Source organism: Sorex fumeus, unplaced genomic scaffold (assembly GCF_029834395.1).
Source record: "Sorex fumeus unplaced genomic scaffold, SorFum_2.1 ptg000264l, whole genome shotgun sequence".
Lineage (NCBI taxonomy): Eukaryota > Metazoa > Chordata > Mammalia > Eulipotyphla > Soricidae > Sorex > Sorex fumeus.
Genome location: NW_026606321.1, coordinates 8,116,085 through 8,257,205, shown reverse-complemented (window position 1 = coordinate 8,257,205; position 141,121 = coordinate 8,116,085). Strand labels below are relative to the sequence as shown.

General features: G+C 55.6%; 3 protein-coding genes across 5 annotated transcripts; 2 read left to right on the top strand and 1 right to left on the bottom strand.

The window, feature by feature from the left end:
• Window positions 1-48,539: 48,539 nt before the first annotated feature.
• On the top strand, window positions 48,540-87,383 carry UBE2QL1 (ubiquitin conjugating enzyme E2 Q family like 1). Its single transcript, XM_056109055.1, has 2 exons — window positions 48,540-49,389; window positions 87,160-87,383. The coding sequence occupies exons 1-2, from the start codon at window positions 48,673-48,675 to the stop codon at window positions 87,289-87,291; spliced, it is 849 nt and encodes a 282-aa protein (XP_055965030.1). The 5' UTR covers window positions 48,540-48,672; the 3' UTR covers window positions 87,292-87,383.
• Window positions 87,384-104,761: 17,378 nt separating this feature from the next.
• On the bottom strand, window positions 104,762-117,211 carry NSUN2 (NOP2/Sun RNA methyltransferase 2). Of its 2 annotated transcripts, XM_056109053.1 has the most exons (19): window positions 117,003-117,211; window positions 116,771-116,928; window positions 115,855-115,959; window positions 113,974-114,079; window positions 113,485-113,556; window positions 113,207-113,291; window positions 112,538-112,730; window positions 111,777-111,851; window positions 110,607-110,737; window positions 110,081-110,154; window positions 109,002-109,132; window positions 108,740-108,836; window positions 107,533-107,717; window positions 107,366-107,458; window positions 107,117-107,252; window positions 106,856-106,936; window positions 106,554-106,692; window positions 106,439-106,478; window positions 104,762-105,230 (listed from the first exon to the last, which is right to left on the bottom strand). In XM_056109053.1, the coding sequence occupies exons 1-19, from the start codon at window positions 117,096-117,098 to the stop codon at window positions 104,840-104,842; spliced, it is 2,388 nt and encodes a 795-aa protein (XP_055965028.1). In that variant the 5' UTR covers window positions 117,099-117,211; the 3' UTR covers window positions 104,762-104,839. The 2 variants fall into 2 exon arrangements, with proteins under 2 accessions (XP_055965028.1, XP_055965027.1); XM_056109052.1 differs by lacking the exon at window positions 106,439-106,478 and having other exon boundaries at window positions 105,009-105,230; window positions 117,003-117,163.
• A 565-nt stretch (window positions 117,212-117,776) lies between these two features.
• Window positions 117,777-128,448, top strand: SRD5A1 (steroid 5 alpha-reductase 1). Of its 2 annotated transcripts, XM_056109078.1 has the most exons (5): window positions 117,777-118,136; window positions 122,416-122,582; window positions 125,763-125,864; window positions 127,121-127,271; window positions 127,472-128,448. In XM_056109078.1, the coding sequence occupies exons 1-5, from the start codon at window positions 117,814-117,816 to the stop codon at window positions 127,536-127,538; spliced, it is 810 nt and encodes a 269-aa protein (XP_055965053.1). In that variant the 5' UTR covers window positions 117,777-117,813; the 3' UTR covers window positions 127,539-128,448. The 2 variants fall into 2 exon arrangements, with proteins under 2 accessions (XP_055965053.1, XP_055965054.1); XM_056109079.1 differs by lacking the exon at window positions 125,763-125,864 and having other exon boundaries at window positions 117,781-118,136.
• Window positions 128,449-141,121: the final 12,673 nt, after the last annotated feature.

Here is a 141,121-nt window from a genome sequence, read left to right as displayed (position 1 = left end):
TGTCCAGCTCCAGCACAGAGATGAGCATCCATCCTTCCATTCCCCATGACAAGCATGGGGAGGCTGTCTGGGCAGGTACACAATGAGCGGCTAATTGGCTTCTCCACCCCAAGGCATGGGCGGTTGACACGTGGCTGAGGCTTCCCTGGGAGGGTCAGACCCCCATGGCATGGCCCCTGATCGCCAAGCAAGGTCACTGCATGCACAGCCTGGCCCTCCCGGGGTCACCGCTCCCCAGCACTGATCGAGAGACTGACTCTGAGTCCCAGCCTGGCATGGGGCTGGCCGGGATGACTCATGCGCTCAGCACTTGGCAGCCAACACCTTCAGCATCAGTCTCATTCGTTTCTCTATATTTAATGCCTGTCCCAAAGGTTACTGAGGCTGAGTGCTCGATGGGTACAGGGTGTGAGGGCCCTGGCCAACCTGCCTTGGACCCTCGCTCCACAATCACTCCCCCTAATTGGGAGCCAGGCAGGAAAACATTTTGCAAGGTCCTGAGTGTGGGTTTCCTCTGTGTTTGGGGCTAAGGGGAGGCCGGGCTGGGATGTCGTGTAGGTTTCAGCGTACACCTGAGGCCTGGGAGGCTCCAGGGAAACAGAACCCATGGGCATCAGCTTGTCCATCTGTGGAGGCTGAGATGCTCCAGGGTCTGCGTCTACTTGCTAGAGGCCCAGCGGGCTATGCAAACCAGCCTGTGTCTGAAGGCTTGAGAATGAATCAGGGGAGGCAGGGGTGCTAGTACTGAGACAAGCCCAGAGGCCCAGGAATCAGAAGGGCTGAAGGTCCCCCAGCAGAAGCGGGATGTCTTAACTCAGCCGAGAAAACACCCCTTCCTCTGCCTCATTCTTTCAAGCAGCCACGGATGGGGTAGTGCCCTCTGTATTGCCTTTCCTCAGTTTGCCAATTCAGCTGCTGATCTCCTCTGTGAACACATCTCCAGATAAACCTAGAAATTACGTGTCAGCAGCTAACCTGGCATCCCAGGAAACACAAGATCCGTCATCATGGGTAGAGAGTCACAGACACAGAATCCTTTAGTATAAGCATAAAAGTCCTCTTTTTTTCCCCTTTATTTTATTTTATTTTATTTTTTTTTTACAGTTGTAGATTTACAATTTTTTGTGCTTTGGTTTCAATTATACAATGATCAGATACCCATCCCTCCACCAGTGCCCATTTTCCACCACAATGGATAATATCCCTCCCACCCCCATCCCCCCATCCCCCCTGTCTCTGTGGCAGGGCAATGCCCTGTGTTCTCTCTCTCCTTTTGGGTGTTGTGGTCTGCAAAAGAGGCATTGAGTGGCAAACATGTTCAGTCCATAGTCTACTTTCGACATGCATCTCCCCTCCTGGGAGGATCCTCCAAACATCCTTTATTTGGTGCTCCCTTCTCTATCTGAACTGCCCTTTCCTCTAGGATACCCGGCTGGCCTCTAAGTTATGGAGTAATCCTCCTGGTGCTGATCTCAGCTATTCTTGGGTATTAATCTCATACTTTGTTACTTTATATCCCCCAGATGAATGCAATCTTTCTATGTCTATCCCTCTCTTTCTGACTCATTTCGCTTAGCATGATACTTTCCATATTGTACCACTTGTATGTAAATTTCATGACTTCATCTTTTCTAAGAGCTACATAGTACTCCATTGTGTAGATGTACCAAAGTTTCTTTAACCAGTCATCTGTTCTTGGGCATTCAGGTTTCTTCCAGTTTCTGGCTATTGTAAAGAGTGCTGCAATGAACAAACAAGTGCAGATGTCACTTCGACTATACATTTTTGCCTCTCTGGGATATATTCCCAGGAGTGGTATTGCTGGGTCAAATGGGAGCTCAATTTCTAATTTTTTGAGAATCGTCCATACTGTTTTCCAAAAGGGCTGAACCAGTGGACATTCCCACCAACAGTGAAGGAGTGTCCCTTTCTCGCCACATCCACACCAGCATCGGTTGCTTTTGCTCTTTTGAATGTGGGCCAGTCTCTGAGGTGTGAGATGGTATCTCATTGTGGTTTTGATCTGCATCTCCCTGGTGATTAATGATGTAGAGCATTTTCTCATGTGCTTTTTTGCCACTCAGATTTCTTCTTTGAGAAAGTTTCTGTTCATTTCATTGCCCCATTTTTGGATGGGGTTGGATGTTTTCTTCTTGTGGAGTTTAACCAGTATTTTGTATATCCTGGATATCAACCCCTTGTCAGATGTGTATTCGGTGAATATCCTTTCCCATTCTGTAGACTGTCTTTGTATTTTGGTCACTGTTTCTTTGGAGGTGCAGAAGCTTCTTAGTTTAAGATAGTCCCATTTATCTATCTCTGTTTTCACTTGCTCGGCCAGTGGCGTGGCATCTTTGAAGATACCATTAGCTTCAATGTCATGGAGGGTTTTGCCAACTTTATCTTCAATGTACCTTATGGTTTCTGGTCTGATGTTGAGGTCTTTAATACATTTTGATCTTACTTTTGTACATGGTGTTAGGCAGAGTTCTGAGCCTATTTTTTTGCATGTAGCCATCCAGTGATGCCAACACAATTTATTAAAGAGGCTTTCCTTACTCCACTTCACATTACTTGCACCTTTATCAAAGATTAGATGAGCATATGATTGAGGGGAGATGTCAGTGTATTCAACCCTGTTCCATTGGTCTGCAGTTCTGCCTTTGTTCCAGTACCATGCTGTTTTAATTATTACTGCTTTGTAGTACAGTTTGAAGTTCAGGAGGTTGATTCCTCCCATTTTCTTTTTCCCAAGAATTGCTTTAGCTATTCGTGGGGGCTTATTGTTCCATATAAATTTCAGGAGTGTTTGCTCCATTTCTTTGAAGAATGTCATGGGTATCCTTATAGGGATTGCATTGAATTTATACAATGCTTTCGGTAGTATTGCCATTTTGACAATGTTAAGTCTCCCGACCCATGAGCAGGGGATATCTTTCCATTTCCTCATGTCCTCTTTTATTTCCTGAAGTAGCGTTTTGTAGTTTTCTTTGTACAGGTCCTTTACTTCCTTAGTTAAGCTGATTCCTAGGTACTTGATTTTCTGGGGCACAATTGTGAATGGGATTGTTTTTTTCATGTTGCTTTCTTCTCTCTCACTGTTTGCGTATAGGAAAGCCATGGACTTTTGGGTATTGATTTTATAACCTGCAACTTTACTATACGAGTCTATTGTTTTTAGGAGTTTTTTGGTGGAAGTTATTGGGTTCTCTAAGTAGAGTATCATATCATCTGCGAATAGTGAGAGCTTGATTTCTTCCTTTCCTACCTGAATGCCCTTAATATCTTTTTCCTGCCTAATCGCTATTGCAAGTACTTCCAGTACTATATTGAACAGCAGTGGAGAGAGTGGGCATCCCTGTCTCGTCCCTGATCTTAGAGGGAAGGCTCTCAGTTTTTCCCCATTGAGGATGATGCTTGCTGTAGGCTTGTGGTAGATGGCTTTAATTATGTTGAGGAAGGTCCCCTCTATACCCATTTTGGCTAGGGTTTTCATCATAAAGGGGTGCTGGATCTTATCAAATGCTTTCTCTGCATCTATTGATATGATCATATGCTTTTTATCTTTTCTTTCGTTGATATGGTGGATTATGTTGATTGATTTCCGAATGTTAAACCATCCTTGCATCCCTGGGATGAATCCTACTTGGTCATGGTGTATGATCTTTTTGATGAGTAGTTGGATTCTATTTGCTAGTAGTTTGTTGAGGATCTTTGCATCTGTGTTCATCAGGGATATTGGCCTGTAATTCTCTTTCTTTGTGGTATCTCTGTCTGCTTTTGGTATCAGTGTGATATTTGCTTCGTAGAAACTGTTCGGAAGTGTTTTTGATATTTCAATTTCGTGGAAAAGCTTAAAGAGCATTGGGAGTAAGTCCTCTTTAAAGATTTGGAAGAATTCACTAGTGAATCCATCCGGGCCAAAAAGTCCTCTTTTTTTTTTGGCAAGGAAAGAATGACATTGTGGGAGGCTGGGGCAATGTGTCTGGAATCTCCTTCCCTTTTCACTTGCCTTCAGAGCAGGTGGAGTCTGAGCAGTAGCACCTGCTTGGAGGAGGATGTCCAAGCCACAGGTCACACCTGTGGACATGTACACCCCGGAACCCCAGAAATGTGGCAGGGCCAGAGGGTTTCTGACAAAGAGGCTGGGATCCAGCGAGATCCAGCGCAGGAGAACTAACGAGGCAGTGAACGAGGACACAGACCTGCCTCCCCAGGGGAAGCTCAGGGACAGAGGGGCAGTGTGCCCATGTGGACGTCCACAGGCAACACTAGAGTGACCCACAAGAGATTTCTTTTTATTTATTTTTTAATAGTTGTTTTTTGATAATTTGTTATGTTCAATATTCCAATCCCACCCCAATCCCACCACCACTGCACTTCCCCACCACCATTCTTTCCAATTTTCCCAATCTCCCCTGAAGCCTGCCCTTATAGCATGCCCTGAATAATTTATTTTATATTGCTTGTTATAAATAAATTTTCTAAAAGTGATTAAAAAAAAACTGTAGAGTTTGAGATGACCGCACGGCCGCAAATGAGGCTGCATGCTCCAGGAATTCAAAAATCTTTGAATGGGGCAATACAGCTGGAGTTAAATTTTACTAGATTCTGACATGGGGTGCCTGTACGACCCAGCCTGTCATGGGTCCAGAGCATCTCTGCAATGTGTCAGTCTCTTTCGAGATTTGTGTGTGAATCTCTGGATCATGGCCGGTACTACAGATATTTACATTTCATGTTTATGCTACTGGTATAAGCTATCTTGAGGCTTGAAATACTACTTACTGAAATTGGGTTGAGTTCTGAAACTGAATTTTTTTATTTAGAAGTAAAATAAGTCAGTGTCACCTAGAAAATTATACTACAATATAAATGTTCTAGAAATTACATATATCTGTCTCAGTCCAAAAGATATTGATGTAACACTGTCTTGCAATTGCTTGTGATTTTGGCAGTCCCAGTTCTGGATGTGGGGCCATCACTGTCCCAGTCCCACCACTGGGACCCAGAAGGTAGAACCTTGCTAGCAGATCAACCTGGACCCTCTGGGCAAGAGCATCAGCTCTGGGCAAGATCTGTGTCCTAAAAGCAGGTCAGGGAACAAATACAGTGACCTCTCAGTAACCTGCATTCAAACCAGAATGCTCAAAAGGAGAGGGAAAGAGAGAGAGAAAGAAGCGTCTGCCATAGGGGCAGGCCGGGGGTATAGGGGTGGGGGAGAGAGGGAAACTGGGGGCATTGGTTGTGTGAAATGTACGCTGGTGGAGGGATGGGTGTTGGAACATTGTGTGACTGAAATCCAGCCATGGACAGCTTTGGAATGGTATATCTCAGGGTGATTAAAATTTTTTTTAATTGCTTGCAATTTTGAAATTAGGAAATTAATATTTTAAGGGTTAAAAGTCTAAACATTCTATAAAATAATATTGAATGTAAATCAGGAAGATAACTGAATACAAGGAAAGTAAGATGTTTGTTTATCATAAAGAAAGGCATAAAATAATAATTATATATTGTTTTTATGTAAAATGCTGAAGGAAAAATTCTGTCTCAGGGTAAAACTTATTTCTGAGGTGAAATGAAAAAAGACACGAGAGGGAGTGTTGGAAAAAGCAAGGAAAGGACCATTTAACCTTCAAACAAAACTCCTGGGATGAAAGCGCGGACCTTATCCCTGTCCTTGAAGTTATGAGGCTAATCAGCCTTTGAAGTGTAAACAGCCGGCAGGAACCGAAACACGTCCCTACAGATGCTGGGGAGGGGCACAGACTCCTACAGATACTGGGGAGAGGCACAGCCGAGAGAAGCTCCCTGGGCTGGGGGTGCTCCCTGGGAACCGGGCTTCCAAAGAATACACTGTGAATGGTGATTTGAAAGAGTGAAAGGAAATGATTCTACAAAAATGAGCAAGCAGAGTAGAAAAAAAAGAAAGACCTGTTTTCCGCATAAGAAAAGATGGAGATTGCACCTGTATGTTCATTGCAGCATTGTTCACAGTAGCCAGAATTTGGAAACAACCCGAGTGCCCGAGAACAGATGATTGGTTAAGGGAACTATGGTACATCTACACAATGGTATATTATACAGCTGTTAGAAAAAAAATAAGTCATGAAATTTGCTTATAAATGGATGGACATGGAGAGTATCATGTGAAGTGAGTGAGAAGAAGAGGGACAGACATAAAATGACTGCACTCATTTGTGGGATAGTTAAAAAAAAAAGCAGAGTATGAGACTAACACCAAAGGACAATAGAAACAAGGCCAGGATGAATGGTCCATGGTTGGAAGCCTGCCTCAAGGGCTGGCTGGGAGGGCAGTCAGAATAGAGTGGAATAGAGAAGAGACCATTATGACAATGATGGTTCAATGGGATTGCTCTGGAATGGGAGATGTATGCTGAAAGTGGGTAAAGGACCAAACATGATGCCTTTCAGGGTCTGTATTGCAAACCATAATACCCCAAATGAGAGAGAGAAATAGAGAGAGAAGAGAGAGAGAGAGAGAGAGAGAGAGAGAGAGAGAGAGAGAGAGAGAAGGAAAGTCCCTGCCATAGAAGCAGGCTGGGGAGGGGGTGGCAGGAGGAATGCAGGGGACATTGGTAGTGTGAAATGGACTCTGGTGGAGGGATGGGCATTGGAACATTGTATGACGGAAACCAAATCACAAGAGCCTTGTAATGACTGTATGTCATGGTGATTCAATTTTTAAAAAATTTAAAAATTAGGGGCTGAAGCGATAGCACAGTGGGTAGGGTGTTTGCCTTGCACACGGCCAACCCAGGTCAATTCCCAACATCCCATATGGTCCCCTGAGCACTGCCAGGAGGAATTCCTGAGTGCAGACCCAGGAGTAACCCCTGAGCACTGCCAGTGTGACCCAAAAAAAGCTAAAAAAGTTTTAAAATTATAAGAAAAGAAGGACTGGAGTGATAGCACAGCGGTAGAGCGTTTGCGTGCAGCCAGCCTGGCCAAGCCAGGTTCTATTCCTCTGCCCCTCTTGGAGAGCCTGGCAAGCTATGAGAGAGTATTCAATATGCTAAACACAGTAACAAGTCTCACAATGGAGATGTTACTGGGCCCGCTCGAGCAAATCGATGAACAACGGGAAGACAGTGTTGTTTTTAAGAAAAGAAAAGAAAAAATAGAGGAATGGGTTTCTTTTGAATGATTAAAGGGGAAACAAAACAATTTCTCAAAAGCAGAAGAAAGATAGGGAGCCACCAAGGAGTGGAAGGCGTGGGTAACAGAGTTCTGAGGCACCTCAGAAAAAGGGATTTATGTGCTTAAACTAATTAAAATCAAATAAACGGTAATAAGATTTTTTAAAGCTAAATTCTAATGTCATCATTGACATGTGTAAAACCAACTCTCAATAATAGAAGTGCAAATTATTCTTAAGCCTGATAAGCTTTTAAAAAACGCAGTGTAAATGGTTTAGTCTGCCTAGAAATCAAAAACATTAATTGGAATAATTTTGGATCAATGCGACTATTCAATTTTTTAAGCAAATCTAGTTTGGATATAAAAAGAAATACTTCATTTCCAACATGTTAATATTGCTCATCAAATCTTTGTCACTTTGTTAAATGGGTAATTAAGTATTTTTAAACATCATCTATACATTTTATATTTATTAATACTTATGTCAAAACATCCTAACAATAATTACAAAAAGAGGGGGCCGAAGAGATAGCATGGAGAGTAAGTCACTTTCCTTGCATGGGGCCAACTTGGGCTTGACTCCAGGCATCCCCTTTGGCCCCCAAGCCTGTCAGGAGTGATTCCTAAACATAGAGTCAGGAATAATCCCTTAGCACAGCTAGGTATGGCCCAACCACAAACCGAAAAAATTCTAAAGAGAAATAAAGTCTTTGGAAGACTTTATTAATTGGAAGAAACTATAGGAAGTCTTAGAACTCCCAAGAAACCCCATTAATTTGTGGAATAGAAAGTAACAGTATGGTAGATTTACGCCCAAGAATAGTAGAGATGAATACCAGGAGAATTGCTCCACGGCTTGGAAGCCAGCCTCACATGCTAGGGGGAAAAGGCAGCTCAGATAGAGAAGGGACCACAAAGTACGGGGTGCTCGGGATGGGAGATGCAAGCTTAAAGTAGACTATAGAATAAATAATGGCCACTCAATACCTCTATTGCAAACCACAACACCCATAAAGAGAGAGAGAGAGAGAGAGAGAGAGAGAGAGAGAGAGAGAGAGAGCAAAAGAGAATGCCCTGCCACAGACGCAGGGTGGGAAGGGGGAATGGAGGGGGTGGGAGGGATACTGGGATCACTGGTGGTGGAGAATGGGCACTGGTGGAGGGATGGGTACTCGATCATTATATGACATTATATGATCATTATATGACATAATATAAATCAAGGATACCTGAAGAAATCAAAAGATACCTGGAAACAAATGAGAATGAAGACACGAGCTACCAGAACCTGTGGGATGCAGCAAAAGCTGTGTTAAGGGGAAAACTTATAGCCCTGCAAGTATATCTCAGGAAGGAAGAAATGGCCCACATAAATAGCTTGACCTCACAGCTCAAGACCTTAGAAAAGGACCAACAAAAGGAGCCCAAACCAGGCAGAAGGAAAGATATAATAAAACTTAGAGCAGAAATCAACATGGAAACTCAAAAAAACAATCCAAAAGATCAATGGAATCAAAAGAAGATTGTACTCATTGGTGGAATATAAAGTAAAAAATTGGAGACTAACACCCAAAGGTAAGAGAGACAAGGAATAGGAGGATTACTCACATGCAGGGGGGAAAGATAATTTACATAGAGAAGGGACCAACATATAAAGAATGCTTGGAAGACCCACTAGGGATGGGAGATGTGTACTGAGAATAGATTATAGACCAAACAGGATGGCCACTTATTATCTGCATTGCAGACCACAACACCCTAAAGGAGAGAGAGAGAGTAAACAGGGAATTCGCCTGCCACAGAGGGGTGGGTGGAGGGGGAGGGGGATACTGGGAACATTGGTAGTAGAGAATGGGCACTGGTGGAGGGATGGGTAGTCAATCATTATATGACTGAAGCATAAATACAAAAGTTTGTAAGTCTGTAACTGTATCTCATGGTGATTTATTAAAATAAAATTAAAAAATTTTTAATTATGAATAACATTGGGGCTGGAGCAATAGCACAGCAGGTAGGGCCTTTGCCTTGCACGCAGCCAACCCCAGGTTTGATTCCTCCGTCCCTCTTGGAGAGCCCGGCAAGCTACCAAGAGTATCCTGCCCACACAGCAGAGCCTGGCAAGCTCCCCATGGCGTATTCGATATGCCAAAAACAGTAACAACATGTCCCACAATGGAGACATTACTGGTGCCCACTCGAGCAAATCGATGAACAACGGGAGGACAGTGCTACAGGATAGTGATGAACAACATTAAAAGTAATCCTAAAGATAATTTAAAAAAAAAAGCAAGGACTCTATTATTCACTGAATTGTGACCCTCGTAAAATAATTTAATAATGTCAAAAAAATTCTCTCTCTTTAAAAAAAAGGAATGGTCAGAAGCACAAGGACTTAATACAGAAAACCAGCAGCTTGGAGCAGAAAAGCAAAGGGACTATGCGTTAATCCACGCCATCTTGCCTGCCCGGAGGGGAAAGGGTGTTGCCCCATTCGCCCTCTACTCTCTGGAAAGAAAGATGGTGGCCGCATGGGAGCCTTGTGGATAGCAAGTCTGAGCCGGGGGTGGGGGCACGACTGATACCTCATGGGACCGGGGCTTTATTAATTGGAAGAAACTATAGGGTGCGTTCGAGCCCGTCCTTCACGCCCTACCGAGATCACCAGTTGCCCCCCACGAGCGGCTCTCTGGCACGGCCACGGCCTCAGAAGCACAGAAACCAATCTCTTAATTATCTGACTCTCAGTAGAAATACTTGCAGGGTTAATAAATAAAATAGCAGAAATCCAAAACCGCATTTAATTCTTGAACCCAGCTGTAGAAAGCAAATCATTCCACAATGCTTTTTCAGCATGGCTGATTTTGGGGGGGGGGGGGGTAAAGTCTAAATAATAATGGTGCAATTTTTATCAAAACAATGAAGCTAGTCAAAGTAGATAGAGTGTTAACTAGAATTCATCTGCCCCACAGTCATGGGCGGGGGGGGGGGTTATTGGGGTTCTTCGTGGTGAAAAATAAGTATTGGTAAAGGGAAATGTGATTGATATTTGCATGACCGAGAACTAAACCTGAAAGCTTTGTAACTTTTCCCACAGCGATTCAATAAATAAATAAATAAAAAGGAATGGTAAATAAATAAAGCCTACTTAGCATACTAAAATCTCTTAGGAGATATTGTCACATAAGGGGAAATCTTTAACCTAAATAGGTAAATAACAATATGAATACACTAAAATTCTGTGAAAATCTTAACTTCTGGATATTTCCCTAAAATATTGTGTGCCTCCGAGTGAAGTTCCTTGTCACAATGTCCTAATGTCCTAAGAGTGTCATAATGGTCAGTTCCACTGTTCCCACTGCCCAGCACTCTGCTGTCTGAGGTCCAGAGGGGCCTCGGCCATGCAGGGCTGGACAAAGGCAGGCTAGCATGCAACAGGAAACTGAAGGAGGGAAGAGATTCCAGAACAATAGAAAACAACAGAAAACGTGGGCACTGGCAAATTGCTAACAGGAGACTGAGGTTAGCATGAGATTAAACGGACTCTTGAGAAAAATACAACTTCTGATAATATTTTGTTTAAAAACTTTAATCTCTTCCACATGGAAGCCTAATTCCATCAAGACTCAGGGTGACTCCAACATGAAGGACTGTTTTGAAACAAAGGGAGGATCATTAGAAGCATGACTCAAGATGCCAGAGCAATAGCACAGCAGGTAGGGGGTTGGCCCTGCACGTGGCTGATTCGTCCCATCTCCAGCATCCCATAGGGTCCCCCAAACACCACCAGGAGGATCCCTGAGTACCTAGCAGGGAGTAATCTCTGAGCATTGCCAGATGTGGCCCCCAAACAAAACACAACAAACCAACGGAAAAAGCCATGAATCAAAACTGCCTGAGACTAATCTGAGCGTGAGTGGACACTTCTCTCCACCAGCTCCTCCCCAGGTCCGAGGACGTGTGCCTGAGAGCAGGACAGTCCCTCTGTGTGGACTCGAGCCCATTCCTGGGCACTCCAAACGCCAGCCCCCAAACAGGAGATATTCCAAACCCAGGCCTCTCCCCAACAAGGCTTTCAAAGATATCCCCACTTACCAACAGATAAATGGATTCAAAGCCCATGAATCACACTAAAATACTGCACTTGCTCAGGACTATGCAAGAACCACGGTTAAAGTTACCCGGCATAGAGCAAATTTGTGAAGCCAGAAGAGATAAACGATGCTTAGAGGCCCCAAACCCAGGAACTATGGGAGTTACTCGATGGGGGACTCCAGACACGGGGCTCTCCTCCAGGTTACGACCACAAGATAGGACATGTCCGAGAAACCCTTGAAAGGAAGCCCCGTACCCACAACCCCACAGGAGCCACACCCCTGCCCCTCAGTGCAGGGGCCAGGACCCACGCAGTTTCAGAACCGGGGCAGGAGGGTTTGCCCTCACTCTCCCTTCAGCGTGAAGACCTCACTTAGACTCACCGTTTTCTCCTGTTCGCCCATCATGTAACCCCATCCCCTCACCTAAAACCATCTCTGCTCCACAGTGGTGACGGCCAGGGAACTCTGCACCGACTTAAGATCACTTGCTGAAGACTTTCTGTGGATCCGTAATTGCTGCCTGCCCCTCACCCCAACCTGAGCCGCACCTGGGGGCTGGGACACAAGGGCCACCCAGCAGTTCTCAGAGGCCATCTGGTCCTGGATCAAACTCCAGGCCTCACACATGCGAGACTTCTACCCCAGTCCTTGGGGCGAGCTCTTTAGGTTTCCCCTAACCTTAGGAATGAGGGGGAGTTGCCCCCATAGGATTGGACAATCCCACAATGGGTGTTCACTCCAAAATAATAAACCCATGAACAAAAAAGTCCCTGCCTACCCCAATGTTTATTAGAGCACGAGCTAGACTAGATAATGTGGAGGGGCCAGAGTCCAATGGGTAGGGCCTTGCCTTGTACATGGCCTACCTGGGTTCCACCCCCCTCCCCAAGACCCACCAGGAGTGAACCCTGATCTCTGAGCCAGGAGCAAGCCCTCAGCATTTTTGGATGTGGCAAAAAGGAAAAAAAACATAATTATATGTTATTATTTTATATGGAAGCGGCCGAAATACTCATTAGTAGATACTAGACAAAAAGAGTAAAGTGCATCTAGTCACAATTACTTATAAAAGGGGGGGATGAGCTTTTGCCATTTGTAGCAAAATGGAAGGAATTTGAGCAGATTCTGTGAAGCAGGAAATCAGAAGGGAAAGACCCATTGTCAGATGGTTTCATCCATGTGTGGATCATTAGAAAATGACTCTGATGAACTGTCAAAGCCAAATAAAATTACCCCAAATAAAATTATTGTGGACAATGACAGCCGGGTCAAGATTACCTGTGGAGAAGAGGAAGCCATGGGCTTTCTTTTATTTTTTTTCCCCAGGGTCTTTTTTTTAATTAATTAATTTTTTTTTATTAGTGAAACACCATGAGGTACAGTCGCAGACTTACAAATTTTTGTGCTTGGGTTTCAGTCATGCAATGATGGAGTACCCATCCCTCCACCAGTGTCCATTCTCCACCACTAATGATCCCAATATCCCTTCCACTCCCCCACCATCCCCATCCCACCCCACCTCTGTGGCAGGGCATTCCCTTTTGCTCTCTTTCTCCTTTTGGGTGCTCTGGCCTGCAAAAGCATTGGGTGGCAATCATGTTCGGTCTATAGTCTACTTTCAGCATGCATCTCCCGTCCAGGGAGGATTCTCCCAACACCCTTTATTTGGTGCTCCCTTCTTTATCTGAGCTGCCTTTTCCCCCGAGTGTGTGCGGCTGGCCTCCAAGTGCCATGGGCTTTCTGTGTCACTTAGCTGAACCCTCCTCCCTCCCACCCAGCTGTTCCCATGTCAGTCCCACAGTGAGAGGCAGGGTGAGACAGCGGGTCCACTGCACAGGGACAGGGTGCTTAGCCCTGGCGGGGCAGAAAACAGGAGGAGTTGGGGGAGAGGCAAGAGTTGCTTCTCCTAAAACACTCAAATACACAAACAAATCCCCACGGCGGTGTTTGGCCTGTGGTCAGGAGAGTTGGGCTTTCCTCAAACACAGGGTGAGGGGACATACAGACATTTCCCCCAGAGGAGCCTGGATATACAGACAGCCAACGGGCATATGAAAGTGTGCTCATGGCCACTTATTGCTAAGGAACTGCAAACCCAAACAGCAGCGGGATACCGTCCCACACTGGTGAGGGTGGCCTGGATCCAAAAGTCTGGAAACAACCAGTGCTGATGGAGATGTGGTGAGAAGGAGCCTCACTCAGCATGGGGACATCATCTGGTCCCGCTCAATGACCTACCTCAAAAACAGTAAGAGTCGAACTTCCATATGACCCAACTGCTCTCTCTACTTCTTGGTATTTACCCCTCTCGGAGAGCCCCGCAAGCTACCAAGAGTATCTCGCCTGTATGGCAAAGCCTGGCAAGCTACCCGTGACGTATTCAACATGCCAAACACAGTAACAACAAGTCTCACGATGGAGATGTTACTGGGCCCGCTCGAGCAAATCGATGAACAGTGGGAGGACAGTGCTACAGTGCTACCCCCAAACATAAAAAACATTCATTCAAGAAAGGGATGGACACACTTCTGCTCATTGCAGCCATTTGTACAATAGCCAGGATATGAAAAGGACCCAAATGTTTAAGCACAGACAAATGGATAGGGTGTGGTATATGTACACAGGCAATATATCACTTCACTTAATCATTTAATCCCCGTTATTCATCGACTTACTCGAGCGGGTGCCAGTAACGTCTCCATTCATCCCGGTTGTGTGCTAGCGTAGCCCAATGGTATCTGTTCGTTCTAGGAACATGCAGAGCCTCAAACTGATCATTCAGGGTCTTGACGAAAAAGTCTGACCATCTTGTAGGTGGGCGTCCATGTGATCTTTTGATGTCCCGTGGAATCCAATCAGTAATGGCTCTAGTCCAGCGGTTGTCTGTAAACCTCATTACGTGTCCAGCCCATCTGATTTTTGATGCCTTGGCAAATGAGACAGCGTCCCTGATTCTTGAGCGTTGACGAAGATCAGAACTCCGGATTCTATCTCTCATTTGAGTGAATCGTGATATTCCAAGCATAGCTCTTTCAATTCCTCTTTGAGAGACCCGAATAGCGTTCTCATCCTGTTTTCATAGGGTCCAGGTCTCTGAGGCATATGTTAATGCAGGAAGAACAGTGGAATCAAAGAGATGTGCTCGTAACTGGAGGTTCTTTGTCCTTTTAGTTATTCCTTCAACGTTCTTGAAGGCATTCCAAGCCGCTCTCTTCCTCCTGCATTATATATATACAGGGAATATATAGACAATGAAATGTCATGCAGCTATAAGAAAAGGTGAAATCATGTAGTTAGGTGCGATCTGGATGGAGTGGAAGGCACCGTGTTAAGCAAAGTCAGAGAGAGGCAGAAGGAAAATTATCAGGTGGTCTCATCGGAGAAACTGCGGCACCCAGAGAGGCAGTACAGATGGATGGAGGGTGCCCAATAGTGGCAAATCCTTGCCCCCGGGATTATAGAACTGACTGCCAGGTTAGGAAGGGCACAGGTGGGGACAATGATAAGGTGGGCTGGGAAAACAGAAGGTCACTGGTAGAGGGTCTTGGGCACTTTTCTGGGTTGAAGTAAGGTAAGTGTGTATATCCAAATCATAAATGCTAACACCTTTGTAAATACGGACCCTAACTACAGTAATAACTTTTTTTGAAGCTTATAAAGGCAGTGGGGGGTGCAGGATGGGCTCTGATGGGTGGGCTGGCACACTGGTGGGTGGGAACTTGAACACTTTGTACCTTTTGCCATATCATTGATAACAATTATAAACCATAGTGTCTAAATAAAAAAAATCAATCATAAAAAAAAAAAGAATGGGGCTTCGACTCATTTCAATAACACGTCTTTTCCAAGACTCAGAATTCCAATAACTAGTTAGTCACAGAAACTGCTCCAATACTAGCATCCTGTTTGGATTGAGGCTCTATCTTTGGCGTCTGCGTGACGTCGCCGCATTCACAGCCAGAACACCATCATTCCAGGAGCCCGACGCTCTCCACGCTCATCTGCAGGCTGTTGATCTGGGTGGAATGCATTTCACAAGCATAATCATTGCAGAAATTATCCATCTCTGATTCTGATTAAAAGTATAAATAACTTTCTTTTTTGCATAACCCTGACAGTACGGTGAGCTAGAAATACCTGGCCATTAAATTCTCCAAGGACTTTGGCATTGAACACACAAACCAGTCTGATCGCTGATCTATTCTCAGGTAGAAGTGCAGCTTCCATAATCATTACTAGCTTTAAAAATTTTATATCTTCCAAGTGGCATATGAATTCCCATTCCTTGAGAGGGTGAATTAACACTTCTCCAAACTTTGCACTATTTATAGAGGCTAAATTTGGGACAAGTTCTTTTTTTTTTTTTTAAACTAAAAAGTATTAAGAAACCACTCCGGCAGCCATTCCTGCATATGTTATTGTAATTAATTTTAGAGACACTTTTTGGAGTCCTTGCAGTTCTGGGGCATCTCTTTTTTCTCTCTCTGCTGTGGGTCTCTGCAGTGCAGGTGACCTCGCTGGCTGCATCACACACCCTCCTGTGAATCTCCGCAGACCCCTGGGCCGTGGGACCTGCTGTTGGTTCTTTACCGGCCACAGCTTGGGGACCCTGAGGGACCCCTCAGGTCTGAGCCGCACACTTCAGGTCAAGTGCCTCAGGCACCTCGAAGGAACCAGGATTCCCACTGGTGTGTGCATGCTTGTATATGTGAGTGTGTACACGTATGGCATGTGTGCAAGTGTGTAAATCAGCATGAATGGGAGAGAGCTGCATCAGCACATGCGAATGGTGTCCGTTTGTGTGTGTGAAGACATATGTACACATGTGTAAGTCTGAAAGAATGGGGGGAAACTATGAATATGTGTGTGTGTTGGTGTGTGCGCATGTGTGTAAGTGGGAGAGAGCTGTGTGAACTGTGTCGTTGGTATAGACAGGAGTGTGAAGACATGTGCGCATGTGTGTGAGAGTGGGTAGATGGAAGAGGACCATGTGAGAACACGTAAGTCATGGCTGTGTGGGGGAGTGTGTGCAAGCATGTGGGTGGGTGTGCATAGCATGCACAGATGGGAGAGAACCATGTGAGCTTATGTGAGTCATGTCCTCCATCCTGACACACTCAGAGACCTGCTCCCTGTTTCCAGTGCAGATGGTAGGTAACCGAAACCTGACCCTTGTCCTGTGTGTCTCTCGTATGGGTGGCAGCGTGCACCAACCCTGACCCTTGTCCTGTGTGGCTCCCAGTGAGGGTGGCAGGTACCCCAACTGGCTGTCATCCTGAGGGGCTGCAGGAAGTGGCTCCACAGGGCGGCCTTCACTTCACTCTCCCATTGTTTGATCCCTCTCTTGCGGCCGCTAATGCCTGTCCCTGGCATGCAAGGGGCCTTCTTCCCCTTCCTTTTCTCCTGTCTCTCTGGCATCTGTTCCAGCTTGACAAGTTGTCCTCTCCATGCACCCCGAGATACCATCCTCTCATCTGGAAACTGCTTTCAACCCTGTGAGCCTTCTAGAAGCTTCCCCGCTCTCCTGGAACCATGAACGCAACTGCAAGAAAGTTTTTGCACAAACGCGCTAGTAGGAAACATGTGTGAATGCTTCATGTCCAAACGCATGTCCTGCTTCTCACCTTGCTCTGCCTTTGGTTTGGGTTTGGGGCCACCCCCAGTGGTGTTTAGGGCTTCTCCCAACTTCTCCCAAATAAAGGGGGTGGAGGTGGGGGGGTCACTCCCCAGGATGCCCCAAGAACACACAGCACAGAGAGTGGGGCCAGGCCACCTGCCCGGAACTATGTGTCAACCACCGTGTTCTCTCTCTGGGCTCTGACACTTTGCTCTTGAGTAAGAGGAGTTAGGCGACAGTCGCGTTCTCAGAACTTGGAAACCGATAATTCTCTTTACATCCCCTGGTGGACAACTCTCCCCCCAGAAAGAAACCTGCAGTTCATCCTCTCCAAACTCACTCAGAATCTGAGCCTGGGTGTTTGCCTTTGCACCGTGTTCGTCCAAACGCCTCCTTTTGTTCTGGAGAGTTCTGCTCCTTCCTCTGTGCTATTCCCGCTGCAATCCTGCCTCTGTACAGCTCACAACTTGCTCCCCCAGGGCCTCATTTGTTCAGACATAGATTCAATATCGCGTTGGTTACTGTGCTCTTGTCACGAAGACCCGCCTGGTCATCATATTCTTCACTGACTTTTCTTAATGTTGGCGATTGTACCTGACCTCAGCACCCCTATCCCTCAAATTACTCTCTTTGCTTACAAAACCTATTCCTTAGCAGAAGCAATACAACCTGCATCTCTGAGACTACAAGACCGTGAAAATTTTTCCCAGAAAATATTCTTTGACTCCCTTTTTCCTCCCTCCTGCCCTTTCCACTGTCTGGACATCTGGATCTAGTCTACTCTTGGTCCTTCTTGATCTTACTCGATCTACTCTTGTCTCTTTCTAGATCTTCATTAAGATTCCGGTTCAGCAGAGACCCCTAAGAGTTCATCCCTGATACATGGGGAAAGTGTGTTCGCTGCCCGGCGCATGCCACAGTCACGTACATACAAGGTCCTCACGTGCAAGTAGGCGGCATGTTGCTTGGGAGCCAGTTTCCATGCTTGCTGCCTACCTTCACTCTGGCATTGCTCTGATGCCTCCAGGAAACAATTCTTCAGGGAAAGGCGGAAGGCGCAGTGCTACGGATTGCCTCACTGATATTGTTGCTGTAGGCGGGTTTTAGTTTTGGATAGAAAATAAATCTCTGAAATGCAGATCAAAACAACAGTGAGACATCATCTCACACCACAGAGACTGGCCCACATCCAAAAGAACAAAAGCAACCGGTGTTGACACAGATGTGGCGAGAAAGGGACCCTCCTTCACTGCTGGTGGGAATGACGACTGGTTCAGCCCTTTTGGAAAACAGTATGAACGATTCTCAAAAAATTAGAAATTGAGCTCCCATTTGACCCAGCAATACCACTCCTGGGAATATATCCTGGAGAGGCAAAAAAAATGTATAATCGAAGTGACATATGCACTTGTTTGTTCATTGCAGCACTCTTTACAATAGCCAGAATCTGGAAAAAAAACCTGAATGCCTGAGAACAGATGACTGGTTAAAGAAACTTTGGTACATCTACACAATGGAGTACTATGTAACTGTTAGAAAAGATGAAGTCATGAAATTTACATACAAGTGGTACTACATGGAAAGTATCATGCTAAGAAAATGAGTCAGAAAGAGAGGGACAGACATAGAAAGATTGCATTCATCTGGGGAACATAAAGTAACAAAATAGGAGACTAACACCCAAGAATAGCCAAGATAAGTACCAGGAGGTTCACTCCATGGCTTGCTTGGAGGCCAGCCACACATGCTAGGGGGAAAAGGCAGTTCAGTTAAAGAAGGGAGCACCAAATAAAGGTGTTGGGAGGATCCTCCCAGGATGGGAGATGCATGCTGAAAGTAGAATATGGACCAAACATGATTGCCACTCAATGTAAACCACAGCACCCAAAAGGAGAGAGAGAACAAAAGTAAATTCCCTGCCACAGAGGCAGGGTGGGATGGTGGGGATGGGGGTGGGAGGAATACTGGGATCAGTGGTGGTGGAAAATGGGCACTGGTGGAGGAATGGGTACTTGATCATTGTATAATTGAAACCCAAGCACAAAAATTTGTAAGTCTACAACTGTACCTCATGGTTTCACTAATAAAAAAATTTTAAATAAATAAATAAATCTCCGAGGACTCGAGAGTCTTCGTGGAAGTTAGGGAGTGTCTAAGAGACCCAGCAGAGCCTCCTTCCCACCGCCCCCCACAGGACCCTCTCCTAAGGAATTTGTGGCTTCTAGGACCGCCAACAAAGCCAGCAGAACAGGAAGCCAGTGGGAGATCCAGCGGCAGGAGGCATCTTGGAATGGCGACAGCTTCCTACCCAGGGCAGGTGAAGGCAGGACTCCACTGTCACCTCCAAGTCAACCCAGTTTCTACTCATACGTCTGCTTCTGTGCCGATCTCCCCCTCTGCGTCTCTGGACCTCCCTGATGCTTCAAATCATGGATGAAAAATGATAACTCTGTTTGATAGGGGCAGTCATAGAAATGACAGTCTTCTTGGTCTCCCGCTTCAAATGCTAATTTTAGAGAAGAAACTGAGCCCTGGAGATTTTTTTTTCAAGTAGGATGTCACTTTTATAGAGCAGCTGGCGGGAAGTGACGGGGCTGGGGGTCGAGCCCCAGGAAGCCTGTCGGGATTAGCCAACATGTTGGCTGTGTTTCCAGTGGGTCGATAAGCAGCCGTGAGCCCTGAGTTAATTTCTGACTGTTAGTGTTCTAGATCCCTCCCGTCCCACCAGCATTTCAAGATGACCCGAGAAAAGGCTTCGTATTCCGGTCACACCTTGGAAGAGTGGAGCATACATGCTTAGTCTTGTTTACCCAAATCCATCCTAGACTTGTGATCTTGGATTGGTGAGTTTCCGGAAAACTGAAGCTTCTCCAATTCCCTTCGGGGGTTTCTCAGAAGTCATCTAGAAGCTCCACGGAGGTCCAGATGCAAAGAGCTGAGTCTCTGATTTCATGGAGGTCTTGGGGATGATCCCTTCTCATGTGCACATGCTCGAACCTAACCCTCCCCCCCCGCACGTGAGTTAGGCCCAGAGGGCAGGAGGGAACCCTCTCCCACCTTTGTCTGGTGTCTGTCCATTTTCCAGTGAAACCCTGTCCTCGAACCCTGGCATGTCCTCAAGACTGTTCACTGCAGACACACGTGGACATGGAGAGCTGTGGGGTCAAGAGCTGCTGTGGTCATGCTCCTGGGGGGCAGGGCTGGGTGCTGGGGAGTGGCTGAGTGCTGGCCATGCTGGGCTTGTCCACAAGACACAGGGGCCCCTGGCGGAACTCCTAAACCAGTTAGCTGTTGGGTTCGCTGTTTTGTTACTGTTTATTCAAGAAATCTAATCTGCATTTGCAAACTTTGTGTCCCTTCTTTTTTTTTTTCTATATTCGATTTACAAGGAAATTCAGCTAGCAACACTGCTGAGAGTCTTCAGAAAAGAAGACAACCATCAGGTGGGGATGGGGTGGGCAGAAGATGGTGTCCAGCCCCAGAAGTGGGAGGGTCGATGGAGAGATGTATACTAACGGGCTTTTCCCACACACTAACCACCCCCCATCTCTGTCTCTGTCCCTGTTTCTCTCTGTCTCTGTCTCGCTCTCTTACACACACACACACACACACACACACACACACACACACACACACGCACACGCACTCGCACACATGCACTGGTATTTTGGAGAGGAAGATGCTGATCATAAGAGCAGCTGTAAAACTGACCTTACAGAACAAGCAGCCAGATTGTCCAGGTAGGTTGACCTCCGGGCTGAGAACCCCGCAGCCATCTGGAAATGGGGCGGCGGATCCCCCTTGCTGCAGATGCCTAGCAGCCCCGCCCACACCTGACCCCCAGCTCCAGACCTGGTGTGTTCAGCCACACACATGAGGCTGTACAGCATCTCCGGATCCTACAGGATGGACGGGTCGGCGGGAGCACGGCCAGCTTAAGGGGAGAGTCGCAGAGAAGCCCACCAAGCCCGCCGAGTGAGAACAGCAGCACCCAAGGCTCAACCACACTGACCAACTCAGAGTTCCCAGTGACTTTACCAAAACCCATCCAAGATGTGACAGTGAGCACACACCCACTCTTACTGGCCTGCTGGCTAGCAACTCCACGTGCCGTTTTGTTGTAACATGCGGTCACTGTCACTGTCCTCCCATTTGTTCATCGGTTTGCTCAAGCAGGCCCAGTAAGGTCTCCACTGTGACACTTGTGACTGTGTTTGGCATATCTGATACATCACGGGTAGCCTGCTAGGCTTTGCCATGCGTGTGGGCAAGATACTTTCGGTAGCTTGCCGGGCTCTCCGAGAGGGGCGGAGGAATCAAACTCGGCTCGGCTGGGCTGGCTGTGTGCAAGGCAAACGCCCTACCGCTGTGCTATGGCTCCAGACCGTAACATGCAGTAAAAGGTAAAAGGCCCTCCCGTTGATCGTCGATTTGCTCGAACAGGCCCAGTAACGTCTCCATTGGAGACTTTGTTGTTACTGTGTCTGGCATATCGAATACTCTCGTAGCTTGCCGGGCTCTCCAAGAGGGGTGGAGGAATCGAACTCGGGTCGGCCATGTTGGCCGCTTGTAAGGCGAACGCCCTACCCGCTGTCCTATATCAGTGTAACATGCAGTATGAAGTAAATTTGCTTGTGCCTGCCAGGGGACAGGGTTGGGGGTGGGTAGGAAGCTGGGGACACTGGCGGTGGGAAGGTCACACTGGCGGTGGGGCGGGAGCTGCAACACCGAACACCTGAAACAATTGTATTATGAACATCTTGGTAAATCACGATGCTTAAATTTTTAATAAGATTTTAAAGAGGGGCCGGAGCCATAGTACAGCAGGAAGGGTGTTTGCCTTGCATGTGGCCAACCTGGGTTCGATCCCTGGCATCCCTTATGGTCCCCTGAGCACTGCTAGGAGTGATTCCTGAGTGCAGAGCTGGGAGCAATCCCTGAGCATCGCTGGGTGTGACCCCAAAGGAAAAAAAACTGATTTAAAGAACTGAGCTCCCAGGGTTGGGGAAGGAGAGGAAGGAGAGCCCGGTGGGGGGTGGGGGTGGCGTTGGAATGGCATAGACACAAAAACTATGGTAACAATGTCATCAATCCCAGTACCGGAGTTAAAGGCACAGATGACAGGGCCTGAGAGGACAGAGGGTGGACCTTGCCCTGCATGCCTGTGAAGTTGACCTTCCAGAGAAGCAGCCAGGTGCTCCCAGGGATTTGATTGGTCGCCAGCATCACAAAGGGTTCCCCCACCCCCAGCCCAGCCAGGAGTGACCCCTAAGCACTACTGGATGTGGTCCCGTGCTGAAAGAACTGGCAATGGAAGCCAGCTGTCAGGCCCAGAGTAGGGCAGAGGGAGGCGGGTGGGTGCCGGGTGGCCTGTGATCGATGTGACCCTTGCCAGGGGTCAGAGCATCTCTCGGCCTCCTCCTCAGCTGCAGCTCTGGGGGTTCTGCCCACACCTCCTCCCAGAGACCCCCCCACCCATCTGCCCCTCCTCACTGACCCCAAACCACCCCCAGGCTCCAGAGTTCCCGGTTTGCTGCCCCTGTGTCCAGGCAAAGGGCCGAGCCCTGCCTTGGGGGGAGGGGCTCCTCCCCCGCCTTGCACCAGTTTCCACATCGCCTCCAGAGCCCGGAGACCTGGGTCCTGGCTCCTCCGCACGGGGGTACCGTCTGCCCGGCTGGGGGCTCTGGGGGCCCCTGAGCTTTCCGTTATCTGTTGTTGGGGTTGCTTCAGGGAGTGCCCTTGGATGCTCAGACATGCTCTGTCAAGATGACACTACGGTTACTCCCCTGGGGTCATTCCCGAGAGGGAAGGCCCACCCACTGCACCCCACCTCCAGGAGTGCCCACTGGGATGTCCTTCCGCCCCCACAGAGCAGGAAGTGGAGCCAGGAGCGATGAGGTGAGAGATTGACTCGGAGCTTGCTCGAGGGGCCCAGGGCAGCTGCTCCTGAGGGACCCTCAGGACACTCCCCTTCCCCAGGCACCTGCCCCACACACACCAGGGCGGGCAGGGAAAATTCCCTTGGTCATGGCAAGACAGGCAGGGAAGGAGATTCCACCCTGACAGAGGGGCCGGGGCAGGGCCTGGGTTCATAGGGCTCCAGGAGTGAGTGGGGCCCAGCACCCACAGTGGCCTCAGAGGGGAGCAGAGAGCCGCGGGTCAAGGGGCAGTGGGTGTCTGAAGCAGCCTGAGCCTCTGGGTCCAACACAGCCTCCTGGGGAGAGCGGGGAGGGGAGAGCACATATTTGGGGGCTCACCTAGTAGGTCTGTCTGTGCCCTGCCCGCCAGACCTGGGCCGGAACTCCCTATTGCCTTTGTCTTTTGTTTGTTTGTTTTAGGGCCATATCTGGGGCTCTGCTGGGGCGGGGAGGGAAACTCAACCCACCCCCCTCCTAAGCAGAGCCCCCAGCAGCTGAGGACCTCCGGAACCCAGCCACAGCCATGCTTAAAGCCACTCTCCATTCTCCAAGCTTGCTCGGATCGGGACTGGGCCTCCTCCACCCAGATCCTCCATCTTCCAGTAGCTGGCGTTAGACCCACCAACTGCCCCCCATCCTGGGCGCCATGTAATCCCATCAATGGCCAAGACCCAGAGACTATAAAAGCAAGCTCCTGGAAGCGACCTCTTATTGTCTAGTTCTTGCTCTTGGAGAACCCGATGGGCTACCACAAGTATTCTGCCTGCATGGCAGAGTCTGGCAAGCTCCTCGTAGCGTATTCGATATGCCAAAACCCAGTAACAATGATGGGTCTCATTCCCCTGACCCTGTAAGAGCCTCCAATGTGGCACTTGCTAAAACCTCAGGGCTGGGGCGAATGGAGACGTTACTGGTGCCTGCTCGAGGAAATCGATAAACAACGGGATGACAGTGACAGTGATACAGTGAGGGCCATATCCAGTTGTGCTCAGGGCTTACTCCTGGCTCAGCACTCGGGGGTCACTCCGGGTGGGGCTCAGGAAGCTTCAGGGGTGCCGGGGATCAAACCAGGAGTAGCCACTTCCCAGGCCAATGCCCCAGTGGCTGCCCCAAGCTTGGCCTCCTACGTTGTCTTCCGAGTGGTCCTGGGAAGCCCAAATGGTTCTAAAATAATACCCTCGTGAATGACCAGGGCCTTGCCTGGGCCCCCACAGGTCAAGCCACGGTGGTGAAACCCCAGGGGGAAAGGCAGTTCATACCTGCCGGCCGCGAGGGCTGTGACCCAAGGGACAGGATGGCCAGGCAGCCCCGGGGAGGTCGGCAGGTCCACGCCTGGTAGAGTCTCTCTGAGAACATGGCCACGATCCTCAGAAGGAGGGCTGACGAGGACGTGGCGGGTCTGCTAAGAACCCCCCAGAGGAAGCCCTTCATCCCCGGGGTCCCAAGCACCAGGCTCCTCTGGACCCAGACTCCCAGGGCTCGGGGACTTCTGGCCACACGTGGTCTGGACAGAATCAATGCCCAATGGCCGTGGACATACTCAGTTCTCACTTGCTAGCCACAACAATGAGCCACGTGGGGTCCATTTTCTTGAATCCTGGAAGCCCTGCATCCGTCCGGCTGAAGGACGTTCTGGGGCTGTGTCCTCAGCAGCCTGTCACAGGCAGGAGGGGAGGGTTGGCCTCACTCAGGGGCAAGTCCCCTCCTACCTGAACAGAGAACTCAACGCAGCTCTTCCGCATCTGTGGTGCCGCGTGACTCCCGGTGTCATGCCACAACACCCACGCACGGTGCACGCACAAGGCGGGGGTGTGGACAGGGGAACTTGGCGAGAGGCTGTTGCGGGCAAGTAAAGCCAAGCCAGGGGTCCAGGTAGGTGCTTTCTGGGGGCAACCGGCAGGGCCCACCTCCCCCTTGGCTCCCGGCAGGCGCCGCCCACTTTGAGCTCCTCACTATTTTTATTTTCTGGAGAAACGATCATCTTTATAAATAGCTCTTTTAAATGTCAAACTAACCGGCTGAATAATTTATCCCCACTCCGTATCCTGAATAATTCAGCCCTCCTTCTCTCCGTGTTTTGGGGCCCGCCAAAGTCGGCGGGGTAGGGGGGACGGGTCCTCAGAACACCCTCTGAGCCTCAGGCTGCCCCCACCGCCTGACTGTGCCCCCTCCTGGTGCTGCTGTGGGTCCTGCGACAGAGGGTGGCCGCCTGCTTGTGGGGGGCCCGTGGGCTCCTGCGTTCAGGAGTTCCCCCGCTTCAGCCGTGACCCGGGTCTGAGGGCAGGTCGGGGTGTCTTCCTGCAGACCCTCCCGTGCAGGAGTGCTGCCCACATGGCTGCCCTCTGCCCAGGCCATCCCAGCCACTTGTCCACTTGGACTCCTCCCTCAAGCCGGGGCAGCCGGGCTGGGGGCACCGGAGTATTTGTTCTAATCTGAAAGTGATGGTTCCCAGTGATTGGCCAAGAGTCACAAGTGGGGGTCCTGGGCTTCCTTGACGCCCCCCAAAGGGAAGGGATGGTCCTCCAGGAGCACTCAGGGGCCTGGAGCCAGAGGGGCCTGGCACACCCTGGAGGGACCTCGCAGGTGTAGGCCGGGTGTGGATGCCAGGGCCGCAGCCTGGGTTCTCCGACCCGAGTATGCGGACGCCTGCTCTGAGCAGCCCTATGGCTGCCGCTGCCAGGCCTCTTAGAGCTCGTGCCCAGAAGTGTCAACAGCGGGCAGGCAGGCACCAGTGTCCACAGCGGAGGTCCTGCGCCGCCCGCCTACCAGGCTGTGGAGGCAGCTCTGGGCCTCTCAAATGCACTTCTTCTCTCAGGGACAGAGCAGGGGGTTGTACACTGCAGTATTGAGACGGGTCCAGAGATTCTTACTGTCTCCCTCTGTCTCCGTGTCTCTCTATGTCTCTCTCTGTACCACTCTGTCTCTCTGTGTCTCTGTTTCTGTGTCTCCATCTATCCCTGTCTCTCTCTGTCTCTTTGTCTCTTTCTGTCTCTCTCTGTCTCTGTATCTCTCTGTCACTCTGTTCATCTCTCTCTGTCTCTCTCCCCCCTTCTGTCTTTCTCTGTATCTTTGTCTCTCTCTTTCTCGGTGTCTCTCTGTGTGTCTCTGTCTCTGTATCTCTCTATCTCTCTCTCCCTCTCTCTGTCTCTCTCTGTCTCTATCTCGGTCTCTCTTTGTTTCTCTCTGTCTCTGTCTATCTCTATCTCTCTCTTCTCTCTGTGTGTGTCTATCTTTCTGTGTCTCTCTTTGTCTCTGTCTGTCTCTCTCTCTCTTTCTGTCTGTCTCTGTTTTTCTCTCTCTCTTCAGCATCCTGCTGTGTGACCCTGTGCTGTGAAAGAGTTATCATCCACAGCCCTGGAGCCATACAAGACCCTAAATCATCTCAGCAATGGAGTGGGGGGGGCACTGGGCTTTGGGGGAGTCTCAGGAACCACTGAGGGTGGAAATGCTTGGCGTTCTTCACAATGCCTGTCCTTAGGAGCCTCTGAGGATGAGGGATTTGAAAGCGCGAGTTCCAACCCAGCCACAGGTACGTGGACAGGGAAACTGCCTCTGACCTGGCTCGCCTCTTCCCTGCATTAAAGCCACACACGTGCCGACTCACACACCTCATGCTCCTGTGAGCGCCTGGAGTCCCTGCTCATTTGCCCCATGGTGGCCAGTACTGCCCGCACCAGCTGACCATTACGTTCCTCACTGTAGCTGACTCACAGGGTCAAAGCCGTACCCCAAACCCAGCACCATGAAGATGCTCCCTTGGAAGCACCTGCAGCCACACTCTCAAACAGGTACATGCTTTGGGGCTTGATTCTGGAGCCACTCCCGGTGGTGCTCAGGGCTGAATCCTGCTTCAGTGCTCAGATATCATTCTTGGCAGTGCTCAGGGGACTCGAAGCAGTGTCAGCCATCAGATCTGGGTTGGTGGAGTGAAGGCAACGCCAGCCCTTTGAGCTGCCTCCTGCCTTCATGACCCGCTGCTTTCTACACATGCTGGGTCTCAACCTTGAAATCTTTTTCCAAGACAAAAACCTGCTTTGGCCAGGAAGAGTAAAGCCTCACCCAGACTCAGGCCGGCTCTAGAGGGGCAAGGACCTTTGTGGGCCAGGCTGAAGGGAGACCGGCCCTCCTGCAACCATGTGAATGTAATAAGAAATTAGCGCTTGGGCCAGAGCAACACTGCAGCAGGTAGGGTGTTTGCCTGGCACGTGCTGACCCTGGTTTCATCCCCAATCCTCGGCATCCCTGTGGTCCCCAAGCACCACCAGGAGCGATTCCTGAGAGAAGAGCCAGGAGTGGCCCTGAGCATCGCCAGGTGTCACCCAGCAAGTCGAAAAATTAAAAAGAAGCTTGTGCTTGGTTTTTGTCCTAATCCTGGCCGATTCCTAAAAGGCTTGCGGTTCCCCGGAGAGGGCAATGCTTCCGTGACATTAATGACATGGTTCTGGGGCTCAGCTAGGGGTGGGGATGGATTCCAGAGGGGCTGGGCTCGGGGCTGGAGCGACAGTACAGCGGGTAGGGCGTTTGACTTGCACATAGCCTACTCGGGTTCGATCCCTAGCATCCCATATGGTCCCCCGAGCACCGCCAGAAATAATTCCTGAGTGCAGAGCCAGGAGTAAGCCCTGTGCAACACCGGGTGTGACCCAAAAAGGAAAAAAAAAACAGAGAGGCCGAGCTCCTGACTAGAGGATGCAACTTCCAGCCCAGCTCACCCAGCAGAGCCCCCGCTTCCTGGAGGTGGAGGGGAAGGCAGAGCCCCCATCTTCCCCAGCCAAACCCTTTGTGTGCAGGAACATCCACCAACAGAGCCTGACCACCCGGCCCTGCCCGGCCAGCTTCCAGCACCCCGCCCTGCCCCAGTCACTGAAGCAAATGAGGAGCCGGCTGGCAGCCCACCCCAGAACTGGAACCTCAGGACAGTGCAGGGATGCTGGTGGGACCTGAGGGTTCAGGCGCCCCAGGACCATGACCGGGGCAAAGAGCGCACAAGCTTGTGTGTGCAGCACCCAGCCGTGCACAACTGGCACATGTTCATCTGGGCACAGGTGACACATTTGAGTATATCCTGAGCACATGAGGCCCATCCATGCACAGTTGGGACAGGTACAGCCTGGGCACTTGTGACACATTCGTGTACAGATGGGCACATGTGGTGGTTCCTGCGGAACCTGCACACAGGTGGGCCATCTGCACGGAGTCGCAGGGCCTGGTGCCCACCAGGGCTTGTGGGGAGCCTGGGAGCAGGGCCAGCAGCAGGCACAGTCTGAGGGCTGGAGGCAATTCCCCTCATGTCTCTGCTGTCCCCGTGTCCACCCAGAGCAGGAGGAGGCCTGAGCTCAGCACGGGCGGGTGGGGCCACAGGCATGAGAGGGGGCAGCTGTCGAGAGCGAGAAGGCCAGCCCAGGAGGAAGGGGTGTCTTGAAGTGCCCCAGGTCCACTGATGATGGGACAAGGGGCTGGAGATGGAGGCGGGGCGTGTCCTGGACTTGGGGACAAATCAGCCCATGGCACGTTTCCCAGGAAGCTGGACGGGATGGAACAGCCAAACGGGCACCCAGGCCCCTGCGGCAAGCAAGGCACGTCCTCCCTCCCAACCCTTGCCACTACCACTCCCATCTGCCGTGATGCTCAGCATTGCTCATATCAAGGCCCTGGAGCTCACGGGCTCAACCGTCTGAAGGCCAAGTGCTCCTGCCCTTCTCTGAGGCTGAGGGGAGACTGGGGTTCTCGGGGTGGCACCCCAGAAGACAGTGTTTCTGGACTGCGGCTCCATCTCCTCACCAATGTGGACATCTCTCCAACCCATAGTCCCACTGCTTGTCCTGGAGGTCACTGTTCCCACACCCCCACCCCCCTGCCCTTCCTAGGCTGTCACCCTCACTGTCCTCAAGGTGGCCCTGCTTGGAGCCAGCTTTAAGGAGAGGGTTGGACCCTCCCCTTCAAGAAACGCGGTCCTGGCAGATATGGACTCCCAGAAGCTGCGTGTCACCAGGACAGTCCCGGGGGTCCAAACACTGCTTGGGACGCCCCAGCCCCCACCCACCACTGCCAAGGAAGCAAAGCCTCCACATCGGGCATAGCTCGCCTCTCCACGACACCCGTCCACCCCAGGACCCTCGCAATTGCTCAGGACCCTGCAGAGAGCAGGTGGGAGGGACAGTTAGATGGACGGGCACACGGGGAGGGAGGGACAGTTAGTGGATGGGCACACAGGGAGGGATAGTTAGTGGACACGACAACCATTGGCCTCAGTGTGCAAGCTCACTTGAGGCTGACACTGCATCTTTCTGGACCTTTCATGTGAAGGAGAAAACTGTTTACCGACAAGCTGATTTTCCCCAGCTCAGCCCCTGAGAACAGCGTAAGGGGGTGTTTCTTCGTCTCTCCCTAGCAACCAAGGTCAGGTTGACTAAACACCAGTGAGATGTCGAGGAGTGAAATTCCCCCTAATCCTAGTTCCTGCCAGGCCCATCTTTCTTCCTCCTGTCTGTGTCCTGTGAAACCAGGATATGCAAGACGCCCATGTTACTCAACTCAGGCAATACCTGAGTCTGGGTTGCCGGGTTGCCGATTTAAGTCCAAATCAATGCTATTATTTGATCATGGTCTCCTGTTCTTCTCGATGCATGGTATGAGTCGATCTTGTTTGACAATGGCCAATTACAGTCCCAGTGTTTCAATCCAGAGACTAAAGCTGGATAAGGTGGGAGCTCACTTCACCCTGAGAACAGGAAAACCACAGGGACTTGAGACCCTATGCCACAGCCCTCGTGCCTCTGCCTGCAGACTCTGACCAAGGACCGCAGTGCCACGGGACTCACTGCCACCCAGTTCCTCTATCCCCGTCTCTCCCAAGGCGTTGGCCTCACCGAGTGCAGAGCAGAGACCTTTCAGTTCTTACTGTGTCAGTAGAGTGGGTGCCCCCCTCAACCCCCCGCCCCGTACGCCCAGCTGTGCCTTTGGGCTTCAGAGCTCAGAGGGGGTGTCCTGCATGAGAAGTCCAGCCTTTCAGAGGAGTCCCACTGATCTTTGGTTTTGTTTTAATGAATTGATTGATTGATTGATTGATTAATTGTACTCATCATAGTTACAGTGACATGGTTACAATAGTGCCGATGATCATGCTTTGGGTATAAAAATTGGCTAAACTATCACCAAAATCTCAAAGACCCACCATTGTCTTCATGTTACTTCCATTTTTTATAAAATTAATTTTGGAAGTTCCAGTACAGTGGTCCTATATGCTCAGTGCTGCTCCAGTGTGCTCACCAGCAGAGTGTCACGGTATTGCTACCATGAACAAAGGCACTTCTACCTCTTGGCATCCCCAGGTCATAATTCCGCTGAACGTGTCTCAGGATTTTCTTCCCCGGGGACTGTCCAGTCCCCTGCTTAGTTTCTCTATACTCTACCTCTGAGTGGGACCATCCACTGTTTGTGTTTTTCTTCCTGGTTCACTTAGCAAGACTTTATTGGTTTAACCCAAGTTGGAGCTACCTGCAGGATTTTGCCTTTCCTCCGGCTGAGTCATAGTCGGTTTTCTTTACAGACCTGCATTTTCTTGACCCTCTCATCTGCTGTTGACGAAGGCAGAGAAAGCTGCATGTGGATTCCTCTGGAAATATTTTCTGTATGAGCTGCTGGGCCTGCATAAATACATACAAAGGTTGGTTTCTAGGTAAATTGTTTGGGGGGGATTTGTGGCTTGAGGGAAGAGCCACAGGAGAAGTGAAAGATCCTTTGACACAGCTGGACCCTGGTGCCCACTGGGCCACAGGGACACAAACAGCCCAGGACCAGCTAGACTAGGGAGTCAGAGCGGCTCTGAGGAGTCACAGAGTCAGCACGTGTGACAGGAGGCAACAGCAGTGAATGGGAGGGGGTGTGCGAGGTAGTGAGTGCGGCTGGGTCTGGGGAGGCTCCAGGGGCTGCCTCAGTTTCTCCAGCAGTGACTCCCGGCTGACTGGCACATCACACATCAGGCCACAAGCTCAAGCCTGCCAGTCCAACACACCGGGCTCACACAGTCAGAGAAATCATCCATCTGAAAAGAAATACAGGCTCAGGGCGCACGTCCTGCATCCATGGGGCCCCTGTTTGGTCCCTGCCGTATATAGTACCTCGAGCACTGCAGGCTGAGCCCTGGAGCCCCTGGGGTGACAGAATGTGGTTTGAGTGGCCCCAGTACCTCCAGCTGTGGCCTGTGTGAAGCAGTAACATGGGCTGTGGGCCCCTCCCCATTTGCCAAATATCACCACAAGAGCCCCAAAAGGGCCCTTCAAAAATGTAAGAAAAGGGAAAAGACCCTCATAATGGCCACAGATTAAGTAATCAAGCTGGAACAACCAAAGGGCTGCAGAAAGTAGGAATAAGTCAGGTGACATCAGCCAATGCAGGTTCTTCAAGTCTTTCATGAAATAAAATAAGCAACATTTCTGATTATGAATAGAAATGAAGGCATCTCTAAGGGGATATCAGAGACTCGGCATAGAGGCCCGCAAGTCCAAGAACATGAGAGATTTAGTTTTTATTTTTTAAAAAAATGCAGGTTTCTTTTACTTCACACAAAAAAGTCTGTACTTAACACTGTTCTCTTGTTAGGCATGCTCTCATGAAAAGTGTGTGCCGTTCATTCATTCATCTGCTGGGCTTCCCCATATCACATGCCGAGGGCACAGGGATTCATCTTCCTTCTTTCTAGGCTGTGATGCCGTAAGCCCAATGCCCTGTTACTGGGGGCATACGCCTGAGTTCCTTGTTCTAATTCTGTCATTTGTAACAATGTGCTTCCCGTACGTGCTATGTGATGTGTATTGAATAAAATGCTACACATAACATGCTGTACCTTACACTCGTCTTTTGGCTGAAGACTCCGGATCTTCACGGAGTCAGGATGGATGACCTCCTCCCCCCCTCCTCCTCCAGGCCTCTGAGGAGTCAGGACGAATGACCTTCCTCACCTCCCCATACTCCTGAGGTCTGTCAGCCACGCCCACTCCCTCTTGGTGTGATCTTGGAGGGGAGCAGGTCAGCTGCCGCCCAAACAAAGCCCCCAGCAGCCGCTCCCACACCCCAAAGGCGCCGCCATGCCTCTGGGTGGCCTGCTCAGTTAAATATTCTGGATTTTCTAGAGTGACAGCTCCAAACTCTACCACACTACCACACTCCCAATAGGAGTGCACCAGATTGGATGGAATGCAGCATAGAAGCCAGACAATCTCGACTAACAGAATCTTTAAAACAGAAGGCTTAACTTGCAACAGCAGCTTAGTAAACCCTCAGACAAGAATTTAATGTGCCCGTGGTGAGATAGAGCGATTTTTACAAATTTTCTTCTGCAGAAATATTTTTTGGTTATTCTGTTAGCCACTTAGTGGTAACAGGCAATGTAAAAATAAATGATTGTGGGTCGCTATGGGAGGTGGCTGGGGAAATGGAGACAGCGGTGGAGGGAAGGTAAGAGTGGGGGTGGGATTGCTGTTGGAATATTGAATGCCTGTCACAAATCATCATGAACAACTTAGTAAACCATGGTGTTTAAGTAAAGTGGGGGGGGGAGAAATGTGGTGTGCCTTATAACTGTAATCTTAATATAATTATTTTATAGGGCTGGAGTGATAGCACAGTGGTAGGGCGTTTGCCTTGCACGCAGCCAACATGGGCGACCCGAGTTTGATTCCTCCGCCCCTCTCGGAGAGCCCGGCAAGCTACCGAGAGTATCTGGCAAGCTCCCCGTGACGTATTTGATATGCCAGACACAGTAACAACAAAGTCTCCAATGGAGACGTTACTGGGCCTGCTCGAGCAAATCGATGATCAACGGGAGGGCCTTCACTTTACTTTACTTTTTATAGTATTTAATTAGCATGCAATAGGGATGAGCTTTTTGTTGAATAAATCGTAAGCTACAACCATAGTCTTTAGAGTAAGTAACTGAAAAATTTGGTTTCTCCACACTTAGCTAAGACCAAAAAAGATACCCTTTTGTCTTTTGAGATATGTCACTCCTAAAGATTTTTGATAGATTGTTGACTGACTGACCGGCTGGATGGTGGATGGATGATAGAGGGCAAAGAATGGACGAATAAGTGGAGGCATGCACGCATGAGCAGACGGAGGGCTGGCGGGATGGGGGGCGGATGTCAAAGGGTGGCAGATAGTGCTGGAGATGAATGGAGCGCTGAGCGTGTGGGTGGGTGAAAGGGATGGGAGTATGACATGTAGACACGTACCCTGAGCCCAGTGGCATCCGTAGCAGAGAAGCACTAGAAAGATCATTGTGTTTGGCTCAACTACAGTGCGCAAAATTATACCAATATGTCTCTGGAAGCCGACTGTGAGCAAAAGGTCAGAGGAGTTAAGGATGCAGCCAGTTCCAGGGGCCGTCACCCTCCTCTGGGTTAGTGAGAGGCTCAACCCCGCAAACTGTGACCCAAGTGTTTAACACACCACTGACTCACAGGGCAGCCATGGCAGCTCTCTCCACATCGAGAGCCCGTTCCTCTCTCAACAGAGCAGGTTGCCATGGAGACCAGGTAGGGGTCAACAGTAGGAGGGTCTCCAGAGACCTCTCGGGACTGTCACAAGACCAGAAACTCCATCACCAGAAAGTCCTTTCAGATAAACACAATAGTCTCAATCAGACAGCACCAAACAGCCACTGGAAATATTTATGATCACAGTTGGAATGGGGGTACTGCCACCTTGCTGGTGTTCATCATCCAAGAGAGCACAATGCAGTCATTAGGGTCCCACTGTGAGAGTGATCAGAGCCGCAAAGCCCTCAGTAGAGAGGTATTCCACATCTGAAATGAAAACTGAGCCACACAGAGCACTGGTGCTTCCGATCACTACCAGGGCCGGCAAACACAAATCTGCAACCAGCCTGTGTGAAAAACTTCACTTAACTTAAGTGAAGTTCACTTAACTTCCCGTTAGTCGTCGATTTGCTCGAGCGGGTGCCAGTAACGTCTCCATTTGTCCCTGTCGCGTGCTAGTGTAGCCCAATGGCATCTGTTCGCTCCGGGAACATGAAGGGCCTCAAACCGATCATTCATGATCTTGACGAAGAAGTCTGACCATCTGGTAGGTGGGCGGCCACGCGGTCTCTTGACATCCCGTGGAATCCAGTCAGTAACAGCTCTAGTCCAGCGGTCGTCTTTAAATCTCATTACATGACCAGCCCATCTGATTTTTGACACCTTGACAAACGAGACAGCGTCCCTGATTCTTGATCGTCGACGGATGTCAGAACTCCGGATTCTTTCTCTCATTTGAGTGAAACGTGATATTCCAAGCATAGCTCTTTCTATTCTTCTTTGGGAGACCTGAATAGCATTCTCATCTTGTTTGCGTAGGGCCCAGGTCTCTGAGGCATATGTTAATGCAGGAAGAACAGTGGAATCAAAGAGATGTGCCCGGAGCCGGAGGTTCTTCGTCCTCTTAGCTATTTCTTTGACGTTCTTGAAGGTGTTCCAAGCCGCTCTCTTCCTCCTGCGCAGCTCGGGTGCCAGGTCATTTGTCATGTTGACCTCTCGGCCTAGGTACACATAGCTGTTGCATTCGGAGATGGTCGTTCCGTTGAGAGCGAATGGGGCATCAGAAACGAGGCTGTTTCTCATGAACATTGTCTTCGTAAGATGAAAAACTGAAACATCTAAATGTCTCCTCCTGGACCCAGAACAATAGTAGAGGGCAGGTCATTTGCCCTGCATGTGCCAAGCCAGGTTCTAGCCCTGGCATCCCACATGGTGCCCTGAATTCCAACAGGAATGTTCCCTGAGTGCACAGCCAGGAGGAAGCCCTGAGCTTCGCTGGGTGTGCCCCCAAAACCTAAATCAATCAATCAATCTCTCCTACTCATTGCAGTTATTGAAAGGTGGGTGTTATTAAGCTCACTGGTGAGAAAACTTTGGTTCCATAGGAGTGAAATAACTTGTCCAAATGAAGGAACTCAGAATAGTGCCCTAGAATCAACCCAACAGATTGCTTACCAGCAGATAACTCCTATTTTCAAGTGAAAATTTTCACAAGCACAAAGAGTCAAGCTGAAGATCAAAACAACAGGGCCACACAATCAGGAGCTTATGGGATTCAACACTCACAAAGCTAAGGACCAGGGGTTGCAGAGAAGAAGGGGTAAGGCGTGTGCCTTGCCGATGACATGAGGCTGCCTCTGGGTTCGTCCTTGACTGCAGACATCCCCCCACCCCAAGCACCGCCGGACTGAGTCTTGATCACTGAGCCAGGAGGCAGCCTGAACACAGTCAGGTGTGGCCCTGAAACAACAATGAGATCATGAGTCCTGGTTGGGAACAAAAGGAGCCTCAGGACTAGAGAGACCATCCAGGGGCAAAGCATGCGCCTTGCATGCAACCCAGCTAGGTTTGATCCCTGGAACTGCAGAATACCTTCTGAGCACCACCAGACAGACCCTGGAGGTCTCCTGAGCACCACCAGCCCGGGGAATTCCCAGCCCCACTGAGCCCAGGCTGACCCACATGCTCAGGTCCTCACACTGAATCACTGGCCAATCAAAAACTGAGAAAGGCTTTGGTAAGATTTTAGCATAGCCTCACCTGATGCTATATTCATCAAGAAGCCCATGGACCATGGTCTTGTGGGAATGGAGTCAGGCACGTGTCTGAAGTTGACATCACAGAAGACTATCAGATCCTTCCAGAAACAACCTAGGGCTAATCTCAGGCCTGTCCCTCAATAGCCGCGCATAATTGCTCATCAAGTTAATCTAGAATCTAGAATCCATGGTCAAGGGCAAAACTCATCTGAATGGATCTTGGGTTTTTCCACAGCTTGAGAGTTTCTGGGATTGGTTGAGAGAGGGGAGGAGAAGGGAGAGAGGGAGGGCGGGAGAAACGGAAGTGTCCGCTAGTGCGAGCTGGACTTGGGGGAGGCTGAGCATGAAGGCTCTAGTTAGCAATTTAGAAGCAGGTGCTCACCACAGGCCCGGAAGACGGGCTGGGCTCCACGGACGAGGTTTGAGGACCTTCTCTTCCCTCCTTCCGGTTGAACGCTATTTGCAGAAGTGGTTTATGAATACTTCTCCTCGATCCGAGTACTTCAGGAGTTTGCTGTGGGGTGAGATTTGGCGAGCCCTCAGCCTTAGAGAGTGAATGTGACCTCAGACTCGGTGACGTGGGCTTGGCGTCACGAGCACTCATCCGCTTTACGTCACCGGCGCAGAGCCCGTGTCTGACTTAAAAATAGCTGCCTCGGCTCTGCGCCCGAGCTGGCTGCTCTCCGCTCTGCAGCCCTGGAGCTCTTCCCAGGCTGGGTGAGACACAGGGAGACTGTGTCCTGCTGGCGTCCCGTCACTGGGGCCACCAACTGCCGTGCTCTCTGCTGCTGACGCCCCCAGCCCCTGGGCCCAGGGGGGCCGGAGGTTTGCAAGGCTCTTCCAACTGGGAGGTGGCGGAGCTTGTAGCTAATTCCCCCACACCCCCAGACGGAGCCCCCATACAGTAGAGATGCAGGACGGCTACGGTTCTTGCCAACTCAACATAGGATCCTGGTGATCCTGTGATGGAGTTGGGGGACCCTGGGAAGTTGATGCTGTGTCCCAGTGTCACTAGCTGGAGGGAGCCCCTCAGATCCCACACAAGGGGTCTGTCTGGGGAACAGCTCCCGGAGAGCTCATTGCTAGGGTTACAAAGAAGAGCGCTGCTTTGGGTTGTGAGGCTGCTATCCCAGATTCCAGGTGGGCAGAGCCGGCTCCCCGTTGGACCTGGGGGTCCCCCCGGAGCATGGATACAATCCTCTCCATGTGTCCAAGTCCTGGCCCTCATCAAGAGGGAATCAGACTCACCCCACAGGCTTCCATGACACCTCTGTAAAAAGACCCTCAAGGTCTCGGGGCAGGGGGCTGGGGGTTGCAGATATCAATCACTCCCAGAAAAGGGAGGCAGAGAAGGGCTGGGGAGAGGTGCCGGGAGCATGTCGGGAGGAAGGGGTGACTGGGACAGCCCAGCAGAGACAGCCACAGCCCCGGGGACCTGGCCGTGGTGCTGAAGCCGGTTGTGCTCCCCGCTTCTGCTGGGGGAGAAATCCCCCATCGCCCTGCAAGGACCCTCCCTCACCCTCCACCCTCCCAAAAAAAACCCTTGAGAGAGCAAAAACATGTTCGCAAACACTTCGCCCCTGCAAGACAAAACCCTCCATTCTAACCGCCTCTATCTGAGAGCCAAAACGCTGTTTATATAATGAGTTTGAAAATAAAAGGAAAATATTAGAAGACGTTCTTCATGAATTCTGATGAGGATATTATTCTGTTCGGAGGCATCCTAATTATAAAACTGCACAATAAACCTCAATTCCAACAGAGTTATTCTTCTCTATCAGGCAGATGGTAATTGCTTTTAAAAATATATATGTGTGTGTACAGCTTGTGGCTTATCAGTTTAACTTATCTGTTTGGAGAAAGCAATATCTATCTTTTTAAATTGCCTAATTTTTTATTCTGCAGAGGCTAACTCTGAATAAAATCTCTTTTCAGGAAAAATATTGCTGCCTAGATGGGGGAAAAAGTGGGATAAAAAATAGAATATTTTCTCAGGAAAGATGAGGTGGCAAAGCGACAGATTCAGAGTGAGGTCATGTAAGTTTTGCTTGTAAACTCCTTGTGAGTGAAGAAGAGCAATTCAGGTTTTGGTTGGGCGAACTGGGTCCAGGTGGGCAGGGGAGGCTGGGATGGGGTGGCCTGAGGGTGCAGGTAGCCTTGGTGAGGGGAAGAGTTCCTAGCCATTTTTAGAGGCCCTAAGGCTGCAACGAACTATCCTTTCTTCCAGCAATGAGCCCAGGAGAGGTTTACACCCAAAAGGTTTCATAGACCTGCCATAGAGGCAGGCTGGGGAGGGAGGCTGTGATGAGAGAGAAACTGGGGTCATTGGTGGTGGGAAATGTACCGTGGTGAAGACTCTGGTTTTGGAACATTGTATGACTGAAACCCGATAATGAACAGCTTTGTAACTGTGTTTCTCATGGTGACTCAATTAAAAAAAAATTTAAAAAAAGGTTTCATAGAGACAAATAGTTGATGATGTGGGAGCATGGGGAGCTCTGGCTGAGTCAGGTAGAATTGGAGTCCAGCAGGCCAGTGGTCATTTTCTGAAAATAGAGGCTCCGTCAGACTAGACTGGCTTAGAGTCCAGAAAGCAGCGAGTGCAGTGACTTGAGCATGGGCAGTGCTGGGACACCGTCCATAGCCCTTCTAGGGTGGTGTCCAATTTCCTTTGCATGGCCATCGCCCACCTTCTGAGCAGAAAGGGTGAATGCTGGCCCTGAATAGTGCCCGGCCCAGGGGGTACCAGGAAGGTCCTCAGGGACTCTGGTCCCGTGGAGAAGAGAGATGTCTCTCAGCTCACGCTCCCCGGGACAGTACAGGCTGATCTAGCTGTCTGCTGTCTCATGAGAGATTTCAGTAACATCGCAAGTCCGCGGCCCCCAGGGAACACCCTTCCACCTCAGTGAGCTTTAAGCACGCCCCGTTTCCTGCAATGTCCACCCTGTGGAAGACTCCGCTGGCCTGCGAGGGCCCCTCTGGGTCTTTCTTGCTGCTGTGCATGTGTACCCCTCCCCATCCCAATCCCAAGCACATGCGTTTCTGACAGAGGAGCTTATAATTAGCATTTGCATTGTTAACAAGATAAAGGATGAGATGAAACCCAAGTGTGTGTAAAGCATCGGGAGCGAGTCAGAATCAGTAGCAGCCATCCAAAAATACCATTTGCTCCCGAAATAAATATTGGAGATCTCCAACCAGCAGCAGCAGCTGCCAAGTCTCTTGTTTTCATCCGGCTAAGCAGCTCCTCCTGCCCTTCGCAGACGACCGGAGCCCAGAGCCCGATGCAGCGGGAACTGCATCCACCTGAGCCTGACCACCCGCGTTCCCTCACACCCTCCCTCTGACTCCGGCTCTTCCACCTACCCGAGTCAACACGCTCAGCGAGGCCACAGCCCTTGCCAGGCCATGCCATGTCCCGCCGGCTTTAAGTTGGCTTTCAGGGCTCCGCTCATACTCAGACGGGAAACTCTTCCCATGCCAGGGAAGAAAATCCCCTTTGTTGGTGGAAGCGTCTGCGCTCACCCACCCCGGGCACTGACTGACCTGGCTTGGCTGCCAGCTGCTAATTCTCTCTGTCGTGGTTGCTTCTTCCCCAGCTTTGGGGAGGATTTTCTTGCCCACCCGCCATTGTACACAGGAGGCTGGTTCTGTTTCTTGTTTCCTGAGACTGAGACCAGACAAAGGACGTGCTGTGCAGGAGGAGCTGGTAGAGCCCACCCTCCTGGCAGGAGGCCCCGGGCGCCCTGTCTCTCCAGGAGCCGCACCTGAGTTTGGGTGCATCTTCTAATGCTGATCTCTGGGGTGGAGGGGGCTCCCTAGGCCCAATCTCCGTCTCCATTGCTCTCACATCGTTCGGCTCAGAGAAAGGTCCTCCGGCAGCCTGCTCCGACAACCTGCTGCAATCTGCCCGTGTATTCTGGGAAGTCCTCATGCCCGTTGGATGCTGGCGGGAACATGAAATGACCCAAACCATTGAGCCAGAGGAGACCGTCAAAGTTTGAGTAAAGACACACATGTGGGGACTGGAGCGATAGTACAGTGGGTAGGGCATTTACCTTGCATGTGGCCGACCCGGGTTCGATTCCCAGCATCCCATATGGTCCCCCACGCACCACCAGGAGTAGTTCCTGAGTGCAGAGCCAGGACTAACTCCTGAGCATAGCCGGGTGTGACCCAAAAAGCAAAAAGAAAAAAGAAAAAAAAAGACAAACATGCCCAGGATTTGACCAAGTCACACTACCCCTTGCCACATTTTCAAGAGACCAATGAACAGATAAAAATCATCTTTTCCAAAAGAGTTGTTCATACGCTGTGAAGTTCTGAACACAGGGTTCTGAGGTTGGGACATATTTCTATCTTTCCACAGGAAGAGAGTTAAATGGATTGCGATATACTCCTATAATGAACTTATTGATCAACTACAACAAACTACACACAAACACACATGACAAAGACAGCTTCCCCAAGGGATCCTAAGTTGATGATTAACAAAAACCAGATTTAAAATGCATGTATTATGTAATTCTACTCACACAAAGTTCACAAACAAGCAGCTCTAATTTCCGGTGACCAAAATTAGGCTGGAGGGTCCCTATTTGAGGGAAAAGGAGGGTGGATTGACGGAAATAGTCCAGATCTTGATCAGGGTCCAAATCACACAGGTGAAAACATTTTTCAAAACCAACTGAGCTGTCCAATTAAGATCTGCATGCCTCACTATATGCAAATGAATCATCTAGTTCAACATTTTTGGAAACTTTCTATTTGTTTTTGAGTACCAAATTGGCAGAGCTTATTTTCAATGATGTCTTTCGAAGCTAATAGGAGAGCTATAAGGCACTGACTGTCACACATGTCTGGTATGATAAATACTAAAAAGGTTCAGAAGATCCCATTATATTCTAATGCTTTGAAAATGCAGAGGATAAATATAATACATGTTCTCAGTTTCAACTAATTATAATATTTCACTCACCACCCCTCCGCGGTGCCAGGAAGCAGAACTGACTTTCCTTGCTCAGAATACGATGTTTGCACCTATATTTAGAGCTAATATTTAAGTAGCGTTGGATGGAGACACCACCTTGACATGCAATATCAGCTGTCACTCCCTACTTGCACACAACCAGAAAGCAACTGTCTTTGCCTCCCACAAAAATGGGAAGGACAGGGAGAGTCAGCGAGCAGGCTCTGGGAGCTCTTTAGGACCGAGATGCCCCTTCTGAGAAGCCCAGCATGACTCACTACATCACTCAGGCACCCTCGGCTGCCAGGGAAAATCCACATGCTGTAATTACCAGAGTCATCCCCAAGCCTTGCTTCTCTGCTCAGGAAAGCTAAGCAGAGCCCGGAAGAACCCTCCTAGCTCGACATGGAGACAGTTCACACAGGGTTTGCAGCTGGTGCCCATGCTGGCCGGGGGTAGGCTCGCACCCCTGAATTAGGGGACTGTGAATGAGCACAGGGGTTTCTATGAGGGGTTGCTGCTCCTGCAGTGGTACAGGGAGATCTCCTGAGACTCCCCCCGCCCCAGGACTGGCCCCTGTCCTTGCACTGGCCCCTGCATCCCAGACTGGGGCAGGGGCAGGGGAGAGGTGCGGGGGTTGGCCTCTAAGACACCCTCTTTCTTCAGGATTCTTCAGCACACTGCCTGTCCCTCCCACCACACACACACACACACACACACACACACACACACACACACACACATTGCTTCTTTTGATTCTCTGCAAAACTGCAGCACTTTTGTAACAAGTCTCTAGGTTCAATCTTTTGCCTTATGTTGGCAGGGGTGTGGCATAAAAGGGACCCCCTCCGAAAGCTAGGACCCCCGTCTGACCTAGAGATGCTACTTTAAAAAGTTTCAATATTTTATTTTTTAATTGAGATAACATAATCTGCAGTAGTGTTCAGATTGTTGTCTCCGAGTCACAGACCGTACACCAATCCCTCCGCAGTGTTTCAGGATCCCTCCATCATTTTCCATAGTCCCTTCATGCCCACCCCTCCCGCTCTCCCCCTCAGTTCCTAGACTCCTCCACTTCTTGGTACGGACCCCCCCCCCAGAACACAAAAATATTCATTCAGAAAGATGTGTGAATTTCCTATGTCCATTGCAACCACCAGGAGATGGAAACAACTCAAGTTGCCCAAGAGCAGATGAGTGGATTAAAAAATTGGGGGATGTACACAATGGAATACTATGTGGTGGGAATAAAGGATGAAACCAGGCTGCGTGGCTGGACTGTAGGGGATCGTCTTCAGTGAAGTAAGTCAGAGGGAGAAGAACAAATGCTGACGATATCACTCACTGATACATGTAGGAAAGAAAAATAAGGACCCAATACTAAAGGGTTCTCGGCATAAGATCACGAGTCCCACCTGGTGGGACAGGAGGGGGCAGGTCAGGGGCTGGAAGGGGCGTTGGTGGAGGGTCCGGGCATTTTGGTGGCTGTGAGATGAGGTGACTACGTGCACCAAAATGTCATCACTGGGGGCTGGAGCTATGGTACAGTGGGTAGGGCCTTACACGTGGCAGACCCGGGTTCAATCCCTGGCATCCCATATGGCCCCCAGCACCACCAGGAGTAACCCCTGAGCACCGCCGGGATGTGACCCAAAAAGAAAAAAAAAGTTATCACTACTGAAAGCTAAACTGCGACAATTATAAATAAATCAATAAAAACTAGTCTCCCTGAAGCCCCTGCCAGCCGTGTGTCTTTGGTGGAATGGTAGGCGGGTCCAGGCCCGAGTGACAGAGCGCCAGGTGCCTCCCGGACAGCTGTGACCTTGAGTGGCCTGTATTAAGCGGGACCGCTAGTCAGAGAAAGACCACCACAGAACCACATGGTGTGGCCTATGGGTCACAGAACACACAGTCAGCCCTGGAGGATGCCTCAGGAAGGAGGTTCGGGAGCGCACAGTTGCCACGCTTGAACTTCCTGTAGGAACAACAGTGACCACGGCAAGAAGCAGACGGTTCCAGGCTGGAGCAACAGCACAGCGGGTAGGGCGTTTGCCTTGCACGCAGCCAACCTGGGTTCGATCCCCAGCATCCCATATGGTCCCCTGAGCACCGCCAGGAGAAATTCCTGAGTGCAGAGCCAGGAGTAACCCCTGAGCATTGCTGGTAAGGTAAAGGTAAAGGCCCTCCCATTGATCGTCGATTTGCTCAAGTGGGCCCAGTAACGTCTCCATTGGAGACTTTGTTGTTACTGTGTCTGGCATATTGAATACTCTCGGTAGCTTGCCGGGCTCTCCGAGAGGGGCGGAGGAATCGAACTCGGGTCAGCCATGTTGGCTGCATGTAAGGCAAACGCCCTACCCGCTGTGCTATTGCTCCAGCATTGCTGGGTGTGACCCAAAAAGAAAAAAAAAAAAGCATGGAAGGGGGACAGCCTCCAGCACGCTCCAGGCGAGGGGCGAAGCATGCCCTGGAGGCCATCTGACTGACTGCTAAGAGGAGTGCTTTCGCATTGACTCAGTGCCACCCCCAGCCTCCACCCAGGCCCCTGCCCTCCCCTGCTGCACAGCCCCTGCTCCTGAGGGAGAAAACGCGCCCACCTTCTGCTGACGAGCCGGGCTGCCCTTGCCAAGGAAGGCCTCTTCTCAACACTCCCCTTGAGTCTGCAGCCACCAACCTGGAGCCTGGTTTCCTCCAAGGGGAGAGAAGGGGCATCCTGAGGGAAAGGCAGTGTGCCATCTGTGCTGGCGGGAGCCGTTCCACCACGGAGGACAGGGGAGGAACAGGAAGCTGCGGGAGGGAAATGCCCACTCCATGCCCCATACTCCGCTCCTGGCATTGAGCTATGACAACCCCAGGTAGGGAGGCCCCGGCTGCTGGCCCCGGCCTCCTTGCTCTGCCTGGTTCTCCTGAGTCAGGGCACACGATCCGTCGAAGACGACCTGCCCAGGCCCCTCCCAGGCTGCACTGAAGCCGGTGAAGATGGGTAAGTCCTAGGTATTTAATTTGGCACTTGCAGAATCAGCAAAGGCAGAACTGGAGCTGCCAGAGGGTCACATGGAAAACCGCCCTGTCCCTGTAATAACTCCCTGTCCCTGTGGTAACTGCCCTGTCCCTGTGGTAACTGCCTATTCCTGTGGTAAGTGCTCTGTCCCTGTGGTAACTGCCCTATTCCTGTGGTAACTGCCCTATTCCTGAAATGACTGCCTTATTCCTGAGGTAACTCCTCTGGTCCTCAGGTAATCACCCTATCCCTGTGGTAACTGCCCTATTCCTGTGGTAACTGCCCTATTCCTGAAATAACTGCCTTATTCCTGAGGTAACTCCTCTGGTTCTGAGGTAATCATCCTGTCTCTGTGGTAACTGCCCTACTCCTAAAATAACTGCCCTATTCCTGAGGTAACTCCTCTGATCCTGAGGTAATTTCCCTGTCCCTGTGGTAACTGCCCTGTTCCTGAGACAACTTCTCTGTACCTCAACCAATTGTCCTTGTCCTGGTACATAAAAGGAGAAATAAAATTTTTGAGCCTCTAGATTACTTTTAGTTAGAGCAGCAATATCTGTGATTTAAGATAAAATACATTATGTTTTTAAATACAGTTTTTGGAATTTACACATTATTTAAGATTCCACGTGACTTAGCTTAACCAATATGCTTCCTTCCAGGATTATTGATGCTAAGAGATAGAAGCCTGGAATTCAGTTGCCTTTCTGGCAGTACCCATGGAGAAGGCTGACAATTCTCCTCTAAACCCAACACCAGTTCTTCCTGACGAGCTTCTAATTCATGAGCTTCTAAGTCATTCAACTGGCAAGGAAATAAAACCCACGTGCCCCGCTGAGTTAAAAACGCCTAGTTGTGAGGAAAAAGCCAAGTTGGGTGAACCTGAAGTGAAGACTTTGAGAACTAAGAGTGACATGAGCCCCTCAAAGTCAGGAGAGATGGACACCGGCGGGGAATTATCAGGGTAGGTGTCATCAGGGCATCGAAATGCAAGAGAAGTTGCCTACGTCAGTACTTGGTTCTCCTAGCACAAAGCATAGTTGATCCACCCAAAGAGAAACGCCCCAAAACCATCTCCAGGGTGGCCGGAAGCTCACTTGCTGTGGTGCCTGAATTGTTCCTTCTGCCCAGCTCTGGAGGTCACCTGTCCCACTCAAAAACCCAAAGGGACTTCGTGTTCCAGTCTACTCCCAACCGCTCCTCCTGCAGTTCCGTGAGCCTCCCAAGGGCGATCCTGTCCCATTCAAGCAGCCATGAGTAATCTGTCCCTCTGGGATGATCTGTCCCACTCAACCCCCCCCCCCCCATATGTCCCACTCAACCTACTGGGCCTGCTCGAGCAAATCGATGAACAACGGGAGGACATTTCTTTAGGGCTGGAGCAATAGCAAGGGCTGGAGCGATAGCACAACGGGTAGGGCGTTTGCCTTACAAGCGGCCAACATGGCCGACCCGAGTTCGATTCCTCCACCCCTCTCGGAGAGCCCGGCAAGCTACCGAGAGTATTCGATATGCCAGACACAGTAACAACAAAGTCTCCAATGGAGACGTTACTGGGCCCGCTCGAGCAAATCGACGATCAACGGGAGGGCCTTTACCTTTTACCTAACCTCCCAGGGGTAATCTGTCCCTTCCAGCCCCCCAGGGCTGATCTATCCCACCCAACCGCCCCCCCCCCCAAGGGAACCTCCTATTCTGGTCCTCCAAGGGCCCTTTTATTCCATTCCCTTCTGTTCCATTCCCGGAGCACTGGTACTCCACTGACCCGACTAAGGGACCTCTCTTGAGCCCGGTTCCCCCAGGCCCTGCCTGCTCTGGCTGTGGTCAACCCACAGAGCCAGGTCCATGGGTGGCCACGAGGCGTGAGTGCTGCTTCATTGCCCTGGACCAACCTCACTGTCTGCCGCCCGCCAGGAGCTCTTCCCTGGCCTTGGCAGGCGCCTGCCACACCCCGTGCCGCACCCTGGCCACAGGGGGCCTCCTCAGACCAAGGCAGCTGGGGCTCTGAGCTGGACAGAAAGCGTCCAGCTCAGCGGACCTGGCTTCAGAAGAGATGGGCCATCCCTCTGCCAATGCCCACAAGCTGAGCCAGGCAATCTCAGCTCACGTCCAGACCTGAGGGGTGGGCACACAGGACGCCCCTCAGAAGAGGCCTGAGAACCTGGGGGTGGGACACCGGGCCAGGCGGCAGCCAGCCCTGGAAATGGTCCCCTCCCTGTTGGTAAGTGGGCTACAGTGCCCACTGCCAGGCGGTTCTGAGGGCTGCCCACCCCTTCTCTCGTGGCCCCCTCCTGCTCATCCTGCCCCCCTCCCAATGGCCAGGCCAGCTGTGGAGTGAGGCCAGCGAGGCAGAGAGCCTCAGAGAAGAACCAGGATGGGGGCATCTTTCCTACAACACCCCTGTGAGCGACCAAGAAGCCCGGCAGGAAGTGCTCAGGGATTTCTACTGTCGGGTTTCCATAGCGATTGCCAGGCTCCTGGGCCGGAGAAGGGTCCCTGTCTGAACCGGGGCAGTTGCAATGAGCTGGTGACTGACTTTGAGGTCCAGGAGGAAACGGACTAACCCAGAGGGGTGTCATTCAGGAAGGGGAAAAATTATGCCTGCAAAGGCCCAATGGAAACTGCAGCTGAACTAGCTGGCAGAAAGTGCTCCCAAGATGGGCACAGATGCACCCCTCCCCCCAACCCCAGGAATGTTACCAGAGCCTGAGGATGTGAAACAGGAACTACTGCAAGTCAAACATCTCCTCATAGTAACTCACCATTTATTCTGAAATATGTTTTTCATGACACTTATATTCAGTTATGGGACCCATCTGAGGTCAAGCTAGTCATTCAACAAGCTAGCTGCTCAGAGGTGCTGTTGTCTAGATACTATTTTACCGAACAAAAATGCTTTCAGCTCAGTTGTCCCAGTCAACTGGAAATTGCTGATAACTTTTTTGTTATAGCTGAGACATTCTTGTTCAGAAAATCTGAAAATTGATTAACAAGAGAAAACTAGAAAACAAAATGAAAACTAGAAGAAACTAAAAGAAAAAAAAACTAGAATAAGCTGGCTAAGTATTTGTTTCTCTGGTGAATTTAGAACGTTCTGGAATAGAAGGGAGGGGCTACAAACATCCAGGCCCTTCTGCTCATCTCAGAGCCCGTGCTGGGGGGGAAATCAGCTGAGAATAACCAACAACGGGCCACCCTCCACCTAGCTGTCCTATACAGTTTCGTGTCACTGCATCGTGGTGGTGGATATAATTTTGCCTTATCACTTAAAACTACAGTAGAGAACTGGATATTTTACTCTGTTTTATGATCACCTTGAATACAGTGCCGTGGCTATGTACTATACCCCCACGTAGGTCTGGTCCACGCCACCCAGGCCTTCCTCCCAACTGTCCGTGGTTGCCAAGCTGCGACTTGCATCTGTCTTTTAAGGACTGCTCAGAGGTGCTGTGCTAGGTGGCTAACGAGAATGCAGCTTACCAGCTGTCTCTTCGCCTCATTTCCCAGTGCCAGTATTATCTGATCCTCGCACTTAAAAAAAAAAAAAAAAGAATCCACAAACAAATGAGACGATTACCCTAAGAATAGTTGATTTAGAAGGAAAGGCCGGCCAGAGAGAGCGCGTGGGTCAGAGTGCGTGCCAACCCTGTTCTATCCCCAGCCATGCCTGTTCCCCTGGGCATCCCTGGGGGTCCCTGGCAGCCCTGCTGTCTCAACCCTGCTTGGGCCCACTGTGGCTGAGACACCAAGAGCAGGAGTTCTCAAAAAAAAAAAAAACCCATAACGTTTGCAAGAAGTAACGGGTGAGCCCAGTGGAACTCACCAGCAGTGCAAACTCGGCCTGCTTCCCTGAGCCCTCCCCAAGCACATTGGCGGTAAAGGGTAAAGGCCTTGCCAGCTGTGACGGGGGATTTCCAGGAAACCTGGAGGACCATCACCACACCTGCCACCAGAATGCCTCACCCAAGGCCAGCTGGGTTAGCAGATGACAGTGACACTGGCCAGGCTTCCTCATTCCACCCTCCGAGACCAGGCTGACACCCTGGCCCATTGGTAGCATACCCGCCTGCCAGAGGGTGCCCGCTCCCACACCTGGTTAAGGGGGCAGGCTGAGGGGTGGGCATCGGGCGTGGGTCCAGACCAGGCTGAACCAGGCTGGGGCTGTGTGTCCTTGAAGCCGCGAGAGAGACAGTACTGGGGTTGGGATGTTGGCTGGATTCCCGACCTTCCCAGTTTGAGTTCCCTGGCACCACAAAGGTCACTGCTGAGCACAGAGCCAAGAGTCATCCCTGAGCACCCCAATGCTCCGGGACTCGCCAGTCACCAAAGCTCGTCTTCTTCCTGCACGGTAGGCTCAAGGAGAGGGCTCCAGGAAAGGGATTCGGAGGCGAGGCTTGCCCCTGTGTCCTCAGCTTAAGGAGAGCTCCGGGCCCTCACCCACAGCCCCCCCAACCCAGCCCGCGGGACCCCAACAAAGAGACAGCTGCGGCAGCGGTCAGGGCCTGTCTGGGCTGGTGCCACGGGCAGGGAAACCTGCGCGGGAGAGGTCGCTCTCCGGCGGCGGCCAGCGCCTTCCCCTCCCTGGGCCCCGCGGCAGAGGGTCCTGCTGACCCCCTGCTCGGGGAGCAGCGCGGCGCGGGGACGCTCACCCGTCCTAGTCCCCTCGGCCTGCGCTGGTGTCCGCGGTGCCGGACCCCGAAGGTCCCGGCGGGCCTGCTGACCGAGCTGGAGCGCGATCGCGGCCGGGACGCTCGGAAACGCAGAGCCTGGGGGGCCTCTCGCGCGCACTCCGGGGTCCCGGGGGCTCCGCCGCTGGGGGCGGGGGGCGCCCGGCGGTCCGGACCGGCGCGGCGGCGGGCAGCGGCGTTGCCCCCTGGTCCTCGGGGCCCGAAGTTTCCCCGGGGGCGGGGAAGGGGCGCGCTGGGGGGGGGGGGGGGTTGCCGCTCAGTCCGTTACGCGGGTGCCGGGGGTCGGCGGGCGCACGGGCGGGGTGAGGGGGGCCGGCGGACACGCGCCGCCTCCGGGCTGCAGCGCGCGCGGCCGGGGATGCTGGGGGGGGTCCCCGCCCGGAGTCGGGGGTCCCGGCGCGCCGCGGTCTCCCCCCAGCGGCCGCGCGGGGCGCCGGGGAGCGGGCGGGGGCGGCGGGCGCGGGCAGCCTCGGCTCCGCCCCGCGCCCCCCCCCGGCCGGCGGGGCCGCCCCCTCCGCGCCGCGCCGCGCTCAGACGGAGCCGCCGCGCCTGCGATGCTGCCAGGCGCCGCCGCAGCGCCCGCGCCCGGGGCCCCGCGGTAGCCGGCGGCGCACAAAGGCGCGCGGAGCCCGGCCCGAGCCGCGATGGCCACGCTGCTGCGCAAGATCGGGCTCATCCGCCTGCACAACCGCGACACCGAGGACCCCAAGCACCCGCACAACCACCGCGCCGCGCCCGCCGGCCCGCACCGCGCGTCGCTGCGCGGCAAGGGCGGCGCCAAGAGCGGCCACAAGCCGCCGCCGCCGCCGCCGCCGCCGCCGGTGCCCGCGGGCGACGCCAGCCCCGGGCCCGGCCAGGCCAAGGGCAGGCGCGCGGCGGAGCCCGCGGCGGGCGCGGCGGGCGCGCAGGGCGCCAGGGCGGGGCCCGGGCCCGCGGGGGCGGCGGGCGGCAGCCTGGTCCCCGCCGCGCGCCAGCAGCACTGCACGCAGGTGCGCAGCCGGCGCCTCATGAAGGAGCTGCAGGACATCGCGCGCCTCAGCGACCGCTTCATCTCCGTGGAGCTGGTGGACGAGAGCCTGTTCGACTGGAACGTGAAGCTGCACCAGGTGGACAAGGACTCGGTGCTGTGGCAGGACATGAAGGAGACCAACACCGAGTTCATCCTGCTCAACCTCACCTTCCCCGACAACTTCCCCTTCTCGCCGCCCTTCATGCGGGTGCTCAGCCCGCGCCTGGAGAACGGCTACGTGCTGGACGGCGGCGCCATCTGCATGGAGCTGCTCACGCCGCGCGGCTGGTCCAGCGCCTACACCGTGGAGGCCGTCATGCGCCAGTTCGCCGCCAGCCTGGTCAAGGGCCAGGTAGGAGCGGGCCGCGCGCGCCGGGGGACGCGCCGGGCGGGGGAGGGTGCGCCGGGGAGAGGAGCGCGCCGGGAGGAGGGATGCTCCGGGCGGGGAGGGACGTGCCCGGGAGCGGGGGCGGACGCGCCGGGGGACTCGCCGGGCGCCCTCCGAGCCGGCCCGCGCCCCGGGCGGGCCTCGGTCTCGCCCTCCTCCTCGCCTCCCGTCCCGGGGCCGCCCCCGGCTCGCCCCTCGCCCCTCGCCCCTCGCCCCCCTCCGCCGCCGCGCTCGCCACTTTTCCTCCTCCCCGGCGCCCGCGTCCCTGCGCCCCTGCCCACCGTCCTTGCCCTTCCGCGCCGCCCAGCAGCGCCCCGTTGTCTGCGTGCGCCACTCGCCAGCGCCCACCTCACCCTCCACTTCCTCTCCCTGCTTTTCCCCACACTTCACCTCGCCCATCTCCTACCCCCCACCCCCATCTCCGCGGGGTGGAACTTGTCCGCAGAGAGTTGCCCAGCCTGGTTATCCGCCCCCGCTCCCCCCCCCCCGCGCGCCCACCCCCCCACACGCACAGGCACACACACACACACGCGCGCACACACGGACACGCGGGCACACACACATCCCCAGCCCCGACCCCAGGTGTCTGCGCCCGGCCAGGACAGCTCCCTGCTGGCAGACATGCATCTGGTCCCCCAAGCCCTGGCTCCCCACCTCCGCCTGCAAAGGTGACAGTTTTGCTCTTGAGAAATTTCGCGGGGTGGAGTGTTGCAGGATGTGCAGGGGGGCAGGAGGCTCCGTCCAGGAACCGCCTTCGAGGACTGGCACCTCTGCGGGTGCAGGCCCAGGCTCCTCCCGGCCGGGGAACCGTCTCTGGCCAGGGCCAGCGGTGTTTACCCCGCACTGAGGGGCACGGGCTGGCTCTGGCGCCCACTCACCTATTGCATCAGGAGCGGCTTTGCCGCAGGCAGCCCCAGCCTCCAGTGAATGAATGAAATCCCTCCCCCCACCGGCCACACATTTCATGCCTTTTGCTCTCCCTGCTGCGCTCTCGGTGGGTTTCAAGGTGGTGGTGGTTCCCCCTAGCTGATATCAGACCGCTGCCAGATAGCGCTGCGTGTAATGGGCATCTCTGAGCAAGCCCTCAGCCCACCTTCTCTCTCCCTCTCCTCCCACACCAGATCCAACGCCCTGGGTCCCACTACCTGCTGCCCCCCAGCACCGCAGGGTCTGTCTCACACTAATCAAATCATGCTCCTGGGGCCAGTCTCGCGGTCCCCAAGCCAATCCCCAGGCCTCCTGATCCCAGCGGCCAAGGGCGCTCGTTGCGTTCCCCACCAGTCACTGGCACGGCAGCCTCCGCCTTCTGGGGTCCAGACTGCCCCAATGTCCTGATTGAGGACGAGGAGGGACGTGGCAGGCCAGAGAGGCGTCGGTCACAGAGAGAGAAGGGCCTGCACCCAGAGCTCCGCGCCCAGACCTGTGGCTGCCACCAGCTCTGACCTCAGGGCCTTCGCTCCAAGCAAGCCCCCAGGAGCAGGGGTCGGCTTGCTTCATTTTGAGCAGTACCTAGACAACAGGTGCAGAAGCGATTCTGCAAAAACGCGGCTGCTCTATTTTATGATGACGATTAAAGCATTCCTAACCAGAACTCTCTGGAACAATCTCTCACCTTCACGCCTTGCCAGGTGGGAAGAGCCCCGGAGAGGGACACACACACAGTTGTCCTCTTGCCTTTTGGAATCACAAAACTCTCAAGCTTGGGGACTTTGGAAGTGGCCCAGAGGCCCGAGGCTGCAGCATCCTCTCTGAGGGATGCGGGGAAACAAGATTTCAGAGGAGAAATGAGAAAGTTGAGGGTTTTTTAAGAAGATATAATGTGTTAAAAATGCAAATATTTCCCAGTTTGTGTTCATTCTATGGGCTGCTGTTGGCAGCGCTCGTGTGTGTATGTGTGTGCTTGTGTTTGTGTATGTGTGTGTGGTGTGTGTATGTCTGTGGTGTGTCCATGTGTGTAGTGTGTATGTTTGTGTATGTGTGCGTATGGATATGTTTGTGTATGTGTGCACGTGTTTATGTTTGTGTATATGTGTATGTTTTTGTGTCTGTGTGTATGTATGTAGTGTGTATATGTTTGTGTATGTGTATAGGTATGTATGTGCTTATGTATGTGTATATATGTGTGTATATGTGGTGTGAGTGCATGTGTGTTTGTGCGTATGTGTGTTCCTCTCTTTGTAATCAGAACTAAGAGCCCTCCATCCCCTTGCAGGAAGGAAGACGTTGTTGAAAATAATTATGATTTTAATATTTAATTAAAACCCCCAAAATCTCACTTGGCTGAACCCTGGGCCTGCCACCTAGGTTAGGTTGCCGATTCTAAATTCTAGGGTTCAGACTCCCTGAAATGATGGAGAGCACTTTTTAAAAGATGTATTTTTATTAAGGCACAGTGATTTCCAAAGTTATTCATAGTGAGCACTTTTTTAAATGCCCGTTCTCTTTCCTTGCGTTTAGCTTTTCCACATGCCGAGAAAATGGCGGAATATTAGACACACAGCAGCGCTGGGGAGGAACAGCGGCTGCCCTGGTGTGTCTCCCTGGGCCCGGCAGCTCCTGCCGTGGTCTCAGAACCGGGCGTGCTTGTGTCTGTCCCAGACGCGGGAATTCCTACCTGCAGCCTGGGCGTCGCATGGGCCGTAGTCTGTTCCCAGAGTTGAATAGGTTTGGGGGAGCAATCGCAGTGCCTGATTAGGTATTCAAGAGCCGGCCTGCCACCAAACCAGTAATTACTTTCCCAGGAAGAGCGCGTGCATTCCACTCCGGCCCCTCCGTCTGCCAGCGTTTCTGCTGTGGATGTTTTTTCCAGAGCTCGTGTTAGGGGGGAGGAAGTTGCTCTGCGTAGCCGAGTGCGTTCAGGGCCCCGCATGCCTGGTGCCGTCCCAGACATCTCCGTGCCTTTGGGAGGGGTTCACGGTCTGCTTAGACTGGCCTGTTTAGCCCTTTTAGGTGCAAAACCCAATGTTTGGCTTTTCCTGTGATGATGTCCCCGAGGTCACTCGTGAACACTTTAGCAGGTGGAGGGCCGGTGTGAGCCCGGCGTCCGCAGCGTGGTGTTCCGTGCTCACGAGATGTTCTCGCCGGTGTGTGCCCTGTAGCGGTCCGCTTGCGCCTTCTCTGGTGAGTCGGGGCCTGGCCCTCCCGGAAACGTTCTGTCCCATCGGCGTGAGCCGGTGGCACTGCCAGACCTTCGCCCGGCCCCTTCGTGCTCTGCTGGGGCACTGTGCGCTGTGGGTGGCCACTGTGTTTGCCTGTGTCCAGGGGCAGCTGTCCTGCCGACCCGGGCAGACCCCACAAACGCAGACCCCCCCCGCCCTGACTTCAGAGGGGCCCAGAAGTGCATGGGGTTGGTCTTTCCTCAGGACTTGGGGTGGGGGGTCCCCCGAGACCTCCGGAAGGGCCCTCGCCGGGCTCTGCAGCAGGCCCTGAGAGGCACGGCCTCCCTCTGGGTGGCCCTTGACGGTCACACTGGCCTGCTGGGCTGCCCCCCACCCACCCCGCAGAGCTCCCAGGCCCCCGAGGCAGAGCTGCCGTGCGTGAGCCCATCAGCACAGCCGCCCGGCGCCTGCCTGGCCCCAGCTCCAGGTGATGGCCTGGTGGCCCCCGAGGCCGGGGCATGGCCACTGTTGGCAGGCCAGGAGATCAGGCCAAGCCCTCTTCCCGTCTCCGTGGCTGAGTCAGCAGGAGAGAGCAGTGCCAGACAGGACGCTCTCCCGGCCGTGCTCCCGGGCTCCAAGCTGACGCCACGCCGGGGCTGAGCAGGCACCAAGGGCCAGGGGCAGCAGCAAGGGCAAACTGGAGAGACGCCTAGTGTGCCGGGACACACACACACACACACTCACACACTCACACAGCCACACGCTCACACTCACACACACACTCATACACCACACAGCCACACACTCACACCTACACTCACACACAGCCACACATATACACACAGCCACACACACACTCACACTCTCACACACAGCCACACGTCACACACATTCACACTCATACACACTCATTCACACAGACACACACACAGACACACACTAGCACATTCATACACAGCCATACACATTACTCACAGCCACACACACACATACAGCCATGCACTCACACACAGCCACACACACAGACAGCCACACACTCACACACAGACTCACACACACAGTCACATACACAGCCACACACTCACTCTCACACACACTCACACCTACATTCTCACAGACTCACGCACAATCACATACACACTCACACACAGCCACACACATACTCACACTCTCACACACAGCCACACACTCACACTCACACACAGCTACATACACACATACTCATACAGAGCCACACACACATTCACACACAGCCACACACTCACACACATACTTATACAGAGCCACACACACACAGCCACACACTCATGCAGCCACACACTCACACTCCAACACAGCCACACACTCACACAGCCACACACACACTATCCTACTCCCTCATCCGCACACTCTCAAACACAGCCACACACTCACATAGCCACACACACTACCGCACTCAGTCCCACGCTCACATTCACACTCTCAAACACAGCCAGAGTCACATCGTCATACACGGTTTACTCCAACGCAGCCACACGTTCATATAGTCGCAGACTATTGTACTCACACATAGCCATGCACACAATCACATTCTCACACACAGCCACACACTCACACTCACACACACTCTCAAACAACCACACACACTCTCACAGCCATGCATTCACACTCGCACTCAAATATAGCCACACAGCCACACACTCACACAGCCACACACACTATCGTACTCTCATGTACACACACTCACACTTTCAAACACAGCCATATACTTACCCACTCTCAAACAAAGCCACACACACTCATGTCTGCTCTTACTTACACACATTTTCACATACACTCTGTCCCACTCTCGAACACAATCACACACTTGCACTCACACACAGAGTCACATTCTCAGTTACACACACTGTCACTCCCATATACAGTCGCAATCACACACAAATTCACACTCATACACTGTGACACTATCAAACACAACCACACAAACTGATACAGGCACACTCTGTCTTAGGTTCACCAACACCTGCACACACACTCACTCATACAGTTGCACAATCTCACACACTCAGACATGCTGTGACACACACTTTCACACACACTTGTACTCACATGCTCTACACATACTTATGCATACCCACATTTACACACACTCAACACTCATACACGTACACACACCCTCTCATCACTGTCACGCACACACACACTACTGCTCATGCTTACCTCACACACCCATACACTCTCTTACTCAAACAGGCACAGTAACACATATGCACACCCTCACACATACACACTCACACACCTCCTCACACATGCATACATTCTCACACAGTAACGCACACGAACACTCTCATCACTCTCACACATACACACCAATACACACATACACGCTCACATATACACCCACACACACTAATATACACACACCTCATGCATACATACACTTACACTCTCAATGCACATGTACCCCCTCTTATGAATACACTCCCACGCTCACACAGGCACATGCAGTACACATGCACACTCACACATGCTAATAGGCCTCACGCACTCACACACATACCTTCACACACACACTCACACATGCACGCCTTCACACACAAACACCCTCACACACCCTCACGCACACGCACCCTCACACACAACCCCTCACACACACGCAGACACACACACGCGCACACACGCACACATGCACACACACACCCTCATACACACACGCAGACGCACACTCACACAAAGCCTCATACATATTCACCCTCACACACATGCACGCACACACACACCCTCACACACCCCTCACACACATGCATACACACCCCCTCACACGCACATGCACACCCGCCCTCCTTGGTGCCTCCCCAGAGCACTGCCCGGAGGCAGCCGTGAGCACAGTCCGTGGGGCTGGGGGTGCAGGCAGGAACCTGGCAAGGGGCGTGTCCTGCACTCGGCCGCTGGCCCTGCAGCTGGGATGAGTGTGCAATCCCGGCCCCCGCTCCCTGCTGCTGTCCCCGTGCCCGCCGGTACCCAGCCCACCTCTTCCCTCGTGACCCCGGACGTGACCCGGCCCAGGGAACAGGCTCCAGGGCACCTGAGGAGAGGGAGGGTGGGGCAGGCCGTGTCAGCATGGGCCAGCCCTGTCGCCTGGCCCCCCCAGCACGGGAGCAGGAGGGTCTCTCCTCTGGAGGGGGCCCTGGGGCATCCATGGCGGGACCCAGGCCCTGTCACACGGCGTGACTCACCCGGGCGGGCTCGTGGGGGGCTCTGAGTCACCGTCTTGTTTTGTCCTGTCCCGGCCGTGGCATGTAGGTGACAGAGGTAATTATCCAGCATGATGACTCTGCAGTTTGAGGCGCCGTGTGCTCGCCCGCAGGAGAGAAAATAGCTTGTTCTGATCCCGAGCGGGACAGGCGGACGCGGAAGGCGGCCTGTAAAAATAGAGCCCTGGGCTGGCAAACTGTCCACTGCGGGGCTGGCAGTGAGCGGGTACTCCTGCCCTGGCCGGAGGCTGTGCACTGCCCAGGTGAACGGCCACGTGCGTCCACGAGGTGTCAGATCCAGGTGGGCAGGGAAGCTGCTCGGCTTGTTAGGGCTTGTGGTGGATTTTGTTGCTGGTGGTGGTGTGGCGGGGAGAGGGAGGGAATAAGTCACCCTGTCAGCACTCAGTGCTTCACCCCTCTGTGCGTACTGGTCACTCCCGGCAGTGCTCAGGGCCTCCCCCTGCTCCTGTGCCCAGAGGTCACTCCTGGTGGTGCTCAAGGGCCTCTCCTTCCTCTGTGCCCAGCGGTCACTCCTGGCGGTGCTCAGGGCCTCCCCCTGCCTCGGTGCCCAGCAGTCATTCCTGGCGGTGCTCAGGGCCTCTTCTGCCTCTGTGCGCAGGGGTCACTCCTGGCGGTGCTCAGGGCCTCTCCTGCCTCTGTGCTCAGCGGTCACTCCTGGCAGTGCTCCAGGAACCCTGAGCAGTGACGGGAATGGAACCCAGCTCTGTCTCGCGCCAGGCACGCCCCTTCATCTGTGCATCTCCCAAGCCCTGCTCTGCCCTTCCCGGGCCCCAGGTATGTGCACAGACCTCCAGCCAGGCCAGCTATAAAGCCAGAGACCCCCTTCCCGCTCACCCACCCCAGGCAGGGCAGCCCTGCTCCTTGCACCACTGGCTGATGAAGGAGCCGCCTGGAAGGGCTTGAAAAGGAGAAGGGAAGAAGGCAGCCACCAAGACTGAGCTCTTCCAACCCACTTCCTGTGCTCCTGTGCAGATGGGGGCGGGAGGTGAGGAGGCTGGGACCGTCCCCCCCGCCCTCCCCGTCAGCCCTTCCCACCCAGGCCTGTCAGAGGGACTCGGGAGCCTTTAACTTCCAAGTGCCGGGCCCTCCCATGGGCAACCCCGACCCCCCAGGGCCAGACTCCTGCAGATTTGAGTGTGTGGTCAGCTGGGTCAGGCCCCCAGGGCTCCCCCCCTGCCGGCACGGTCTGATGCCAGCCCTGACTGCGGCCCCCAAAGCCTACCTTGCAGTGGACACCTTCACAACTGTTAGCCAGGACAGAGGGCGTAGGAACCTTGAAAAAGACCCAGGATCGTTCACCCCTCCCCCCAAAGTCGACTCTGCTACGGGGGGCTATGGGCCTGGCCTTCCGCAGGGAGAGTCCCCTACTGGGTCACACTGGGTGGCATGGCTGATTCCCCTTCATCCACAGGGTGGAGGGGACCTGGGCACACCAGAGTTCATCTCGACTCTCCATCGAGGGCTGCCTGCACTCATGAGCATTGTGTTGTTGCTGCTCGAGCGGGCCCAGTAACGTCACCATTGGAGACTTTGTTGTTACTGTGTTTGGCATATCGAATACCTCACCGGTAGCTTGCCAGGCTCTGCCGTGCGGGCGAGATACTCTCGGTAGCTTGCCAGGTTCTCCGAGAGGGGCGGAGGACTCGAACTCGGGTCGGCCATGTTGGCTGCCTGCAAGGCAAACGCCCTACTGCTGTGCTATCGCTCCAGCCCGTGTTGTTGCTAATAAATAAATAAGCAAGAAGACCAGGTATTGCCCAAACTATGTTCAAGGGATGTAAGGCCAGAAATTTTACTCGCTGCCTGGGCTTTCTCTGGCCGGTCACCATCTGAGATAAGAGCAGTGCTTGTGAGTGCCCCACTGTGGCACCATCAATCCATCTGTCCATCTGTCCGTCCACCCGCGGACCCCTCATCCCTCCCTCCATCTATCACTCATGTACCGCTCATCCCCACCTCTGTTTATCATCGATGTACTCGTCATCCCTCCTTCAAGTCATCCAATTATCCATCCCTCACTCCATTATCCATCCCCTTCATTTATCCATCCATCCATTTCCATTCCATCCAGTGTCTGTCCATCTCTTCATTGCTGTCACCCATTCACCCACCCACCTACTCATTCTTCTATCCACCTCTCATCCACCCACCACCACTCCTCCATCCAGTATTTATCCACCCTTCCTTCATCTAGTTATACTCCTGTCGATTACTCATTCACCCATCCATCCACCCATCCATCTACCTGTTCATCCCCCATCTATCCATCCACCCATTCATCCCCCATCTATCCATCCACCTATCCAACCACCTAACCATCCACCCATTGATCCACACATCTGTCCACCCACCCATTCACCCAGTCATCGACCCATCCATCCATCCATCCATCCATCCATCCATCCCCCACCCACCCATCCCCGTCTATCCATCCACCCATCCATCCATCCATCCATCCCCCACCCATCCATCTCCCCACCTATCCATTCCCCATCTATCCATCCACCCATCCAACCACCTGTCCATCCATCCATCCATCCATCCATCCACCCACTCATCCATCCACCCACCCATCCGTCCATCCATCCATCCATCCATCCATCCATCCCCTAACCATCCATCCCCGTCTATCCATCCATCCACCCATCCATCCATCCATCCATCCCCCACCCATCCATCCCCTGTCTATCCATCCACCCATCCAACCACCTGTCCACCATCCATCCATCCACCCATCCACTCATCCATCCACCCACCCATCCGTCCGTCCATCCATCCATCCATCCATCCATCCATCCATCCATCCATCCATCCCCTAACCATCCATCCCCGTCTATCCATCCATCCACCCATCCATCCATCCATCCATCCCCCACCCATCCATCCCCTGTCTATCCATCCACCCATCCAACGACCTGTCCATCCATCCATCCCCCACCCATCCATCCCCCCACCTATCCACCCCCCATCTATCCATCCACCCATCCAACCATCCATCCATCCATCCATCCATCCCCCACCCATCCATCCCCTGTCTATCCATCCACCCATCCAACCACCTGTCCATCCATCCATCCATCCACCCACCCACCCACCCACCCATCCACCCATTCCCCCTTCCATCCACCCATCTATCCATCCACCTCCATCCATTCCTTCCCTGAGGGTCCACCACAATTTGGGTGGTGGAGCCGTGCCCCCCCTTGCCGTTCCTGCATCCTCCCTTCCCTATTCTGTGACCTCTGCATCCTGCTCTGCCCCTTTCTCTGCCTGTGAGCGTGGGACTCCAGGGCCCCCATGAGGAAGGGAAGGAGGCAGCCTTAGGCACCCCTGCATGGGAGAGGAGGGAGGCCTGTGCCAGGAGCTAAGCACGCCCTTTCCCTGGGTGTCGTACAGCCGGGCCGGGCAGAAGCTCCCCTCTGCCTCCCTGGGCCTCGCTTCTCCCTTCTCCGTGGACGCGTGCCAGCCTCCCCGTCCCATCTCTCCCCTCCTGCCACCTCTGCAGTGTGCACCTGGCCTCACCATGCCTCGAGCGTGATCCTGATCATTCATTGGAGCCTGATGCAGTATCAGATACCCGTGCCCCTCCAAGGTGGCACCTTCCACGCACTGTGGCTGCCAGAGATTCCCTCGTTCTCTGCGACACTGCTCGTTGGGAACCCAGGCCTGGGGGGTGCAGTCCCTCACCACCACCACCACCTGTGTGATGTTCAGGCTGGCTCTCTCCTTGACCCTGTGGGCAGGGGCTGCCGCGCCCTGTGCCACCCGATGGCCTGCTGGGTCGCCTTTTTCTGTTCCCTTTGCCTCCTGCTGCCCAGTATTGCCCAGCCGGTGTCTCTGCCCCTCGTTGCCCATCTGAGCTGGCATCTCCGGGGCTTGGCTGTTTTCACTAGACATCAAGATGATCAGCTGCAGTGCCTGGTGCCCGCTGTGGGTCAACAGGTGAAGACCCTGCTGGGGTCTCCTCGGGGCTGACTTTTGTCGCTGGCCTTGTAGACGGTAGAAGACAGACTCGCTGAGATTGAACAAACCTGAGGTACAGGGCAGGATGGAGGGGGCTGGTCCCCACTGCTGCGTAGATGGGAGGAAGCCACCACCACAGCTGATGTGGCACACCCAACTCAGATGCCCCCCACGGTCCCGACATCCCAGGGGTGAGGCAGGGATGGAGATGGGGCTTTGCTACAGCACCGCCTCAGTTTACCCGAGGAGGTGGGGCTGCTTGATCTCCTTAGCACCTACTGAACTAGCCCGAAGGGGAACAACTGTGTCTGTCTAGATCCCCATCGACCTCAGGAAGTGGAAGAATGTTTCACTTCTTTCAAACTGTGGCAGGAGGATCATTAGTGCGGCTTGATTTCTTCTAGACACAAAGGAGGAAGCTCTTTTAGACTTTAAAGATTCTGAAAATAACTCCAGAAAGCCATGCTTTCTTGAACATAATTGTTACATTGGCAAAACCACTAGGATTGAAGAAATTACTACCTTAAAAATAACTTTCTATAAAATAAATACTATTACTCCGTCACAATATTTGGCAAGGATTCCCACAATTTCTTTATTAAAAGTCCCTAAGAGACAGATAATATTATACTGTCACAAGGGATCGGAATATTCCTCAGTTGAAATGCATTCGGCTCACTTAGGCATCCAAGGGAAAGAATTCCAGAAAAAGATTATACAGGAATGCTTGCCGTTTGGAGGTCTGGGAATGCTCCCCCAAATCAGAACCTGGGGTAACAAAATTGATTGTGTATTGGTTATTACAAAAAGCAGCCGTGACTCATGGAGAAAGCCGGGCATCATTACTTTAGCTGTCGCTGTTTATAGGTTAGGTCTCTTTTGCATGTCCCACCAGGGTTCCATTCTGCTCCCCAGGAGACCCCAGTCAGGAATTGGGCGACTTGTAGGAAAAATTCATTGCTGCAAGCCTTGTGTTAATGACCTTCTTGATTAGTGGCATCCTCTACCCACCCCCAACACACACACACACACACACACACACACACACACACACACACACACTCCCCTTCTCAGCCAGAGAAAAGTGAAAATACTAAGGGGAGGTCTGGAATTGACTTCCTGAGTGTTATTGACGGTGACACGCTTTGGAAGGGGAACTTTTGAGCGCCCCCAGCACTAGGTAGAGGTGAATCTCCTGCCTTGGTCTGGGGGACAGGGCTGACCTCCCGGACACTGGCACGCTTGGGTGCAAAATACCCCCCACCCCACCAGCATCCTCCGGAATCAGCGGGGGTGGTGGACGGATGGAACTAGAATCCTACAGGAAACTCCCTCGTGCCACATGGAAAATGGCCTGAGAGTCACACGCCAACCCCCAAGGGGTGGTCGCCCCCGTGCCCCCACCCCCGCCTGCCCTCCACTGCTTCCCGATCCCCCCAAAACCATTCTAACCTCAGAGCCCGGGTTCTCTGACTGGTGCCCCAACTAGGAGGTTGACGTGAAGCTTAAAGGAAATTATAATGCCTGAATAAAACTAATCTAATAAAAGCCGAGTTTGAGCTCTGCAGGCTTGAATTCGGGTGGTTAATTTTTAATAATTTAATTTAAAACAGAGTCCTGGCATCTGTCTTTTCGTGGTTAAGAGAGATGGAATTTCTCCCGTGAAGTAGGCATACAGGTCAACCCCAGAGGACCTTGGGGTCCCCTTGAACCTCTTCTCTCCACCCCAATAAAGAAAGGCAGATGGCCCTTGGCATGGGGACACCTCTGTTCCCCTCCTCTCAAAATAATGTTTTAGCTGCATAAAATAATGCATGTAGGATTTTAGAGAATTGCTCTGTGCCGAGGTGTAGTTGCTGCCTTTCCAAGGACCGAACTGGACCAGCAGGGTAGCTCAGGGGCCCGGCACTTGTTTGGCACATAGACAATCCTGGCTCCACCCCTGGGGCCACATACGGTCCCCCGAGCACAGCCACGAGTGTCCCTGAGCACAGAGCTTGGAGTAAGCCCTGGGCACCTCCAGGTCAGACACCGAGCAGCAGGCGGGAGCTCCCTACACAGTGGGGGTTGTGAACCCTGAACTCCACTGTCCCGGGGCCAAGGCGGCTTAGCCAGGTGGCTCTGCTATTCCTCTCTGTCACGACTGAAGTGCTTAGAATCACAGTTGGCAGTTCCTGAGGACAAAGACCTTTTTCTCCCCCAGGTCAGGGGTGCGTGGGCCCAGGAGGGAATGGGGACTCCCAGGCTAACGGTTGTCTGGAGGGAGGAGCTAGAGTCTGGGCACTGGGCTCTGCCCTGGGCCTCACCAAGTGGACATGTGGGCAGAGCATGGCAGTCCACCACTGCTGGCCAGGTAGCCTCAGCTCGAGGAGGAGGGAGTGCCGTGGGGCCCGGGGCCAGCACAGCTGGTCCCCGTGATGGCCATGACTGTGCTGGCCATAGACGCTCACCCACGAGCCCTCCGTCCTTTGTGTCTTCCCGCCAGCTTTGTCCCCTAGCTGCCGAGGGTCAAAGCACATAAACACATGCCTGCCGTCTCCGACATGCCCCCGACACTCTGGGGGCCGCACCCCACTGTAGGATTTTACACCCCACCACGCCCCATCAGCAGCACCACAGGAACACTGTGTGTATAATGGCGGGTTGCCCAGCACGTGCCCAGGTGACCCTGGGAGTTTCTGGAAGCACAGGATGGGGAGGGAACTTGCAGGAGGCCCAAGAGAGGGGGCAACAGGCGTGGACGGGGTTGAGGGAGCAAAGCAGTGCCTCTCTCCTCGAGCTCCTGCCAGCACCACACCAACCCCTCATTTCGCTGGTGAAACAAGAGACCTGGTGAGCGACCATGGACACCCACCCCCTTCCGCCCCCTGCTCCCCGTGGGGCCAGCGTCAGGGTCACTGCATCTCCTGGGCCGGGAGACCACGCAGGAGAGAGAGAGGGGTCATGGGACAGAATGATGGGGCCACGCAACTGGTGCACGGGGGCCTGGAATGGGGTCTCTCGGCACCTGCTTACTGTTCCCGGGACCCCTCGGCCCGGCCACCCTGGGACCCGCAGGGAGAGCTTCCGAGGCGTCCGGCCAGGAGCGGGAGGCCACTGGGCCCTGGCCAGGCTGTAAGAGCACAGCTGGCCAGATGACCTTGAGTCCTCGCAGAGCCCAACAGGGACACCAGCCCTGGCCTGCCCTTGTCCCTTCACCGTCACACACACCCTGCGCCCTTCTCGTCTCTGTCTCACATGCCCTGTGCCCGCCTCGTCTCTCCATTTGTCTTGGTGACTCCTAAGGCATCATGTTGATGCAAGCAAGCCGAGGTTTAGAGGCAACTTTGGAAAATTCTAGATTGCCCCGTGACACCAACGAGCCCGTCCCATCCTCAGTACTCTTTTGCAGACCTTGAGAGCAGTGCATGTCAGCTGTGGGGTGCAGGGGGTCTAGAAGGTTCTGGAAGAGACCCAGAGAGCCCCTGCAGGGTGGAGGGCATTTCTTAGCGGGGGCTGAGCTGGTGGAGGAGCCTTGGAGATGCCCCCCTGCTCTCTGCCCTCCTGCTGGCCTGGCCTGGCGCTCATACATCCAGTCGTGGCCACCTCGGGGGTCCTTGGGCGCGAGTCCGTTCCCTCCTGCCCACACTCGCCCCGTCTCTGTCATGCTCACACTCGGACACTGTGTCGGGGCATGGCAGAGACCCCTGTCAGCAGAGCAGCAGGTCACACTGGGCCCGGGGGCAGCCCTGGGGACTGAACATTCCATCACATGATGTGGGATGGGCGCGCATGGCCCCTGGTCCTGTCCAGCCTCTCGTGGAGCGCTGGTGCTGGGCTGTCCTTGTGAACTTGGGTCCCCAGAGCGTGTAGGGCCACCATCTGTCCCAGAAGTGGATGCCGGAGCAGGGCGGCAGCTAGCACTAGGACCCCCACCCACCTCCCTCGAGTCCGCCGACATGTCCCGTTGCTTCCCCAGATACGGTTTTAAGGCCCCCTGCCGGGAGAGGTCGGTGACCCAGGGCTGAAACTGCAGGAGGCAGATTCCAGCAAGCTGGGGGTCTTCTTCAGGAGATGAAGGGGGCGAGTGCCCCCACCCCGGCCCAGAGAACTCTCCGGGGATAGCTGGGGCCATCGTGGGTGGGGGGGAGGGAGCACTGGTCCGGGTCCTTGTCAGAACTGGGCCAGATGATTTGTGGGGGTCAGAAACAGCAGGAGGGGCTCTGCCCACACTGTCCTGCACAGCCGCCCAGCGGGAGCAGCCTGGGTGGACAGGCCCACCTGGACGGGCCCGGGACTGGGCTGGGACATACAGGCCTGGGGAAGGAGCCTGGGGAAGGGTCTGGCCAGCCCCGGGCAGAGGGCCCGACTGCTGCTGTGGGAGGGTCACCTCTGCCCTGACCACTGTAGCCACGCCCCCGCCCACCCCCAGGATACACCTGCTCAGGTAAGTCCAAGGCTGCACACAGGAGGCCGACCCATGTGTGGCCACCGGCCCATGGCTCCTGTCGGACCCCTGTGGACCTTCTGCTGGTGTCAAGGCGCTTGCTTGGCAGGTCACAGTGACACATGCGGCCGTGTTGGAGTGATTGTTCCTTTCACCACCACGCGGCTGCCACCAGTACCCCGAGTCCTGCAGAGCCGCAGTTCGTCTGGACCCAGGGCTGTCCCAGCCTCACTGGCTCCAGCCTGTCCCTTCCCCACCCACCTGGCACCGACAAGCCCTGCGGGTCTGTCCACACCCTCCCTGCTGCCAGGCCCTCCCCTGCCCCATCTTTCCCCTGCCCCGCCCTCCCCCTTCCCCGTCCTCCCCCTGCCCTGCCCTCCCCCCTGCCCCACCCTCCCCTCTGCCCTCCCCTGCTCTCCCTGCCCAGGGCAGACCCCCTCACACCCTTCTGCCCATACACACCTGCTCTCAGCAACACCAGGGCCATAACCCCAGAGGCCTGACCAGGCTGCCCTCACCCCCATCTCCAGGTGGGTTCCTGTCCGAGGGGCCCAGGAGCTCGACTCTGACAGGCCCCACTCCTGTCCCCTGCCAGGCTTCTGCATGTGCCCATGGGACTGGCCGGCCATGCCCCCCCCCCGCCCAAGCCCCTGCTCTCAGGGGACCGCCCTGTCTCCCACCACAGCAGCTGGCCCCAGCGCAGGACCCCCAGCCCACCCCACCTAGCGTGGTGCCCAGTGTGATGCCGTACTTCCTGCAGGGGTGCACCTGCCCTCGTGGGAGCACTGCCTGGGAGAGGGGAGTACGTGGGTCTCAGCACTCACCTGCTGTCAGTTAGAGCTGCAGTGCCACCCACAGAGTCCTCAGCCCAGCATGGTGTCAGCATCCCTCCTCCCTGGGTCAGCCTAGTTCCCTCTCCTAATCTAGGGGAGGCCACGGGCCATCCTGGCCCCTTCCCCCTAATCTGATGAGGCCATGACACCATCCTAGCCCCTTCCCCTTAATCTAGGGAGGCTGTGGGACCATCCTAGCCTCTTATTCTTAATCTAGGGAGGCCACAGGACCATCCTGGTCCCTTCCCCTTAATCTAGGCGAGGCCAAGGGACCATCCTAGCCCCACCGCCATCCTCTAGGGAGTGCTCCGCAATTCAGAGTCTAGGAAGTGAAGCCACCTGGCATCTGACCTGGCTCCCCAGCAAGGCTGTTGGTTAGGTTTGCTTCAGGGTCCCACCCGGTGGGGCTCAGGGATGACTCCTGCCTGTCTGCACACCTACTCATACCCGGACAGGAATCCCTACTGGCGGGACTCGGGGACCCTCTGTCGTACCGGCCACGTGCAAGGCCAGCGCCTCCCTGCTGGACTTTTCCTCCAGTCCTAACCAGGGTGTTCTTCGGAGTCACCTGGAGGAAGTAATGACTTTCCGAACCGCATAGGGTCTGGGCCAGGGCGGGCCAGACTGAAACAGAAGCTCACCAGGGCTGGCATGGTCCACGGGGTCCTTGGCCAGAGCAGGTCTCTCTTCTCTGTGCCCCCTTCTCTGGAGAGTAGAGGAAGTTCCCAGACAGCCCTTGCGTCCCTCCTGGGCAGCAGAGCTGGTGCTGACTATGGGCAGAGGCGGGCAGCCCTGTGCTCACCCTCAGCCAGGACACTCTGCCACCCACTGCCCGCCCTCCTCCACAGAGCCTGAAGCCCAGGGAGCAGGCAGATGGAGGCCAACACCACACTGAGCGCTGACCAGGGTTGCCTGTCCCCATCCATGTCCCCAGTATCCCTGCCGGGGACAGACATAGATCAGTATCCGGGCACACCCACTCATACCCGGGCAGACCCACTCATACCTGGGCAGACCCACTCACGTCTCGGCAGACCCACTCATATCCGGGCAGACCCACTCATACCTGGGCAGATCCACTCACATCCAGGCAAACCCATTCACATCCAGGCAGACCCACTCATACCCCAGGCAGACCCACTCACATCCAGGCAGACCCATTCATATCTGGGCATTCCCACTCATATCTGGGCAGATCCACTCATGTCTGGGCAGACCCACTCACATCCGGGCAGACCCACTCATATCCGGGCAGACCCACTCATATCCGGGCAGACCCCTTATATCCGAGCAGACCCACTCACATCCGGGCAGACCCCCTCATATCCGGGCAGACCCACTCATGTCCAGGCAGACCCACTCATATCTGGGCAGACCCACTTATATCCGGGCAGACCCCTTATATCCAGGCAGACCCACTCACATTCGGGCAGACCCACTTATATCCAGGCAGATCCACTACTCACATCCGCGCAGACCCACTCCTGGCTGGGCACACACACTCACGTCTTCCCAGGGTCCCTAGGCCACTGACCCGATGAATTTCACAAGTGACTTGGAAAATCTTTCCAGAAATGTCATAAACATCTGAGTTCTTAAAATGGCATAAGAATGAAACCTTAATACCCAGGGCTTCTTTATCAAATCAAAAAGTTTTACAGAGTTTTAGAAGGGACAGATATTTAGATAACTACAGTCTACCATGAAAAAAACAAGAAGAAATATAAAAATCTGCAATCTCTGACCACAGATATGAAAACTGAGGCAACAAAAAAATATCCCTAAAAATAAGAGTTCCAGGCCAGAGGCTTTGCCAGTGTATTGTACAAACCTTTTAAGATCTTAAGCCATAGACTGCAGATTCTTCAAAAGAAAGCAAGCTTCCAAATACATAATTCGAGAGCAGTCTTACCCTGATAACTGAACCAGGCAAGAAAAATCACAGGAAAGTGCAGGCTAATACTTTTGATGAGCATAGATGTAAGATTTTTCAACAAAACTACCAGCAAACCATATTCAGCAACGTATCAAAATCATCATGCATCATGAACAAGTGAGGCTTATTCATTCGTCGGACGTAAGAATAGTTTAGCATGTAAAAATAAATCAGTGAAAGCACTAAATAAAGGGAAAGAGGAAATTCATATGAGAGTAGCAGTAGATGCAGACAAAGCATTTGACAAAGAGTCAATACTCATTGATGGTAAAAGTCAATCAAACAGGTCTTGAAGGAACATATCTCAGCATAAAGTCATACACTCTAGACCCACCGCTAATACCATAATCCATGGTGGAAAACCAAACGAGATAAAATATCTACTCTCGTCATTTCTGTTGCATTTAGCATTCATTTAGCCAGAGCAACAGACAAGAAGTCTAGAAAGTGAAAGCAGTATAACCGCCATTACTTACAGATGAAGTGGTAACACTTATTTAAAAACCCTAGGGGCCAGAGAGATGGTGCAGTGGGTAGGGCACTTGTCTATGTGCAGATGACCCAGGTTCAGTCCCTGGCACCCCATATGGTTCCCTAAGCTCTGTCGGGAGTCACCCCTGCACCCAGAACTGGGAGTTAGCCCTGAGCACAGCTGGGTGTGTCCCCAAACCCAATACAAAAGAAATCCCTAAAGATAAAAAAGATAGTAGAAACAGTTAATGGGAAAGAGAATAACTAGTCAAAAAAGGCCTGTAACATTTCTCCATGCTGATGGAGGAAAAGAACTTAATCCAGAAACCCCATTTACAACTGTACCAAAAATTAAACATCCAAGAATACAGTTAACAAAGGAGTTGCAAGACCTGTGTAATTAAAACTACATGGTGCTCTCTCTTTCCTTTAGGGTGTTGTAGTTTGCAATAGAGGTACTGAGTAGCCATCATGTTTGGTCTATAGTCTACTTTCAGCACGCATCTCGCATCCTGAGCGAGTCCTCCAAACATCCTTTACTTGGTGTTCCCTTCTCTATCTGAGCTTCCTTTCCCCCCAAGCATGTGCTGCCGGCTTCCAGGTACTTATCTCAACTATTCTTGGGTGTTCGACTCCTATTCTGTTACTTGTACCTCATGGTGTTTCATTAATAAAAAAAAGAAAGGAAGGAAGGAAAGAAGGAAGGAAGGAAGGAAGGAAGGAAATAAAACTACATGCTGCTGTGAAAACACATAGAATAAGGCATGTAGGGATGGAAAGACATTCCAGATTCCAGAGACATAGATAGGGACAATTAATACAGCCAATGTCTTCCTTCTGCCAAGAGCATTATATAGATGAATTGCAATCCTGATAAAAAGTCCAATTAAAAATCTAATTTAAAAAAATTTTATTTAAGGAAAAGCTACTAAGGTTTGGGGGTGGAAGAACGGCTGAGCACTTGCTCTGCATGCAGGAGACACCAGAAGCCCCCCAGGCACTGCTGGGAGGGACCCCCAGGCCCCTGAGCACTGCCAGCTGTGGCCCCAATACCCTTCCCCAACACAAAGGCTTCTGGGGAATCATAAAGACTTCTAAACACTGTGGCAATCCTGAGGAAGAAAGAGAAATAAAGTCTCGTGTTTCCTGGTTTCCTGGCCTCAAACTCTTCTACAGAGCAGCAGTAATTAAAAGTGCCGGGGTTGGACTAAAGTAGGTGCATAATCACTGGAATGAAATTGAAAATCTAGGAATCAACCCACACACTTACCAATATTTGATTTGATAAAGAGTCTGAGATCATCCACTAGAGAAGGAAGGCGCTATTCAGCCAACGGGCTTGGGGAAACCGGGCAGCCACGTGCCAGAGTGAAGCTGAGCTCTCGAACCCACCACCACATGAGCGGCCCTCATGCCCGTCGGCCCAGGATGAGAAGCAGAGCAGGGAACACGGACGGGGCCCGTGACAGAGCATCAGAGAGCTCGGTCCCTCAGCAGCAAAGGAAATAAAGGCAGAGTCACTGGTCCATTAGATAACAACAAACAGAACCGGAAGCAAAGCCTCTGAGAGAAACACTCTCGATATGTGAGAAGACCTGCATATCCGAGGCGCGTACAGAACCCACAGCTTAACGAGAAACACCAACAGCCCAAACAAGCAATGGGCATGAGACGGAGCAGACCCTCTCTCCGGGTGGACACTGGGGGCTGGGGAGAGAGATGGCCCAAGGGCTGCGTGCATGGCGAGCCCCATGCATGTGGGACACCCGGCTTCTGTCTCCAGCCCCGCACGGTGCCCCAGGCACTGCCACGAGAGACTCCTGAGCACAGAGTAACCTCTGAGCACAGAGCCCAGAGTTGTCACTGAGCACCGAGTTGAGAGTAACCCCAGAGCACAGAGTAACCACTGAGCACAGAGCCAAGAGTAACTCCTGAGCACAGAGCCAACAGTCACTGCTGAGCACAGATCCCAGAGTAACCTCTGAGCACAGAGCTCAGAGTAACCCCTGAGCATAGAGCCCAGAGTTGTCACTGAGCACCAAGTTGAGAGTATCCCCAGAGCACAGAGTAACCGCTGAGCACAGAGCCAAGAGTTGCCGCTGAGCACTAAGTTGAGAGTAACCCCAGAACACAGAGTAGCCGCTGAGCACAGAGCCAAGAATAACTCCTGAGCACAGAGCCAACAGTAATTGCTGAGCACAGATCCCAGAGTAACCTCTGAGCACAGAGCTCAGAGTAACCCCTGAGCACAGAGCCCAGAGTTGCCGCTGAGCACTAAGTTGAGAGTAACCCCAGAGCACAGAGTAGCCACTGAGCACAGAGCCAAGAGTAAACCCAGAGCACAGAGTAACCCCTGAGCACAGAGCCAACAGTAACTGCTGAGCACAGGTCCCAGAGTAACCCCTGAGCACAGAACCCAGAGTAACCCCTGAGCACAGAGCCCAGAGTTGCCGCTGAGCACCCAGTTGAGAGTAACCCCAGAGCACAGAGTAGCCACTGAGCACAGAGCCAAGAGTAACCCTTGAGCACAGATCCCAGAGTAAACCCTGAGCACAGAGCCCAGAGTAACCCCTGAGCACAGAGCCGGGAATAAACCCTGAGCACAGAGCTGAAACACAGAGCTGAGAGCAGCCCTGAGCACAGAGCTGAGACCCCCAGAGCACAAAGCCAAGGGCAGCCCCGAGCACTGAGCAGAGAGTAGCCACTGAGCACCACCAGTGTAGCCCAGAACAAAGACGCAGAAAGGCCAAAGCCAGCATCAAGAAGGCCAGTGAGCACATGGGGGAAGCTCATCACCACAGATGGTCGGAAAGGGGCCAGTGGGAAGCACCCCTGCCCGGAGCACTCGCATCGGCTGAGGAGACTGCGGAAAGGGAGCCCCGGGCCCTGGTGCAGCAGGACGCAAACGGGGTCAACCGCTGTGGAAAATGGTATGGCGCTTCTTCAGAAGCGAGGGCTCGGGCCGTGATCCATGCGACCGCACCCCCTCCCCCCTGGACTGTCCGGCTGAGGATCGGGAAAGCAGTCAGACATCCAGTCCACCCGGGTTTATTGCAGCACAAACGCAGCAAGCGCATACGGTGCCCGTCCACTGATGGTGGCTGAAGGGACAGCTCAGCGGTTCACAGAGCACAGAACCCACAGGAGTCCTGCCCGTCACAGCAAGGTAGGACAGTAAGTCGGGAGGAAAGACAAGCACTGTACGGCTTCCTCCACGTGTGTGATCTAAGGATACGGAATGGATTAAGAGGCAAACCAAGAGAAAACGACAAGCCCGGGGACATTGGCATTAGGGTACTTGCGGGAAGGGGAAAGGCAGGATATGCCGGGTATAAGGAGAGAGTGAGGACCAGAGTTCAGCAGGTAGCTGAAGCATTGACCTGGCACCTGGCTGACCCGGTTCTGTTCCCAGCACCCGTAGACGGTCCTTCAAGCACTTCCAGGACCGTGATCCCTGAGCGCAGAGCCAGGGTTAAGCCCTGAGTACAGTCAGATGAGGCCCCAAAACAGTCCCAAAAATGATCAATAAAAATAGTAAGCGTTCTGGCATTGTTATGATCATTAAGGCATGTGAATTGCAACAATAAATAACAATTTACTAACTTTCTTGTTCAAGCAGTAAGCATTTAGATGTTTACATTCTGCTCTCAGGAAAACATCACTGACTCTTTAATACCGTAATTAAAATATTTTTTCAGGATTTTTTTCCTCCACTAAATGCATTTAACCAAAAAAAAGTCGATTAGAGGAAAAAAAATGATAAATGGATTTTTCCCTGCTGCTGCCAACTTGGATCTGCCCTGATGGCGATAATGATCGGAGAAGTAGATAGCTCTGATTCCATTCAGCTTAACAGCAATTATCGAGCTGTAATCAAATGTCCTCCGCAATGAACGTGAAGGCAGGAGATGCCGTATGGCAGAGGTGAACTCTTGGCCATCAGTCACCAAGAAGACAGAGCAAGAGGGACCCGTCCCTGGGCTTGGCCACAGCTGTGCTCCCGGGGACCTGCACCCCATCACAGGCTACTGCTGCTCCCACGACAGAATGAGATGTGCACTTTGTCCCCCAAACACCAGACCTGTCTCTCTTGAGGTGGGGCACTTGCAGGGCTGTGCCTTGTCTGTCTCTGGGTGGTGGTGATGCTGATGCTGATGAATAGCCATGGTGGTGGTGACAGTGTTGGTGATGGGGGGAGATGGAGATGGTGGTGACGGAAATGGAAATGATGGTGATGGTGAGAGAGGGAGATGGTGATGGTGGTGGTAATGATAGTGTTGGTGTTGATAAAGGCGATGTAGTGATGGTGATGAAGGTGATGGTGGTGGTGGTAACTGTGGTGATGGTGATGATGGTGATAATGGTGGTGACAGTGATGATGAAGGCGATGTGGTGGTCGTGGTGGTGATGATGGTGATGGTGGTGGTGGTGGTGGTGATGGTGGTGATGGTGGTGATAGTTGTGATGGTAATGATGAATGTATAATGGTGATGGTGCTGATGGTGATGTGGTGGTGATGATGGTGGTGCTGATGGTGATGGTGGTGATGGTGATGATGGTGTAGTGATGGTGATGGTGGTGATGGTGATGGTGAAGATATAGTGATGGTGATGGTGCTGATGGTGATGGGGATGATGGTGGTGATGGTGATGATGGTGGTAATGGTGGTGATGGTGATGGTGGTGATCATGGTGGTGATGATGGTGATAGTGATGATGAAGGTGATGATGAAGGTGATGTAGTGATGGTGGTGGTGGTGACGGTAATGATGGTGATGGTGATGATGGTGATGGTGGTGGTGATAAAGGTGGTGGTGGTAATGGTAGTGATAATGACTTTACCTTTCACTGTCATCCCTACCATTACCATTGTCATCATCCCCCAGAGGAACCCCGTGGTCACTGGCTCTTCTACTCTCTCCCTCTAAGATCTTCTGTCCTGCTGGTTAGGACCAGCCTGTCTGAGCTCACCAAAGATTCCCCCTCTCAGTGCTTCACCTGGGGATGCTGTTTTCATGTCTGAATGGGGGGAGTGGTCATCCTTCAGTCGAAGCAACGCCTCTTGTGTCCATACCCCGTGACTTGATCTCACCTTTCCCTGTGTCTCAGAGGACTGCAGTCTTTCTTTTTTCCCTGGGGATGTTTCTCCTCCATCCTTTGCCACCCACCTGTCCTAGCCACCTCCTGCAAAGAGCAAGTGCCGCCTCCGTGACTTGGCAGGCGCACCTCTGCCCTCTCGGCTTTTCCAGGCCAGCATGAGTGCCACAGGCCGTGCCTGGGTCTGCCATCACATGGGCGGTCCCCGCAGTGCAGCTAAGCCTCTGTCACACTCACAGACCCCTCTGGCAGCCGTCCAATGGTCGCCTGAGACCCTGCAGCCCCCGGCTTTCTCATTGCAGCTCAGAACCTGGTAGCTGACTCCCTCAGGACGGGTGGGAGCGAGGAAGTTCCTGTCCATCTCAAAAGTCACCGCCATCCTTCCTGCCCTATTCTGCTTGCCACTGCTGGCCATGGGTCCCATCCATACTCAAGGAGCAGGTCCATCTGGGACAGGAGGATCAGCAGGGAGGCCAGTGGCCAATGTCCTCTCTGCCCTCGTAGGCTTTGTCCTTCCCTCTTTCTTTGCCCACCTGGATGCTGCTCGTCGGCTTTCAGAAATCCCTTCTGCCTTCTGCGTAGCCTTTGGTTAGGGTTTCACCATTCTAACATTCTCTTCCAACATATTCATTCTCTCTGGCTCTTATTTAAAAAAAAAATAGTTTGGTGTGGGGAGTGGTGTCCAGGGCGTGCTCCTGGCTCTGTGCTTGGGGATCACCCTGGCGGTGCCAGGGGTCAGCCCGGGTGAGGCAAGAGCCCGGCCCACTGTCCTGTCTGGCCAAGGAATCTCTGATTTATTCCCCGCCCTTCCCGGCCTCTCACCCAGGAGGTGCCTGATCTCCTCACCGCCTTCTGCTTTGGGATCCCCTTCCGTGGTGTGTTGCTAAGTACGAGGGTCCCACATCTCCTGGCCGGGGACCCTTGCCCATGCCCTCCCCACACTGCCCCCGTCCCGTGCCCCCTGCAGGCCTCAGTTTTCTGCCGCCCAGGTCCTCTCTGTGGCTTGTCTGGAGCCGTGCTCCCACCTCAGCACCTCTCTGGAGTGCATTCCCAACACCCAGAGGGCACCCCTCCCTGGGCCAGTCCCGGGACAGCGCCAGACAAGCACCTCGCGCTGATGCAGAAGGTGGGCGTGCACAGGTCCTCCGCCGTCTGCATGTGTGTAGATCATTCCTCAATAAAGAGGTTTTGAAAACCATCCGAGCCTTTCAGATCTTTGATGCGGCCAATTCTATCATCTACAAATAATGAGGTCAACAGAATATCGCATCCAGCTGGCCCAGAAAAATTCTTAATACCCTGGGAGTCTGGTGAGCAGAGCTGGCAAGGCGGTTCTCTCACCACATCTAATAGGAAGAGTGAGGGAGTTAGAGGTGTCCCTGCATCCGTGCATGTGTGTGTGCATATGTTTGTGTTCATGTGTGCGTGCATATGTTTATGTGCATGTGTGTGTGCATATCTTTGCATGCATGTGTGTGTATGGGTGTGTGTGCGTGCATTGGTGTGTGTATATGTGTGTGTGTATAAGTATGTGTGAATGTATGGGTGGGTGTGTGCATGCATGGGTGTGTATGTGTGTATAAGTGTGTGCATGTGTGTGCATGTGTGTGTGCTTGTGTATGTGTGGTTGAGTGTGTATGAGTGTGTTTACATGCATGTATGTGTGTGCATACATGTGTGTATGCATGTGTGTGCACGTGTGTGTATGAATGTGCATGAGTATATGTGTTTGCATGTATGTGTGCATGCGTGTGTACACGTGTGTGCACGTGTACATGGATCTTTGCTCCCCTCGAGTCGGCGTCACCCTAAAACACCAGGACGACGGACCTGTGCTGGTTGCTCTCAGCAGCTCCCAGAGTGCTCCCTCCCTGGAGAGAACAGGGTCCCTCTCTGTGCCCTGCCCTGCCCTGTCCTGCGTCTCCCCGGCTCCTGAGCACTGGCTCAGCCTCACCCCAGCAGTACCTTCTGTGCCGTGGAAGGCACTGAAAGCCATCCCCAGGCTTGCAGGCGGCCAGTGGGCCCAGCGCGGCTGAGGGGAGGTGCCCCTGGCCCTGCGCTTCGACTCGCCTGCCCCCAGGGCCCAGTGCAGGTGACTCTAGGGTGCACATGGGGACAGCGCGGGTTCTATGCTCCCAAAGGGCAGCAGCGGCTCCCAGGCAGCCAGCGAAGCTTTTTGACTATCAGAGCAAAGTCAGCACCAGCCACCTCTGTCCCGTGCCCCTCCCGTCCGCCGGGGCCACCTCAGTGTCCTTGCCAAGGCCCCACGTGTATCACTCCATGCTCTGCTCTCGCTGCATTTCCACCGTCATCTCTCCCGTCCTGTGTCGTCACGAAGACCCTCTGAGTGCCACCATGTCTCCGGGAAGGGCAGGAGGAGGCTGGGGGGTATGCCGGGCCCCAGCTGTTCCCGGCTGACACACGCATGCACACATACATGCAAACACATATACTCATGCACGTAGAACCCGCGCTGTCCCTTCTCCACCCTGTGACGTGCCGGCTTCTAAGAAACTTTCGGAAGCCGGCAGGTCGGGGTCCCCGAGCCATGACGCCAAGGTGGGACCTTTGCTTTGGGATCCAGCTGCCCCATGAAGAAGCTTTCGGTGTTCGCTGGCTTGCTTGAGCCCCCCGCTGTGCCAGGCAGGGGAGAGGGGGAGCACCCGGGACGTGAGGGATGATGTTCCTAGCGAGCTTCCTCGTGACAGCAGCCGTGTCTCCCCGCTGCGGCCCGGTGCATGCAGCTCATGGCAGGCAGGTCCACTGTCACAGCCACAGGTCACTAAAATCGAGGTGGAATTGAGTCGCCTTCATGTGCAGTTACCTAGCAACGGCCAACCAGGCTCCCTGCCCTCCCAGGAAACCAAACCATCCTTCTTGATGTCTGGCGTCACTGTGTCGTGTCTGAGGACACTGCTCTGTGTGCGCATCCAAGGGACATCCCGCGAGCACAGCGGTGTTGGGAGTTTAGTTCTTATCAGGCTGAAGCCTCCAGCATCTCTTGAGTCATGAGCAGTGGAGTGTTTCGGCCGCTTCCAGTGGCCAGACCACACGCTCTGCTTCGAAATCCTCCCTCCTCTGAGGCAGGAACGTTCTCGAGTCTGGTGACCTGTGGCCGCATTGGCAGAGACTGGCGGGGACCACTGGACCCCTATCCAGCTAGTAACCCAGACATCAGAGAGCCGTGTCAGACCCTGAGCTAAGTCCCAACAACGCTGGGACGTCCAGGAGGTTCTGAGGCTATAGCCGAGGGTTGCTGGGGGGACTGTGGAAGGAAGGACGGTTCCAGAAGGGGCAGGCCCCGTGTCAGGGGCGGCCACTCGAAGGGAGGGGAGTGAGGAAGTTCCTGGACAGTGGCACACAGGGTCTCAGTTGGTTTAGGTGGGGGTGTGGGGGCACTGGCAGGGGTCGGTGAGAGCCTGGCCCATGCGCCCCAACACACAGCCCCCCGCCACTCGCCGCCCACCCAGCCGAGCCGTTGCCTTGCCCTGGAGCTTGTGGGTGTCTGGCTGCCATTCTTGGCCCTCACGTGGGCTTGGATTCAAGACAGGCCCCATCCATGTGCCACCCACAGCAGCGTTTTCGTGGGCAGGGCTGGAAGGAGAAAACGTCGAGGGGAAGTCAGTTTGGGAAGACAGCGAAGTGAGGTGAGGGTGATCCTGATCGGGGGGACGGGAGGGAGGGGGCCCAGGACAAGCCCCCGTAGTCTTGTGTGACGAGAGAAAAGGCACCTTTTCCATTTCCCCATAAGGGACTGGCAGCGTTTAGAGCTGAAAACTCTGCTTCACGCTGAACACAAGCCGTGCGATGCTCCGCTGGAAATTGCAGGGGTGCCAGACTGCGGGGAGGTACATTTGCCGGGTACACGGCCAAGGCCAGTTCGGGATGGCTCCAGAGTAACCCTGAGCACAGCAAGGCGTGGGCCAACCCCACCCCCGGAAACGAGAGGAGAGAAACTGCAGGGCCTGGGGGATCCGCAGGGTTGGGCCCGGGCCTTGCACCTGGGCTCTCAGCCGGCTTCCCAGTACCGTGTGGACCCTCAAGCATCTCCAGTGTGGCCTTGGCCTCTCCCCAGCATCCTGGGGTGGCCTGCGTGGTCCCCAGAACCTCAGGCTCTCGCACCACACTGCTCGTTCTGTTGGCTGAGAATTGCCAAGAGACACCCCCAGCTCCCCAATAACCCCTGGGAGATCCCCAGCTTGTACTAGATTTGTGCAGGCTCACAGATGCAGCCTAGAGGCTTGGGCACTTTCGGGGGAGGTTCCGGTCCAGCTCCACCAACTCTGTCAACTGCAACCCAGAACTTTGTGCCTCAGTTTCCTCTTTTACACAGGGGCCTGAGCCCAGGTGCTGCTACGGCGGCCAGCACGGCGTGGGTACAAGCTTCGTGGCACTTGGTGGTTCTTCGTGGGGCTAAAAGAGGCCCCGGACGCTTTCGGAAGCCGCTGATGGAATTCTTTGCTGGGCTTTTTACAATTCCCGCTTCATCAAAAGGTTGATAGCAGCACCTTTTCCAGATGAAAGAGCTGAAACAGAACCTCCCCAAAGCCGTGACCTGAAAGTAATAATAGCCATCCTTGCTGCTTCCAGAAAAGCACCTTTAGTTTTTATTAGGTCAGCCGAGGCTGCGAGAGTTTTCGGGGAGACTAGAACTTTGCATCCGGAGGCAGCTTTCGACCTTGCTGACCATCTTCAGAGCTCCTCCTGGGGGGCAGCCTGCCTCTCCCAGAAAAAGCCCATTCACTGGCTCAGCAGCTGCGCCTCTTTCATGCCATCTTTGCCCTAAGCTTTCTCACCCTGAGAGAGAGTCTGTGTGGAGTTCTGTTTGTGTGGGATATGCAGAACACTCACAAATGAGGAGGTGGGGTATGGCCGGACCTCTCAAATGCTTGTTTCAGGCATGGTACCAGCTGGATTCCAGTGTTCAAAACTTAATTTGACCAGAACTAGGGGACGTGGAGCAGGATGTAACCAGTGCTCTGAGGGGGGTCCATGGTCTGACAAGGGTCTACGATCTGAGGAGGGTCCATGGCCTGAGGAGAGTCTATGGTCTGAGGAGGGTCCTTGGTCTGAGGAGGGTCCATGGTCTGAGGAGGGTCCATGGTCTGAGGAGGGTCCATGGTCTGAGGAAGGTCCATGGTCTGAGGAGGGTCCTTGGTCTGAGGAAGGTACATGGTCTGAGGAGAGTCCTTGTCTGAGAAGGGTCCATAGGTGGCTTCAGATGCTGGATAAGGGGTTGTTTCCTGTCAGAAACTGTTCAGAGTCAGCCTCAGCCCATGGAGAGCCAGTATTCCTTGTGTCGTTTCCTCCTTCCTAGGACACCTGCGACCAGGGTCCCGCTGACCACCGGTCTCTGAACCCCAGGAGGCCTGTTGGGTGAGGTGGGGCCTTGGCATGGTAGGCTAGGAGCTGGCGACTGGGGAGAAGAGAACCGACCTGGGAGAGAGGCCCTCCCACAGCACAGCCCATTCTGGTGAGCATCTGGCAGGAAGTGAGATGTGACACCTAGTGGAGAGTTCTAGAATCCCCATGCTGCACCCTTGCGAGTCAGACTCCTCAGGGGTTTCATAGAGAAGAGCATAAGAGCCACCACAGACCCGGCCCCAGGAGGTCAGGGGCCATGAGCACAGCATCCAAGGTGACTTCCGGCCTGTCCACTCCTACCCCAGCCCCTGTGACCCTTCGATGGCATGCACAGGTGGCTTGGGCAGGTGGCTCAGACCCTTCCCGAGGGGCCTGGAAGATGGCTAAGTGGCTGGCAGTGTTTACTTGACCAGAATGAAGCCATGGATTCAAACCTAGTGTGCCCACACCTGCCTGTGACTCTGGTGGCCCAACTGTGTGGGATCTGAGGAAGATGGCTGGCAGTGGGCTCAGTGCCTCAGAGCACCCGGGCCAAGAGTGAGACGGAGTTCAAGCCCCAATGTCCCTCACACATGCATAATCCAGAGTGTCTTGAGGGAGCTCAGGGCTAGCCAACTGCCACTTCTGGATACTGAGGAGGCTAAAGAAACCCACCAGGAAGCCTCTGCAGAAGCGTGATTATTCAGAGTGTTAGCAGAACCTCAAAAAAAGAGAAAGAAAAAAAAGCTAAGTTTGAAATGATGTTCTACTCTAATTTAAATTTTTGGCTGCAAGTTCCTTTTTCTCTGCTTGCTGCTTCTGAGAAAATGCAATCTGTCTCAGAACTGACTCAATAATTGCTAGGGCTTTCTTTGAGAGGAGAGATGCTTGGGGTTTGCGAGCATCAAAAATAGCCACGGTTATACCAGAGATGCTGACGTGTGTGAGCGCGGGACAGTCTAGGAGGCGCGGCCGCACCTCTGCACCCATGGTGACCCGCCTGCGTTCAGAATTGATGCTTGTTTTGTTTTCCTCAGAGGCGCAGATTCCAGAGAAAATATCTGAGTATGTTTATCGGGTCCAGTTGTTTTGTCATATCTGGTTTTGGCATATCGAATACACAACGGATAGCTTGCCAGGCTCTTCCGTGCGGGCGTAATACTCTCGGCAGCTTGCCAGTCTTTCCGAAAGGGATAGAGGCTTTTGGGGCGACCTCTAATCGCCCTCGTAGGTGTTACCATATTTGAACCCTATCAAATATGGTACGGCAATTCCAGAAGATGGGTATTTAGTGTCTTATGATGACACTAAATCATCATAAATCAGGTCCGGAAAGCGTCCTGGAGTGTGGCGGCGGCTGGGTAGTGGAGGTAGTGTCGGTAGTGGAGTTCTGCCAGTGGGGTATTTATCTGGTCCCGGTAGGGGTAGGGTGGGTCTTCTATGTGCAATCCGATCCCTGGGTCTCTAGTGGTTGGTAGGAGCAGACAGGGCAGGGTAGGGTGGGGCTCCAGTAATTACAACTGGTCTCATTCACCTGACCCTGAAGGCTTCACCGACATGGCAGCACTGAGAAGGATGAGAAAGGAGAGGCCGACAAATTCTCAAGGCCGACCTAGGCTGCCACAACGAAGGAAGACAAAAATGATCGTCTGTACTTTCAATGCACATATGCTAGCATCAGATGCATCCATCGAGGACCTAATGGTACAAGCGCGAATGATCAAGTACAGCATCATTGGTCTGACCGAGACAAGAAGGCACGAATCTCACCATGCCGTTTTCGACACTGGAGAAGAATTGTTCCTCGGAACATGCGATAAAAGAGGTGTCGGAGGCATCGGTGTCCTTGTCAACACAAACTTGGCCATGAGCATTGATTCATTCGAATGCCTAACAACCTGAATCGGACCTTTACATTTGAATATATGTGACTCACTGCCGGCAGTTTCTATCTTCGTTGTCTACGCACCAACATCTCATTATGATGAAAGAGAAATCAAGAAGTTCTACATGGAGCTGGAGAAGCTCTATAAAAAAGACCACACCTTCTACAAGATCATTGTGGGTGATTTTAATGCCAAGATAGGACCGAGAAGATCAGCTGAAGAACTTCACATCGGGACCCATGGCCTAGAATGGAACGAACAGGGTGAGAGACTGTCTGAGTTCATCATGTCGACCAAGACCATTCATGGTAACTCACAGTTCCAGAAGGCAGAATCTAAACATTGGCCATGGGAGTCTCCCGGTGAACGATTCCACAACGAAATAGACCACATCATATTCAATCGACGGTTTTGCCTGACCAATGTCGCTGTTGTTCCAAAATTCCGAACGGGATCGGACCACCGTCTCCTTCGTGCAAAATTCTACTTCACAGAGCGGGGAGAAAGGGCTGCAAAGTTTAAAAAGAGAACTCCCAGAACGACCACCAACTGGGAGCTCTTTTGCACTATTGTGGCAACATGGGAAGATGCCATTGTTGACAACATTGACGAGGAATACGATAGACTGGTTCAGCACCTCCATGATTGTGCGAGGAACGCCAAGAGAGAGATGCCACAAAAAAATGCCTGTCTTCGAAAACTCCTGAGCTTATTCACCAACGTGGTTTGGCGCATGCCTCAGGCAACCGCAAGCTAACGTCCGAGCTCGCAAAGCAGTGCAGAGATGCGATCAAGGAAGACCTCAAAGAGAGAAGAGCAGAAGTGCTGGTAGATGCGGCAGAAGCCGGGAAAAGTATTCGTAACGCCCGCCTGTCCTTCAACTACAAGACCAAGATGACTGCCCTCCGACGTCCTGATGGATCTATCACATCCTCCAGAACGGCAATGGAGAAGATTATCCATGACTTCTACTCAAATCTCTTTGATAGCCATGTCCACTTGCCGACATACCAAATTCCACAGGATGGATATGTCGTTCCCAACGTTCTCCCTTCCGAAATCCGACACGCAATTTCATCGGTAAAGAAGCAAACAGCACCCGGCCCAGACAAGGTCAGACCTGAACACCTGAAGAACCTGCCGTCAGTACTCATCAGTACACTGGCTCGGCTCTTCACTCGCTACCTGTCTGAATGCAAGGTTCCGTCCCAATGGAAAACCAGCAGGACCGTACTACTGTTCAAGAAGGGAGACATCCATGACATTGGCAACTATCGCCCGATCTGCCTATTGTCTGTCATCTACAAGTTGTTCACTCGAGTCATCCTAAATAAGTTTGGCAGAACACTAGATGAAGGACAACCATGCGAGCAAGCTGGGTTCCTTAAAGGATTCAGCACCATCGACCATATCCACACGATAACCAAGCTCATTGAGGTCTCTCGGGAGTTCAAGATGCAGCTCTGTCTAACGTTGATTGATTTAAAGAAGGCCTTTGATTATGTTGAAACGGAAGCGGTCATTGAAGCCCTAGCCAATCAGGGCATTCAAGCCCAGTACATCAAGATCCTCCGTGAGCTGTATTGCGTATTCACTACCAGGATCTCACCATTCTACAAAGAAGTGATCGTTGATGTCAAGAGAGGGGTTTGGAAGGGTGATACCATTTCACCGAAACTCTTCAGTGCCACCCTCGAAAACATCATGCGACGACTGGAATGGGAAGGAATGGGAGTGAAGATAGATGGTCAGCAACTACACCATCTCCGCTTTGCTGATGACATTGTTTTAATAACACTAAACATCAGCCAAGCGGCACAAATGCTGGCCGACTTTGACCGTGAGTGTGGAAAGGTAGGACTACAGCTGAATCTTACGGAGACAATGTTTATGAGAAACAGCCTCGTTTCTGATGCCCCATTCGCTCTCAATGGAACGACCATCTCCGAATGCAACAGCTATGTGTACCTAGGTCGAGAGGTCAACATGACAAATGACCTGGCACCCGAGCTGCGCAGGAGGAAGAGAGCGGCTTGGAACGCCTTCAAGAACGTCGAAGAAATAGCTAAGAGGACGAAGAACCTCCGGCTCCGGGTACATCTCTTTGATTCCACTGTTCTTGCTGCATTAACATATGCCTCAGAGACCTGGGCCCTACGTAAACAGGATGAGAATGCTATTCGGGTCTCCCAAAGAGGAATAGAAAGAGCTATGTTTGGAATATCAGGTTTCATTCAAATGAGAGAAAGAATCCAGAGCTCCGACATCTGTTGACTATCAAGAATCAGGGACGATGTCTCATTTGCCAAGGTGTCAAAAATCAGATGGGCTGGTCATGTAATGAGATTTAAAGACGACCGCTGGACTAGAGCTGTTACCGACTGGATCCCACGGGATGTCAAAAGACCGCGTGGCCGCCCACCTACCAGATGGTCAGACTTCTTCATCAAGATCATGAACGATCGGTTTGAGGCTCTTCATGTTCCCAGAGCGAACAGATGCCATTGGGCTACACCGGCACGCGACAGGGACGAATGGAGACGTTACTGGCGCCCGCTCGAGCAAATCAACGACTAATGGGAAGTTAAGTAATTAAGTGATTAAGTGTTTATTGGGTCACAGTTGATGAGATATTTTAGAGATTGTAACCAAACCTGTGGTTACATAAGGTGTCTCCACAGAAAACTCTAGAAGATTCCACGAGGGGAGCAGTCCTGCCTTTGCACCCTGGACATTACTCCTGCGCTTTACCTGCTCCCTTTGTGCTCTAGGAGAGCTGGGTTGGGCCCCTACGCAGGCGGGGGATGGGGGGGCATGGGCTCAGTCGCGCCCACTCCTTCATCCCCACATCACTGCTGTCTGTGCCCAGTCCCGGCCAGCTGGTGCTGCCCTCACAGGGTTCTGAAGACACCGTCAGTGCGATGCCCTGTCCTCCCCCTCAGCCTGTCCCACCTGTGAGCTGCCAGCTCCAAGGCTGCACCCAAGGGCTGGGTGAGTGGTGCAAGCTATGCACACATGGAGCCTCCATCCCAGGGTTCCCAGGGGAGCTTCTCAGGAGCCCACAGACTGCCCGCTGGACCTGCTCCTCCTGAATACCTCATGCTTCTGGTTTCTCCTGCCTGACCCCCCTGCCACACACACACAAGTACACACACACACATGCACACATGCGCACACGTATACAAGTATGCACATGTGCACAAACATATACGCGGGCATACATACAGCCACGTTCCTCAGGACTGAGCATCCACTCCTGGAGAACTCATCGTTCCTGCCTCAAGAACTTGGCCCCGGCCTCCCTTGGCTCCAGTCCTGCTGTCCCCCACTAGTCTCATGCCCTCTCAGGACCATGACAGTGAGCACAATGCCCTGTGTCCTCAGTCTTGTACCCATGATGATGCCCTGTGGCGATCCCCTCACTGTCTCCTGGTGGGGAGAAACTTACAGAGGTAATTTCCCTGTTACTTCCTCATCCTCAGAACATTGCGTTTATGAACTTAGTTCATTTGTTTCTGTGGCTCACTCTCGGCAGTACTCAGGGATCACCAGAATCATACCAGTATAGTTTGGGGGCCACAGACCCTGGAGTCTCGGGTGTGACAGGCACCAAATCTCTTCCTTCAGCACTTGCACGGGCCCTCTGAGCATGCTCTGTAGCTATGTCACTTTGTTCATGGGCATAACACTGGCACACAAAGCGGTGTGTGTTTTACAGCTTTCCAGCTGGGTGGTACCTACCCACCAGCTGTTACTCATCATATCAGGGCCCCACAGACCCTGCAACTTCCCTCTCCCTTAGGCCTCTGGTCTCCTCAGATCTGTGGTCAAGATCCCGGGGCTTGTTTTCATTCTCTCGGTTCCCGGTGATGTCTCTCTATTCCATGAGTGGGAGCACTTTTTTCTTCTGACCTGTTTCACTTAGCATGACAGCTTCATCTTGTCACCAAACACAGAAAGTCCTTCTGTAGTAAGTGAGGACTGTTCCTATGGTAGAAGGGAGTGTTCTTGTGGTAGTAGAGAGTGTTTGTGTGGTAGTAAAGAGTGTTCCTGTGGTAGAGAGGGGGGTTCCTGTGGTAGTGAGGAGTGTTCCTGTAGTAGAGAGGAGTGTTCCTGTGTTAGTGAGGAGTGTTCCTGTGGTAGTGAGGAGTGTTCCTGTGGCAGTGAGGAGTGTTTCCATGATAGAGAGGAGTATTCCCGTGGTAGAGAAAGTGTTCCTGTGGTAGAGAGGAATGTTCCTGTGGTAGTGAGGAGTGTTCCTGTGGTAGAGAAGAGTGTTCCTGTGGTAGTGAGTAGTGTTCCCGTGGTAGAGAGGAGTGTTTCCATGGTAGATGAATGTTTCTGTGGTAGTGAGGAGTATTCCTGTGCTAGTGAAGAGTGTTTTGTGTGGTAGTGAGGAGTGTTCCTGTGGCAGTGAGGAGTGTTCTGTGTGGTAGTGAGGAGTGTTCCTGTGGTAGAGAAGAGTGTTCCTGCGGTAGTGAGGAGTGTTCCCATGGTAGATGAATGTTTCTGTGGTAGTGAGGAGTATTCCTGTGCTACTGAAGAGTGTTTTGTGTGGTAGTGAGGAGTGTTCCTGTGGCAGTGAGGAGTGTTCTGTGTGATAGTGAGGAGTGTTCCTGTGATAGAGAGGAGTTTTCCTGTGGTAGTGAGGAGTGTTCCTGTGGTAGTGAGGAGTGTTCCTGTGGTAGAGAGGAGTGTTTTGGGTGGTAGTGAGGAGTGTTCCTGTGGCAGTGAGGAATGTTCTGTGTGGCAGTGAAGAGTGTTCCTGTGGTAGAGAGGAGTGTTCCTGTGGTAGTGAGGAGTGTTCCTGTGGTAGTGAGGAGTGTTCCTGTGGTAGTGAGGAGTGTTCCTGTGGTAGAGGGGAGTGTTTTGGGTGGTAGTGAGGAGTGTTCCTGTGGCAGTTAGGAGCATTCTGTGTGGCAGTGAAGAGTGTTCCTGTGGTAGAGAGGAGTGTTCCTGTGGTAGTGAGGACTGTTCCTGTGTTAGTGAGGAGTGGTTCCTGTGGTAGTGACGAGTGTTTTGGGTGGTAGTAAAGAGTATTCCTTTGGTAGTGAGGAGTGTTACTGTGCTAGTGAGGAGTGTTCTGTGTGGTAGAGAGGAGTGTTCCTGTGGTTGCGAGGAGTGTTCGTGTGGTAGTGAGGAGTGTTTCTGTTCTAGTGAGGAGTGTTCTATGTAGTAGTGAGGAGTGTTCCTGTGGTAGAGAGGAGTGTTTCTATGGTATAGAGGAGTTTTCCTGTGTTAGAGAGGAGTGTTCCTGTGGTAATGAGGAGTGTTCCTATGGTAGGAGTGTTCCTGTGGTAGTGAAGAATGTTCCTGTGGTAGAGAGGGGTGTTCCTGTGGTAGTAAAGAGTGTTCCCATTGTAGAGAGGAGTGTTCTGTGTAGTGGTGATGAGTGTTCCAGGTAGAAGTGAAGAGTATTCCTGTGATAGTACAGAGTAGTAGTAGTACAGAGTATTCCTATAGTAGTGAGGAGTATTTCTGTGGTAGTATTCCTATAGTAGAGAGGAGTGCTCCATGTGGTAGTGAATTCCTGTAGTACTGAAGAGTGTTCCAGTGGTACAGAGAAATGTTCTTGTAATAATGAAATGTTCCTGTGGTAATGAGGCATATCCCTGTGGTAGTTGGAGGGTTCCATGTGGTAGTGAGTGTTCCTGTGGTAGTGAAGAGTGTTCTGTGTGGTAGTGAGGAGTGTTCCTGAGATAGTGAAGAATGTCCCAGTGGTAGTGAGAAATATTCTTGTAGTAATGAACTTTTCCTGTGGTAGTGAGGAGTGTTCCTGAGGTAGTGAGGAGTGTTCCTGTGGTAGTGAGGAGTGTTCCTGAGGCAGTGAGGATTGTTGCTGTAATCATGAGGAGTGTTCCTGAGGTAGTGAGGAGTGTTCCTGTGGTAGTGAGGATTGTTCCTGAGGTAGTGGGGAGTGCTCTCTCTGGTAGTGAAGAGTGCTCCATGTATATAGACACAACACATCTTTCATCTTTTATCCGGCTTCTAGCACTCGGGCTGTGTTTGTCATGGTTGTTGAGGACGCTGCCATGGGCATGGGGCACGGTCTTCCCTCATGCTCATATTTCTGTGTTCTTGGGATAGCATCTTGGGTGGAGGTGCTGAAGTACATCCCCACACTGAGCCCGGGCTACACAGATAGTAGCTACCTGGGGCAGAGAGCCAGAGCCAGACACAGTGGGAATGGGAGGCAGTGACAGAGGCAGACTGGAAGAAGAGAGTGGGCGAGCATGGGGGACGGGGGTGGAGAGAACAGTGAGTGGAGAGGGAGAGGGGAGCAGTGAGGAAGGCAGAAACCAAGGAGGTAGCTATGGGAGGTGTCAGGAGTGCATCAGTAGGGGTGAGACTCAGAGCTTTCCAGCCTGAGGTTCCTGAAACCGCCACTCTAAAACTCAGACCCAGAAACAAAAGAAAAGCCTCAGACCGCTACACAGCTGCCTGCAAGTTCTAGACTTCAAGAAGCCACATGTGCTCCCCCTGCAGTGAGGCCGCGGGCCTGCGCAGGTGAGCGGGGCTCACACCCCGGCCGGGAAACATGTCCAGGCACTCACGGACATGGACGGGCTGCGGAAAGAGAAGGGCCAACAAATGGGGTTACCAGGCCTGCTGGAGAAGGGCTTCTCAAGGGCGCTGCTCCGGACCTGTCGTGTGTGTATGTGTGTGTGGTGTGTGTGTGTGTATGTGTGCGTGTGTGTGTGCATGTGTGGTGTGTGTGTGTGGTGTGTGTGATGGGAGTGTGGTGGGAGGTGCGTAATATGTGTGTGGTGTGGGAATGTGGGGTGTGTGTTGTGATATAGGTGTGTGGTTGTGTGTGGTGGGGGTGAGAGGGTGTGGTGTGGGTGTACGTGTGGTGGGAGTGTGTGTGGTGGAGTATGTGTGGGGTGTATGTGTGTGTGGTGTGTGTGTGTGGTATATATGTATGGTGGTGGGGTGTGTGTGTGTGTGTGTGTGTGTGTGTGTGTGTGTGTGTGAGCGAGAGAGAGAGAGGAGTTGCTTTATCCAGGGGGATTATCACCTGACAATGCTTGATGATCTGTGTCTGTGTCTCCCGTGGGTGGAACAGTCAGGGTACTCACCCAGCTCACAGCTGACCTCCGTCCCACCTCTGACACCACAGAGGGTCCCCCAAGCACCACCAGGACAAAGCCCCGAGCTTCGCCCAGCACTGCCCCCTCCGGATAGTCGTGTCTCCCTGGGCTCACCCCGGCCCGCCCACGCAGGCTTGGGAGTCCAGCGAAAGGGCTGTGATGGGTGGGGAGGAGTGGCTGGTCGGAGTCGATGCTCCTTCATGTGGTGGGTTGTCACCCATGGTGACTCCAGTGGGGCTGGAGGCGTCGGTGGGCCGGGTTGGTATCTGTGCCCTCCGTGAGGCGCGGGCAGGAACCGTCCGCCCAGCTCTGACCTGCTTTGTTCTCCCCCCCGCAGGGCCGCATCTGCAGGAAAGCCGGCAAGTCCAAAAAGTCTTTCAGCCGCAAGGAAGCGGAGGCGACCTTCAAGAGCCTGGTGAAGACTCACGAAAAGTACGGCTGGGTCACCCCACCGGTGTCCGACGGCTGAGGCCGCGGGCACGAGCGCCACCCCCACACTCACACTCACCCCACTCACGCCCCCGCATCTCCGCCTCCACCACCGTGTGACCTCCTGCCGGAACTGAGCCCTGAATGAGAGGAGACGGTCTTAGTTAGGAGCAGATGAGCCGAGGCCCTGCCCTGCGGGTTTCCACGACGCGCCACGGTCCTCTCCGAGCCCCTCTGACCCCTGTGGAGCAGTGTGCCAACCCGCCCGCTCGCGCCCACCCACACCCGCCCGTGCCCGCCTGCCATGGCCCTTCTCCCTCCCTGGACAGCGGCTGCCACCCGGCAGCGGGGACAAGGACCCCACGCCCCCTCCCTGCCCCCTGCGCCTCCCTCCAGCCCAGCTGGCCACCTGCTGTGTCCACAGCCTCTGTCTGCGCCTGCCCGTCGCTGCTCCCCCCGCCGCCGGCAGGACACTGCCCTCGAAGACGCCTTGAGACCATGTTTGTGCTTGAGACGGTGTCGGCTGGTGAAAATGCAAAGGTGATGTCGCCGGTTCCGAGATTTCCCAGCACAGCTGTCCCCAGGTGGAACTGTGACCGCCGCAGGCTCTGCGGGGGCGCCCGGTACGCACCCCCTCCCCACCGCGGGACAGGCACGGCTGCTGTGGCCACCAGGGGCCGGGACATGCGATGGTCTCTCGGACGCTCTGCTAGGCTCTTCGGACCCCCTGCGATTGCCCCCCTCCCCGCCGCCCCCCACACAGAGGACCATCCCCTTCCTCGACGCCATCGGACTCATCTTCCCTCAGTGCTCGTCGGGGATGCGGGCAGTGGAGAGCGCGGTCGTTGGTGATGTGCATGACGGTTTTCTTCTCTCCCCCCCTCCATCCCGGCCCCCCGCCGCCACACAGACTTGCTTCCTGGTCCTCCCCTCCCACCCCTCTCCCAGCCTTCATTTTCTCTTCTGCTCCCCGACTTGGTCCTTTCTAAGAAATTCCAGGAGATGAGGAAATATTGTTTATAATAATATGTGGAAAGAGGTTCAAAAAAATTGTTCATTCCAAGTGGAAAATCTTATTGGACACATTTGAAATAAATCCATGCATACCTGACACTCAGCCTGGGGACCCCGTCTTTGTGGGCAGGTAAAACACAGAATCAGTCCAAGCTGCTCAGACTTGGGGCCCAGAGAGCCAGTGTGGGGCGAAGGTGCTGTTGGGCGCACAGCCAAGTCAGCCCAGTCCAGCTCTGCAGCCGGTGCCCCCGGCAATACCCAGAGTGACCCCAGCATGGGGCCCGGAGAAGCCCCAGGCACCAGGCGACAGTTCCCACCTTGCCCCGCCCCTGCAGAAGCTAATCTTTGACCCACTGCAGGTACCCCCTGTGCCAGGTGTTCCCGAGACTGGCAGTGCCCAAGAGGCCACCTGGATGGCGTGAGAAGCCACCTGCCACCGCTCAGGGCATTTGTCCAGACGAGCCCCGTCGTCTGCATGGAGAGTGTCTCTGCTCAGTCCAGAAAATCCCGCCGGAGCTGTCGGCCAGCCAGGACGATGTTTGTCCGCTTTGTCTGCGGCCGATTGGGTTGGATCTTCAGCCCCCCCCCCCATATAGTCCCTGAGCTCCACCAGGAGTGCTCCCTGAGCACAGAGCCTGAGCACCGCTGGGCATGGACCCAAAACAACAACTACAAAGTCCTTCCAGCGGTTATGGCTACTTGGGGAGTTGTTGAGGTGTCCAGGAGAAGCGAGACCCCCAGCTGAGAGTGGGCCACCCCCCCTAGCACCCCGGCTGGGTCCCCGGCTCCGTCAGCCGCTGCTTTCTCCTCTCTGTGGATTTTTTTTCCTTGTTGAGTCACACCCAGCGATGCTCAGGGGTGACTCCTGGCTCTGCGCTCAGGAATTACTCCTGGCGGTGCTCAGGGGACCATATGGGATGCCGGGGATTGAACTCGGGTCGGCTGCATGCAAGGGAAACGCCCTACCTGTTGTACTATCGTCCTGGCCCTCCTCTCTGTGGATTGCCACGTTCTCAGGCTGCCCGGTGCCCAGCGGCCCTGCCTGGCCCTGTGCTCTGCTCACGCTCCCCCCAGTACTGGCTGACTCAGAAGCCGATGACAGGCCGTGCCCACTTGCCTTGTCCTCAGCACTGTCCCCCTCACCCCAGAAACCTGGCGCTTCTCAGATGCTCTTTGGATCCCCGTGCGGCTGTCACGGAGTGACACCCGGCTACAGACCTAGGACCAGGCCACTCTCCACCAGAGAACTTCCTCTTCTGGTATCGGGTGAAGAGTGACTTTCTTTTAGGCATCACAGGTAGAGACAGACGTGGGGAGAAAGATAGTGACAGGTGGAATACGGATCAGTGGTAGACGGAGAGGTACCACATCAGCGAGAGGGAGACAGCGCCTGCAGATATTGGAGGGGGTGTTCATCGAGGACAGACAGACAGGACAGATGAGGCTGGAGCGACAGTGCAGTGAAGGGGGCACTTGCCTTGCTCGTGACCCACCTGCTTTGCATCCTTCATACCCCACATGTCTCCTAAGCACAGCCGGGAGAGGTCCCTGAGCACAGAGCCTGGAGTGAGCCCGTCCAGGCGCCAACCAGAGGGATGATGATTGGGCACGCTGTGTGCCGGGGTGGGGGGGGGGGGGAGGGATGGAACTGTGTGATAGTGGCTGGTAGAGTGGGGCTGACCCGTTAGCTGGGGAGGTGGACAGAAAGAGCAGAGTTCTAAGCCCTCGTTAGCTGATTAAAGGAGACCCAGGGTGTCTGAGGCTGCGCTCACTGGGGCAGGCGGGAACTTCCCATGACAGCCAGGTGGGAGAGACCGCAACCCCCCACATCTCATTTGATCTCAGTGAGGGGAACCTAGGACAGCGGCCAGGCCACCTGCCTTGTACACGCCGCCCCGTGTGATCCCCAAGCACACCAGGATGGTCCCTGAGCACAGAGCCAGGTGTAATCCTGAGCACAGCTGGCGGGGGTGGGGGGGGGGGGCACAAAAACCAAAATGAAAAAGAAGTTTGATCTCCTTTATGCAGCATTTCCAGTTGGCCTGTGGAAACTGGAGCCATAGAGGAAATTCATTCTTAGGTGCAGAGGTTGGCCACTGTCTCCTGCGTTGGCGAGGGTTTCTGATGAAGACAGCGGCCTTGGAGCAAGACCCCGCTTTCCGGCGGCGGGAGGTCCCACAAGGGAGCTGGGAGCTAACCTGGTAATAGGTTAGCTGTGGGGAGCCTGTGGGGAGTCTTGTGAGGAGTTCTATGGTGGGGAGCTGTGGGGAGTCCTGTGGGGGCCCTATGGGGAGTCCCGTGCAATGTCCCTGTGAGGAGTCCTGTTGCAGGGCCCTGTGAAGAGTCCTGTGGAGACTCTGTGAAAAGTATGGGGAATCCTGTGGGGCCCTATGGGGCCCTGTGGGGAGTCCTTTGCAAGGTCCCTGTGGGAAGTCCTGTGAGTTCCTATGGAGAGTCTTGTTTGGGGGTCCTATGAGGAGTCCTGAGGGGGGTCCTGTGGGTAATCCTGTGAGGGCCCTGTGGGTGTCCTGTGGGGGCCCTTGGGGAGTCCTGTGCGAGGTCCCTGTGAGGAATCCCGCAGGGTCCCTGTGGAGAGTCTTGTTTGGGGGTCCTATGAGGAGTCCTGTGGGGGTCCTGTGGGGGCCCTGTGGAGAGTCTTGTTTGGGAGTCCTGTGAGGAGTCCTTAGGGGGTCCCTGTGGACTCTCTCACCCAGCCCCCCAAAGCCTGTGAGAGGGAGACTCTCTGGGGCCCCATGGCCCCACCTGTGAGGAGTACTCCTGCTCAGAAGGGGGTCATTGGACAGGGTGAACGCGTCCTAGGTGGGGACACACATCTGCTCCAAGGAGCTGAAACAAAGGGGCTCCCTGGTTCCAGAGCTGCCTCCCCTCCAGCATACGTGGGCGATGCCTGTGTCTCAGGGACACGCCCTGTGCTGCCTCAGGGTGTGACTGTTTCTGGCCCCAGCCCAGAAGGCTCTTAGAGCCCCATCACGCCAGGGTTCTCTGAGCCTGCACAGGCCGTCAGGAGTACTTGGCCATCACATGGCCGCACATGGGGGTGTGAGAGGCCTGGGGCTGTGGGGGGCTGTGCGTGGCATCTTCCTTCCCTGAGGCCCCTGGCGCCAGGCAGGGCCCCATTGCCCACTTCCATGTGCTAACGGGATTCCCTTCCCTGCACACACAGCAGAGAGAGCCCTTCTCTCCCTCCCGGGCTCCTCCAGCCTCCAGTGTCCAGGCCACTCAATCCCAGGCCCGCGTGGGCCTCGGGACGGGGCCGGTGACCTGGAGAGCCTCGAGGAGAGTCGGAAACTCCATCCTTTTGCTTCCCAGAGAGAGGTGGAGGCAGGAGCCATAATACAACAAGTAGTAGTAGACCCCATACGGTCTCCTGAGCACAGAGACAGGGGGAAGCCTTGAGCACTGCCCCACCCCCCACCCTCGCCCCAAACTCAACTGAGAGACATCAGCAGAGGGTTGGCTTTGGGGGAGCGAGATTTCACCGCAAGGCCCATCAGTGCTAGCAAAGCAGACTTGGGCCAAGGGACAGAGCTTGGCTGCTCGGGTCAGCAGGGGGGGGGCATTTAACCAGGAATAGTCGCACAACTTCCTGCTGTGAAGACCCCCTGTTGTGTGTCAGTGAGAACAGGAGCCCCTTCCTGTCCCCTTGGGGTCAGTAAATGGCACAGAGACCCTCTGCAGACACGCATCTTTAGTAGGGCTACGTGGGTCCGTCGTCGGCAGGGACAGAGGCTAGTCCGCCACCCCTGCCCACCTGCGAACGGCCCCACCTGCCACTCACCAGGTCTGAGACCGTCACACTTGACCTCAGGCACTGGCATCTCTCACCCCAGAGCACTGTTTCCAGGGTCTCTGGGGGGGTGGGGAAGGGCTCAGAGAAAGGCAGGCAAAGCAGGCTGGGGGGGAGGAGGCGGGCGGGTGCGGGAGGGGTGTGAGGAGGCAGGCGGTGAGCCCTACCATGCAGCAGCACCTGCTTAATGGGACCAGCAAGCATGCTAGGAGCAAGGCCTTTTACTTTTTAATTTGTATCAGTATTTTTTTATAGGTACTTAATTTTTTTAATTAACTTATTTTTTTCCCAGGGTCAGGGGATGAGACCCATCATTGTTAGCATTGGGAAAGGTAAGTACGGAGAGGCTGCTAAAAATCTCAGGGCTGGGACGAATGGAGACATTACTGGCGCCCACTCGAGTACACAGATGAATAACGGGATGACAGCGATACGAGTGATACAGTGAACTTATTTTTTAAAATTAAATCACGGTGAGATACACAGTTACAAAGTAGTTCGTGGTTGGATTTCAGTTATGCAATGTTCCGACTCTCATCTCTCCACCAGGGCACGCTTCCCATCACCACCGTCACCAGTTCCTCTCCCGCCAAGATATTTTTCCTGTTTCTGCCTCCCTCTCTCTCCCTTTCTCTCTGCCTCTCTCCCTCCCTCTCTCCCTCTCTCTCTCCCTCTCTCTCTCCCCTCTCTCTCTCCCCTCTCTCTCTCCCTCTCTCTCTCCCCTCTCTCTTTCCCTCTCTCCCTCTCTCTCTCCCTCCCTCTCTCCCTCTCTCTCTCCTCTCTCTCTCCCCTCTCTCTCTCCCCTCTCTCTCTCCCTCTCTCTCTCCCCTCTCTCTTTCCCTCTCTCCCTCTCTCTCTCCCTCCCTCTCTCCCTCTCTCTCTCCTCTCTCTCTCCCCTCTCTCTCTCCCCTCTCTCTCTCCCTCTCTCTCTCCCCTCTCTCTTACCCTCTCTCCCTCTCTCTCTCCCTCCCTCTCTCCCTCTCTCTCTCCCTCCCTCTCTCCCTCTCTCTCTCCCTCCCTCTCTCCCTCTCTCTCTCCCTCTCTCTCTCCCCTCTCTCTTTCCCTCTCTCCCTCTCTCTCTCCCTCCCTCTCTCCCTCTCTCTCTCCCTCCCTCTCTCCCTCTCTCTCTCCCTCTCTCTCTCCCCTCTCTCTTTCCCTCTCTCCCTCTCTCTCTCCCCTCTCTCTTTCCCTCTCTCCCTCTCTCTCTCCCTCCCTCTCTCCCTCTCTCTCTCCCTCTCTCTCTCCCCTCTCTCTTTCCCTCTCTCCCTCTCTCTCTCCCCTCTCTCTTTCCCTCTCTCCCTCTCTCTCTCCCTCTCTCTCTCCCCTCTCTCTTTCCCTCTCTCCCTCTCTCTCTCCCTCTCTCTCTCCCCTCTCTCTTTCCCTCTCTCCCTCTCTCTCTCCCTCTCACTCCATCTCTCTCTCTCCTTTTGGGCATTATGGTTTGCAATACAGATATCACATACATCCCATTATCTACTTTCAGCACTTAAGTCCTGTCCAAAATGATCATTTCCAACTAATACTGTCGTGCCAGTCCCTTCTCTATCCTTTAAAACTGACACATGTCCCCCTGAAGTGTCTGGACACCTGGTACAGTCCAGGCCACACATCTGCTCAGACTGGCAGGGTTTCCGCAGGCTCATCTGTGCCACCCTCTGCGCCCCTGGGAGCAGCGCTCCACCATGTGATGTCCACGATGCTCTGTGCTTCGCCGAGAGAATGCTTTGAAGCACGTCAGGAGTGACGCGTGTTAAAGCACGGGCCTCCGTCAGAACCATGGCAGGCGGCTCCTGTGAGGTGGGGAAGGGCCTGGCGGAGAGCAAAACCTCACCTCTGTCTCCCGGAGAAGTGCCCAGGATGTCGGGGTTGATGCCATCTGCTCCAAGCCCTGGCCCGGGACAGAGCTTCACTAGCCCCCGAAGCAGCTCCACATCCTAACCTAGCCCACCTGTTCCACCCAGTGCGGGAAAAGACCCGGCCACCTGGTTCCTCAGGGAGTGGAGGGACTCAGGCGGGAGCCAGGAACCGTTCTGTTGCTATGATGTCGCCAAGGGAGGAGCTGGGAGCCTTTGTGGGCCACCCCCACGTCCTTGCGACACCCATTTGTTCCTGCCGGAGCTTCTCTCACAGGTGGCTCCTGCCTTCTGTGCACCTCCTCCAGCCGGAATCTCCTCAGGCCTCAGTTCCCGTGTCCACGGAGGACGGCGTCTCCTCAGGCCTCAGTTCCCATGTCCACGGAGGATGGCATCTCCTCAGACCTCAGTTCCCGTGTCCACAAAGTGGGTCTGGCCTCGGTGTTCTTTACCACGTTAGGGCTATTGTCAATAACCTCTTTGAGTCCCGACTTGGTTTTATTCCCGAGAGCTCATGGCCAGCCCTCCACCCTTCCACGGACCTGCCTACGCCAGAGCCCAGGTGAATGAAGGATCAGTGGGACTGGGGAGGTTTCTCAGTGGCCCCAGAACCCTGGGTCAGAGCCCCACACCTCTACGTGACTGTGAGAGTTGGTACATGACTAACGCTCATCCAGCCATGTCGGAAACACCCCGCCCCACCCCTGCCCAGAGCCCTCCAGCCCCATGGGCAGGACAAGCAGTTGACCTGGGTGACAGTGTCTGTGTCAGTGGCCTGTGTGATGTGTGTCTATGAGTGTGGTCTGGGTGGTCTGTGTCCGTGGCCATGGTCTGTGTGGCCTGTGTTCTGTGTCCGTGGCCTGTGTGTTCTGTGTCCGTGGCCTGTGTGTTCTGTGTCCATGGCCTGTGTGTTCTGTGTCCGTGGCCTGTGTGTTCTGTGTCTGTGGCCTGTGTGTTCTGTGTCCGTGGCCTGTGTGTTCTGTGTCCGTGGCTTGTGTGGTCTGTGACCGTGACCATGGCCCGAGTGGTCTGTGTCCGTGCCTCTGTGCTCTGTGTCTGTGGGTGTGAATCCATGGGCGTGGCTTGAGTGAAGTGTGGTGGGAAGGGAAGCCCACGGGCCACCTGGCACTTGGTCCCCCTCCGTCCCCAGGTTGCCCTCCCAGCCCACACTCAGCAATGTCCAGCAGGCGCTGGGGGGAGTGAGCAGTCAGTGCAGCCTGGCCCTGTGCGTGTCCCTGGGGGTGGGGTTCGCAGGGCAACGGGCCAGTTCATTAGGAGCTCACATAGCTCTGGGAGTGACCTCGAGCGAGCGTCCACATGTCCTGCCCTTTGCTGGCCGCTCTGCTCTAGGCGATGGCACCTGGGGGACACGCCTGCCGCGGCACCGGTCAGGGACACCCACTGCCACCGGGGCGAGCAGATGTGTTCCCACACCACCCCGATGGCAGCCATAGCTCACAGCCCCCACGGGCCGCCCTCAGGGCTCCGGGGCCAGGGCGGGGTTAGAGGAAAGGTGGGTTCGGGCAGGAGGCCATGGTTCCTGGACGAGACAGCACAGCCCAGCAGGGCCCGCCTGCCCCTTCCCCTGCCCCCAGAGGGTCTCCTGCAATCCTAGGAGCAGACACCCCCAGGTCTCAGGGTCTCCATCCTATCTCCACCTGCTGACAGGTCAAACTGCTCCCTGAGGGAAGCTCCTGGGATTTGCCCCAGGTCCCCATGAACCCCCCACATGGCCCCCTGCCGGAGCCCCTGCGGCCTGTGCAGGGCTGAGTTCTCCACACGCTAGCAAGGGTTTAGCAGAGAGAACATTCTGGGGAGCGGGACAGGGAGAGGCGAGGCTGGCAGCTGGGCGCTGGGCAAGTGGGTGGTTCTGGCCACGCTCACGGCTGTTCTTCCCAAGCTGATCCAGACAGGCTGAGATGCCCCGGGACACATCAGAGCCACCCCTGGAGGGGGTGTTGGGACCCCTTCCACCTGACCTAGCAGGTGAGGGGATGCAGGGTGCCTCTATCATGTGGCAGAAGACATCTCCCAGATGGGCTCCTCACTCCCGCCCCCAACGCCCACACATGTGGGACCTTCCCCGGCAAGTGGGGCCCAGCGGGGGCAAGAACCAAGCCAGCCCCTTCCTGTGGGGGTGCCTGGAGGGGTTCTCTGCTGGCGGGGGGCAGCAGAGCTGAGTGTCCTTGGCTCCGGCGACTGTGGGGGCGGGGAACCAGCTGGTGCCCAATGGGCCTGGGGGCCCACCTGCGCGGCAACTCTGGGCGCCAGCACGGGAGGGGAGGAGGTTGTAGAGGGGCGAACCAGGGCTAAGCACCAGGGTACTGGCCTCGCAGGTGGCCAGGCCCAGTTCGACTGCTGACAGCCCAGATGGTTCCCTGAGCAGCACCAGAACCGACTCGGCGCAGAGCCAGGAGCAGCCCTGAGCACCCCTTCGGGTGTGGCCCCGAAGGCCCTCGATAAAATAAAAAGAGAAATAAGAAATCAATGCAGGTAGGGGCTTGAGGGCCGAGCGCGTGCTGGGATGAACCCTGAGCACCACCAGTGCGGCCCAGAGAGAAGGGAGAGAGAGGCAGAGGGAGGGAGGAGAGACTACGTACGTCACCCATGGGAGCACTTGGAAGGATCCAGGAGGCGCAAACCCCTGTTGGAAAGCCCTTCACGCCCACGCTCAGGGCAGCCTGGCTCTCACTGCTGCACCAGGAGACCCCCCTGGCTGCCTGTGGGGATGGGCGGGTGCAGACACGCATCTGAGGGTCTAGACGGAGGCACTGAGATGGGCGCAAGGGCGCCAGCTGGGACAAAGTTGGTGGGATTTGAAGGGGGCGGGGGCTCTGGGAGGGAGTGGCGGGGGAGAGCCGGTGACCAGATGGTCTCAGCCTGCGCGGGTTGTGAATCACTCTGCAAAGGCACTCACACACACAAAACACACACAGACAGACACACTCACACACACTTACACACACAGACACATTCACAGACAAACATACTCACAGACACACTCATGGACATGCACACAGACATGCACACACACAGACACACACACAGACACACGTACAGTCACAGACACACACAGACACACACTCACAGACACACACAGACACACACACAGACACACGTACAGTCACAGACACACACAGACACGCACTCACAGACACACACAGACACACGTATAGTCACAGACACACACAGACATGCACACATAGACACTCACACACAGACACATACAGACACACACGGACATGCACACTCACAGACACACACAGACACCACTACACAGACACACAGACACACACAGATACACACAGACATGCACACACACAGACACCACTACACAGACACATACACACTTGCACACACACAGACACATACACACAGACACAGACATACACACAGACACACACAGACACATTCACAGATACACACTCACAGACACATTTACAGATACACACTCACAGACACACACAGACATGCACACACACAGACATGCACACACACAGACACACACAGACACATACAAACACATACACACACATACAGATACATAACACACAGACACACACAGTCACAGACACACACACAGACACACACTCACAGACATACACACAGACATGCACACACACAGACACCACAGACACACACACACTCAAACAACACATACACACAAGGATACACACACACTCTCTCTCTCTTTCTCACACACACACACACTGGCACACACTCCGAGGCCCTTGAGAGCTGGGCACTGGCCGGAGGAAATGAGGGTCATCGAAGCCCCCGGTGGGGGTGGGGTTGTGACCCAGGCACGTGGCGAGGCGCTGACCCCTGCGCGGACGGGAGGGTGGGGTGACCAAGAGGCTCATTGCAAAGGAGTAGGCACGGGGGTGTTGTGCATTTCTGGGGGGGACACCCAGATCCTGCCCCGTCCTCTGTGTTACAGGCTGTGCCTTGGGTTGGGGGTACCAAAGGACCCCCTCCCTGGCCAGCCCCCTTCCCACCTCACCCCAGCCCTCTGCTCCCACCAGCCCCCTCCGTGGGGGTCTCCAAAGGCCCCGCCTGGTCCCTCCCTGACCTTGGCCCGTCTGTGCCCTCTGCCTGGTCCAGCCCCTCTTGCACCTGGCCACCCCTCACGAGGCCCCTGCGGGTCACCCCCTGGCTGGCTGCCAAGGCCCCTGCAGGCCCTGCTGCACCTGGGCCACCGGGACACTCTCGGGTTGGGTCACCGAGCTGGCCCATCCATCCACGTGTCTGGCCCTGCCACTGTGCCACAGCACCTGCAGAACCCGCACCGGGCATGGCCCAGCCGCGTCCGGGGGATGGGTACGCGCCTCTGAACAGCAAGGGCAACATCGGGGGCAGGAGGGGAAGAGAGGCGGGAAGGGGAATGAGGCGGGAATGGGGAGGGAGGTAAGAATGGGGAGAGGCCAGAGGTGGGGAGAGGCAGCAGAGGAAGTCAAGCAGGAAGGCCAGTGAGGCGGGAGGAGGAGGTGAGGCGGGAGGAGGTGAGGCGGGAGGAGGTGAGGCGGGAGGAGCAGGAGGGCTCAGGCTGGGCACACTTGCCTTCTGGGGCCAGGCAGGGCCTGGCCTTGCTGAGGCTGGTCTCAGCCTCCTTTCCTGAATGGAGCAGTGAGGGGCAGAGCAGGGAGCAGGAGCAGAGCCCAGCCCAGTGCTGCAGCCCCGCGCCCACTGCCCGGCCCTCTCCCTGCCCTGCAGACCCAGGACCCCCCACAGCAGAGGCGCGAGGCCCGGCTCTTCCTGTGGCCTTGGCCCCGAGCGCTGGGCAGGGCCGTCACAGGCCAGCCGCGGGCAGCTCTGCCCCTCTGAGGCCCCCCATGTGCCCGTGCTGGCATCCGGCTGCCGTCTTGCTCGCAGGAGTGGGCAGTGCAGCAGGTCTACGAGCACTGAGCCCTGAGCAGGCGCCCCCGAGGGCTGAGGGCCGCGCTGGCTTCTCGCTCATGCCCTGGCTGTGGGGATGAAGGTTCCTGCCCTCGTCTCCACCGCTGGCACGTCACTGACAGGAGGGAGAGAGACCGTGCACGGCCCCTGGGCAGCCCCGGGGAGGAATGGCCGTGAGCAGGACCCAGAGCCCGACACCCCCCAGCCCTGCTTCCCTCCCCCGCACAGTGGCAGGCGGCATTGCCCCCGTCCCACTTCTGGGGTCCTTGAACTTAGGCCCCGCCCCTGAGAGACCCCGACTCCCAGCGAGTGTCAGCCTGGGTCCAGCCCAGGAGTCAGCCGCACGCGGTCCCAAGGCGTAAGGACCCGTGTCCAATCCTGGGTGTGCGGAGGGGGGCCCCCCAGTGCCTCCCATGCTGCGTTCCCAGGTCTGAGCATGGCTGGGAGTGGCCCCGCAGCCCCCTAATACTTCCGGGGGCATCAAAATGGGTCAATAAATGGCTAAATAAGTAAACGCCCCCGGGAACCAGGATGGGGAACCAAGGCCTGTCGTTTTAACAGAGAGAAGATGAAGCCGAGGATGGAGGAAGAGGGGAGGGGGGGGGGGAAGGAGGAAGAGGAGGAAGAGGAGAGGAAGGAACTAAAGGAGGAGGAGGGAAGAGGGAGGGATGAGGGGGGCGGGGAGGGGAGGGAGGAGAGACGGGGGACTGCAGGGCAGAGCTAGGCGGTGCCCAGAGCCGCTGTCCCTGCTTCCCCCCTGCCCAGAGCAGGGACTCTGCCCACAGGCCCCGGCCTCCCCCTGGGTCTTGGGAGGGGACGGGATTCCCTGGCACGAGGCTCTGAGAAGCAGCTTTCTCCAGCCCGCAGCCTGGCCTGGAAGTGCCAGGTGAGCCCGGCTCCGACCCCCAGGGACACACGCTGGGGACACTGGTGCCCAGGGGCTCTGCGGGCACCATGCCCACCAAGGGCGCTGCCCAGACAGGCCGGCCCTGCACGGGATTGCCACAGCTCGCCAGCCATGTGCCCAGGGCCGCCAGCGTGGGGTTGGCTGCATCTTGCTCCCTCCTCCCCGCCCCGTGGGGGCTGCAGGGCTGCATGTGAGGGTGGTCTTGGCCTCCACCTTCCTCTAATCGTGGCGCCAGGTGCTGGAAGCTGCTGCCAAGGCCGGGAGCTGCGCTGGGCCTGCTCAGGGTTAGTGGAACAGGGAAGCCCTTGGGGACGTGGATGGGGCGTCGGCAGCTGCTTGCAGTCGGGGGTGTCGGGCTGGGAGTCAGGAGCCAGGGGCCACTCGGAGTTGATCACAGCCTCTACTACATTCAGGGACCTTCCAGAGACCCTCGGGGGCTCCGTGAGCTGGCACTGTACACGTGAGAATGCTCCATGAACGCTTTCTCCAAAGGGCACCTTGGGATCCCAGCGCGGCCAAGCCCAGTGAGTGGCCTCAAGCAGCGCAGTGTGGCTTACTACAGGGTCGGGGCCTGCCCTTGGCCGTCCCCAGGGGTCCGGGCACGTGTCCCGGGGCTGACCTTCCTGCTCTCAGCCTGCCCCCTCTCTCGCAAGCAATATCCGGGAGTCCCAGGCTGCAGAGCGGCCCCCAGGGGAGAACATTCTGGATCAGAGACCAATTACCCTCCAGCTTCTAAAGCCAAATGGGAGAGCTGGGTCTCCGGGCACCCTGCCGACAATCAGATCCCAAAACAATCAGCTCCGCAGTGGCAGAAGCTTGGGAACCAGTGCCCTGGACCCTGGCTCCTGCCCTGTCCCTAGGGAGCACAGCTGAGCAGCGGGCACGGGCGGGGTGGGCACCGGGTGAGCTGGTCCAGTCCACGGGTCCTCTTGGCTCTCTGCCCTGGCACGCTGTTTGGTCAGATTCGGTCACAGACCACTGGAGTGGGAGGTGGGGACTGAGGACGCCCCCTGGCAGCCCTCTGCGCCGTCACACAGGCAGCCCCTTGGTCTTGAAGGTGCATGTTTTGGTGCAGCGTGTGGTCACTAAGGCCCGACCGGCACTACCCACTGGCCCTGAGGCTGCAGAAGTGGACACCGGCCAGGGCACTGATGCACAACAGCGGGGTGCCCTCACCTCACAGGGCAGCTGCAAGGTAGGAGTCCGGGCAGAGCTGTGGCGCCTCAGGAACGTGGGGACATGCAGCGGCCGCCCAGCACAGGCGACCGGTGAGGAGCTCTGTGCGCTCACAGCCGTGTGAGCTTGCGTTGAGCATGTGTGCGCGCGCGTGTGCAAATATGCATACATGTGTGCGTGTGCGCGCGTGATCCTGTGAGCCTTTGTGCAGATGGTCAAGAATGAGCGAGTGTGCGTGTGAAATGTGAGGGGTGAGAGGCAGTGGGTGGGCATGTGGGCTTGGGGGTCCCACACACTCCGTACTGGGGGCAAGGGGGTAGGGCTGCAGAGGCTCCAGTGGCCAGAGGTGGAGAAAAGGGGCCCCTCCGGCAATGACACGTGGTAGACAGAGGGGAAGGGGCTGGTGCAGACCCTTCATGCTCACTGAGTCCCTCAGACGTGATGGTGGACAGGTGGCAGGTGGCCCGGCCTTGCCCTCCTGAGAACACAGGTCTCCCTGCAGAGCTGTCTCCCACCTGTGCCCACCGTTAGGGTCCCCAGCAATCTGTAAAAGTACTAGTCGGTGCGGCTGGGATCACACTCACCGCTGGGAACCCCCCTGCCGATTCCCTTCCTCACAGACCCACCTCCTGGGGCATGGCCACGCATGGTGAGTAGAGGCCTGTCCTCCAGTTCTTCCATGCTGCCAGCCCGGAGCGGCCCTCAGGGGACCCACATACGACACCATGAGGGAATCTCGGTCACACCCCTTCGGTCCACAACACCCACACAACCACCTGGATGCCTGTGTGTCTGGGTGCGCAGACACGTGTATCTCCACACATACATGTTCACACACACGTGCCGACAGGTGTGTGTGTGTGTGTGTGTGTGTGCGTGCGTGTGTCTGGAGAGGGGCTGGGCAGACACTTGTCTATTCCGCTTTTACTCTCTCGGCATCACCTCTGGATTAGTGTGTGTGCATGCACGCATGTGTGCACTTGTGGGTATGTGCGTGTCTGCGCATGCATGTGCACATGTACACGTGTGTGTCCGTGTGTGCCTGGAGAGGCAGTCAGTCGCCTTCGCTCTCAGCATCATCTGACTCCACAGTACACAAGACACGGATTTGCCACGTCCCAGCCTCACGCTGGCGCTCACAGGAGACCCTCCCCGACAGGCCCCGCGCTGGACGGGCCACTATCCCACAGTGCCCCCACGAAACCACCCATGTGACCGCGAGGGGCTGAGTCTCAGCAGTGCCGTCGCCACAGCGCATGGACTCACGGTTTTGTTTCCAGTCAAGGGGCTGCGCTGCTTTGTGGAGAGCAACGGGTCTGACTCACCCACCCCCTTCCCCCGGGACCGTTGCCGCTGAGCTAGAGGCAGCATCCTTGGGGCAGACTGCCCCGCCTGCAGGTGCCTGACCAGCTCTCACTCCGGCATTGCCTCTGGTAGCCCATCACCGCATGTCGCGAGAGCAGGAAGCCCGACAGCCTCTGGGCAGACGTCCTTCCTCCTGCTGCTCTCCTTCTGGTGGGTCTGGGGGGCCCACAGGGCTCCCCGACCCCGGGGTGCGGGTACTGGGTGTGCACATGGAGCTGGCAGAGTCCTGGTGCGGGGGGGAAGGGCCTGGCGTCACCACCAGAGCAGCACAGTGGATACAGCGAGGCAGAGGGGGGAAGAAGGGGAGAGCAGGGTCCAAGAGGCGGCAGGGAAGACCACCCCCTGGCGCCTGCAGTACCAGCAGTCGCCGCTAGGTGGCAGCAGCACCCTATGCAACAGCCCAGCAGGGCCTCCGGCGACCAGGGCAGCCAAAGGCCAGCCCAGCTTTGCGGATGGGCCCTCTCGGTCCGCTCTCCTGGAGTCTTACTGACCGTGCGGCTAACAGCTGCATTTCCCGGGCCTGGGGACACCAGAAGCAGAAGCAGGGTCCCGCTAACCCGCAGCACCTACGTCAAGGCATGCAACGGGCACTGGGTCCCCAACTCGCTGTGTCAAGGGCTCGGTGGGGACAGACCCTGGCCCTGGGGAGGGGGTCACAGATGGTCACCCGGCAAGGCTGAGAGGACGCCTGTCCCAGCCCATGGCCAGGCAGGACCCCCAGGGGGGGTTCTTTGTGGGGCCCCGTGCAGGCTGTCCCATGCCTGGACAGTCACTGCCCCGGCCTCTGAGCCGTAAGAGAAGATCCCATCATCTCTTCTGTGTCCACGCTGCTCCCGGAAGCGGGCAGGGAGGTGTTGAGGACACCTGTCTCCCCAGGGCTGACTCTCAACGAGGGCACCCCACTGTGCAGGGGTACCCCCACCCCCCCAGGATTGCCCCAGCCCTGCCTGTGGTCAGTACTGCAGCCTCTGCCAGCCGCCCCCGGTTCCCCTCCCCCGCCCTCATTGCTCTTCGAGGTCAAGAATGTGCATGGGCACACGCACCCACACCTGTGGATGTCACATGCTCATGGGCACGTACAGTATGTACACACGTAAACGCACCCTTGCACACACGTGGGTATGTTGCTCACATGTGAATATGCCATATACGTTATGCATGTATGCTTGGTACATCATTTACACAAGTGTACTCACTGTGAATGTCATACATGCATGCCGTGTAACATGCACTGTGTGTCTGAGTCTGTGAAGGTCAAACTGTTGCACCTGTGTGGACACACGTATCCACAGGGTGTGTATGACGTGCCTCTGGGCCTACACCCTGAACACGATGGACGGGGCTGTCGTGTCCACTGCATGTGGGTGCGTGAGCCCATCCCCGTGTGCAGACCAGCAGTGCACACGCAGTACTTGGGCTCCCTCTGCCCCTCAGCCTCATTCTGGGATGTAGGACAGCCCTCGACGGACCGTCCACAGAGAAAGGACGTGCCCCTCCCCGCCATCAAGGCCTCTCCTTCTGCTGACCCCAACTGCTGCCAACAGGAGGCCCCAGGGCACGCTGGATGCGCCACCCCGGGGCCCACCTAGGGGGACCCAGAGACCCAGGTGTGTGTGAGGGGAGACCCCAGCCAGTGCAGGGGGGCAGTGCGGGGGCGCTGAAGTTCCTCCAGACGACACCCCCGAGTGCCTCTTCTCTCCCAACCACCCCCGGGGCCCACCAGTACTGGACACACTGGACCTGGGCGGGTGCCCTGAGTGTGACACCCCGGGGCCACAGCCTGGCCAGCACTTCTCCGGGCCACTCCAGGGACCTCCGCTCCAAAGCACACGTCACTGCGGCCCCCACAGGGCTTCTCAGCTCACCCTTCAAGCGAAGGCACTGACTGGTGACCAGGCCCGCACTGCCTGCCCAGGAGGCTGCGTGTCCGATGGCAGAGGCCTGCAGAGGGAAAAGGCAGATGCCCAGCAAGGCCGCTGGCGGCTCTGGCCCTGCTCGGATTGCATTGTGAGCTGGCGGGACCTCACCGCTGGGTGATCCGTCACAGCCAACCTGAGCACCATCCGGGGAGACCGAGAGCCAAACACAGAAAGGTGGGTGTCACGGAGGGCACCCGGGACCCCGATGGCTGCTGTGAGGCCAGCCCTGCACACAGTCCCGACTGCCCGCGCCCATCTTTATATAACAAGATAAAAAGTAAGTAAAGTAAAGGCCCTCCCGTTGATCGCCGATTTGCTCGAGCGGGCCCAGTAACGTCTCCATTGGAGACTTTGTTGTTACTGTGTCTGGCATATCGAACACTCTCGGTAGCTTGCCGGGCTCTCCGAGAGGGGCGGAGGAATCGAACTCGGGTCGGCCATGTTGGCCGCTTGGAAGGCGAACGCCCTACCCGCTGTGCTATCGCTCCAGCCAAGATAAAATGAGCAAATTTTAATAAGCTAAAAAAATACTTCAGTACCACCTCCCTCAAAAGGCGGTGACAGCCCACCCGCAGCGCCTCATCACGGACACCAGAGTGGGACGCCAGGTGCTTGGGGATGGACGCAGGCGCCAGCTGGGCTCACCGGGGCTAGGCGGGGTCCGAGCCAGCACTGTCTGTGGCGACATCTGTGGCACTGTCCACGGCGGCGCCCACAGCACTGTCTGTGGCGGTGTCCATGGCACTGTCCATGGTGGCGTCCGTGGCGGCATCCACGGCACTGTCTGAGGTGGCGTCCACGGCACTGTCCGCAGTGGCGTCCATGGCGGTGCCCACGGCAGTAGTGTCCACAGCAGTGGCGTCTGAGGCAGCACCATCCAGGGTGGCCGGGTCAGGGTCCCCTGCCCGCCCGTCGGCCAGCGCGTCCAGCCCCATCATGCGCAGGTAGTGCAGTCGTTCGTTCTTGGGCACGAAGGTCCGCAGGGACGTCTTCCCCCGCCAGCCACACAGCACGATGGGGCAGCGTAGCGTGTCTGGCCTCCTGCGGGCACTTGCGGTCAGCCCAGCCACGCTCTCCCCACAGACGCGGCCCATGCCCTTGCAGGGTCACGCCGCCAGGTCGGCACCCCTGCCCCATCTGTGGTCACTCCCTGGCCTGTCTGTGTTCACTTCCCGCCCAATATGTCTGTGGTCACTCCTCGCCCCATCTGTCTGTGGTCACTCCCCGCCCCGTCTGTCCGTGGTCGTTCCCTGCCCCGTCTGTTCATGGTCACTCCCTGCCCCGTCTGTCTGTGGTCACTCCCTGGCCTGTCTGTGGTCACTCCCCGCCCAATATGTCTGTGGTCACTCCCTGCCCCATCTGTCTGTGGTCATTCCCCGCCCTGTCTGTGGTCACTCCCCGCCCTGTCTGTGGTCACTCCCCGCCCCATATGTCTGTGTTCACTCTCCGCCCCATCTGTCCGTGGTCATTCCCTGCCCCGTCTGTTCGTGGTCACTCCCTGCCCCGTCTGTCTGTGGTCACTCCCCGCCCCGTCTGACTGTGGTCACTCCCTGGCCTGTCTGTCTGTGTTCACTCCCCGCCCAGTATGTCTGTGGTCACTCCCTGCCCCATCTGTCTGTGGTCACTCCCCGCCCTGTCTGTGGTCACTCCCCACCCTGTCTATCCGTGGTCACTCCCCGCCCCATATGTCTGTGTTCACTCCCCGCCCCGTCTGTCCGTGGTCGTTCCCTGCCCCGTCTGTTCGTGGTCACTCCCTGCCCTGTCTGTGGTCACTCCCTGCCCCGTCTGTCTTTGGTCACTCCCCGCCTCGTCTGTCCATGGTCGTTCCCTGCCCCGTCTGTTCGTGGTCACTCCCTGGCCTGTCTGTCTGTGGTCACTCCCCGCCCCATCTGTCTGTGGTCATTCCCCGCCCTGTCTGACTGCGGGTCACTCCCTGGCCTGTCTGTCTGTGGCCACTCCCTGCCCCGTCTGTCTTTGGTCACTCCCCGCCTCGTCTGTCCGTGGTCACTCCCTCATACGTCCTGCTCTGACCTCCATCACACAGCTGTCTCCCACCATGAAGGAGAAACCGAGATCCCCACGGGGTCCCCCATGTCCCCTGCCACACCCCGCAGGCCCCGGCTCCTCGGGCTGTGCCCGCCTGTCCTCTGGAGGTGCTGTGGCCAGGCTCGCTGACCGCCACCCAGAGGCAGCCCTGCCCGTGCCCCCACCTCCCAGCGGCCGCACCATCCCTGCTCGGCCTCACTCACGTGGGGTCCGGCTCGTACTTCAGGACGACGCTGCCCTTGGCTGGAGAGAAGAGGCGTCCGTTAGCCTTTGCCCGGGGCCGCCCGCCCCAGGCTCCCGGGGCCCGGGGACACTCACTCATCTCCTTGGCCTGCCGGTGCGTCTCGCTGCTCAGTTTGCGGAAGAACGGGTTCTCCTGCGTGAGCAGGACCTTCACGTCCTCGATCGAGACGTTGATGATCCTCGAATTGATGAAGGGGTACAGCGTGTAGATTCCCTGGGGGGCACAGCCAGCAAGGTGACCCGGGGGGCCGCCTGAGTGTGGGCCACACGCATGGAGGGGCAGACACACGCGTGGGTCCCTTACATGTCCCCTACACACACACACACGCTCTCTCCTCTCTCCCTCCCTCCCCCCACCCCTCTCTCTCTCTGGGCACCTCCTGAGCCAGGCGGAAGGCACAGTCGAATTCCTCCCCACTGTTGTTGCGGCACCAGACTTTGATCCCGGTGTTGATGACCTGCGGTGACGGCACAACGGGAGGAGCCTCAGAAGCCTGCAGGGAGGGAGCAGGGCCAGGCCCCACCCGGGGAGGGAGCACTGTGGGGAGCACTTTGGTGAAGGGAGCACAGCAGCGGGGGAGCACGGCGCTGAGGGGAGCACGGCAGGGGTGGGGGGAGGGCGCGCCCACCGGCCGCACCTTCATCTTCTCGCTGTTGTTGAGCAGCACGTTGCGCAGCTCCTTGGACACCATGTACAGCTGCCGCTTCTTCCCCTCCGTGGTGCGCGTCAGCAGGTTCATCCTCGGGAACGAGGGGTCCAGCGCGTAGAACTTCCTGCGGGGCAGGAGCCGGCTGAGCCCACCACGCCTGCGTCCACGGGCCCAGGGACGCCCCCCGGGACCAACAGGGCCGGGCTGGGGCCCGGGTGCGCGCGGCCGAGGACCTACTGGATGGGTGGGAAGAGCGGGTCGTCCTCGGGGATGAACACGAACGGGTCCTCCTTGAAGCCGAACACCTTCATCTTCTTGGAGGGCGGCGGGCTGGAAGGAGAGGCCGTGTCCACCCGGTGGAGGCGCCCAGGGCCCACCCAGCCGGGCCGCGGCCGCCGTCTTACCCACACACACCGTCTCTCCTGGCCCCGTCACTCTCCGCGCTCTCGGGACTCGCGGAGACACCGGCGTCAGGCATCCCAGGCTCAGGGTCCGGCTCCGAGGGGCCCGTGGCCTCCTGTGGGGCTGCCGTGGGCTCCGCAGGGCTTGGCTGGACACAGGTCCTGGGCTCGCCGGTGCCCCCCTGCGGCTGTACAGGGAGCACGTCAGCGTCTGGGCAGTGCCTGGGCCCACAGCTTTGGTGGACAGTCCGCAGCCTCCTCAAGGCCAGTCTCCCTCAGGTCCAGGGGCGTCTCAGACGCATCCGAGTCCCCATGAGCAGCCAGGACAGAGTGAGCCTGAGGGGCCTCTGCAATGGCAGCGCCCCGGTCGCTCGTCCCCGAGCGCAGAGGCCGCAGGACAGCTGTCCCTGCCCCTGAGTACCAGCACCCCTCGGCTCCGGCCACCATTCTGTCCCACTGGACTCTGCAGGGCCTGACCCATAGGCGTGCTGGACAGGGGCCCACCCAGTGTGCAGTCTCACCTCCCGTGCAGGGGCCAGGGGCAGGGTCCTTCCCAGGGGCCAACCCGCTAGCCCAGATTCTGGCCCGTCAGCACCAGAACCACATCCCCAGGTCTCACACCTGCACCCGGAACCTGCTCAAACGGGGTCTCCCTAATGGCCTCACAAGGAACGGGGTGGGGCCTCACAGGAGACCAGGAGCCCCGTGGAGAAGGGGAGGGTCTCCCTGACGGTCCCTGGAGCCCATGGAGAAGGGGCGGGTCTCCCTGACAGTCTCTGGAGCCCGTGGAGAAGGGGAGGGTCTCCCTGATGGCCCCTGGAGCCCGTGAAGAAGGGGAGGGTCTCCCTGACGGCCCCCGGAGCCCGTGGACAGCCACAGGAAGATCTGCCGTGGCAAGGCGGGCTGAGCAGGGGTTTGCAGCTCTTCAGTAAGGAGGGCACTACCCGAGCTTCAAGCTTCCTCTGCACCCAGGACCCCCCTTGACCAGAAAGTCAGCACAGGGAGGGTGTTTGCCGTGCATGTTTGGTGTTTGCCAACCCGGGTTCGATCCCTGGCCCCTCCAGGAACGATCCTGAGCACAGAGCCAGGAAGCAAGCCCTGAGCATCACTGGGTGTGGCCCAAAGAAAGGAAGGAAAAGAGGCTGCGTAGATGTGGGAAGCCGTCCCCGACAGAGACGCGTCCCCCCCCCGCCCTCCCCCCTCTGCTCACCTTGGGCGCACGCCGGTTCCAGGGCATGGCGGCCTTCTTCACGAAGACGGCCACGAAGAAGCCGCCAGTGTTCTGATGGTGTGGCAATATCCGCAGGCTGGAAGCCAAAGCCAGAGTCGGAGCCTGTGCCGGCCACCCCCCAACACACCCCCAACACTGCCATGAGGGCAGACAGAATGCGCACGCCCTGCCCTGCGGCCGCTGGGCTCCAGGCTCCCGCATGCCCGGGATGGGGATGGTCACCCCCACGCGCCCCACTCACCAGCGCTCCAGGTGCATGGCCCGCAGCTTCTCCGGGTCGCTGGGGGGGAACATGGTGGGCCGAATCTGGGTATGCCGGCTGTGGGGGACGTCGCCCCACTCCGCAAACCACTGACCGTCTTTGGTCATCACCTGCGGTCAGAAGACGAGGAGGCTGAGCTGCCCGGCGGGGCGCAGCTGGTGTGCTCAGACGCAGCCCAGACTTTCTGGAAGGGACTCGGGTTAGCCCATGGCCCGAGGGTCAACATTCAGCACTGGGCACAGCCAGGCAGGGTGCCCCGGTCGCTAAGCTTGTGAGAGAGAGCCTCCTCCCATGAAACAGGAGAGCCAGTAGAGCATGCTGTTTCAAAAAGCAAGCCTCTAACAAGACAGTGAAAAATCCAGCCCCATCAAAACACTGAGAGACCAAAAACTTCCTCAAAGAAGAGGGGGTGGAGCGACAGCACAGCGGGCAGGGCACTGACGCTGCACGCAGCCGACCCGGGTTCCATTCCCAGGATCCCGTATGTTCCCCCGAACACCACCAGGAGAAATTCCTGAGTGCATAAGCAGGAGGAGCCCCTGTGCACTGCCGGGTGTGACCCAAAAAGAAAAAAAAAATTGCAAACGGACAAAGGCCCATGAAAAAATGGTCTTCAAGATAGGGGCTCTCATTCACTGCTGAGGGCACTGGCCCAGCCCTTCTGGAAAACGGTAGGGATATTCCTAAGAAATCTAGGAACTGAGCTTTCACTTGAACCATTAAATCCACCTCTTGGGACAGACCCCCAAGCCCCCCCATCAACCCCAAGTGGAGAAAAGCATTTCACCCCCACGTTCCCTGAAGCACGACCCCCAGCAGCCCAGATCCGGAAGCAACCAAGTGTCCAAGAACAGATGAGTGGGCAGAGAAACAGGCACATCCACACAGTGGCCCCCGACTTGCCGGGAGAAGAGCCGGTCACGCAATCTGTACTTGGCACAGAACGCCAGCGGCGGAGGCCGGGCGCTGCAGGGGAAAGGGCCCGTGGTGCGGAATAGAGACTGGCCCCTCGTGGGGAGCCCGTCCTGGCAGGAGGTAGGGCCGTGGTCAGCGCTTACCTTCCAGTGGCTGAGTCCTGGCATCCAGCGCAGGCCCGGCAACTCGGAAGACACATCCACGAGCTCCAGGGCACCTGCAGCGAGAGTGGAGACGTCCCCTCTGTGTGGGCAGACCCCGGCGCCTTCCAGGCGACGTCCAGTGAAGACCAGACACAGAGAGCAAGGGGCCCGGGAGAGCAGCAGCAGCCGAGCCCAAGTCCCAGGGGCGCCTGGTGAGCACAGAGAGGCCAGCAGGGCCCAGCAGTTCCTGGCCCCCCGTGAGGACAGTCTGGTCGCAGACACCTTTGGACATGGGCCCTCTGGCAAGACTTCTGAGCTTGCCACTGGGCAGTGCGGCCCACTGCAGTGACCTCAACCGACCGTGAGGGAGGCCTGTGGCACCACCTCAGCCACTGGCCACCAGATCGGGTACAAAGCACTTGACGAGGCCAGAGCCCGGAGGGCAGACAGCGAATGAGCCCAGGCACCACCCAGGGCCCCGGGTGGGAAGGGCGGGTCCTGCGGGCAGAGCCCCCGGCCCCCTCACCTTCGCTCTTCTCCAGCAGGGCGGCGATCACGGCCTCGTCCTCGATGGGGTTGAGCGAGCAGGTGGAATACACCATCCGGCCGCCTGGCACCAGCTGCTCAGCGCCCCGTGTGGCGATGCGGAGCTGCAGGCTACCGACGGACACCCGGTTACCAGAAGCCGCAGGGGTCGCTCCCAGGGGCACCCAGGGAAACCTGAGGTGCCGCCGCCGCCCCCACACGGGCCCGCGTGTAACGGTGAGAAGCCAGACTCGATGCCGCAGCCGGAGCTCACGGCAAGGTGCTCCTGGCTCACAGAGACTCTCCGCTTCCCAATCGGGAAACTAACGTTTTGGTTTTGGGACCACGCCTGGGTGTGCCCAGGGACCCCGATGGCAGGGCCACCTGTGGGGCCAGGGGCACACCTGGGCCAGCTGGGCAACGCCTTTGCGCAGTGCCCTCTCGCCGGGGCCGCCCGAGAGCTGTGCTGCAGTCACTGCCCACAAGAGAGCAGGGCCGACAGCCGGGCGGACACCTACAGCGACACTCAGGGCGCAGGCCAGGTCAGCCAGAACCATCGTGCAAGCCTCGGCCTGAGCACTACGTGGACGAGCACCAGGCCAAGAGCATAACACACTGCCATGCGGACAGGAAGCTTCAGCTGAACTGGGGGGTTTTCTCCCCCCGCCCCGACTGTTTTGGGGCTGCCCCCAGGTACTTGGGGACACGAGGTGCCGAGGACAGAAACTGGCCCTCAAGCGTGCTGAGCAACTCTGAGCATCTCCCCGCCCGGCCTATTGATTTCCAAGAACCGCCAGAGTGTTCCTTAATGGGCTCTCGCCCGCCATCAGGAGCATCCCAGGGACTTTCAAGAGTCAGAGAAGAGGAAGGCGAAGGGGGTGGTGAGGGTGAAGGCCCAGGGAGCTGCTTCTCCCACGTCACGGCCAAGTGCACAAAGTGGGCCCGGGATGCAGCGACTAGAACAACTGCCGTGCGCAGGGTCACAGCCAGGCCCTCCCCGCGTCCCTCTCAGCCCAAACATGCCGGCAAGAGCCACTGGAGCCCCAGCCAGGCCCCGAGACGCCCCATCCGACAGAGAAGCATATGCCATCCGGACCCCCGTGGGTCAGCGCCCGAAGTCCCGGGAGCTCAGAGAAGCCGCGGGTCCCGTGGGCTGGCCGGGCGCACTCACCCGTGCAGCTGCAGGCTGTTCAAGGTGGACCACTTCTTCCAGACGTCAATGTTCTTCCTCATGGTGCCGTCCCCGCTGGAAGCAGAGCCCAGAGCACGCCGTGAGCTGCAGCCGAGCACGCGCCCCGGCCAGCACAGGCTCCCATGACACCTCTGACCCCTGCCGTCGGCCGGGGGCGAGCCACCAAGAACAAGTGCCATGGGATGTGCCCCCCCCACACTTGTTTGTCCCTCCCCCCTCCCATGAGCGTCTTAGTCCTGGCAGCAGCCCCAACCCAGTCTCCGGGGGCACCTGCCTGGCCCTGGTTCAGTCTCCCTCGGGGTAAGCTCCGCAGGTGCCGTTAGCATTTTTTGGCCACGCTCAGCAGTGCTCAAGGCCACTGCCAGGGGGTCATGCAGGACACCAGGGGTTTGAACTTGGGCTGACACACTGGATAATACCCTGAGCTCTGCACTACTCAGCAGGGCCCACCCCCAGGCACCTCACACACCGGGAATCTGCTCCTCCATGCCCAGGAGACCTGCAGCCAGCCACTCGCATGAGGGTCCCGACTCCGAACCCCGAACCCTGGAGGCCCAGGGCCTCCCAGACACGGACTCGGGCACCAGGGGCAGGGCTGGGGCAGCACAAACTGGGAGGCACCGGGAAGAGAGCTGGGAGGCCTCGCGCCGCGTCCCTCCCCTCCTGCAACCGAAACACCAACCCCGGCGTGCGCATCCCGACCAGCACCTGGCGAGGCACCGACCCCGGCGTGCGGGTACCTGCAGGGCACGTCGCAGAGGATGCGGTCGTAGAAGAGCGTCTCCTTCCGGCCGTCCACGTCGATGCAGAGCCGGGGAATGCAGGATGCGTCGTGATTGACCACCATGATGCAGGGGCTGCCCAGGCGCTTGGCCTGGTGCACCAGCAGGTAGCAGCGCTTGTTGTCCACGTCGTTGGCGATGACGAAGCCCTCTGCGGGGGGCGGGGGCCGGGTGAGGGCGGCAGGACCCGCGGCACCCCGACCCCCAAAGCTGCAGCCCGAGAGGCCCCTCCGCACGCCCGGGCCCGAGCTCCCCCGACCTCTGGCCGAGAGGAGACAGGATAGCAGAGGTCGGCGTTGCCCAATGCCAGCCCAACCCTGGATGAGGGGTCGCTCCTGCTGGCGCCCAGGGCTCCCCCTGGAGCAGGGCTGTCGAGGCTACTACAGCACAGCCAGGGGAACGAGAGGGGGACGGACGAGAAACCCAGCCAGGAGGCACCGCCAGCCCGGCGATGCCCCAAGGCCAGGAACTGACATTCCAGGGCGTGCGTGAGGCACGGACACTCCCTGGACAGTTGGGAAGGGGCTGGAGGTGCCGGGGGTCCAGCAGGCCAGAGGACGCTAGCCACTCCCGTGGCCAGGGCAGTCCACCGTGAGGCCGGTGCGCGTCCAGGTCCCTTGCACCCACCTGGGAAGGGCACGGTCATGTCGGCGTGCAGCATCTCGATGAGCTGGGTGGTCTTCGAGCCGGGCGCCGCGCACATGTCTAGGATCTGGGGGCCAACGAGACAGACGTGTTCTCAGGAAAGTCAAGGCCACGGCCAATGACACCCGAGACGCCACGTCCCCGACACCACACAGGCGACGTGCAGGCCCAGGCGCGTTTCCTCCCCCTTCCTCCCCACAGCAGCAGTTCAGGCCCCAGGAGGCCCCGCGCTGCACCCCACCCTGCCCTGCCTGGCCCACCTTGTGGTGGGGGTGCGCGTTGAGCAGCAGCGGCGGGATCATGCTCACAGCTTCCTGGCGGCTGATATTGCCCTGAGAAAAGAATGTCCCGGTAGTTAGACAGGGGGGCAGGGGAGCACGCTCCTGAGGACCCCCAGTCCAGCCATGCCCAGGAAGAGGTGCGCTGTGCCCTGCCCGGGGAAGGCCTGTCTGAAGATCACCAAGAGCCACGGAGCCGAGAGGAGAAAGGGGCAGAGCCAGGGGCTGGCGGGAGCTAGGAGGGACGGAGACAGGGCAAGCCTCCGGGGGGCACGGGAAGAAAGGCGAGTCTCCCCGAAGGGACAGGAATGACCTGGACCCACGATCCCTTCCAAGCTGAGCCACGGGAGCTGCTTCAGGACGCAGCAGCAGGAGGCTTGGCCCTGGCGCCAACTCCCAGGCCGAACCCCGCAGTGTCCTCACGTGCCCCGAGACCTCGGGACATGGACCTAGCCCGAGAAAGCGACTTACAGACTCGGTCTCGCTGACCAGGAACTGGTGGAACTTTTCCAGCTGTGGGGACTTCCTCAGGATTTTCCGACTCAAGTTTGTGTGCCAGGCAAGTTCTTCAGGGTACCTGGGAGGAAGGAAGGACGTGCGAGGAGGAGCATGAAGGGCCACTATCCAGCTAGCCCTCCGGGCAGCCCCGGGCAGGCCCTGTCTGCACCCCAGGCTTTCTGGCGGCACCTTGTGACCCACAGCGAACATGGACTCGCTCAGAACCCCAGGCCTTGAGCCGCTGGTCCTGGGCTGGGGCTGAAGGCTCCAGCTCCAGCTCCGCAGGACCGCCAAGTCCCGGAGACCAGTCTGGCAGAGCTGCTCGGGGGGCCACTGGCATCCTGGGCCCAGGGCATTGGCTGCCTGCTCCCCTTCCCGTCACCTGTCCCCACGATGCACAGCCGACCACAGTCCCCATCTCGAGCGTTCTCAGCCCTGCTGAGCTGTCCACTCTCCAGCCTGCATCCAGGGGACAGGGCGGGAGCGGCAGGACACAGCAGCATCCCGCAGGGTCTGTGATCCCTGCGTGCGGAAGCAGGAGGAACCCCGAGCATCCCCAGGTGTGGCCAAAACACACCAGTTGAGGAGATGAAGCTTCACAGCAGGATAAGAACCGCCCTCCCGAGAATCTCCCATCCGCCCGCCAAGCCCGGGCCATCCGGGCCCTTCCAGAGCTGCGGAAACCACCCCGATGTCAAGTGACGTGAGACGAAGGCCTGACCAAGGCAGCCTTACTGGCCCTTCCAGAGTCATGTCAGTAAGGGCAAGGCTGCCATCGGCGGTCAGCATGGGGCGCCTGTGCCTGCTGGGCCAGACCTCACTCCCGGGGATGCTGGCGGCCTCCCGCAGCCCCAGGGAATAGCAAGGCTTTTCTGACACAGCACCAGAGCCCGTGTCCCGCCCGGGAAACCCCCCAACCCTCACCCAGCACAATCTGGATGTCCAGAAGCCGGGCCAGGTGTGATCGTTGAGGGCTCCAAGCACACAGCTCGCGGCCATGGCCAGCAAGTACCTCCCTAGTACCACCAGCCTGCAGACCTGCCTGGAAAGTTCCCTCAGCAACAACCACGACGTCGTTGGCCTAACGCTGCAAACTGACAATCCCAGGAACGCAGCCGACAATGGGCACTGTTACGTGTCCATGTTGGCTGAGCCTCCAGGCCTTCAGCATCGGGGGAGCCTGGCCCCTCTGTGGCAAGCACACGGGATCTTGCAAGCGGCCAATGAAAGCAAAGCAAGCCTGACTTGTTTGCAACCACGCAGGTGATGCCCCCGGAGGAAGGCAGCATCACCCCGAGAGGCCAACCTTCAGCAGCAGTCAGGAAGGTACTGCCTCAACTCGCCTTTCCAGGACCATCACCGAGAACGTTCTGGGTTCCCCCCCGCCCCAGCCCGCCCCGCTCTGTTCACTCTGCCTGTCTCCAGGTGGGCACTGAAAAGTGGACTGTTACTTTAAAGGCTCCCGGTTCTTGAAATTCATGGGAGCACACTCCGAGGAGCCTAAACCCCCAAACCGAGCAGGTCCCTGAGGAAATGTGCCCCTGGGGGGGTGGGAGGCAGGGAAGGAAAGGGTGTGCTGCCTGTGGGCACGAAGCCAAGACAAGAGCGACCCAGCGGCCTGAGCCAGACCCGGCCTCCCTCCTAAGGCAGGGCAGGGGACAGGTGCAGGGTGGAGGGTGTGGCCAGGACAAAGAGAAGGTGGGGTGAACGGCTCAGATCGTGGGAATTGTGTGCACTGCACTGAGGGTGGCCCGGGTGGAAATGTGTCATGCCCGTCTGCAGAGAACGGCCCCCGCCCCTGGCGCCAACAGCAAACACAGTGCCAGGGAATGGGTGGCTGATTCTTACACCTACCAGCTCAGGGGCTGTGGAACATCCACCTTCTGCCCGTCCACCTCCAAGTCCTCCAACTCCTTGAAATACTTGTTCTTCAAGCAGTGGAGAATCTCCTTCGCGTGACTATTAAGAAACAAGGATCAAAGAGCTTCCTGCATTCCATCTGCCTCTCTGCAAACCTGAAACGAGCTGCCTTGGGTCACGAGCCATACAGCAGGCGGGGCCCTTGCCTTGTAGGCAGCCAGCCTGGGTTCAATCCCAGACGCGAGATGGGGTCCCTTGAGCCCCACCAAGGAGGGATCCTCGAGTGCCGGGAGTCAGCCCTGGGCATGCTGGGTGTGCGGCCCAAGAGCAACAACCACAGACCACGGTCTCCGAGCAGAGAAGTCAGACCTGAACACTCTGCAGCTTCACACCCCCGCCCTTCCACGCTTAACTGCCGGATCCCACCGCACTCCCTCCCTTCTCCCCATTCCCCCACAGTTCCGTTTTGGACTTGCAACTCACCCTATTGAGGACAACAACAGAGAAATCGCGTTTGTTTGACTGTCTGGGGCCCACGCCCGGTTGTGCGCAGGGCATGCTCCTGGCGGGGCTGGGGTGGGAGGGGGCACAGGGGACGCGGACATGGGTCCGAGTCCACATTGCATGTATGGCAAGTGCAAAGCGCGCGTTCCATGCGCCAGGAGAGGCTTTTTTTTTCTTTTTGGGTCACACCCGGGGACACTCTGGGGTTACTCCCGGGGGGCTCGCCACTCAGTAACTGCTCCTGGCCGTGGTGCTGGGGGCGGGGGGCCACCATATGGGACCCCGGGTGGGGGCCAACGCCCTCCCCGCTGTCCTACGGCTGCGGCACCCCGCTCCCAGCGAAGCCCCCTTCAAACCTGGCGCCGCTCGGGCGTGTCCACCTCCCGGTCCCCGCGGCCGCCCGCACCTCTTGTAGCCGGTGATCCTCAGCGTGGCCGGGAGCGGCTCCCGCAGCGCGCCCATGAACTGGTCCCACTCGCCGTCGGGCACGATCCCGAGCTCCTGGTAGTAGTGCTCGAAGAGCTTGTTCTCCTTGACGATCTCGGGGTAGCCGCCGTCCCAGCCCTGCGGAGCGGGGCGTGAGCGCGGGAGGGGGAGGGGAGCCGCCGGGAGCCCGCCCGCCGCCCGCCCCCGCCTACCGCGCCGCGCCGCCCGCCCGCCCGGCCGCCGTCCTCCTCGCCCCGCTGCTGCTGCTGCTGCTGCTGCTGCCGCCGGGCCCGCGCCCGCCGCCCCATGGCCCACGCGGCCGAGCACGCCGCCCGGACAGCCCGTCCCGCCAGAGCCGCGGCCGCACTTCCGGGCTGCGCGCAAGGCCCCCGCGCCGGGGTCGGCCGCGGCCGCGCCTGCAGGACCCGCCGAGAAACCGGCCCAGGGCGCGGCCACCCGTGCTCTCCGGAGACGCGGGCAGGGCAGAGGCGGCGCCGGCCGCCTGGGGCGGGGAGGCAGCTCCACACGGGGCTTCCACAGCAGCTCCGCGAGGCGGCGAGTTCCGCCCGACACTCAGGCAGATCCACGAACAGCCAGAGGCTGCGCGTGCGCGGAGAGGCGAGGGGCGTGCCCGTTCGCAGACGCGCCCCGGGCCTGCCAGCCCCGCCCACTCCTGTTGGCCCAGCCCGGCTGGGCCGACCCCACGGTGGTGGCCCCGCCCCATCATGCTGGCCCCGCCCCGTGGGGGCGTCTCCCTCCCGACTGGCCCCGCCCCCAGCGATAGCTCCGCCTCCATCAAGCTCTCCTCGGACCCTTATGGCCCCGCCCCTCATCTGGCCCCGCCCCATCTGGCTTTCCCTGGGCCCGGCTGGCCACGCCCCTCCCTGTTGGCCCCGCCCCGGCGCCCGGCGCGCCCGCCGACCCGCCCCGGCTGCGCGCGGAGATGCGGGTGCGTTCAGCCGGTCCGGGCTCGCAGGTGCCCGCGGTGACCGCGCCTCCCGCCCCCGTGCCCGGCTGCCCTATATGTGGGCCGCCCGGGCATGGGGCGGTCCCCGGAGGGCAGCGATGGAGCCGGAGGAGCGGCGCGCGCTGGGCCTGCTGGCCGCCCTGATGGCCGCGCTGGGCTGCCTGTGCTTCGCGCTGCTGCGGACCCTGGGGAGTCCTACCTACGGGCGCCACGGGTCACGCCGGGGCCCCTGGGTGCTGCCCGCGCGCCCCGCCTGGGCCCTGCAGGAGCTGCCGTCGCTGCTCGTGCCGCTTGCCTGCGCCTGCGCCCACGCCGGCCACCTGCACCGCTGGCCCAACCGCCTGCTCCTGGCCATGTTCGTCCTGCACTACGTGCACCGGTAACGGCCGAATCCCCCACTGCTGCCGGGGGTCCCTGCCCCTGCCGCCGGGATCGGGTCCCTGCCCTGCAGCCCGGTGTCCCCCGCACTGCCGCCTGAGGTCCCCGCACCTGCCGCCCGGGGTCCCCGCACCTGCCGCCCGGGGTCCCCCGCACCTGCCGCCAGGGGTCCCTACCCTGCCGCCGGATCGGGTCCCTGCCTTGCTGCCTGAGGTCCCCGCACCTGCCGCCCGGGGTCCCCGCACCTGCCGCCAGGGGTCCCTACCCTGCCGCCGGGATCGGGTCCCTGCCCTGCTGCCTGGGGTCCCTCGCACCTGCCGCCGGTGTCCCCCGCACCTGCCGCCCGGTGTCCCCCGCACTGCCGCCTGAGGTCCCCGCACCTGCCGCCGGTGTCCCCCGCACCTGCCGCCAGGGGTCCCTACCCTGCCGCCGGGATCGGGTCCCTGCCCTGCTGCCTGGGGTCCCTCGCACCTGCCGCCGGGGTCCCCCGCACTGCCGCCGGGGTCCCTTCCCTGCCTCCGGGTCCGTACTGCCACCGGGGGTCCCCCGCACTTGCCCCCCGGGATCCCCTGCCCTGCCTCCAGTCCCACACTGCCACCAGGGTCCCTGCGCCTGCCTCCAGGGTCCCTGCCCCTGCTGTCGGGGTCCCTGCTCTTCCTGCCTGGGGTCCCCGCACTTGCCTCTGTAGTCCCTGCTCCCGCCACTGGGAGTCCCTTCCCCTGTGGCCCGGGGTCCCATGCCCCTCTGCCGCTAGGGTTATTGCCCCTAGCACCCTAGCACCCGCCAAGTGTGTGTGTACCCCTCTGCCATCTAGTTCCAGCCTGAATCGTGTGTGTGTGGGGGGGGGGGGGGATGCATTCTTTGGAACTGCTGGGCTGGTTGTTTCTGAAGCGGCAAATGTTACCGGACACTCCCCTGTGCAATTGGGGACAGTTAACTTTCCCCACTAGGAAAGATAAGCTTTTTCCATCCTGCAGTTTATTTATTCAAGGGTTATTTGACCCAAGTCTGCATTCTTGGAAGTAAGCCAAGGAGCATCCAGTGCTCTGCATGGGTTCCAGATCCATGGCCCAAACCCAGGGGAAAGGCAGCCCCTGGCAGGTGGGCAGGAGAAGCCTGGGGGGGCTCTGGTTGCAGGGTTTGAGGGGCAGTTATCTGCAGAGCAGGGGGGAGGTCTGGCACCCATGACAGCGCCCCCTGGAGGCTGGAGTCGTGGGGCAGCCTGGGGAGGAAGAGAAGGGAGCATGTGTTTGCTGGGGGGTTTGCCAGGGAGTTCAACCCCATACTCCTGTTCCTGACTGTCCAGCAAACCTTCTTGGGCACCCACTTAGAGGCCTGTCTCTGGTTTCATGGCACTTCACAGCTCCCCTTTCAGATGTCCAAGTTGCCTGTTTTGTATTTTGTTTGTTTGTTTATTTATTTATTTTGTTGTTTTTGCTTTTTGGGTCACACCCGGCGATGCACAGGGGTTACTTCTGCCTCTGCACTCAGGAATCACTCCTGGTGGTGCTCAGGAGATTCTATGGGATGCTGGGAATCGAACCCAAGTAGCCCTACCCGCTGTGCTATATCGCTCCAGCCCCAGATGTCCACATTGCTTGTGGACAAACTAACAGAATCTTGGGGTGGGGTGAGGGTGCTCCCAAGCACCCCAGGGCCAGGCCTGGTGAGGCCTTGCTGACCTGGAAGGCTGCTGCTGAGGTCTGCCGCCTGCCCGTCAACCCAGGTGTAGCTGCGCCACCCCTGCCTCCTGGTCATGCCCAGCCCTGAGGCAGTTTCCAGGTCACACAGGGACCAAGGCCCTGGGGTCTATGAGGTCTGTCCTCAGCCAGGGGCACCAGCTCTATTCCACCCCGCAGATGCTGCCCAGAGCATCCCACGGCGCCTGGCCAGGGTCCTGGCCATGCGGGTTCAGGCACCTCGGCTCCAGGTACAGTGTCCACCTCCTGCAGAGACCCACGGGGGCACCGGGCACCCACACCCTCCCAGGGGTGGGTGGCAGGAGTGAGGGGCTGTACCGGGGGTTCCCATGGCCGCGTGGAGGGGGAGGGCACCCACGGGGTCCACGCGTCTGACCGGGGCAGGGCGGGTGGGCAGGTCCTGGTCCTGGGCGCTTGTTGCAGCTCGGGAGGCAGTCAGGATCTCTGCGTGTCCCGTCACCGAGAAGGTGCCTAGCGAATAGGCCGATGGCGGTGGTGTTGGAGTTCTGGGTTCCAACCCAATGCTGCCCCATGTACTGGCGCTAGAGAGCAGTGCGGCCCCCGCCCACGCTTGAGTGCCAGTGACTGGGTGGGTGCCAGGCATGGGGAGGGTGCGGCCGCCCCGGGTTTGGCCCAGAGGAGAGCGGGCAGGAGGCGCCCTGGCCAGAGGCTGACACTTGCCTGCTTTGGTTCCCCAGCCATGCCTGTGTCTCTGGGGAGATTGCAGGGACCCGCTCTGGTGAGCAGGACCGAAGCAGGGGCGAGGGCTAAGAAAAGAGCCAGATGTCAGAGAGAAGGGGCAGCGTCTCCCGCACATGGCACTCATCACTTAGGACCAGTGACCTTCAGCGGGAGAACATTCTCGGGTCAGGGCCCAAGTGTCTTCATCTACCTGCGTTAGACTTTTCACTCTGAGGGTCTCAGTTGTGGGATGAGAACCCCTCCCCTGCGCTCTCTCTGGGAGATCCATCCTGCAGGGAGCAGAGATGCACAGTACTAGCACCCAGCCCGCACACAGTACCAGCACCCATCCTGCGGTGTTCTGCCTTTAAAGGGCTCACACACTGCCTGGCAGTCCAGCTCCTGACCCATCTGTCCCAGCAGGAGGTGGTGGCAGCTGTGACACCTGAGATGAGCCAATGCCCCAGAGCTGACTTCCTCCCACCACAGGGCCCTTCAGCCCCTGCCCCGGCACACACGGGAGAGCACACACACAGCACACACAGTATATACAGAGCACACACAGCACACATAGCACACACACAACACGCACAGAACATACACAGCACACACAGAGCACACGCATGGCACACAGCACACAACACAGCATACACACACAGCACACACAACACACACAGCACAAGGGAGAGCACACAGCACACACGCACAGCACACACAGTATATACAGAGCACACATAGCACACACAGCATACACAGAACACACAGCACATACACAGCACATACAGCACACAACACAGCATACACACACAGAACACATGGCACACACACACAGCACACACCCCACACACAGTACACAACACAGCTCACACACAGTATACACAGCACACACACAGCACACACAGCACCCGCTCAGTTGTGGAATGGAAGCCCCTGTGTGGTCCCAGGGCTCAGAGGGGCTACACTTCCCCCCATTCCTGTCATCCTGGGCTGGGGCAGTCACTGACCCTGTGTCCTGGCAGATAGCTGGGCCCTGGACAGAGGCCAAGAGCCCCCAGCCCCGTTCCAGGAAAAGCCTTTGCTGCGGGCCATGGGGAGACCCGGCAGGTTCTGGGGGTCCCGCGCACATGCCATTGCCGGCAGAGACCCCGCTGTGGAGCCCAGCCTCCCACCACCGCCCTCACCTGTTCCCCAGAGGCTGGAGATACGAGACGTGATCCCCCATATTGTGGGTGCCGAGCCACTGGGTGTGCTCGGCCCAGCTCCTCTCTGGGGGTCTTCGTGAGCCCCCATAGTCACTCCCCTGCTCGGGTCACATGCAGACTCCAAACGCTTTCTCAGCTCCCACCTGTAAGGAGCATTCTGGAGACCCCTGCCCTGGACAACCCCCTGCACCCCACCCCCCAGCTGCCCCAGCAAGGGTGTACGGGGCTGCCTGCTGATGCCAAGGAGCCCACAGACGTTGGCGCCACGCCCCTGCCCGCCCCATAGACACGTTTCTAGGCCGGTGCCCTCAGGCCGGGTCTGGCTCCTGGCCCCAGCCTTCGGGAGAAGCCGCACGCAGGGTCAGCAATCCCCAAGCCCTTGAGAGCCAGCCCCCCTCTCCCCCCCGGAGCCTTTTGTGGGCTGCAGGGCCTATTTGTGGGGGCGGGGGAACACCGGTGCTTCCCACACTGCCTGGTGGATGCAGAGTGTGGGTTCGGGGGAGGGTCACGTAGCCGGTCCCCCTCACCCCTGCTCCCTGGAGCAGGAGTCTCAGAGGGGAGAGAGGATGAGGACAGGCGGGCCCCGACATTTGCTCCTGACTTGCTGAACCCGCTTTGTCCCTGAAGGTCTGGCACCCTCTGGAACCGCTTTGTGCAAGCCTCGGGCTTGCTGAGTCTGCCTCTGCTTCTTCACCAGATCCCTGATCTTCCCGCTGCTAATCCGAGGAGGCAAGCCCACCCCGCTCGAAATCTTCCTGGGGGCCACGGTGTTCTGCACCATTAACGGCTACCTGCAGGGCAGGTACCTGAGTGCGTACGCTGTGTACCCCGACTCCTGGCTGACTGACCCCCGCTTCCTCCTGGGTGAGTAACCTGAGCGCATCAAGTCCTGTTCCAGAAGCTTCCAGGGGGAACGGCCAACTCTCGGTGAACGCAGGCAGCACCACAGAGCCTGTGCTGTTCCCGGGGTGGCGTGCCCAGGGGCAGGTGGCCGGGCCCCTTGAAGCAGGACTTGCCCACGCAGGCCCCAGGCACAGGCCCAGAGCGAACCCTCAGGTAGCAACAGGGGGTCGAGAAACAGGGTGAGACCTGGGCAGGCACTGGTATCCATCCGGCTTCCTCTGGTTGGTTCCAGCATGTGGGCAGAGGCCAGAGCAGCGGCTCCCCCGCCAGGGCCCCGGCTCCAGCCCGGGTCCACAGCAGCCTTGCAGAGTGAGTTCAGAGATGGCATCACTGGGATGGATCGTGCCGATTCCTGCACACGTCTCATAAATGAAAACATACTTTCACTATAACATTGCGAGTTCTGCATACACACACACGTGCATGCACACACACACACACCAAACCCAGAAGCATTAACCTTCATTGCAGCATGGTTCACAGCAGCCAGAATCAGAAAAGGCCCCAAGACTAGGTAGCTGGGTAAAGAAACCCCGGTACGTCTATGCACTGGGGCGCTCGCACAGCAGCTGGGAAGGGGACCTCATGGCTCATACATGGATGGACATGGAGAGGATTGTGCTGATGAAATCAGAGGAGGACGGACTCAGAATGACTGCACTCAGTCACAGGGTAGTAAAAGTCAAATAGGTCTGTGAATAATACCCAGGGCAGGAAGCTCGCCACCAAGGGGAGGGGCATGGAGTGCAGTTACAACAGAGAAGGTGACAGCGATAGTTGGGAATGATCACTCTGGACGAGAACTGGGTGCTGAAAGGAGGCAAAGAGATATGCATGTTACCCCTGTAACAGTATTGCAAACCACAGAGCCTAAAAGGGGACGGGGGGGGGGGGGGAGAGAGGGACACAGAGAGTGAGAGACAGAGGAACAGAGTGGGAGAGGGACCCAGAGAGGGACACAGAGAGTGGGACAGAGGGAGAGAGAGGGAGAGGGAGACCGGGGACACTGTGGGGGGAAAACACAGAAGGACGCACCGGTGAAGAGGATGTGTGTTGGAAACTGTATGACGGAAACTCAAGCATGAACAACTTGTAGCTGTGTATCTCACAATGGTTCAAAAAAAAAAAACATTACCCATCAGAGAAACACTCTGCAGACCTGTTCAGAAGCCTGGCTGCTTTGTGCTCCAGCTATCCAGAAGGTTCTCCCACACAGTTAAGGAGTCCAGGGCTGCCCCTGCAGGCATCCAGCCTCCCAGGCTCCTTGGTCAGTGCCTGCGGCGTGAGAGGGGCTGCTGCTTTCCCAGGGCTCGAAACGGACCCTGCCAGGAGCGACGGAGGAAGCATCTGGAAAACACCCCCTTGCTGTGGGCTTCCCTGCTCCAAGAAGCCTGAAGGCTCGAGTCAGGAGATGTGCCAGCGGCCTGCACTGTGAGCAGGCATTTCCATTGCCGTGCTCTGAACCCCGAGACTCTCCTGGGGGGTCCCGTGAGCCATTCTTCAGACACAGGAGCCCTCTGGGTTGGGCATTTGTAAAACCCTCCGAGCCGTGCCCTGAGCTCTTCCCACACCAGCGTTGGCTTACACAAAGCTCTCTCTGGCCTTTTTCCTTTCCATTTGTAGTTGCCGGAAGGGGCCAGGGTCAGTCTCTCGGCGATGAAGACCCAACTTGCCATGTTGGTGGGAAGTGGGGGAAGGGAGCTGAAGGGTCACCTAAGACAGGCTGGACGAATGGAGCGACGTCAGCTGGGAGCAAGGAGGCACCTGCCATGGGGAGGGAGAGCTCTCTTCCTTCCTTCCTTCCTTCTTTCCTTCCTTCCTTCCTTCCTTCCTTCCTTCCTTTCTTCCTTCCTTCCGTCCTTGGAGAGCTGGTCCATCCATCCATAGAGGGCTGGTCCATCTGTCCACAGAGGACTATCCACGGAGGGCTGGTCCATCCATCCTTGGAGAGCTGGTCCATCCATCCTTGGAGAGCTGGTCTATCCGTCTTTGGAGACCTGGTCCTTCTTTCCTTCCTTCCTTCCTTCCTTCCATCCATCCATCCTTGGATAGCTGGTCCATCTGTTCATGGAGGGCTGGTCCATCCTTCCTTGGAGAGCTGGTCTATGCATCCTTGGAGAGCTGGTACTTCCTTCCTTCCTTCCTTCCTTCCTTCCTTCCTTCCTTCCTTCTTTCCTTCCTTCTTTTTATTAAATCACTGTGAGGTTCACAGTTACAAACTCGTTCATGATCCAGTGTTATACAGTGTTCGAACACCCATCCATTCACCAGTATACAATTCCCACCACCAATATCCCATTTCCCTCCCACCATCTCCCACCCCCAGTCCGTCTCTATTTTCTTATTCTTGTTCTCTCTGTCTCTTTGTCTGTCTCTCCCCCCGACCCCGGTTTTGGGTATTATGGTTTGCAGCACTGTTACTGAAAGGTTATTGGGTATATGCCTTTCCCTCCTTTCAGCACTCAGTTCTAATCCAGAGCGATTATTTCCAACTCTCATCATATCAGTTCCTTCTTTGTCCTAACTGCCATCTCCCCGCCACTTATGGTGAGCGTCCAACTGTGGTCCAGTCATTCTGGTGAGGAGAATTTCCAACAACAGAAGAGGGAGGGCCTGAGTCTAGGGACCTCGACTCCCTGAGGGGCCCTAATATAGTTTATCCTGATAGCATCTATCAGGATTTCACCTCTGTCCCCTGCTCACAGAGAGCTGGTCCATCCGTCCTTGGAGAGCTGGTCCATCCGTCCTTGGAGAGCTGGTCTATTCATCCACGGAGGGCTGGTCCGTTCTTCCTTGGAGGGTTGGTCCATCTGTCCTTGCAGAGCTGGTCCATCCATCCAGGAGCACTGCTTGTGCCTCTAGTGCTGGGCATGTGGTCTCATGGCCAGCTCACCGTCCCTTAGAGCAGATCTGTGCCCGAGTCCTGATCCCTTCCTGAGACCGTGTGCAGTGTCTGAGTGGACCACGTAGCTGGAGGGTCATCAGACAGCAGATCTGAGCACACGGGTGGCTGTACCCCCTCTGTTCCCAGACGGGGCACTGGCCATGGCTGAGAGGGCCGGCAGCAGGGTGGGACATCAGCCCCGAGTGCACCCGCTATTGACCAGCTTCCAGAAACGTTCATCTGTGCTTGTCCTCTAGGATCTGCCCTGTGGCTCGCAGGCCTGCTGATAAATGTCCACTCGGACCATATCCTGAGGAATCTCCGGAAACCGGGGGACACAGGCTACCGGATCCCACATGGTGGGTGCTGGGCAGGGGCCTCCCTGGGGCTGGGGCTGTGGCATCTTGCTTGTTTTACTTCTGCCTGGAGTGTTTAGTGGACACGAGCTGCTGGCGTTGCCCGCGGCGGCCTCGCTGCCCCTCCTGTTAAAGGGGCTGCCCGGGGCCAGGGGCTTGCGTGGCAGAAAGGCAGCCGAGAGAAGAGGAGAGGACTCTCCGCTCCTCCCTCTGCAGACAGAACTCAGGGCTAATTCGGGGGGGTGGGGGGGGAGCTCTTTGACAGTGAGGAGTGTGGGCATCAGGACCAGAAGGTGCTCGGTCACTTTGTGCAGGGCAGTGACCACATCTGTGCCCTGTGGCTGGCGGTAAAGCCTCAAGATTCGGGTTAGTGTCCGGGTGGGCCTGGCTGGACCTGCCCCCGCACTGAGGCCCATCCCCCGCCATGGAAGGAGCCACGCCTGGCTGCATACATGGTGCATGGGGGTAGAGCAGCAGCTTCTGGCCGGAGAGCCCAGCACCAAAAGGGAAGAACCTGGAGGTTCCCGGGGAAGGTAGGGTCCTGGGGGAGTCAGGCGCGGCCGAACTGGACCCTGAGGCCGCAGAGCAGTGGGCTTGTGCCCTGGCCTGTAGTTTCCCGCACACCACTCCCCTTCCCGCCTCCCCTCTGGGTGTGCAGTGAATCCCCATCACTCCTTCTGTCTTGGCTCTCGCTTCTGCTCCGGCCTCCGTGCCAGGTGTGGCCCGGGCAGCCTGTGACATGGCGCCAAGCCCTGGGGACCTGGCGGCTGAGTGATGCTGGCACAGCCCAGCCCTGGCATCCTGGAGAGGAACCCCCTGAGCCAGGCCTTCGGGGTACCCCCCGGGGCTGGACAGAGCTGCCCAGGGAGTTGGGCGGGGTGGGGGGTCAGGAGGGTGGCTGGGACAGCCCCTGCTCAGTGAGCCACTGGCCTCCTCCTTCCCCCCCACCCACCGCGGGTTCCTGGTGGCCCTGCCAGTCTGCTGCACCCGTGGTGAGGTGGCACACTCAGTATGGCCAGGCAGTAATGGCTGGGGCTGGCCGCACCTCTGCTCTGCTCTGCTCTGCCAGCCTCACGCCTGCCCTGCCCTGCTCTGTGTGGCTGGCCTCAACGCTGTCCTACCCTGTGTGGCCGGCCTCTGCCTTGCCCTGCTCTGCCCTGCCCTGCTTTGCTCAGCCTGCTTCAGCCCTTCCGTGCCCTGCCCTGCCCTGTTCCGTTCTGCTTTGCTCCGCCAACCTCAGCCCTGCTCTTTCCTTGCAGGAGGCCTTTTTGAGCTTGTCAGTGCGGCCAACTTCTTCGGGGAGCTGACGGAATGGGCTGGCTACGCGCTGGCCAGCTGGTCCCTGGAGGGCAGCGCCTTTGCCTTCTTCTCCTTCTGCTTCCTGTTTCCCAGGGCCGAGCAGCACCACCGGTGAGTGGGGGCCCTTCCCACGGGCCCACGTGTTTCTGGGGGCCTGCCCTGAGGTGCCCACTATCACCCACTGTCACTGGGCCAGTCCAGAGGGACCCGTGAATCCAGGAACCCCCCCTCACACCCCTTCCCCCTGTTGTCAGGAGCCCCCGGGCCTGGCCAAGCCCTGCCTTGCCTCAGGTGCTCTTTTCCTGCCTCAGGTGGTACCTGGAGAAATTTGAAGACTACCCGAAGTCGAGGAAGATCTTAATTCCCTTCCTGCTGTGAGCCTGCAGTCAGGCCGACAGACTCGACAGACTCGACAGACTCGCCACCCGCTGCCCCCTCTGCCGGGCCCGCCCCCACCTGGTCCCCGTGTGCCCAGGACAGAGCCATGGGCCGGCGTCCTTCCCGCAGACTGGTGCCGGGGAGGGGTGTGCCCACTGCCCCGTGGGGCCCGGTCAGCTCTGCAAGTCCAGGCTGCTCAGGGCCAGAGCAGAGGACGCAGGGTGGGGACAGGAGCCACACGCCCCCACCCCCAGCTGTCACCAGCAGGGAGCACTGGCCTCCACCACCATCTCAGGTCCCAGCGCTTCTTCCTTTGGTTCTGCCTCTGGAGACACACCGTAACTTTCCACGCTTGTCCATACAGCAGGTCGGAGCCGTGAGGTGGCCTCTGCCTGCAGCTGGCCCTGGTGCTCCCTCAGTGTCCCCCTATGCACCGTGTAGACCCTCCTCCTCCCACCCTCACCAGGCTGGCATTGACCTGGGAAGAAAGGGCGGAGGGGATGAACCGGGGTCTTGGGTTTTGAAACATTGAAAGGAGAGAAATTCTTGGCTGGGAGACCTCAGCCCCCCTGCCCGGCTCCCCCGTGAGCAGAGGCAGAACCACGGGCAGCCTGGGACGGGTGGCCTTAGAACCTTCCAGAACAGGCCTGCACTGGGATGCCTGGTGCCCGCCAAGGACCGGTGCGGGTGTGACCCTGTGAGTGACGGGGCCCCCATGGTCCTGCAGCAGTGACAGCCCCGACTCCTTGGGGACATCTCCGAGCTGAGCGGAACCAGGTGGACCCGGCTGCCAGGCCGGCAGGAAGCCCGTGCCCTGGGAACATGGTAAAGGTGGGTCATTCACAGCTGTGTCCTCTGGTGCTGTCCCGGGCCTCGGGGGTCACCCCACGGCTGAGACCAATAAAGTCCGTTTCCAGAGGCCTCTGTGTGTGCATCTCTGTCTCCGCTGTGGTCCCCCAAGGCATGGCAGGAGTGCATGGCCACACCATAAGATGGTGGCCACGCCGCCCCCTCCCACAGTGCTGACTGTCCACATGGTGCCAGCCTTGCCCCCACCCCCACGGTGTCCCCCTCTGGGCTCCTGCACCACACATACATCTCTGTCCAGGTGTTTTAAAACGTTTTGCACATGGGGCTGGTGCGGCCAGGCGGGGCTCCGGAGTGAGCCTGGCTGAGCCATGGCCATGGCGGCACCCAAGGCCAAGACCCGGCCCCTCACCCGTCTCTCCAGCTCCTCAGCGAAGTTCGGGAGAACGTGTGGAGCCAGGCCCCGGGTGAGTGGCCTGCAGCTGCCCCAGCGCCAGCACTCGCTCATCTGTGCGGATCCCGTCTTTCCTGGAGGTGGTCTGGGAACAGCGTCTGTTCTCGGGGGTAGACCTAGAGCGAGGGGCGCGGAGTGCCTCTCCCCCAGAGGAGCAGAGCAGCTCTGGCCATGTGCATTTTGCTGGGGAGGTGGCCTGGTGTGCGGCCCTAAGCTCCATAGACAGTGGTCAGGTCGGCGGGAGGCTTTGCTTCTACTTGGGGGTCGCAGCTGGCAGCGCTCGCGGTTCCCTGCTGGCCCTTGTCCAGGGATCACTCCTGCCATGCCTGGGGGGACCACACGTGCTGCCGGGGACCACCCGGGGTCAGCTGAGAGCAAGGAAGGGGCTCTCGCTGCTCTGCCTCACCCTGGCCCCTGGGGGGATTTTTTTAAGGGGCCGTACCTGGCTGAGCTCTGTACAGGTAGCCAGCAGTGCAGGGCCCTGGGGGCAGCGGGCACCTCAACCCCAGGTGCTGCTGCTGGCTATGACATAGGACCTGACCCGTGCCAGACTTGGGTGGCACGTACCGCCCACCCCTAGGGAGCTGCTTCTGAAAATTGTGACATTATGCCCCTGAAACAACAGGAAACAACAAGGCTGTCATCTGAGGACAATAAATCTAGGACTTAGCCAACAAGAGTCTGATTGATGAGGCTGACAGAAAATCAAGGCCACCCTAGAGTACACCATGAAAGCATGGGAGCTGGAGACAGATGAGCCGGGGCTCAGATCCAGGCCTTGTGCAACCGCACAGCCCCGCCTTGGCTCAGGTGCTCTCCACAAAACCTGCTCCAGGCTCTGCCCTTCCAAGACCCCAGAAAGGCATTGTCCAGGGGCCAGGAAGGCCAGAGGGAAGCAGGTTTATCAATCTTGTTTATTTTCTCAAAGGCAGAGTGACCGGGACAGGGATGCCAAGCTGCTCTTGGGCCCTGTAGCACCATGTGTGCTCTGAGGTCCCAGCAAGTCAGCACTGAGCCTGCCAGAGCCCCATGGGCCAGGCAGGGGCCGCACAGCAGTGCCCAGGGCCTGCTGGCGAGGCAAAGTGAAAATGGGATTTTATCACTAGGGAAGGGGGAAAAGATGTGGAGGCAGGAATGACGCTCAGCAGAGACAGCCAGGTGGCACCTGGGCAGACAGTTCCAAGGGGGGCTTCCAGTTGCACCATCAGTGTTCGGGGCTGGAGCAGCCCAGTGGCCCGGGAGCCCAAGGGTGAAGTGAGAGCTCAGCTGTCACATGGCCGTGGACGGACACCAGGTCCCAGTACAAGAAGACTGGGTTTCAGTGCTGGGGTCAGGCCTGCATTAGAGCAGAGCATCAAGGGCAGGCTGGTGGCCGACCCCCTGGTCTGTGTTTACACCAAGAAATGCATGGACAGGCACAGGAAGGGCCCTCACTCAACTCAGAGAGGAGACGGTGTTTTCTCCATCGGGCCAAAGAACAGGCAAAGGTCACTGTTGAGGCCCAATGAAAGAGAAGCAAGGGGGGCTTCTCTTCTGCATTAGGAGGGTCTGCAGGGAGGAGTGAGTGGGGGCAGGGAATGGGACAGCAGGGGGGAGAAGCAGGAAAGAGGGCAGCAGGGGTCACAGGGGAGAAGGGGAAAGAAAGCAGCAGGGGGAGCAGGGGAGAGCAGGAGAGAAGGCAGCAGGGTGGAGTAGGGGAGAGCAGGAGAGAAGGCAGCAGGGTGGAGTAGGGGAGAGCAGGAGAGAAGGCAGCAGAGAGAGAAGGGGAGAGGGAGTAGGGGAGAGCAGGGGAGAAGACAGAAAGGGGAAGTAGGAGAGAGCCAGAGAGAAGGCTGCAGGGGGGGGGGGGTAGGGGAGAGCAGGAAAAAGGGTAGTAGAGGGAGTAGAGGAGAGAAGGCAGCAGGGGGGAGTAGGGAAGAGCAGGAGAGAAGGCAGCAGGGGGAGTAGAGGAGGACAGGAGAGAAGACAGCAATGGAGAACGGGGAGAGCAACAGAGAAGGCAGCAGGGGGGAGTAAGGGAGAGCAGGAGAGAAGGCAGTTGTGGTTGCAGGGGAGAGCAGGAGAGAAGGCAGCAGGGTGGAGTGGGGGAGAGCAGGAGAAAAGGCAGCAGAGATGCTCTGGCAGGGTCCAGAGAGGTCCTGGGAGGTGATTTCTGTGCTGGCGCAGACAGGAGTTGTGGTAAGGAGCCAAATTCGGGATGGTATGATCTGAGTTAGGGAAGTGAGGAGCAGAGAGGAGAAAGCAGAGGGCATGGGGGAGGTGGGGGTAGGGGGTGAAGGGTGCTGACCGGTTCCTTCAGATGAGCCCTGCGCCCCAGGAGAAGAGTGTCAACATACGCTGTCCTTGGATGAGGCCATAGGGAGACTTTATTAGTTTCAATTTCCTTCGTGATGGTAGGTTTGTTCAGGCATTCCAAGTCTTCTTGGTTCAGCCTCGGGAGGCTATAGGAATCCAGGAATTTATCTATTTCCTCGAGGTTTTCTTGTTTCGTGGCAAAAAGCTTCTCAAAGTAATCTCTCAGGATCCCTTGATATTTTGTAGTTTCTGTTGTGATGTCCCCCTTTTCGTTTCTGATTTGGTTTACTAGGGTTTTCTCTCTCCCGTTTTTTTTTTGGTGAGTCTTGCTAGAGGTGTATCAGTCTTGTTTATTTTCTCAAAGAACCAGCTCCTGGTTTCATTTATCTTTCGAATTGTTTTATTTTGGGTTTCCATCTCATTAATTTCTGCTCTGGTTTTATTATTTCCTTCCTCCTGCCCAGGTTGGGCTCCTTTTGTTGGTCATTCTCCAAGCTCTTGAGCTGTGAAGTTAGATTGTTTATGTGGGCTCACTCTTCCTTCCTGAGGAATACTTGTAGAGCTATAAACTTTCCTCTTAATACAGCTTTTGCTGTATTGTGTCCTCATTTTCACTCGTTTCCAGGACTCTTTTGATTTCCTCTTTGATTTCCTTTCTAAGCCACTCATTATTTAGTAGTGAGCTATCTAATTTCCAGGTGTTTGATTTAATTTTCTGTTTGTGTGTGTGATTTCCTTCTATTTTCAACATATCATGGTCTGAGAAGATCGTTGGTACAACATCTTCTTAATTTTATGGAGATACGTTCTGTTGCCTAGCATGTGGTCTATCTTGGAGAATGTCCCATGCACACTTGAGAAGAATGTGTATTCAATTTTTTGAGGATGAAGTGCTCTGTATGTATTTACTAAGCCCTTTTCTTCCATTTCTTCCCTCAGATAAAGTATGTCCTTGCTAAGTTTGAGTCTGGTTGACCTATCGAGAAATGAAAAAGTGGTGTTGAAATCTCCCACTAGTGTTGCTATTGATGTCTTTCTTCAAGTCTAAGAGTAGCTGTCTTAAGTACTTTGTTGGTCCCTCATTAGGTGCATATACATTTAGGAGTGTAAGTTCTTCCTGCTGTACAGATCCCTTTATCAATAAGAAATGACCTTCATGGTCTCTTGTGGCCTTCTTCAGTCTGAAATCAATGTGGTCTGATACCAGAATGGTCACCCAGCTTTTTTTATGTGAGTTGTTTGCCTGTAGTACTGTTTTCCAGCCTTTGACTTTGAGTCTGTGTTTGCTCTGACTGTTCAGATGTGTTTCTTGCAGACAGCAGGATGTTGGGTTCAATTTTCTGATCCATCCTGTCACTCTGTGTCTTTTAATTGGTGTGTTTAGTAATGACATCTATACCTGTATGTTCATTGCAGCACTGTTCACAATAGCCAAAGTCTGGAAACAACCTGAGTGCCCGAGAACAGACGACTGGTTAAAGAAACTTTGGTACATCTACACAATGGAATACTATGCATCTGTTAGGAGAGATGAAATCATGAAGTTTGTTTATAAGTGGATAGACATGGAGAGTATCATGCTAAGTGAAATAAGTCAGAAAGAGAGGGACAGACATAGAAGGACTGCACTCATTTGTGGATATAAAATAACATGACATGAGGCTGACACCCAAGGACAGTAGACACAAGGGCCAGGAAGATTGCTCCATAGATGGAAGCCTGCTTCATGAGTTGGGAGAGAAGACAGCTGAAATAGAGAAGGGCTCACTAAGAAAATGATGGTTGGAGGGATCGTTCAGGATGGGAGATGTGTGCTGAAAATAGATAAAGGACCAAACGTGATGGCCTCTCAGTATCTATATTGCAAACCATAATGCCCAAAAGTAGAGAGAGAGTGTGGGGGAAATTTCCTGCCATGGAGGCAGGGGGAGGGTGGGAAGGGGGGGTATACTGGGGATATTGGTGGTGGGGAATGTGCACTGGTGAAGGGGTGGGTGTTTGATCATTGTGTGATTGTAATTCAAACATGAAAGCTTGTGACTGTATCTCATGGTGATTCAATAAAATAAAAAATAAATAAATAAAAAGAAAGAAAAGGAAAGGTCATGGAAGTCGTTCACTTTCCCACTCATGAGAACCAGCAAGGCCAGCTGGGAACTACACCAGTATCTCTCTCTCCCTCCTCCCCTCACACCTTCCTTTCAGCTTTTTGTCTCCTTTCTAGTTGGCTGGGTAACACAGGCTTAGGAAAAGTCAGCATTTATATTGTCAAACCAGTCAGGGCGAGTTCCATCCTGAGCACAGAGCCAGGAGTCAGTCTGAGCACTGCTGTAGTAACTGTAGCACTGTCCTCCCGTTGTTCATCGATTTGTTCGAGCGGGCCCAGTAATGTCTCCATTGTGAAAATTGTTGTTACTGTGTTTGGCATATCGAATACGTCACAGGTAGCTTGCCAGGCTTTGCCGTGCGGGCGAGATACTCTCGGGAGCTTACCAGGCTCTCCGAGAGGGGCAGAAGAATTGAACCGGCTTGGCTGGGCTGGCCGCGCGCAAGGCAAACACCCTTCCACTGTGCTTCTAGGCATTGAAAAAAATTATAGATTGAGATTTTCTACTGGGGCTGAATTGACTGATGAGAGTAACTGTAACTTTGATCTCCAGAAACCTGGCAAAATGTATCCAATGGTAAATGTATCTAAAGGAAACTGTATCTAAATGTATCTAATGGTAAATGTATCTAAACATATCTAGTGATAAATGTTTCTAAATGTATCTAATGGTAAATGTATCTAATAGTAAAGAAAATGGAAACATTTGTTTTTCTCTCATCTTGTTCCTTTTAGTGTTTTTGTCCCCAATACTTTATGGCAATGTCTAATTTGCACAAATGCCAGAAATTCTGGCTAAACTTTGTCCGGAATGTGAAGATGATGATATTTTAGAACTTAATGATTAACCTCACCTGTAGGGGGAGGGACAGTTTGCAGTGGCCAGTTGGTTCCCAGAACTGCCCCTGGCAACAGAGCCCTGAGGACTGAATAATCCACCTCAGGTGTTGCAGACGGGTGCAGATGTGGGTACAGTTTCCCTTAAAAAAAAAACCTGACATCTGTCATAATATTTTTTTCAACATATTCTTTAGCTCAGGGTCCATAATTTACAATGGTTTCCATCATGGAGTTTCTGGTACACAGTGTCCCAACGCCAACCCACACCCTGTCCCCAGCAGCATCCCACGTTTGTTCCTCAGCCTCCCCCACTGGCCCATTTCTAGATTTGATTACTGCAGCCGGACCTCGTGGCTTAGGTGCAGACACACCTCACCCCTACCCACACCCCTGCACCTCTTACAGCTCATCTGCCTCTTCCTCCTCCCTGCCTCATTTCTCTCCTTCCCTGGGATTCTCATTTCTACAATCTTGGGCAAGGGTTTCCCCACCTTTGAGAGCTTATATTCTGGCGGGAAGGTGTAATGGTAATGGGATTGGTGTTTGAGTATTAAATGTAATTAAATATTGTGAACTAGTAAAGTAAAGGCCCTCCCGTTGATCGTCGATTTGCTCGAGCGGGCCCAGTAACGTCTCCATTGGATACTTTGTTGTTACTGTGTCTGGCATATCGAATACATCACGGGGAGCTTGCCAGGCTCTGCCGTGCGGGCGAGATACTCTCGGTGGCTTGCCGGGCTCTCCGAGAGGAATTGTGAACTACTTTATAAAATAAAAAATTAAATAAAAATTTAAAATTGACATTAAAAAAAAGATCTTATATTCCTCTGTAATACCCAGGTAAGTAAAATCACCTGGTAGTTGTCCTCCTTCTTACTTACTTCCCCTAACGTGATGCTCCATCCAAATTGCTGTGAACTGCATGAGTCATCCTTCCTGCAGCTGCACTCCACTATGTGTGCATATAGCATGCCTCCCTTATCTCCACCATGTGGATGGGAATCAACCGGATTGAATCCGCATCCTAGCCATTGTACTAAATGCTGCAATGAACAATCATATGCGTATATTTTGAATATTTTGATATGATATTTTGTCTGGAAGGAAGATACCAAGAAGTGGAATTTCTGCATTGTATGGCAGAGTCTCCTGCCCCCACGCCTGGCTGTCCTCACCGGGGCCCCCTGGCGGGGGGGGGGCGGGTTGAGTTTCCCTCCCTACCCCGAGCAGAGCCCCAGCAGCCAAAGACCTCCAGAACCAGCCACAGCTATGCTGAGACCACTCTCCACACGTCCGGACAAGCCTCATGCATGAAGGAACCGGCAGAGGAACCCAGGCATGCGGGTCCTGGGGCTGAGATCTCCAAGCCTGCTCGGATCGGGACTGGGCCTTCTCCACCCAGATCCCCCATCTTCCAGTAGGTAGGCGTTACACCCACCAGCTGCCGCCGGCGCCAGGTGGTCCCATCAATGGCCAAGACTCAGAGACTATAAAACCCAGCTCCCGGAAGTGCAACATCTTATTATCTCATTTTTACTTTGGAGAACCTGGCAGGCTACTGAAAGTATCCTGCCCGCACGGCAGAGTCTGGCAAACTTCCCGTGTCATACTCAATATACCAAATACCAGTGACAATGATAGGGCTCATTCTCCTAGCCTCGAAAGAGCATTGAATATTATGGTTCTTTTAAAATCTCAGGGCTAGGAAGAAGGAGACGTTACTGGTGCCTGCTCGAGGAAATTGACGAACAACAGGATGATGGTGATCATGATCATGATGGCAGCTCTATGTTTACTTCTCTGAGAACTCTCCACACTGTATCCCATGGGTTTTATTTGGGAATGATAAATGGGAATCATTGGGAATACCAGAGGATATTCTTTTTTTTTTTAATTTATTTATTTATTTATTGAATCACCATGGGAAAGATTACAAAGCTTTCAGGTTTAGGTCTCAGTCATGCAAATATCAAGCACATTTCCCTTTACCAAAACTTATTTTTTACCATGAAGAACCCCAATAAAACCCCACCCCCCACCCCTCCCAGTCCCTGTGGGGCAGATGAATTCTAGTTAACACTCTATCTGCTTTGATTAGATTCATTGTTTCAATAAAAGATTCACCACTATTATTTAGAGTTTACCCCCCCCCCCGAATCAGACATGCTGACAAAGCATTGTGAAGTGATTTGCTTTCTACAGCTGGGTTCAAGAATTATATGTTGGTTTTGGATTTCTGCTATTTTACTTATTGACCCTGGAAGTATTTCTACTGAAAGTCAGATAGTTAAGAAACTGGTTTCTGTGCTCTGGAGTCGTGGCCGTGCTGGAGAGCCGCTAGTGGGGGGCAACTGGTGGCCTCGGTAGGGCGTGAAGGGCCGACCGAAACGCCCCCCTTCCCATGAGGTTTTAGTCGCCCCCAGTCCCCCGGCTCATACCTGCTGTCCACAAGGCTCCCATGCGGCCGCCATCTTTCTTTCCAGAGAGGAGAAGGCGACTGGGGCAACACCCTTTCCCCTCTGGACAGACCTGATGGCCTGGATTAACGCATAGTCCGTTCACTTTTCTGCTCCAAGCTGCCGGGTTCTGCATTAAGTCCTTGTGCTTCTGGGGCCGTGGCCATGCTGGAGAGCCGCTCGCGGGGGGCAACTGGTGACCTCGGTAGGGCGTGAAGGACGGACCACCAGAGGATATTCTTACCAGCAGGGGATGAGTTTCTTTTTCACCACATCCCCAGCAATACAGATTATTTCCTGTTCTTCTTTCTATTTTTTCTTTTTTGGTATGTGTCTACATTCTTCTTGTTGTGAATAGCGTTAAAACCAAATTTTGGCTGAGCTTCCATATATCAAAAGGCTTCTGTGGCAGAGACAGTTCAAGTCACAGAGCACAGGCACAGAATGCTTCAAGGCCTGACTTCCAATCTCCAGCACCTTGGCCTCTGAGCACTGAGAAGTGAATCCCGATGGCCACATGAATCTCGGGGACTAAGTAACACTGCATTGATAGGCCTGAACACCAAGCTATGTACATAGTGGGAGTGTCCGTTGGCCCCCTGACCTCTGCTGCAGATTGTCCTAATTGCTACAGGTTGTCCTAATGCTCTTCACAAGAAGGAGAATTTAGCGTACCTTCTATGTGGCTCAGGGGTCTGAAAATAAACAAAGGACTTTGGAACATGAGATAAAATTCTCAACCATCAAATGGCTGTATAGGTAGGTTGGTCTCCAGACACGTTAATGATTTCGCTAGTTGAGATCAGTTGGCTTCTGCGTTAAAGCCCATCCAAATCGTGTGTTACTACTGGAGTATCAGTACTAGAGTTTGGAGATGTTGCGGCCACAATTTTTAACTGGGTAGTATAGCTGGAGTTAAATTTTTCACTGGGCGACAGCTTTGGGGTGTGAGCATGACTGCTAGGGCTCCCGGAAGTACAGGCAGGTCGGAGAAGTAGTCCATCCTCACTCTGAGAAAGCCTGGAGATTATAGTCACAGGGACCTGAGTTTCTGGCAGGTTAATTTCTCTGGGAGGCATGGTCCCAAGACTATGAGGTCTGACTGGAGGCATGGCAGTAGCTTTGGAGTGTGAGAGCAAGTGGCTATCAGAGCTCTGTTTGGGTGGGTGCTGGCCAGCCCAGCCTCTGGAGTGCTCTGGATATCTCAGCCAGGAACAGGTTTTCCAATAGATTTTCCAGCTAGTTGATCTCTTTCGAGATTTATGTATGAGTCTCTGGAGCAAGGCTGGCAGGTGAGCTTACATGGTGGTGAAGGTGGTCTGTTGGAGAGACCGGCAAGCTACCAAGAGTATCCCGCCCACATGGCAGAGCCTAGCAATCTCCCCGTGCTGTCTTCGACATGCCAAAAACAGTAACAACAAGTCTCACAATGGAGACATTATGGTGCCCGCTCAAGCAAATCGATGAACAACAGGAGGAGAGTGCTACAGTGGTATGTGTCCACCACACTGGTGTGAGATGATATCTTCTTGTTGTGTTGTTTTGGATTTTCCTGATCATGAGTGATGAATACTTTTTCGTATGCCTATCTACCGCTGTTTTCTTCGGAGAAGTGTTTATTCATTTTCTTTCCCCAATTTGACAGGGTTTTTGAATTTTTTGTTGTTTTTTTGTGAGTGCTTTATATATCTTAGATACTAATCCTTTATTTACACACAGAAGCTCCACCCTACCGGCACCAGATAAATACCTCATTGGCAGACCTCCACTACCTCCACTACCTCCACTATCCAGCTGCCACCATGCTCCAGGCGGCTTTCTGGCCACATCATAAGACACTACTGGGCCTGCTCGAGCAAATCGACGATCAACGGGAGGGCCTTTACCTTTACCTTTACCTTTTTACCGCACCATATTTGATGGGGTTCAAATATGGCTTGAACCATGGGAACACCCACAAGGGCGATTAGAGACCACCCTAAAAGTCTCTATCCCTCTTGGAGAGCCTGGCAAGATACTGAGAGTATCCCGCCCACACAGCAGAGTCTGGCAAGCTACCCATGGCATATTCAATATGCCAAAACCAGTAAATACAATGGGTCTCATTCCCCTGACCCTGAAAGAGCCACCAATATGGCAGCATTAAGAAGGATGAGGAAGGAGGGGGTGATAAAATCTCAAGGCTGAACTAAGCTACCAAAACAAAGAAGGACAAAAATGACTGTCTGTACTTCCAATGCATGTACGCTGGCATCCGATGCATCCATCAAGGACCTGATGGTGCAAGCACGAAAGATCAAGTACGACATCATTGGTCTGACCAAGACAAGAAGACATCAATCACATCACACCATTTTTGACACTGGAGAAGAACTGTTCTTTGGAACATGCGACAAAAGAGGCGTCAGTGGTGTGGGTATCCTTGTCAACATGAACTTGGCCATGAGCATTGATTCATTCAAATGCCTAACAACCTGAATCCGATGATTACACTTGAATAGATGTGGCTCACTGCCGGCAGTTTCTATCTTCGTTGTCTACGCAGCAACATCCTATTATGATTTAGAAGAAATTGAGAAGTTCTACATGGAGCTGGAGAAGTTCTATAAAGAAAACTGTGGGAAGCCAAGAGCCCTCTCATAGACCCTGGCCATGGTTCCCATGTTAGGAACTTCTTGGGACAGACATTGGTGACAGTCTCCCAGGGCTTCCTGACCTCAGCGGATGCCTGATCTATAGCCACATACATCAGACTGACAGCTATGTTATCTGGCCTTATCTATAGTGACCTCCAGGATGCATCTACTGCCATAAGACCCTTTGATATACAAATGTAAAGCTCAGGATCCATCTACTGCCATAAGACCCTTTGATGTACAAATGTTTACCTTGAATGCTAGGTAAAGCTCTTGTTGCTGACCTTGCCATGTATGGTTATATTGCTTCTGCTCGTGAACCCTATATAAACAGCCTGTAGCCCTCAATGAAGTTCTATCCCTTTTTCTATTTCTAAACTGCACTCTGTCTCTTGTGTCTTGTGTTCATTCGGTTGGTCCCTCCTTGCACCAACGGATCAATCCCTAGGGCCACCTCTGCGGGCCGGAGAGTGGTAAAGTGGGGCCCCCCACAACCACACCTTCTACAAGATCATTGTTGGTGATTTTAATGCCAAGATAGGACCGAGGAGATCAGTTCCACATAGGGACCCACGGCCTAGAATGGAACAAACAGGGTGAGAGACTATCTGAGTTCATCATGTCGACCAAGACCATCCATGGTAATTCACAGTTCCAGAAGGCCAAATCTAAACGTTGGACATGGGAGTCTCCCGATGGACGGTTCCACAATGAAATTGACCACATCATATTCAATCGACAGTCTTGCCTGACCCATGTCACTGTTGTCCCAAAATTCCAAATGGGATCGGTCTATTGTCTCCTTCTTGCAAAATTCTACTTCATGGAGTGGGGAGAAAGGGTTGCAAAGTTTAAGAAGAGAACTCCCAGAATGACCACCAACTGGGAGCTCTTTGGCACTACTGCGGCAACATGGGAAGCTGCCGTCATTGACAACATTGATGAAGAATATGATCGGCTGGTTCAGCACCTCCATGATTGTGCGAGAAATGCCAAGAGAGAAATAGCTACAAAAAGACGCCTGTCTTTGAAGACTGTTGAGCTCATTCACCAACGTGGCTTGGTGCAAGCCTCAGGCAACCGCAAGCAAACATCCGAGCTTGCAAAGCATGCAGAGAAGCGATAAAGGAAGACCTCAAAGAGAGAAGAACAGCAGTGCTGGCAGATGCTGAAGAAGCCGGAAAAAGCATTTGCAACTCCTGCCTGTCCTTCGCCAACTACAAACCAAGATGACTGCCCTCTGACATCCTGATGGATCTATCAAATCTTTCAGAAGGGCAATGGAGAAGATTATCCATGACTTCTACTTGTATCTCTTTGATAGCCACGTCCACCTGCCCACATACCAAATTCTGCAGGATGGATATGCCATTTCCAAAGTTTTCCCTTCCGAAATCTAACACGCCATTTCATCAGTAAAGAAGTGAACAGCACTTGGCCCAGACAAGGTCAGACCCGAACACCTGAAAAACCTGTCATCAGTACTCATCAATACACTGGCTCGGCTCTTCACATGCTACCTGTCTGAATGCAAGGTTCTGTCCCAGTGGAAAACCAGCAGGACTATACTACTGTACAAGAAGGGAGACATCCACGACATTAGCAACTATCGCCCAATCTGCCTGTTGTCTGTCGTTTACAAGCTGTTCACTTGAGTCATCCTGAATAGGATTAGCAGAACACTGAATGAAAGACAACCATGCGAGCAAGCTGGGTTCCAAAAAGGATTCAGCATGATCGACCATATCCACATGATAACCAAGATCATTGAGGTTTCTCGGGAGTTCAAGATGCCACTCTGCCTAACATTCATTGATTTAAAGAAGATCTTTGATTCTGTTGAGACTGAAGTGGTCATCGAAGTCCTAGCCAAACAGGCCATTCAAACTCAATACATCAGGATCCTCTGTGAGCCGTATTATGGATTCACTACCAGGATATCACCATTCTACAAGGAAGTGATCATCCATGTCAAGAGAGGGGTTCTG

Coding starts and splice junctions, on each gene's coding strand:
- UBE2QL1 (XM_056109055.1), top strand. CDS start 48,673: ATGGCCACGCTGCTGCGCAAGATCGGGCTCATCCGCCTGCACAACCGC. Junction 49,390..87,159: donor CCAGCCTGGTCAAGGGCCAG/GTAGGAGCGGGC, acceptor TCCCCCCCGCAG/GGCCGCATCTGCAGGAAAGC.
- NSUN2 (XM_056109053.1), bottom strand. CDS start 117,098: ATGGGGCGGCGGGCGCGGGCCCGGCGGCAGCAGCAGCAGCAGCAGCAG. Junction 115,960..116,770: donor AGGATCACCGGCTACAAGAG/GTGCGGGCGGCC, acceptor GTTTCTTAATAG/TCACGCGAAGGAGATTCTCC. Junction 109,133..110,080: donor CAGGACTCAGCCACTGGAAG/GTAAGCGCTGAC, acceptor TTCTGACCGCAG/GTGATGACCAAAGACGGTCA.
- SRD5A1 (XM_056109078.1), top strand. CDS start 117,814: ATGTGGGCCGCCCGGGCATGGGGCGGTCCCCGGAGGGCAGCGATGGAG. Junction 122,583..125,762: donor TGACCCCCGCTTCCTCCTGG/GTGAGTAACCTG, acceptor CTTGTCCTCTAG/GATCTGCCCTGTGGCTCGCA. Junction 127,272..127,471: donor AGGGCCGAGCAGCACCACCG/GTGAGTGGGGGC, acceptor TTCCTGCCTCAG/GTGGTACCTGGAGAAATTTG.